The sequence below is a fragment of the Primulina tabacum genome, chromosome 8 (genome assembly GCF_025594145.1).
Source record: "Primulina tabacum isolate GXHZ01 chromosome 8, ASM2559414v2, whole genome shotgun sequence".
Classification (NCBI taxonomy): Eukaryota; Viridiplantae; Streptophyta; class Magnoliopsida; order Lamiales; family Gesneriaceae; genus Primulina; species Primulina tabacum.
Window position 1 is genome coordinate 4,102,619 of NC_134557.1, and position 104,864 is coordinate 4,207,482.

General features: G+C 35.0%; 12 protein-coding genes, 1 long non-coding RNA gene and 2 pseudogenes across 18 annotated transcripts; 9 read left to right on the forward strand and 6 right to left on the reverse strand.

Moving 5' to 3' along the window:
- Window positions 1-1,190: 1,190 nt before the first annotated feature.
- On the reverse strand, window positions 1,191-5,807 carry LOC142553117 (vesicle-associated protein 1-2-like). The gene is made up of 8 exons (XM_075663123.1): window positions 5,525-5,807; window positions 5,255-5,325; window positions 5,060-5,151; window positions 4,779-4,908; window positions 4,511-4,681; window positions 4,345-4,389; window positions 1,902-1,979; window positions 1,191-1,543 (listed from the first exon to the last, which is right to left on the reverse strand). Exons 1-8 carry the CDS (start codon window positions 5,574-5,576, stop codon window positions 1,433-1,435), a joined length of 750 nt encoding a protein of 249 aa, XP_075519238.1. The 5' UTR covers window positions 5,577-5,807; the 3' UTR covers window positions 1,191-1,432.
- A 2,852-nt stretch (window positions 5,808-8,659) lies between these two features.
- LOC142554427 (zinc finger protein ZAT4-like) lies at window positions 8,660-9,731 on the reverse strand. Its single transcript, XM_075665100.1, has one exon. It carries the CDS (start codon window positions 9,583-9,585, stop codon window positions 8,755-8,757), a length of 831 nt encoding a protein of 276 aa, XP_075521215.1. The 5' UTR covers window positions 9,586-9,731; the 3' UTR covers window positions 8,660-8,754.
- Window positions 9,732-17,297: 7,566 nt separating this feature from the next.
- LOC142554428 (cyclin-U2-1-like) lies at window positions 17,298-18,287 on the reverse strand. Its single transcript, XM_075665101.1, has 2 exons — window positions 17,750-18,287; window positions 17,298-17,641 (listed from the first exon to the last, which is right to left on the reverse strand). Exons 1-2 carry the CDS (start codon window positions 18,139-18,141, stop codon window positions 17,374-17,376), a joined length of 660 nt encoding a protein of 219 aa, XP_075521216.1. The 5' UTR covers window positions 18,142-18,287; the 3' UTR covers window positions 17,298-17,373.
- A 5,889-nt stretch (window positions 18,288-24,176) lies between these two features.
- LOC142553120 (uncharacterized) lies at window positions 24,177-24,991 on the forward strand. The gene is made up of 2 exons (XR_012821902.1): window positions 24,177-24,419; window positions 24,852-24,991. It is a non-coding gene; the product is annotated as an uncharacterized LOC142553120 (long non-coding RNA).
- A 3,620-nt stretch (window positions 24,992-28,611) lies between these two features.
- Window positions 28,612-29,782, reverse strand: LOC142553119 (metalloendoproteinase 4-MMP-like). The gene has a single exon (XM_075663127.1). It carries the CDS (start codon window positions 29,756-29,758, stop codon window positions 28,679-28,681), a length of 1,080 nt encoding a protein of 359 aa, XP_075519242.1. The 5' UTR covers window positions 29,759-29,782; the 3' UTR covers window positions 28,612-28,678.
- A 6,426-nt stretch (window positions 29,783-36,208) lies between these two features.
- Window positions 36,209-38,908, forward strand: LOC142554430 (uncharacterized; annotated as a pseudogene).
- A 1,117-nt stretch (window positions 38,909-40,025) lies between these two features.
- Window positions 40,026-42,055, reverse strand: LOC142554431 (malate dehydrogenase-like; annotated as a pseudogene).
- Window positions 42,056-42,832: 777 nt separating this feature from the next.
- On the forward strand, window positions 42,833-51,153 carry LOC142553118 (3-hydroxyisobutyryl-CoA hydrolase-like protein 1, mitochondrial). 2 transcript variants are annotated; one of them, XM_075663124.1, is made up of 16 exons: window positions 42,833-43,113; window positions 43,202-43,282; window positions 43,972-44,040; window positions 44,187-44,250; window positions 45,513-45,592; window positions 46,137-46,220; window positions 46,778-46,862; window positions 47,315-47,400; window positions 47,509-47,630; window positions 48,302-48,362; window positions 48,466-48,564; window positions 48,641-48,742; window positions 48,826-48,867; window positions 48,971-49,864; window positions 50,461-50,611; window positions 51,060-51,153. In XM_075663124.1, the coding sequence occupies exons 1-14, from the start codon at window positions 42,997-42,999 to the stop codon at window positions 49,088-49,090; spliced, it is 1,212 nt and encodes a 403-aa protein (XP_075519239.1). In that variant the 5' UTR covers window positions 42,833-42,996; the 3' UTR covers window positions 49,091-49,864; window positions 50,461-50,611; window positions 51,060-51,153. The 2 variants fall into 2 exon arrangements, with proteins under 2 accessions (XP_075519239.1, XP_075519241.1); XM_075663126.1 differs by lacking the exon at window positions 42,833-43,113 and adding an exon at window positions 43,729-43,850.
- LOC142554310 (uncharacterized) lies at window positions 49,692-51,917 on the forward strand. The gene is made up of 4 exons (XM_075664993.1): window positions 49,692-49,864; window positions 50,461-50,611; window positions 51,060-51,153; window positions 51,658-51,917. The coding sequence occupies exons 1-4, from the start codon at window positions 49,692-49,694 to the stop codon at window positions 51,915-51,917; spliced, it is 678 nt and encodes a 225-aa protein (XP_075521108.1).
- Window positions 51,918-52,471: 554 nt separating this feature from the next.
- LOC142554311 (uncharacterized) lies at window positions 52,472-69,908 on the reverse strand. The gene is given in 15 exon segments (XM_075664994.1): window positions 52,472-52,868; window positions 53,541-53,624; window positions 53,627-53,641; window positions 53,725-53,810; window positions 54,158-54,263; window positions 54,660-54,737; window positions 60,028-60,150; window positions 60,334-60,412; window positions 61,090-61,155; window positions 64,113-64,142; window positions 64,252-64,772; window positions 64,850-65,250; window positions 67,763-67,903; window positions 67,983-68,169; window positions 68,172-69,908. Coding segments are annotated over 15 exon segments (3,747 nt in total). The 3' UTR covers window positions 52,472-52,775.
- A 97-nt stretch (window positions 69,909-70,005) lies between these two features.
- Window positions 70,006-76,748, forward strand: LOC142553121 (putative helicase CHR10). Of its 4 annotated transcripts, XM_075663131.1 has the most exons (17): window positions 70,006-70,189; window positions 70,310-70,317; window positions 70,596-70,674; window positions 70,773-70,933; window positions 71,059-71,190; window positions 71,750-71,927; window positions 72,167-72,302; window positions 72,490-72,607; window positions 72,762-72,851; window positions 73,056-73,163; window positions 73,263-73,466; window positions 74,123-74,248; window positions 74,317-74,975; window positions 75,108-75,253; window positions 75,615-75,782; window positions 75,907-76,021; window positions 76,450-76,748. In XM_075663131.1, the coding sequence occupies exons 1-17, from the start codon at window positions 70,006-70,008 to the stop codon at window positions 76,481-76,483; spliced, it is 2,646 nt and encodes an 881-aa protein (XP_075519246.1). In that variant the 3' UTR covers window positions 76,484-76,748. The 4 variants fall into 4 exon arrangements, with proteins under 4 accessions (XP_075519246.1, XP_075519243.1, XP_075519245.1 ...); XM_075663128.1 differs by lacking the exon at window positions 70,310-70,317 and having other exon boundaries at window positions 70,051-70,189; XM_075663130.1 differs by lacking the exon at window positions 70,310-70,317 and having other exon boundaries at window positions 70,051-70,189; window positions 75,907-75,961.
- A 3,466-nt stretch (window positions 76,749-80,214) lies between these two features.
- LOC142553122 (uncharacterized) lies at window positions 80,215-85,906 on the forward strand. Of its 2 annotated transcripts, XM_075663132.1 has the most exons (8): window positions 80,215-80,559; window positions 80,648-80,783; window positions 82,943-83,198; window positions 83,519-83,647; window positions 83,738-83,787; window positions 84,295-84,392; window positions 84,463-84,750; window positions 85,101-85,906. In XM_075663132.1, the coding sequence occupies exons 1-8, from the start codon at window positions 80,518-80,520 to the stop codon at window positions 85,587-85,589; spliced, it is 1,488 nt and encodes a 495-aa protein (XP_075519247.1). In that variant the 5' UTR covers window positions 80,215-80,517; the 3' UTR covers window positions 85,590-85,906. The 2 variants fall into 2 exon arrangements, with proteins under 2 accessions (XP_075519247.1, XP_075519248.1); XM_075663133.1 differs by lacking the exon at window positions 80,648-80,783.
- Window positions 85,907-86,807: 901 nt separating this feature from the next.
- Window positions 86,808-89,612, forward strand: LOC142554432 (uncharacterized). Its single transcript, XM_075665102.1, has 6 exons — window positions 86,808-86,949; window positions 87,281-87,335; window positions 88,471-88,531; window positions 88,860-88,925; window positions 89,016-89,080; window positions 89,378-89,612. Exons 2-6 carry the CDS (start codon window positions 87,313-87,315, stop codon window positions 89,511-89,513), a joined length of 351 nt encoding a protein of 116 aa, XP_075521217.1. The 5' UTR covers window positions 86,808-86,949; window positions 87,281-87,312; the 3' UTR covers window positions 89,514-89,612.
- Window positions 89,613-95,248: 5,636 nt separating this feature from the next.
- LOC142553124 (uncharacterized) lies at window positions 95,249-98,735 on the forward strand. The gene is made up of 5 exons (XM_075663134.1): window positions 95,249-95,388; window positions 96,369-96,424; window positions 96,541-96,766; window positions 96,872-97,917; window positions 97,990-98,735. Exons 3-4 carry the CDS (start codon window positions 96,664-96,666, stop codon window positions 97,306-97,308), a joined length of 540 nt encoding a protein of 179 aa, XP_075519249.1. The 5' UTR covers window positions 95,249-95,388; window positions 96,369-96,424; window positions 96,541-96,663; the 3' UTR covers window positions 97,309-97,917; window positions 97,990-98,735.
- Window positions 98,736-101,259: 2,524 nt separating this feature from the next.
- Window positions 101,260-103,389, forward strand: LOC142553126 (homeobox-leucine zipper protein HAT4-like). Its single transcript, XM_075663138.1, has 4 exons — window positions 101,260-101,746; window positions 101,971-102,254; window positions 102,342-102,421; window positions 102,828-103,389. The coding sequence occupies exons 1-4, from the start codon at window positions 101,515-101,517 to the stop codon at window positions 103,141-103,143; spliced, it is 912 nt and encodes a 303-aa protein (XP_075519253.1). The 5' UTR covers window positions 101,260-101,514; the 3' UTR covers window positions 103,144-103,389.
- Window positions 103,390-104,864: the final 1,475 nt, after the last annotated feature.

A 104,864-nucleotide genomic window follows, 5' to 3' on the forward strand; every position in this document is an offset into this window, starting at 1 on the left:
ATTTTTGGTTTGTCATTACAAATTTCGCTTAAATAAAACGAAATTCTTTTTTGGCATCATTGTCTATATATGGCGATGCTTACCATTTAAACACTAGAAAATACGTTATGATTCGGGTTTGTTTTTGCCCTTTCGAGTAGGTTTTCGTATCCTTGAAGTGGATTGTCCACTTCTTTTACAAATTATGCCAGGTTTAGTAGCAAAATTAATTGAAAAGAAACATAGATTTCTATTTAAATAGTGGCCTTAATATTTTTTTTAACAAGCCATAGCCTTTAAAGTGACATATTTGTGTGGAACATACGTGAAGTCGATATATATGGGACGGCGCAAAGACTAAAGAAGTGATGATGGATGACTCGTGGATGGATTGCTTCGTCTCATGCATAGTGGTCACCACACACTAGGCAGGCCAGCCTTTTTCTATTTGGATTACATGTTCTTCGTGTTAATTGTCAACTAAAATGCCTACCTACCACGTAGAACCTTTATTATATAATATATTTTAAATAATAATAATAAATTTACTAGTAATTTTTATAAATAAATATATAAATTTTAAGTGAAATAATTGAAAAAATAATCTTGACCAAACATTTTTTTTAAAAAAAAATATTCTCATATCATTTTTAAAAATTAAATTTACCCAAAATTATTTCCTTCAAAACACACGCTCAAATGTATTTGGGGAAACATATTTTTAAAATAAAATTTAATCAAAATTATTTTGCAAATTTTTGTGTGATCTCGCCATTGACATCGTACGAAATGATCATTTAAGTGAATCTATTAGCTATGCGGATAATTTAATTGAATCTATTAAATATACAAGACAGTGGTTGGCGACATAAGTACCCAAAACACCAGAAAACGATATCAAATATTTCTTAGATTTTCTCATATCCCTGCTTCACAACTTCACTTCAACTCAATCGACCTACGCCAGTAAACACCAGAAATATTCAAAAGCCTGAAAAAAATCTCCTCAACTTACATAAACATCCACGTCGAACCCAACTGCTACCAAATGAATGCATTCCGTGACAAAATACAAAACCCCATCAAACCCATTTAAGGCACGTTTTCTACAGTCAAACAAACAGCCAAAAAAAAAAAAAAAAATTGTTTCCGAGGAAACGAATTTTGTCTCATTATCCTAAATTTGTAACTAAAGCATGTGGAAAAATGAGTGAGGAATAATCTCATCATCTTCTCATTAACCAACGAAGTAAATATACAACTTAATCTCCTTAAAAGTAGGAGTTGTAACAAATCTAATAACAAACTCAGTAACAAGATAATCTTAAAACTAGGAATATAACAGATAGATTACATAACTAATCCGTGTATTTATATCCTATAATTATTCCTAAATACATGGCAAGCTTCTAGACGTTCCACAAAGCATAATGTCGACCAAATATGAATGGGTTTACATTGTCTTCAAAAGATACCCCAACAGAAAGCCAATCAAGCCAACAATGATAACATACACATAAGGGACACCCCCATGGCTTCTACTACGTTGCCGCCTCAACAGCTCCTGCACAATATCGCAATTGGTTCCATCAATTCGTTAATTGTACAACAAAAGGAAAATCGTAAATTTTAAATCTTTAAACAATGCAGAACAAAATGCACCATAAATAAGAATGTAGCTTAACATATTCCTTAAAAGGACAAAAGGTTAAACGTACAAACCATTTAAAATAGTATGGAACACCATATGGCATATAACAGCTGGAATGTCTCTAAATGCACAGTACTACCAAATAAACAGAATACTATAACAGAACTACACTACATTCTCATTCGTGGTTATTTTGCCAAAAAAAAAAAAAAAAAAACCGCTGCCCCCCCAACTACGCACAAAGTATCGAAAGGCAGACAACCAAGAGTACCAATTCTTGCAGCAGCTTGTCATGTTGCTGAACAGCGTTCTTTTTTTCTTCGGCCAGCTTAGAAATAAGGGCCTTACTCTGCAATTGAAAAATAATTAGTCTTACGCTATGGATAATAATCTTCATAAGAAGCCATCAGTTACACAAAAAAGCAACAATATGTCGGACAAAACATAAAACACGTTACTCTAAATCGAGGAACTCTCCACACACTGCTGCAAATAGAAGATCATCAAATTTGACTGAAACAATGAAATGACATGAAATTTTTTCAGCAATCTTTTAAACTTTATATGCTTAATCATTCGTTTATGATGCATGAGCAAAACAGATAAAAAGATTTAGCTTAGATGCACCACACTTTTCTATTTTCTAGGCAACATCATCCATAAAATGGAATAACTAGTATTTTATAGCAATCATTCATTCTCGTCTCTAACCAAACGAAAACATTATAAAGAAATCACTGTCACCTTTACCATGTCATTTAACCAACGGTAAACACCTTCCGCCAATGTTATTTTCTCAAAAAACAGAGGGAAAAAAAGCTATGTGCATCTTCTAAGTCATCATATATATAGATGAACATAGCTTTTTTTCCCTCTGTTTTATATATATATATATATATATTATGCCTGCTAGGAATTTTACACACACGAGCAATTCTATTTACGAACTGCATAATCATAACATGTCAAAGTTTTCCTTTATCTAAGTTCGAAATAATTCATCATCCAATAAAAGTCCATGGATAACGTTTCTCGTGGATTAGCTTTAGTCAAAAAACCACGACATAAATTGCTTATTATTGGTATTCAAAAAAATAATCTCCATGCTACTCGGCCACAAAATAATTAAACTAACAAACCTAATATTTTAAGTTGGCTTAGAAATGGACAATCCCTGTCAAAGGTATCAACTCTATAAACAAAATCATGAAGACTTCTATGTATGTTCTTTCTTTTTCTTCCCGAGAAAAATCCTGTATCTTAATCCTTTTCCCCAACTTAATACCATCTACACTAGCAATTAATATCAAATGTACCAACGGTAACGAAGCAAAATATTCTTCCTTTATATGTGCTGTAGCTAATAGCAGTGCAGTACACCATCAATATATGGATAAACCAAATCCCTTGATCCATTGTCATGGATTACATATCACCAGGGTCATGATAATAGCTTTGACCCGGCACTGTTCCTAGTTTCTGGGTAATAATAATCAGTAGCAAAAGGTGAGATTTATAACCATGTATTGCACAATAAAATGGATTATCAGTAAAATGATCTGGTTCTTTTTAACAAATATAAAGTGTTGAAGCAAAAAGTTGATGTGGTCGTCATTGCGGGTTGCATGGTGGTGGTATGAACAAAGAACAATAAAAGATGCAAAATGATCGGAGAAGAGGATATTCATTCCTTCTTAATATACAACTACATCAAATGACATATTGACAGGTGTTAAAGGATTTGTTTTGCTGTTGTGACAAATATAACCATATAATCATAGATGCTTGTAGAAGGATCCTCCTTTAGAATGAAGAATGCTCTCATAAAATATTGTGGGCTAATGGGCTGAATACATTTCAACCTTGAATCATGGGCTTGGTGTATCCTGAACATGGGCTGGTGTTCTCTGTTGAACTTGATTCAATGTGGGCCCAACCATATCACTTTACTTATGAGGACAACTGCTTGCTAGTGTACTTAAAATATAGATGTGTCATCACAATTAGCAATTATGGTCTATCCTCACACCATAGTAAAATGAAATCTCTGAAATTAAATTAAATCCCATGAAAATTTGGAGAATAAATTTGCCATGAAAATGAACTCCTCCAAATTTGCCGATGGATATGAAAAAGGAAACAATGAATTCTTCAAATTTCACAATGGATACATTGGAGATGACGATGGAAGGTGTGGTGAACCGTTTACAGGCAGAGGAAAGAAGATATTGAGAAAGGTAATATTTGATTAAAGAACAAAAACTTGCAAAAGCAAATGGAAAATATAATATATTGTCCCTATCTATTAAATCAATGGACCAAAGAACTCAATAATTATCAAGTAGTACATCTCAATCACCAGATCATATTTTATATCAACTCAAAATATCAATCAATCTACTGTCTCATTGCTGTTGCAAAACACATTCCAAAATCTTTCCAGAAATCTTAAGAGGATTCTCTCAGGAGTCACTAAATTGCCTAACTAAAAAGCATAATATCTGGTGTACCCCAAAAAAAAAAAGCACAAAAATGACATTAAAAGCAGATCTTCTAAATGTAGCCATAACAATTAAAGCCAACATATTAATTGGTGAAGATATCCCTAAACATGCGCCAACATACAAATCTGATATCTCTGCACGTGTGCAAACATACAAATCTCAACAATAACTAAGGAATATAAAAATTAAATAATGAAAAGTGTAGGTTACGTCCTCTGATGTGCTCTCCTGTGGCTCAACATTTGTTTTTGACTTCTGCAGAGTCATTAAAGAAAACAAGTGTTAACTAACATTAATGTACATTAACGTGCTTACGTTAAGTACAACTACACCTAAAAAAATAATGTTCAGTTTCACATCATCATAAAAAACGCACAAAGTTAGATTCAGAAATCTGATTCACATCCCCATCCTCTGAAACTGAAACCCAGGGAGAGGATTCATCCTCTGACCCTTCTGTAACTGGTGAAGAAGGTCGCAGGGGTGGTGGAATATAGCTGACCTTCAACTTGCATTCTTCAACCTGATTTCCTGATTCCTTGTCGAACTGTTACACAGTTGTGAACATAAAATTACAGTGTTTTACAAGTAAAAATAGCTCTTGCCGGGAAAGCGAGTGTTATGACAAAAATGAAATAAATTACCATTCCAGGAGCGATGTCCTTCGCCGCAATTCCTGCGCCCCTCACTACGCACTGAAGGAAAAATTTATCCCTGCACTGCATGTCTGGGGGAGCCTCTTTTTGGGCTTGCATCGTAACTGAGAAGGAACAACTTCACCAAATCAATTTGAATTTAGCAAGTTGCATGATAAGATAAATCTTTCCCAGCGCTCAATTCTCCAACAACTTTCAATCCACATGACAAAGAGACAAGGAAGTAACTAGGCAAATATTAAATCATCGTTTATTTGTATCACCGACACACACGAACATGAGAGAGAGAGAGAGAGAGAGAGAGAGAGATAACTTCAGTATTCGGTCTCACACAATACTTCCTTGGGTTTGTGGTTTTCACCTGAATATTTCCACAAAATAGGACAAAATCAGGCACTTCAACTCCCCAGGTCCAAATTTAATTTTTCTTTCAGTATTTCTCAAATTGAAGAAAACAATGGTACCTTGAACGCGACATGAAGATCGGAATTGTTGGTTAATTGCATGGAACACGAGATCTGCTTCTTCAATTCAACTTTTTAGAAAACACGAGTAAAAGTAACTCAATCGAAAACACAGAAATTGCTTTAAAACACATATAAACAAACAGAACCAAAGCAAAGATTCTTCAACAAGTAACAGTTAAGACGAAAGTATTCCAAAGAAGCGGATATACGTGAAAATTCAGAATAAAGGTAACGGACACAGCACAAAAAATAAAAATAAAAAATTACATGGAAATTGAAGTTCGTGAGGTTCGATTTGAAGGAGGTCGCCGTCACTCATTTTTCAAGGCGGTTTCGGATCCTACCGAGGAAGTGACTTATTCCGGATTCCGGCGGAGGTGGAAAATAAAGCAGGAGCTCACGAAAGGCAAAGGAGAGATCTGGTATCGATTCCTCGGAAATCTTCCATGGCTTTTTCAGTGTGAAACGTGGAGAGTGAACTTTCGCTGAGGAACTAGAGTCGCGTTATTGTGTGTTAATGTCGCAGATTGTGTGCGACAATCTTTTGTCCAGAAAGGCGACACTTGTAAATTTTATCAAGTTTTTTTATAAATTATATCTTCATTAAATTATAAAAGTTCACAACCATAAATAATTATTTTTGAAAAACAGCATAAAAATAAAAAGAAATTATTTTAAAAAAATATTTAATTAAATAAATAAAAACTATTATAAATATATTCATTTTTACATAAATATGTAAAATATAGCACGCAATGCCTGCTTGTTTGCAAAAAAATTGGGCTCCGTTTGTCCTAATAACTCCATATTTACTTCCATACTGCTCATATTTTCCAAGACTATTTGGAAAGTCCCTAAACTTTTTATGTTTCGGAATACCGTTGGCTTGTTGAAGTCAATGCGAATCTACCGGTCGATCACTAGGTGATTTACAGGATACTGTTCTTGAATCTACTGATTTTAAAGACGATCATCGCGAGGGCATCGGTCAATTTGTGGTTTTCTAGCTAGTTTATAGAAACGATGCATGATGGCCTACCATGGAATGGCAAGTGGTTGGATGATCTTACATTTCCTTTTATACTCGTCTATTGCTCGTGTGTTAAGATTGTATCTTTGATTGTATGGATAGGAATGCACAGGAAAGTGACATTGTTTTGCTCTCATGCTCATTAGATTGAGATGTAAGCTCGGACGGTGTCTATTTTCTATATAACATCTGCTTCCGGGGAAGCAACGGGCCCAAACAGGGAAGAGAATTAACAAAAGATTGTCAGTTAGCTCTATGTATGATGAGGCTCTCTCAATGTTTGTTAAGGTGGGCCGAGAAAGAGCATAATCTTGTCCTATAAATCCTCAGGTGAACATGCATGAAATAAAGAAGTTTGAAGGTCCTCATGATGTCTGTTATAGTCGTAGCTAGCGAATCAGGATATTTGACAGTTGGTCGAGCGAATCCAAGGAAGAAGTTGTTTTTTAACAAATAAGAAGCATAAGATTGAAGGGAAATAGGAAGGATAGCCTAGTGCGTTTTATGGCCTATGTAGAATTGACACTGGTTATAAAGAAGTTGATTCAAGACATCACGGGGCATCTAAGTTTGTTTAAACAAACGAAAATGTATATTTATTTATACATAAGTCAAACACCGGTGTCCACTTTCTTCAAATAAAATGCCTAAAATCATTCATAATGATGATGGTGTCACCATGAGTGGACTTGAATAGAATGACCAAACAACATTTTCACATTATTTTCTAAGCTATCCCATAAATATTGAAGCTTCTAAACCATCGAAATGGCATACGTGGTCCATCTAATTTATGTCCTTTGAAATATGTAGGACAAAAAATCGCAATTATCAAACTAGAATTTTGATTCAATCATATGTAATTTGAACATACTCTAGCGGATGTAAATTTGAAATTTTCAAATAAATCATGTAATTAATTTATTTTTTTTATTACAACACGACAACGCTTTTGCGACTCTAGAACAAACTTAGACATTAAACGCTCTTTCGGGTCGCTACGCGACAGCTAAGATCCCCTTAACGAGTTATCGTTTAAAATACGGTAAGACTTCATTAATCTTTGTCTAAAATAATTACCCCCTTCATCCATCAAAACCTTCACTTTGCCCCCCTAAAGTCAAGAATTTGTCCAGAGTATTCTGTATTGGTCAAACTCTCAACAGAATCTTGGGTTTTAATGTAAATGGACGAATTTTATTTTTGAATTTTTTAAGCCACATGTTCAATAAAAAATGGTAAAAGCTTGTCTGAGACGGTCTCACGGGTCGTATTTATAACACGGATCTCTTATTTGGGTGATCCATTAAAAAGTATTATTTTTTATGCTAATAGTATTAATTTTTATTGTGAATATCGGTAGAGTTGACCCGTCTCACAGATAAAGATTCATAAGACCGTCTCACAAGAGACCTACTCAAAAAAAATGATAGATATTTTTTTTCGAAAAAGTATATTTATATTTAAAGTGAAAAGTAATATTTTTTTCTCGTCTCGCAAAATATATCCGTGAGTGTATAATTACACAATTTGGATTATATATTTTTAAATAACAACATTATCCTTTGAATTTTTATTTTATTTTTGAAGTCACCATTGAAAAGTAGTTGAAAGAAATTGGGATTGGAGCCATATTTGAACAAGAATTGAATGTGACTTTAACTTTAGTCACTAGCCCTGCATGAGCCTCATTTTTTGGTCATACACAACACAACGTTACTTACTACTGAACACACTATATTCTTTTGCTGTTGAACCAGACTTTTTCTTTGCTTTTTTACCTGCCTTTTGTCCGAATTAGGCAAAGAAATTAATTCCCTGAACCAAATAAAAATCTGTCCTTTGCTCAAATTATTTTTATGTTCTATACTTTGAATTACGTGAATAATCAACTAATCAAGAGATGAAACTCAAATTTACCGTAAATTACATGAAATTTTGTTTTGGTTTCTTTTTTTACCCAAAATATAATTTTCCTCCTCTTGATCACATGTTCTTATATCATTAAGCCTTTTTATTGTCATAAAAGAAAACATAATCAAACATTCAATTTATTTATTTTCTTAAAACTATTCTGCCAAAATTTAAGAAACAAAACCAAAGAATTGAAGGGGTGTGTTGGAAACCGATCGACGACTTTTTCACCAACAGTACACTTTTTATAGTGTTTGATTATTTTATTATTCAACTAAGATTCTTTTTTTTCCCCTCAAATTCAAGAACAATTAATAAATTCCACTGTGTGTATTAAATTTTTGTTTTAAAACTTTTTCAACCGTCCCGGATCCATCCGCCGTAAGATCCAACAGAATGCCACACAGTAAGGAACCATTTTGACAAAATCAATGTGATAAAACAAACTCATGAACATAACTTTAACCACTAAAGCCGATCATTCATGCCAAAAAATAAAAATAAAAATACATAAGTTGACAAAATTAAATATAACCGATTAATGGTGGTTGAACTAATTATGCATCAGAACTTCGTCATCAAATGAAGCAGGAAGATTTAAATCTATATCGAAACATTCACCATTTCTTGAAAATGGCTTAGCAGGACTTATAGTTGTCGCAGTTGCGGCAATGAAATGAGTCCTTTTATGTCCCCCGAACGCCTGTCCTGATGCAAACACTCTAGGACAGAATGGGCACGCCACCGTTCTCTCCAGCACTGCCGCGGTCGGTTTCGGACCACCACTGGAATATCTAGTGTTAACTCTGACTACTTTATTATGGCTAGCCCTGTGCCCACCAAGAGCTTGAAAGGACCTGAACAACTTGCTACAAATCTCACATCTGTAGTACTTTGCTCTAACTTTATTCTTCATCACTTTTTCTTCACAAGAATCATGATCTGAATAATCATCTTCAAATTTCTTTTCTTTTTCTTCCGTTTGATATTCGATTTCATCCCTTCTCCGTTTGTCTCTTGACAACATAATCAAACAGTGGGCAGCATCTATTGATGAACTTAAGTATTCAGGATCTGAAAATGGGGAAAAAAACGGATCGATTTTAATTTTTTTTTCATCAACAAAAAAACCATCCATCTGGATCCTGTTTAAAGTAGAAATTCTTGATTGTCCCACCATTTCAGATCTTCTGCAAATAAAGTGCTTCTCTGTCTCACTTTCCTTGGGAACAGAAAACAATGAACTCAACAACCCACTTTTTTCTTCCGCCTCTTCTTCTGATGAAGATGAACGGAAGTTCATTGTGTGGGATCTCATATGCCCCCCCAGAGCTTTTCCATTAGCAAACCTCCTGAAACAAAGCTTGCATCGGTGATTCTCCATTGTGAAAAGAACCAGAAAAGTGTGTAAATCCTTCACGGGGTCTACGGATGCGTGTGTTTATGTATGTCGAAAGTGCTCGAGTTCCTTTTATTCTCAAAACTCTGAAGTACAGTGTGTGTGGGAACCATAATGAGTAGGTTAACAAGCATTCTTCCACCCCCGTGGAATCTTTGGGCTATATATATATATATATATATCCTCTTTAAAAATTCTGCATATATGATTTGGATTTATTGAAATTTTGTACTCGTGAGAAAAATCAATCAACGAGACACCGAATTATACAATATCTCACCACACTAATAGCTTTTAACTACGGATATGTTTCACTAAATTATCGATATTAACTAGAAAACGAATTTATTAAACTCGATTTTTTAAAAATCATATCATATATAGAACCATTTTTATTTTTCTAGGACTAAATTAATTTATATATATATATATATATATATTAAGGATAAGTCTAAAATAAAAGCAGTAAAAACATTTGATTTTGAAATTATTTAAAACTTAAAATTGTTTTTCAAGCGATTGAAAAATCTTTAAACCTTATTGTTTAGGCATTTTCTTTATCAAAATCATGAAAACTTGAGAAATGAAAGGAAAATTTTGAGATGTTTCTCAATTATATTTGTACTTTTATCATTTTGATTATTTATTTTGTCATAAAAAAAAACTTTATTATATTCATTTTTCCGCGATTCACACATCAACGAAAACATAAAAATTCAGTTTCCTAAAATGGAAAAAAGTTTATATTGTATCATATCATGATCAACTAGATTTTCTAGGATTAAATGTGACGTGGTAAACAAATAAAATCAGTCGAAATTAGGGGATTCAATTAGATAGATGTCACTCTAGCAACTCCCAAAAAAAAATTTTGGTGTGTCTTCGTCTGCTTTAAGAACAAACGTTAAAGACACTTAGAATTACTAACGAACTTGAGATATAAAATGAAAATATAACTTGAAAGTGTTAATGCACGTGACTATTTATAAATTCCTTTGTGTCTTCAATTTGAGAACCCGGTTTGGGTTTAATAACTTTAATTATAACCCAACAAATAATTGAATAGATATAAGACACAATTTAATTCATTTGAATTAAACATTTAAATTGGCCATAATCCATCAAAATACTTGTCAAAGAAAATAACGATGTCTTATCAAAATCAATATTTGACGAATGGGAACTTGGCATGCGAGTCATCGGTAGAGATGACAATTTTCCCCGTATATTCGAGGCTTCGTGCGGAAAAGCCAAAACGGGGCATGTTTGAAGGGCCTCTCGGGTTCGAGGATTTTTCAAAATCTCCGCATGATATCGAAACATGTATGAAGATACTATTCTCCGTTGCCATCCATAGTCATCGGGCCGCTTTACCAAGGAAGATACCTGCGAGAGGTTAAGTATGATATAGAATTGTCAACGATTGAGATTTGGGGAGGTAAATGCCGTTTTGTAAGGGCAAAATCGAGGACTTGGTCCTTTCCTTTTACGTGACTTCTGATTTTTTGTACCATTCTGATGTGATCTTGCTGAAATGGATGAGTCGGGTAAGGAGCTCCAACAGATCAAATCAGTAATTTATAGTGTTTGAAAATTTGAGTGAAGGTAATGGCTTGGATTAACACCTGCAAAAGAAAGTAACTCGTGAATGGGCGCCGGAGGGATGTCCGGCGTAGCCACTCCGATGCTAAATTCAACAGGTTTTCAGATGAACACAAGCAATATTTGAGAAAATATGTAAGTGCTTGAGAGTTAAAGGATTTCAGAATCTATAAATGACATTAATACCTGCTATTTATAGTAGAAAATGGGGTAGCTACATCGATTCCAGAGCCACCTACTAAATATGTCAAGTCGGCTACCCATGCTTATAGTTTCTGATGGCTTCTAGGACACTCCAAGCACAAGTGGTTCTGACAGAATAGACAACCTGTATCAATCACACTCGAGTGTGGTGCAATTCTCGAGGTGGCCCGGGTAGTAAGTTACCCGGGTATTTGTGCTAGGGCCCGGGCAGAGGCGATCATCATAGCCCGGGCCCTAGCACAAATATCCGGGTAACTTTTTATTTGCATTTCCAAGGTAGAGTAGAAGTAAGTCAACAAAACAAGGAAATGATAGATTCTTAGGAGAGAAGGCAAAAAATGTCATGAACACCAGAGTCTAAGTCGTTTAAATTTATGCATCAATAATTTTATAAAATTTTAATTAATGGCATTTTTAATAACCAATAAAAATATATTTCAGAATTTTGATCGATGACTTGAGCTTTACCCAACCCAGAAAAAAGGCTGATCGAGTCGGATGACTGACTATATATTCTTCTTTATAGGACGAAAATTCGTGTGGATTGTTGTAATTTTGGACGCGTTGAATACTTAATCGTTGATAAAGAAAGTTAGACCTTGACCTATAATAGTTTAATACGTGCATTTTAAAAAAAAAAAGTGAAGCAGAGATTTGATATACTTTATATTCATTATGATTCAGGTCATAAATATAAAACTTACATAGATTTTTTTTTATTTTTTTTTTGAATTGATGAATTATGTTAATGTTAGATCAATATTAGGGATTTCGACTTCTCCTATCAATATTATTTCGGACGAGTTTGTCATATAAAATTTGTCTAATTTAGTTTACTAGGCTAACGTAGTTCACATACTACTGCATTAATTCGGGGGTGTGCCGAGCATATAATTAAGTGGATTTATGATTATAGTGACAAACGGTATGTGAAAAAGTATATAAATTTTTAAAAATAATTATATAAAACAATTTTATTTTTTTTATTTAAATACACGAATGTTATCGCCACCGTCGACAATTAACGGCACCAATAAATTGAGATATTTGGGTCCACATGTTCAATCGAGGACATGGGGCCTAAGGCAAGCCTAGAATTTCCCTTGGTGCTTCTCGCACTGCATCAGCCACTGTGGCCGGCTTAGCTGCTGCCCACATTACCTTTATTTAGGTTAATTTTGCTTCCATATGCAATGTAATAATGTACACTAAACATTTCCTTTCTACCAAGTAATTTACCAAAGTTATCTAAGCACATCACCGCTATTTATGTTTTCCACATGGATAGTTGGGTCAATTCAACGAATACCGAATTGGAGAGTTTTCAAAAATTCATTATAGCTTTTTTATTGAGTGACGGATGAATTGACACTTTACATGATAACACTCAATCGGAAAATATTGCAAAATTAAGTTTTTGATTCAAATATTTTGATTATCGTTAATCGAATCCTGATTTTATTTTTAATCGGAAATTTAGATTTGACCTGTATATATACAGAAGCGGAGCCAACATGGTTGTTTACCTGGGCTTTAGTCCGTGTGGCCCGATTATTTTTTTTAAATGTATATGTAAATTTTGTATAATTTTGGAATAATATGATATTAGCCGGGTAAATCAATTTAAAATATTAAAAGATTTTAGAGTTTAAAATTTCAGCCCGGACGGAGCCATATTTCTGGCTCCGTCACTGTATATATATATGGATGGCACCAAATTCAAAACTTAAATGCATCGAATTACCTGGCTTCATTTTCTTAGATTCATTTAATCGAAACAAAATTCTAACATTTGGTAAAATTCCTAGTCCTAAACCTTGAAAAATGCTTAAAACAATTTTTTTTTTTAAAAGACTCCTTAAAAACATTTTCAGAAATATATTTTAAAAAAAGACTCCTTAAAAACCTGGAAATAATTAAAACAAATTTTTTTTTAAAGTCTCCTTAAAATTCCTAGTCCTAAACCTTGAAAAATGCTTAAAACAATTCCTAGTTCTAAACCTTGAAAAACTCCGTCAATTTTTTACATCACTCTTGGATTTGAGCACTAATTAAGTAATTTTGAACTAATCTGAAACTTTAATTTCAATAATAAACTCAACAATTTATTTAATTATTTAGCCTAACTTTTTTGCACCATGAAAATGGAAAAGCGTAATATTGGGGCCTTGTGCGTTACACGGCCCATTTTAAATTGTCATTTCGTGCCTGCTAAAAGCATTTTTCCAATACAAAAACTTTCAAAGACCCAAATATCAAAGGGAGATGCCAAATTTTGGGCCATTGACGTACGGAACTGCCGTTAACTTGGACGTTAATGTCGGTTATTGATAGTTGGTCATTGAAATAATCTCACGTGTTTGCCTCGTTACGACGGTTAGAGCTTTGAAATTGGTACAAACTCCACGTGGCCGTCGCATTCGAAGTTAAACATAGAAGCCATAACATGGTAAGGCGACGATTCGGTTTGCTCATAAGTAAATTCTTTTAAGATAAATATACTTAAAATTACAAAAACTTAATAATTTTTTAAGAATAAATAGAAATTTGTTTGTTGCATTGTCTTCATCATCTCCCAAATATATTTTATTTAATTTGTGATTTTGCAGCAAATTAATATTTTGATTGAAGTTGATATATTAATTAACTATAAGATAGGAAATTATGCAAATTTTATATTCAATTACTAATTAAGCTGATACGTTATTAGGGCATTGTTCTGCATATATTATTGGTTAGTAAGATGGAGCAACTATTATAATCAGTCGGGAATCGATTAATTTGTCGAGGAGATCTATATATATATATATTTATCAATGGATATAATTATGTCAATATAAACATATATTTTAGGGTTTTTAGAAAGATAAATTTGGATTAAAGTCTAATCTTGTTAGCAAATTTGTCCTCCAATTCAAATGGCTTTTGTTGCCAACGGGAAGATCGACCAGGACTAATTTCAATTTTTTTTTTTTAAAAAAGTCTTTATTTGTTATTATTTTTATATAAAAAAGCTAACTGAGCAAAACTTGATCAGAAATCAAATAAGAGTTTCTTTATTGGTTATGGAAATAATGAATTTGGTCGTTTATGGGATGACTAAAATTGGAAGATCATTCGTAGTACAGATGTTATCTTCAATGAGAAAATATTGTACAAGGACAAGTCAAACATTGGAGCTGTAGATAAATGTTCTGAAGTCAAGAAGACTGATGTAGTGTAGTTGACAGATATTCATGTGAATGAATCGAAAAGTTGTAACTAGAAAGATAGAAGAAGCAACTGCACAAAATGGTGACCCACAAACTCCAGCGGTTGAACTTAGGAGATCTTCGTGAACAATTAGACCAGATCCCTTTGCACTTCACGATATTTTGCTGATAGACAATGTGAACCGGAGGCCTATGAAGAACCAATGTGAAATGATTATTCAACCAAGCGGGAGTTAGCCTTGGAATATGAGATGTATTTACTATCATCTCAACCAGACGTGAGAGTTGACAAATATTCCGCAAGACAAAAAGACATCATCAAACAAGTGAGTACACATGTTAAAAGAAGAACGTGATTGTAGCAAACGATACAAGACAAGATTTATAAAAGTTTTCAACAAAAAGAAGACATTGATTACACTGATATTTTTTTTCTAATAATTAAGTTAATCACTATCAGGACTATACTCGGATTAGTGGCAAAAGAAGATTTATATCTCGAGCAGTTAGATGTAAATATGACGTTTCTTCATTCTGATCTAGATCAAGAAATTTATATGAAGTAACCACATGGCTTTGAAGTATGATGAAAAGAGAAAATGATGTGCAAACTTAAGAAAAGTTTGAACAATCTCAAAAAAGTTCCATGACATAGGTGCAATAAGTTTGATAGATTCTTGAGTAATAATGGTTTCCTAGAGTGTCATATTGATCATAGTTATTATGTGAAAAAACTTCATAGTTTTTATATCATTCTACTACTACTATATGTAAATGATATGTTGAAAATAACAGCTTGCCCGAAAGAGATTGACAAATCTCGAAAAAAAGTTATCAAAAGAGTTTGCTACTTGGAAAGAAGATATTTAAATATCATGTGAACGAAATCTTGAAGTACACATACCCTTATTGACATTTCCAGATCCCACTAAAGTAAAATTACACTTCTATCTTTTTTAAACATGAAAAGGAAAATTTATATTAAAAAAATTCAAAAAGAAAAGTGTTTAACAATAAAAATTTATAAATTTAATCTAAATTTTTTATAACTACTGTAAATTATTGACGCAAAATCTGTCGTTTTCTGAAGTATAAATGATGAATAAACTTATGTACATGTGAAAGTTAGATGAGTGTCGGTCTAACAACGTTTGGTATAATGATTAATTATACTACTTTTAAGGTTTTTTTAATTTACTTAAGTTGTGTGTTTACGAAAGATGATCTAAGTTTTGGAAGTTTAGTCAAGTGGGCCTAACAATATTATTGTTGTTGTCGTCGTCGTGTCGTTGTGATTTATGCTGTTTTTTTCTAATTAATATGTTTTTTATATTATTGTGTTAGTTTAAATATTTACTCAATGTCGATCAAAAGATAACATATATGGATTTTAATATGAAAAAAAAATAACGTAGTTTTTAATTGATAGGTTGTTGCTTCTTCAACGGCACCGCGTGTACTCCAAAATTAATCTTTTATTGTGTGCATTTTATTTTTATAAGAGCCATTATATGTCTCTAAACACAAAGTGGGAAAAGGACAAAATCTTGAAGTTTATATATAGAAAGAAAAAGCCTAAAATTCATATTCTCTCTGTAATTTATGTCGATCTCATTAATTAAAGTTTGAATCATCCCGTGTTTCAATTTTAATTTTAAAAATACACAAAGTGCAGATAAAACTAAAGTTTTTGTTAGAGAAAAAAATTCTCAAATATATAATAAAATTCAAATTAATTTGTTTTTATAATGTTTACACATTTGTCTATATATAAAAAAGACAATAATTAATGTAAATCTTACAATTTAAGGTTTTCTTTCTAAAATTCGATGTCGCACAGATGAGATCGCGCTGGTGTGCGGAAGATTCTGTCGTGCATCCCTTTTTCCTGCCTTGTGCGCGGGGGCCTTGCTGCTCGCGTGCGCAATTCTTTTCCCAGGTGCGCGGCTGGATACATGTCCGTATATAGTTTATTTTTTTGTGTAGTTCAACTCAAAACACTTATTTAATCCATAATGTTTGAAAATATTAAATTTGGTTAAGGAAAGTTAATTATTTATGAGAAGTCGTTTCCAAAGAATTCAGGTGCGAAGTCGTACTTTTTTATATATATAATAATATAATAATTTTGGGTGTTGTGTCCTCATTCGATTGCACTGATCAGATAGCGACAAAGCGGAGTTAACCTCGGAAAAAAAATATGAAATTTGTTAATTAAACAAATTAAAGAACCAATGGAAAGGGGGACGATTACATTCTTGATTAAATGATCATATATATATGTTTATATAGCTTTTCATTAAATAAAAATTATATAAAGAAAGAACATAACTTGATCGTGGAGACATAGTCGTTTGTTGGAAAGATTCTGTCTCTGCCAATCCATAAAATATATATCTATTTTCATTGTAATTAAAAAATGCAATGGAAATTTTAACGTCTAGTGTCGATATAATTAAGTTTTTTAATCTGAATAATAGAGGATAATCCTATATTTAATTTTTTTCCCCGGAAAATAATTATGAAATATTAAATCTATATTATTGATTATGTGTCTTAATCTTACATTTAATCTCTTTATCCATTCTTTTTTTTATTTTTTTTTAAACAATACTTCCATTTAATCTTTCTAAATATTAGCGTTTTCCTCAAATTCTTTGATATATAAGCTCTCTAAATAGACCATTCACGGTGAAATTTTCTATACAATTTGGCATAAATTTATATACCAATTAAGGGCGAAAAAATGAATAATTTATAATAATAGACGGGCAATCTCGTTGAATCTCCTCTCTTCCTTTTGTTTTGTTTTGATTTCCTCCGCACAGCTTAATAAAGTTTTCTCGATTTGGTAGCCTCCTCCGACGCTCACTTCCCTTTCCAAATGGCTACAATAACTCTCAAACACACTCACATTCACATGCAGTTTGAATTTCATCAAGAACAAGAATTCGAACTCTAAAGTGTTCATTTCCTCTGCACTCAATCCCCCAACTCGGGCAAAGTAAGAATTTCTATAATTCCTGAAAAACATAAAAAAAAAGTGGTTAAAGTTTTAAGTATAATTCAGTTAGCATAGGAGTTTTTTTTTTTTTTTTTTCCCTGTTTTGTGAAGAAAAAAGAGTACTTACATGTCTTCGACATATTTTGAAGCCACCATAATTGTTGTAACAAGCAATCTATGTACATTTCGTGATCCAATTCGAAACTCAGGATATAACTGGCAAAGCCTGTCGATATAAATATATGCGACGACATAGACGGATGATCCAGCTCGGGTGTATCTGTAAATCCTCTCCAAATAGGCCTGAATCGACATGTCCGGCACCTCGCCGCAGTCGAAAACTCGGGTTTTGGACAATGTCCATGTGCGATTCTTGGCTATCCTTTCATTCCTAGCCATTGTTCTTTCGATGAGAGAAGCGAGAACAGATACGACTAATGGAGTGGTGGTGCTAGAGTTTTCTTGGCAAGAATGAGAGTGAAGATCATACCTAAGCTTTCTTGGAGATATTATGGCCATTTTAATTTTAACTCCTTTTGTGGGGAATGAAGTGGGATTGATTGGGGTTTTATATACCAAAAGAAAATAAATAAAGATTGCTATCCATGTTGGACTAATGGAAAATGAGAAGGGATTTGAGAGGAATTTATACAAGAGGAAATGGTACAAGAGTGAAGAGGAAAGGGACTAGTAGTTTCTTTTGTACCAGTCAATACAGAAAAACAAATAATTTGCCATTTGGAAGGTTGGTGGGTCAGATGTGAAAAATCAATTACAAGATATTTGCATCCATCTATTATTACAAAGATAAACTTGGGACAGTACAGCTATTATCTGTCTTCAAAATAAATTGCAATAAGCCAACGTCACAGTCAATTCTCGTTTATTTGGAGAAAAATCCCATGGCTATTAGTTTCCGAGCGGGTTGTATCTATTTTTATTAATCGAGCTTATAGAAACTATCGTCTTTGGATGATTATATCGTTTCCAATTATCTTCTACAATCATGAATAATCTCTCTCAACAGCTTCACATTCATACTCTTTTTCAAGTGAAACCGTCTCACGTGAGTTTTTTTTTTTTTGTTCATTCAAACTTTTGCAAAATTGTCTACTACCACTCAATACCACAATTGCCAGAGTTTAGGGATCATAATATTAATTTTCCAACCGGCGATAAATATTTTGATTCTTTGAAGATATGCTGTGTGTTGGGTAGGGCTCCACGCATCCACCGCTAGAGTTGGCATTAAATTGCCCATTCTAATTTGTCTTGACATTTTGTGTTAAAAATAATAATTCAATCGTGTAAACTGAAGTTACACGTGCGGAGTATCGGCCTACAATTTATTTTAGCAATAAGTTTCTAACTTTTATTTTTTGGCAGTCCCTATTTCCATGTGAACTGTTTCGCCTGAGAATATTAAATTGCATCACTCTACTCTTTCTATTTTTCTCCATTTTAAAAAATATATGCAAATAATCCTAAAAAATAAATATTTATGGTGGAGGCGATAGTTGAATGAGATTCATAGCAGTACGATTTCATGTACAATATCACGACTACCAACATGTTGACCAATTTAAACTTTGGGCCAGGTTAATCTTCCCTGTACAGACTGTGTGTGGACTCAAATCTTTTTTAATTGGGCCCAAGCATTAATGTTTTCCTTTTAAATGGCCCTCTCAAGTCTCACATTCACCTAACAAATATTTTTAGATAAAAACATACTCGTTGTATTTTTCCCTTGCAACCATGGATATTATTAATATTTGGCGTTACAAGCCTCGAAGTGACGTTCAACTTGGTGAAGTAGCTATTTGTGATAAATTACGCAAATGATCATTTTCCTATTAACACATTTTTTGATGAATTTGTCGCACTGAGTTTGTTTAGTGTGATTTACTTGATTGACGTGATTTTCATATTACGCGACGTTTAGTCCTGATTTATCTAGTATACACCTACATATCGTGGTTGCTGATTCCTCCATTAACAAAAAAATTGGCATTACAAAAAAACTATAATACACACACACACAGGAGGAGAGGGCACACGCGTGTGGGTGTGAGTTGTGTTTTTTTTTTTTTTTTTGGTTGCTTGAATAGAAGATATATCTTGTATCCCTTTTAAGTTTAAAAAATATCTTTCTGCCTTATTGCTTAGACCTGATTTTTTTATCCACCGACACCAAAAAAGGATGGTTCTCAAAAATCGTAGTTTCTGCTCTAGAGTGTCAATTGAAGATGTCAGAAAATCAAATAAAAATTTTAGAAATCGACCCCCAATTTTTTTTTTCGAAATTAATTACTGGAGAATATTTCAAAAATGATTTTGTTAAGATTGAATTACATGCAACTCCAGAAACTCTAATCAACCGATGCAGAACATCTTAACATACCCCACGTTCAGAAATGAAAAACAAGAGCTTATATCTAACTCAATTCCAAAAAATAGTTCAAAGAAGATGATTATTCAAATCTATATATACAACTCTAAAAAACTTTATCCAACTGATAATTACATTCTAAAGAGATTTCATCGTTGTTGGAATTTTTAGACTTATATAACACGTTATGACGTTGAAAAAATACGTTCTTTCAATTGATGGGTGCTTGAAAGAGATTGACTTCATTTTAATCAGTTTTCCTTTGGAATACTGCTCCTAAAGCTGTTAATACCAACGGCTGAGATTTTATCACGTAAAAAAAGTAAAAATAGCTTCATTCTAGAAAATGAGAGATTTTTACGTGGTGCATCTACACCCTTCATTTGGTGCTACACCGGGTGTAACAACATAGAATCTCTAGAAAATATATATATTTAAGACACGGGAAAATAAGGAAATATCTTGACGCTTATGTTTACACTCGGGCTTTTTCTCTAGTTGTAATTGTCTCATTATCTAGTATAACTCCAATTAAATCGAGTTGAATTCGAGTAGTCTTTGCTCAGATTCAAGTTCGAGTTTCAACTTGACTAGGTGTTGAGTTTTTTGTGTAATTGAGTTATAGACGACGTTTGATGTGAATAATGAAATTCAACGTTCGTACATCATCATACATTTGACTCAAATTTTATAATAATCATAACTAAAAAAAACTATGTTATCTTTGCTATTAATTTAATTATTAAAATGTTCCATATTTGTTAAATTGGTATTTCCTTATTTGGTTTAGAATGTCACCGTTACGTAATAAAATCACTCGTAGGCCATTCGGGCCCCCAGGCCCATATCACCGGTAAGCTATCCCGTCATGGGCCTGCTTTTTGATGATGATGAAGTTTCGTGGTGTCGAATTTTCTTGGGCCTGTGCGAGAAATCCACTCAAATTGGGCCCACCATTTGCCAGAAATGTGGTGGTGAATTTCCCTTTAACTGCACTCCATTACTAATATTTTGCTCAAAGAAAAATTATTAATTCTTGATTAAATCTTATGTTGTCCCAAATCAATCACACTAATTATCAATATGCTCATAACTGTCGTTGGAAAAGTTATCGTTTAGAATTCACCGTACATATGGTTTGTGAATATGCATAGATACGTCGACGTGAAAAAAGAGATTTTCGAGCTAATCTATTACGAAAAACTAATTTATAAAAATGAGATTATTACGTCCAAGTTGATTTATTTTAATTTGTAAGTGAATAGAAAGTGAGAGTAGAGATCTTTAGTGGTCCCATATGAAAAGGATTAAGAGAAGGGAAGAGCTCTTCTTTAGGGAAACACCAACAATTGTGTATCCCCGGTAGATAAAGTAGTTTCATAACTTTATTGACTCCCATGTTCTAATTTAATTGATACTTAGGTAAAATTATAAATTTCAAAAAATGGTACACAACTACTTGAGATCGACTTTTTCGGGATTAAGATTTTATTTTATATATGTACATAGATCGACATATTGTCCGAGTCGCTTTTTTCAAAAATATAACAATTTAATATGGACACAAACTTGTGTGAGACGGTCTCACGGGTCGTATTTTATGAGACGTATACCTTATTTGGGTCATCCATCGAAAAAGTATTACTTTTATTGTTAATATAGGTAGAGATGATCCGTCTCAGAGAAAAAGATTCATGGGACCGTCTCACAAGAGACCTACTCTTTAATATGAATGTATCATACTAGAGTAATTTACTCCATTACATGCATGTAATCCTCCATATATACCGGCAGTTCTCGACAAAAGCATCGATTCGTTTGATTCGAAAAAAAAAATTGGTGAATGAAGTAGTTTTTTTTTTTTTTTTTTTTTCATTTTAAAATGAATGTCATCAATTTTTTTTAAAAAATTAAAATCATAGGAAATATAATAAGATTGAATGAGACATATATCATCGTCCATATTTGAATGTATTGTACTATGGAAATTAATTAATTAGTCTGTTCAATTACTAAAATGAGCTGTATGTAAGTTGACGGGGGACATTAAAATGTGCCTAATGATGAAATATTGAGTGGAGAAATCATTTTAGAGTAAATGTGCAACGGTTGGGTTTATGCTTCATTTTTATACACACAGAAATATGAAAAAGATTATTAATTTTTCTTTAGATTTGAAGACTTTTTTTATTTGTCTTTTAATTTTGCTCATTTTCATGGGAGTTGGTCGTGTTAAATAACTCCATGAATTAATTGTAAATTTTTTAAGAATCGGAGATAATTTTGTCCGAGTTTGTTTTCTAAGGTTAAAGTAAGTTGTACTGTACCTTTGGTATGGGCAAAATATTCGTTTCTCCTCCTAAGAATGACTAAATGACAAATGCGTCCCAACTATGTTCAGGCAACTTTTGGTACGAAGTTGACCGCTGTTTTCTGCAATAATATGTTTTACGAGTCCTGATTTTACCCTCTTTACCACCTTCGGGGAAATTTGCATTCCACACCTTTCCCGTCGGGATAACATTCATTTTTTATTTTCCAAAATAAATGGTGGCGTACTTGATCAAATAGATTTAGATAAAAAGACAGATGGTGTGAAGAATAACGTATGAAATACTCCATAATTAATTAACAACTTAAAACTACTATTATAAAATAAACAATGCAATCCCTTGCTGTCATTCCTATTTAACTAAAAAATTCATTTTAAATTTTCATAAACAAGAAAATCTTATTTTTTTAATGGAAGTATATTATAAGTTCACGTTTTTATTAAAATTGTAAAAATTTGCGTGAGACGGTCTCACATGTCGTATTTTGTGAGAAAGATTTTTTATTTAGATTATCCATGAAAAAATATTACATTTTATTCTAATAGTATTACTTTTTATTGTGAATATCGGTAGGGTTGACCCGTCTCACGGATAAAGATTCGTGAGACCGTCTCACAAAAGACATACTCTATTAAAATTATGAACTTCGGATCCCACCACCACTTTGTTATATGCCCGACGCTCCTGTAAAGGAGGTCGAAGTCTAAACTTTCTTTTCGATCTTAAAAGCTAACAATAAATTGATCAAAAAAAGAGAACTATAACAGTAAAAGAAAAAGGTCATATATAGGGAATGGAAATGAAACAAATTGAGGACAAAACTGTCTTTTACTCCAGCAAAAATAAAACATAAATATTTAAAACAAAAGCAGAAAGTATTCGGAAATATATTAGTTTCTCGTGTATGGGTGGGCATAATTCGAGTATTGACCCAACCTCGTCTACTCGGGTAGAAAAGAAAGGTAATTCATGTATTTTTCGGGTTATGAAATTGATACAAGTATATCAGGTCGATTCAGAGTATCCGATTTTTATTTTAATTTTTTAATTTGAACTTTTTATAAAGAAAGAAATAATGTATTTTCAGTTATATTGGAGTTGATGATGTTAATATATTAAAATTTTGTATTTTTTAAGGTTATATTTTAAAAATTAATTAAAATTTAGATTTAATACAATTTTTTTGAAAATATAATCCGACCCGTGTCCACCCATGATCAAACTGGACTAAGATTCTGATTAAGGTAGAGCTGTAAACGAATCGAATCGAATCGAATTTTATGAAATTTTCAGTATTCGAGCTCGAGCTCGAATTCGAATAAACATATTCGAAGCTCGATTCGAAACTCGAAGTTTTATCATTTTCGATTCGAACTGAGGCTCGAGTTCGAATCGGATTCGAACTCGAATAATATTATATATATTATATATTATAATATTATATATAATATATTATATATATACTTAATAATATTTTATTTATTTTTTAAATATAATGCTAAAGTTCGCGAACAGTTCGCGAATAATCGAACAATATAATTTTAGCTCGAATTCGATTCGAAAAATATTCGAACATGTTCGAGTTCGGCTCGAATTCGATAATTTCGAATTCGAACCAAATATTATTCGAACCGGCTTGAAAAGTTCGTGAACATGTTCGATTCGTTTACACCCCTAGGATTATGGGCTCACAAATTTCTTGTCAAACTACTGAGAGTGACTGCAAGCAACCTGTGGCCTACAGGTATCTATCTATATCTAGCCTTTCCACACACACAACACAAACAATAATATACAAAGTTGAATTTTTGCGCATGTATATAAATGCGAGACACCAACACCGACTCAAAACCAGTTATAAATTAATGTAATTTCTGCCTCTTTACTTTTTAATTAATCATAATCTCTCTCTATCTCCCTCTCTAAATCATCCTGAAAATAATTTTTTTTTGGGAAAAAAAAAAAAAAAAGAAAGAAATGGTAGATCAGCAGACCGTTTGTTGTATGTGCGGAGATGTTGGGTTCCCGGAAAAACTCTTCCGCTGCTCCAAGTGTCGCAACCGCTCCCAACACTCGTAAGCAGCCGCCCCCTCCATGTACGGTCTAAATACACACACACACACACACATCACCATATGTACACTTTATAATTCTTGGCTCTCGGTGAATGGAGCGATCGAGAGGTGATTTTATGCAGCACATATATTTGTTGAAAATGTTTTTTTATTTTATTTTTTTCCTGTTTAATTATATATCTGATGAGTGTGTCCAACTTTGCTACATGGAGTCTCCTCTTGCCATGATTCCTCGGCAAAAAAATCACGAAAATCTTAGAGGAGCATACGATGAAATAAGCTTTTTTGGGACAGGGAAAGGGTCGTTATGCGCAGCCTGATCAAATATTAAATAAATATTTTTTTATTTCATTTAATATTCATTCTTGACCTCACAAATACTAAGATATTACAAGCTCTAACTTGAAAAACAATCGATTGATTATTTGACAGGTACTGCAGCAATTTCTACAGCGAATTCGCGGATCCTGTTGAATTATGTGAATGGTGCCAATGCGAGGGAAAAAACACATCATCAAGACATGGAAACACATCATCGTCGAGAAATAACAACAACAACAACAGCAGCAGCATCAGCAAAGCTGCGCATGCTAGTGAAGTGAGGTCCACCTACTCCGGCGACAAAATTAAGCTGCAGGATCGGGAAGAGGGCGGTTCTTCGGCTGAGAAAGCTGCCGGAAAAAGCCCCTCGCCACGCCCCACCACCAGAAGGTACAAACTCCTCAAGGATGTAATGTGTTAAACTATGACAAAGGTGGGCTCGAAACACATAAATAAATAAAATTATTGTGTTCGCCAGATATTTATGTGTGTATGTATATTACCAGTAGCTTTAGTTTTTTTTAAGCATATTTATGTGTGTTCATCATTAAGCCCCTCGTTTTCATTTTTTTTTAAAGGAGTTTTTCTCCGCCCATGTCTCCTTGCAAATAAACCGTGTACAAATGAACTATTCATCATTACAGCGATCTCTCCCATTAAATTAATCAACTTAGGCACCAATTTATTCGTCACATGAGATGATGTTCGTGAGATGAGATGATGAAAGATATATAATATAAAGATAAATCAATGTGCATGGATAATATAATTATTAATAACTCATCATTTGTACCAAATAGTTAACCTGATTATCTCCTTCCGTGCTTCCTTCAATATCACATAATTTAGTTGAAGTGCTGGCAAAATTATGTAAACTTAGTGAAGCTTTAAAAAAGAAATAGGGTTTGATTTGTATGTAGGGTTTGTCTGTTTGTCAAGTACAGAGAGTAGTGGGAAAGGCGAAAGTGGATTACCCTCATTTGTTATGTTTGAGGCTCGATCGTAAAGGAGAAATGAATGGGGATGGCTCTCTATTTCCCAAAAGTAAATATTCATAGTACCTTATAAAGCTGCTATCTTTTACCAGATTCATTAAAAGTATTCATTGAGTCTATCCATTATATAGTTTAGTTTTACTTAAAATATTGTGAAAATTACATAAAAAGTAAAACCAAGTACCATGCGTTTCGGCACTCCATGATGGGTCGTAGAATGAATAATTAATATCCGAGGATGCATGACTTAAGAATATAAAATTATTAAAATTTATTATAAAGTTCACATATAAAATTCAATAGTCAGTTAATTCACAAAATAAATTCGAACCCAAATAAAGTTTTATTCGTATATCTTTCAGATTTTGACAATTTTAGTCTTTTTTCTTTTTCTCACGAGAGTAATGATGCGAGTTTAAGTAAGTACGGTAACTTCAATCATATTTCATGATCATGGTTCTTGACTCAATAACTTAGTGTGTGCAACAAAGCACATCGATCATGCATGTGTGGCTGATCTGAAGATGAAGTACTAAAGTTGCAATGAATATGAAATGTTGACCCATCACGCTTCGTTTTCTTTTGTGTCCTCGTTCAGTTTCTCTTATGTCAAACAAAGCAATCCCACATGGTAATTGCTTACCTTCACACATTTCAACCCCTCTCTTTCCAACTTGCAAGCAACAAATTGATAGATAGAGGCTTGCGTATTTAAACCTTTCTAACACGGATTAACTAAGACAAATTTCGCTTAATTAAATACGTGACTTTCGTGGTCATCTCCAATGCGCGCATATATTCAATGTTTATGTAAAGAATTTTACTAAATTATAGCCATTTTTAATATATATTCTCGTATATTCCTTTTAGTTGAATGTGAATACTTGGGATGCGAGAGTGACAAGTTTAATGTAAGTTAATTATGTCTTAATATATATATATATATATATATATATATGATTTAATTAATGTAAATTGTTGGAACTATTTGGTGGGCTCGCATAATTTAATTAATTGTTAATGAACCCGCGGTCTAATAAAAAAGACTCGATAAGATAATATAATTATTTAAGAGTTTCCAAAGTATTAAATAAATTAGTATGATTCATCTTATGTGTAGAAACACAACTCAATTAAGCATTCTATGACGGTGATCGATTCTCTGTTGACTTGGAAGATCCATAACTCTCACGCTAGATCAATCAATGAATTCTGACACACATTTACTCTTATTTATATTTTGATAATTGGAAATGAATTTTTTGTTTCTTGTGTTATATTGATTCGATAACATTTATTAAATGTCTAACATAAACGAGTTAGGTCTTGCCGTACTGTTTAAATTAAATACAATTAAGGTTGAGATTTTTAATGGGGACCGATTGCGATCAAGGAGTGCATGGGTGACAATTACTTGTGGAAGGTGTAGTCAAAAGTCAAAACTATTTCACGAGAATAACACGGAAACTAAAACTTTAAGATGTGAAAAATGCAGTCCGTTATTGTTTATTTGCATTGTAAGAAAAAAATAATTCTTTTTTTGGAAATGTTTACATTGGTAGGAAACCGTCTTACGTTATATTATAAGATAGGACGATACTTGTCGTTTAATCAAATGTAATGCGACAAAAATGATAATCGATCGGAAGATCATTTAGAGTTTATGGATATCACTGTTTTAAAAAATAACATCCAACTGAAAGGAAGGTCTTCTGACTAAACCATATTCATAAATTGATGGCTGATATATACAGTTTTCAGTCTGCGATTCACAACACGATTAAAATTATATATATGTGCGTGCGCGTGCGCGTGCGCGGCGTGCGTGTGGTGGTTATTGACCCGAACAATCCACAGGAACACTTGGCTGCCGTTTGTCAACTTCCAAGCCACCGTGAAAAAGAGGTCGTTAATCACCCAATTAATATCAAAGATTCGTAAAGACTTGGGAGTCCTTACTTGCCCTCTTCTTTAAATGTCTGCGCATATATATATATATATATATATATATATATATATATATACACACAAAAACTTTTGTGAGACGGATCTTGAACTCGAATCAATTAATAAAATTATATTATTTTTTATTTATTTTTTATTTTAAATATGAATCGAGTCGAATCATATCACGGTTATACTAATAAAAATTTATTAATTGTGTGTAAACAGGCAGGGAGAGGTCCAACATGGGGCAAATGAACCGAATCCAATTTGACCCCAACAGAGATAATTCATGTTTATGTATAATATTAAAAATAAAATATTAGTTCCCCCAAATCCCTTTGACTCATCTCGTTAGTCCCATGCGTTACATATGTGTACACATTTCTGTCAAATTCAATACAATGTTAGCAATTTTTTTTTTCAATTTTAGTAATAATTATTATATCGGAATACAGACGTAACATCAAACACATTAGCAATTTTTGTCGACACATCTTCACTTTCGAGTTACACGTGATTATTTTTCAGTATCACGTCAACAATACTCCGATGAAAAATGACATAAATAAATAAAAAAATATAACTTAGTGAATTGAATTATAAATTGATCGATAACATGACAAAAAGAAGAAAAAAAATTCAAGTTACGAAATCCAAATGTAATTTTCCACATATATGTATGTTGTATATATGTGTGTGTATTTATATGTATGGTACGTATGTATATATACATGTCTATTTATTTAATTTAATCTAAAACATAAATGTATGTACGTATACTTAGAATTGTGGTGCTTTGAAGGAAGTAGAACAAAAAGTAAATAAAATTTAAATAAAAGGACGTGATTGTCCGTCCCAGTCTGGCCATTGGATCCGGATTGAAGAGATCAATGCAAACTAATCAAATATAACATATAAAGCACAAGTACCCCGCCCCGGAGTTACATCTGACCAAAAAATGTATCTAATAAATTCGTTTTAATTGATTTCTATGTATCACATTAACAACCAAACAATGTACCTAAACAATGTACTAAACCGAACAATTTTCCCTCCAAATAACCTCGTACGAACACCATCATTCGAAGCCATTTCCGATTCATAGAAAGATCGAAAACTGAAATTAGGGTTCGAACCATACAAAGCCTGCACACCTTTGATATCATCGACCCTCAAATCCACCTTCTTCTCCCTAGGCTTCAAGCTTGGATACATCACAGATTCTATAACACCGCTGTGCGCCAATCCCAACAAATGTCCGATTTCATGCGTCACCACCGACTCTAAATCCACGGCAATATCAGATTTCTCCACTCGAAAGTCCACCGCCCATGTCTCAGCCGTGTCTAGGTGGAGCCGCCCTATTTCAGGTGAGAATGCATGTGCTAGAACTCCAAGAACCCCGTCGAATGCCTCCCCGTCTCCATGATCGCCGCTGTAGAACCCTATCTTGATGTCAGCGAATCCGTAATCCTCGGATTCCACGAATGTTACAGGAATGACAGAAGCCCAGTGGCTAAAGGCACGTTCAAACGTAGCCTTCATATCTTGCATGGATAAGTAAGTAATTATATTTGTTGGTGATATTGCGTATGTCAAAGTCATCGGAATACTCCGGCCCCATCTTGGCCGGCCGATGAAGTACGTGTACTTTTGGGTGGTTTGCGACAGTTTTCCAGAGTCAGGGACTATGTCAGGCATGCCGCATCTAGGAGAGATGAGTTTGGAAAGTGTACGAGAATCGAGCTTCCCATTAATGGAAAGGCCAAACTTTTGTTGATATCTTGTTATGGCGTTTTCCAGCTCGCCGTCGAATAAATCAGTTGAATTCGCATCAGTTTTTGACTCTATATACCCAAATCGGTTGAAATATTTCTTGAGTTCCGAAATCCCTTCGACGACATTGCCCCTGGTGGCATCCCTGAAATTTTCAAATTCTTGCCAAGTTATAGAACTATTTTTTGGGTTTATACAAGAAAATGGCGATGTTCTTGCATGACATGTACATGGTGAAGAGACGAGGGAGAGAAGGAAAAAACATGTAACGAAGGAATACATATGTTCGTCCGTGAACATGAAAAGGTTTACGGAAAAGAAATATTATTGTTATTGTTATAAAGGAAATATGGATTGTAAAATGAATAAATAATATAAAAGACGTTGAATCTCCATGAATGTATAATGATTGGAATATATGAAGTTAATGAATTCTCTCCCTTCATATTGCATTAATTTTCTCCTTTATTGAGAAAAATGGTCAAATTTCTTTTGTTCACAATCTATGTTACTATGTACATACAGATAAATATCTACATATATTAAATTATCCAATCATATCTATCGATTATTAGACAAAAAATTGTGTGAGACGGTCTCACGGGTCTTATTTTGTGTGACGGATCTCTTATCTGGGTCATCAATGAAAAAGTATTACTTTTTATGCTAAGAGTATTACTTTTTATTATGAATATTAGTAGGGTTGACCCGTTTCACAGATAAAGATTCATGAGACTGTCTTACAAGAGACATACTCCGATTATTATACCATTACATTAAACATAACATATAAAAAATCGAGTTATATGTACTGTTTCTAAAATAATTTGCAATTGAAATAGATTTTCAGGGGTCAGTCCTATACTACAATTCAACCCCAATCCATTTTATTACTTATATAAATTGCCTAATCTAACCTCTAGATCATAATATATATTAGAAAAAAATACTATTCGTACCCGATTGACTAATATAATTAATTAATCCTAGTGTTATTTAGCCACACACTTGGATAAAATCGAATTTTAATTAGGTGAATCGTAGCCGTGTAGTTCAATCAATTAGTATATTTGTGGTGTTGGTGGCGTCAGAAGGAAGACATATTTTTAAGAAACTTTGGTTATTTGGGTTTGTTTCAGTTTGAAGTTAGGAATTCGTTAATGTTCAAGTGTTTGAAGCAACCCAATTCGATTGGGTACCAAATTTTGTTAGATGCGATCATTGCATTGTTGCTTGTATATGTTCTCGATCTAACTCATGGGTCCTTCTTTTGCTTTTTCACTCTAAAAAACATTTAAAAATCATTTTTCTTTAATAATTATACAGCATTATATTATAAAAAAATGCCGGACTACTAATATCTAAAGTGTTCTCTAAGTTTGTAAAGTTGGGCCAAAATAAACAATGTTCGGAATGAAATCAGTTGGGACACAGGCAACGATTGCTCGTCCAGACAAACAAACTACACATGCATGCCAGCATCTTTCGATTACCCTCGTGGTAATAATAATAATAATAATAATAATAATAATAAGATTATTTTAATACATATGCATCGTACTAATAACACGAAGAAGTTAAATTGCCCCCTCGTAAGTTAAATCGTGATGTTGAACTGCGGACTAATGTAACGGTTTAAATATTTTATTAACATTGTTTAAATTAGTTATAGTTTTTTATAAAAGGACAAACATTTGATCCTATACATGAACCATGTGTATCGAACTTAAATTGATATTAAAGAAACAAAATATACCGGATTGACTAAAAACTATTATGATCAGCTAATTGAATTCAAGTCGTGCCTCCAATAATTTAACCAAAGTCCCGTATTGGAAATATATGAAGAAGATCATAAGTTAATAAGATGGAATAATATCTCTATTAGGATGACGTCTTTTGGGTAAAGTTCAAATGCAAATCCACGAGGACTTGAACTCAAAGTGGTCACGATCATACTTTCAGTTCCATTGCACAAGTGATATCAAATGCATGTGGGTGAAATCCTATGATACTTAAATGAAGGAGGTAAGAGCTCTCAGTAATTCTGTGATAAGATCGAGGCAAACCGTGCTTCCAAATATTTCACATAAGACGTGCACTCTCAATACAGTGGAGGGGAATGACCTCGATAAAGGACTGATGAGATTGAAGGGATGTCCAAACCATGAGAAAAATGATTATCATTTATTTGAAGGAAGGATTTTTTGGAATTCAACCAACGCCCTACATTGGAAATACACAAGGAAGATAATGTAATAAAGTTAAATAATATCATCATTGCTATAAGACATTTTGGGTAAAGCCCATAAACAAATTAATAAAGATTCATGTCCAACGAGAACAATATCATACCATCGTGAAAATATACGAGTTTCATTGCACAATAGTTCTCATATTTGAAATACATTTGGTTCCATAGTTTGTGCTTCCATGCGTTCCGAGATATCTTGAGTAGTCATGATAAATGTTATTTTAATGCAACTGGCTTCTTTAAAATTAAACTTAAACGTTTTGATGGTTCCTAAGAGCAACCACAATGGGTGTTAAATGGATGTTACTCTATTGTGAGTGGGCGTTATAAGAGAGAGAAAGGGGGCGTTCATATGTTTGAACGCCCCTCTGTCTGCTTATTTTTTTAAAAAAATTTGACATTTAGCGACGGTTTTTGAAAAAATCGTCGCTATTAACGACGGATTTTCAGAAACCGTCGCTGAACGCGAGCCCCACACACGTGATGATGTTTCCTTATTTAATGTCATTTAATGTATAGGTTTAAATTTCAAATTTTCATTTTTTAAAAATAAATTCGGATATTAAAATAAATTAAAAATAATGAGTGTGAATGTTTTATAGTAAAAATAAGATGAATGAGTGGACAACGGAACCTACAAATAATGAGTGTGAATGTTAAAATGAATGTGGGAGAATAGATGTGTTAATGTAATGTGTATGTGGCATGTGGACCCTACGATTTTTGATGAGGTGGTGGGTGATAACAACAACGAATGGGGTGCCCTAATTGATTAATATTTTCTTAACTGTAGTTGGATGGACTTAGAAATTTGTATAGCATACATATTTATTATTATTATTATTGTATTATAACACGTCTTAATTGAAACTCAGAGTTTCGTGATGGCAGATTTGAATTTGAATCGCTCTAGCTCCAAGTTGACACACTTAAATAGGGATTGTTCAATAGTTTTAATGAAAAATAAATACGGCATTTGTAATCGACAGAACTTCGGGTGGACTTTTCAAAAGCAACTATATATGATATACATAAAGAAAAATAAATATAATCCACGTCTCGATTATTATAATTTTCTCAGATAAAATTAAAGGTTATAACATAAAGTGGGTGTAGATAATTTCGGCGACACTGACGAGACGGAGAAATTTAAATTCGGAAGTATTTTTCACATAATATATTTTATAATTTCTCCTCATAAAAGTCTACAATTGATATTTATATTTGAAAGAATATGAAAATAGGAAAATTGTAATTCCTTTTTATTTTTAAAAACAAAACTATGAAAAGGGTGATAAGTGATCTCATCGTTACTCTATGCAATTTGGAAAAAAAAAATAAAAATAGAGGGCATATTAAAAGCCACGGAATTTAGAAAATACAAGTGATGAATTTAGGGATGACAATTTTTATCGTGGAGAAAATCCGAAACAGAACATGTTTAGAGACTAATTTTTAGGTTTGAGGATTTCTTTAAAACATCTGGAATGTTTCATGGTGAATATGAAGATACTCTCACAATCTCCGAACTCATGTTCGATAATAATAATAGTAATAATAATAATTAGAATTCTCGAAACTGCCCATATCTCCACCCTATTATTATTTTTGAAGTAGGGACGTGGATTTGACCGTCGTGAGTTCGGATTTGTGAAAAAATGGAGATGAAGATGATGATACAATTTGGGACCTAGACAGAGACAAGAAAGACAAACCAACCCCTACCATGCACAGTTGTCAACTTCTGATCCATAGCGGCGATCTTGATTATAAATGAGAGGAGTATGAATGTCTCCCAAGTCCCATGAGCACTTACTTTTCGACATACCGATGTGAAAATGGTTGGTTATTTGTTATATCTGAATTTTAAATTAATTATACATTATGAGTGAAATATACTTATATATATATATAATTATTGTGGTTTTTGTTAGCAATTATAGATACATTTTATCTATTCTATAGAGCATTATTTTCTTAACGAACAAAAATTATATGTCACATTTGAAAGTTTTTTTTTTTTGTCTATTTCGTCTCGCCCGTAAAAACAATAAAAAAAATTCCCTTATATTATAAACTATAAAAAAATACAAAATAAATTTGATTTTTTTAAATATTGGAGAAGTTTCAATTTATTTGTTATTATCTTTATTTTAGGACTTCGTATCCAACCAAATCTTAAAATAGCGTGGATTTAACAACCTCCACTGATAAGTCATTATCGAATTAAATGTGTACAGCCTTATTGGGTAAGAAAAATTATCATGCATTATACATTAAAAGAAAATAAATAAATCTATCATTCATTAAATGTTTGATGAAGTTAGTAACGAGGTACACAAAGACATTAATAATGAGCTGATGCGATTCAAGTTTAAATTTGTAAATTTACAAAAGCTATATTATATTACAATATTAAATGTTCAAAAAATTGGTTACCAAATATTTTCAAAAATTATAATCAATTATGAAATAATAAATCAAATCTTAAATCAACTACTTCGTCGCTTTCATGAACTCTCGTTACGAGGTGGACAACACCTTCGGCTTCGCAGCACCGATTGTGCCTCTGGCGACAGCGGCGTAGCGTAATCCTTAAAAGAGATCGAGAACCTCGAGGCAGGCTCCTACCACTACGCTGACCACATACACTACTGAATGAAAAATTGGTCTTAGGTTCCAACAGATAATTTATTCTTTGAAATAATATTTTTCCTAATTTAATTTCTTTATTTATAAGATTGTATGAAATATTGAATTAAGAGTTTTGTTTTTCTAGATAGGATATTTATGATAATGATTTTATAATATGATATTATTGATGTAAAAGAATTTACTTCTAATAAAATTATTAATGTTCATATCTTGAATATTTCTTTTTTAAAGATAAACCTTAGGAGACGAGAAAACTATAAATAAGGGAAGCAAACTAAAGAAAATGGCTCTTCGACTATTCGATAATTCTGATTTGATTCTTCGCATGGAAGTTTTCGTAGCTGTTTACTGGTGCACTTTTGCGCGTTGTGAAATTCAGAGAAAAACTATTCATAAGGACGTTGTTGTGTTGAAGAGTGATGTCTAACGTGTTTCTTTGATTGTTGGAGATATCTGCAAACAACACACGTAAAAATGTTAGCTAAACTTCGTGTTTTACTATTCCAATTTCTGGCATAACGTTTTTTCTTTCTTGATTACGTTTTAGTGGTGTTAGTTATTTTAAAAAGCAATTTATTTTCTCAAAGGATTTAGAAAATTGATTTTCATTAAAGTAACTGGTCTTTATAAACTTAAAAATGTTTTCTAGTGATTATTTTGTCATGAGACATCGCACAAGTATTTATACTTACACATAATTAATTCTAAGTTATTTTACTTTGAGTTGTTCATTTGTGTTATTACACAAACTCTCGTACACATGTACACAAATTCTCACACACTATTTATAATTTATGTTAAACAAAACATAACCTCACATCAACAACTACTAATTTCAGAGCCATGGTCCAAGATTTCACCTGCATACTAGCACCGCCGTTTACTATCAAGAAATAGACTCTATCTTTCAGCCCTTCCGCCGTCATATCTCTGACGTCCCTTTCCTCAGAAAGTCCACTCGCCGCCTTCCTTCCCTATTTCTGCTCCACCTTCCTCCCCACATTTACCGCACCTTCATCCACCATTACAGCACCTATAATCCAACTAAAAATTTAAAAAATTAAAACAAATTAAGCACCCGATGTGCAGGGTATCATTTCTGTGTGTGTATATATATATTTACATATTCGCTCATACTGTAATGCTTCATGGATGCAAATTCTGAAAATTTATTACCCGATAGGCACACGTACAAACATTTCACACAAATACTGCATGCCTGTCACATTTTTTCTTGCTAATTAATTTATGCTATCAAATCAACTCTCCAAGTTGTGTCAATTAATGGACTGCTGACGAACGAACGTATTGCTGGTCAAATTTTATGGTAATTATGGAAGATAATTAAGATTTGGGACCTTAAATACTTACTGTAATTTATGCACAAATTATTTTTTGCACAAGCATATAACCATTATTTTGTTGATAACAAGGACACGATATGAATTATAACGTAACCCGACAAATAAAATGTATTATATTCATTTTGTTTTCAAAGAATTATACTATGTTTTCCCCGATTACAAATTAAAACAAAGAGTAAGAACATTCAATATGCAATAAAAAGGGTAATCTATATTATTGTTCCCAAATTTTGGATGCAACTTTTCAAGCTCCATCTTCTGTTCATCCCTTGACCCTTACTCAATCCGCAAAAGTTGCAGTTTTTCTATTTAAGAACACAACCCTATTGGAGCAGAACACAGTTTGACTCAATGCTACATGCTTTGGATGGATAAGATTCACACACACATGTGATTTAAAAAAAATTAATGAATCTCATGTATGTACGGTTAATTTGGGTCCTTGATTCTACCAGAGATGTCCCAGAATCAACCGTTGAGGTTCATAGCCCCCTCAGTCTTCTACTTTCCGCCCCCACAATCACATCAAGTCATCAATAATCTACTCTCTCGCAAAATTTTCAAATCCACAATCCTTTTCTCTATTTTGGAATAAAACAAAACCATACCCGCAAGTTTGTTGCTGCAGAATCATTTCCTCTTTCGTTTAATTTCTGCGCCAACTTCGCTAAATACTTCTACTCCAAAAAGGTCCCAACATTTTAAGGGAATTTTTTTTGAAAAACACGCACTATAAATCATAATAGGAAGTGTGGAAGAAGATGAAGTACTGCTGGAATCTGCTTAATAATAGTGGAAGCCGTGGCGATGGTGTGGGTGGGCATGATAGTATTAGCTGTGGGAACCCTATATGGGAATCATGGGATCTTGCTGGCAATAATTTCCACGCGCCGTCCACCTCAGCCGGCCTGCGGGTGGAAGCTGGTGGTTTTCACGCGCTGATGCTGGGCCAGGATCAAGAAGAGAATGCGGAACTGCATTTTCGTTCTGTGTCTTCATCTCTTTATTCGGGTAAAGGGCCCTGTTACCACAACCCGGACCCGCATTTGACGTTCATGAAGCTGGGGAAGAGGCAGTATCTTCCTAGGAGCTCTGCCGGCCCATCTTACACGGGCAAGAAAGGGAAATTCTGCGAACCCAGCTGGGAGAAAACCTCGGGGCCAGCTGTGGCCGTGCCTGCTGCCGTCCCGGCGGTGGTGCCTAGGTGTCAGGTGGAGAGTTGTGGGGCGGTGCTGGCGAATGTGAAGGATTATCACAGGAGGCACAAAGTTTGCGAGAAGCACGCAAAAGCCCCGAAAGTACTAGTTCTCGGAATTGAACAACGATTCTGCCAACAATGTAGCAGGTAATAATTTTGATAATTATAAGTGGAAAGTATAATTATTTTTGGATAACTGAGACGATTTTTAGGAAGTTCTGTTTTAAATTCGCAGGTTTCATACCGTGAATGAGTTTGACGAATCGAAGAGAAGTTGCAGAAGGAGACTGGCGGGGCATAATGACAGAAGAAGAAAGAGTTCTCAAGAGCATTCCCTTGCGAAGAGATATGTTCAAGGTACAAATTATTTGAGAATTATTTTTTAAAATTAGATTTGAACATTATTTTTTATGTCTATTAATTATGATTATGACTCGTCTAGAATCAAACTTGCCTTCGAAGTTTTTAAAATAAGCAATCCGACATACCCTATTATATAATATATTTAATGTGAATATAGAAGGATTGTATTTATAATTTGTCTAATCTACGTATTTATTCTGTTATTATTATGTCTTGGTCGAGGTTAATTAAGAGACAAGCTGACATATGTAATTGTCTATTGGCGCTGATGAGGATGTTTTGTTATATTTTAGACTCGGTCAACATTTTTTGCAGTTTCCAGGTTTAAAAAAACCTAGGTTAAAAAAAAAAGAAAAAGAAATGATATGTAATTGCCTCTCCTCACTTTTGCCCCTCGTTGTTTCTGTCTTAACGTCGCATATATAAGCATACTTTTGAAAATATATACATATTATATATATATATATATATATATATATATATATATATATATGAGAGGACATTTCATTACTTCTCATAAATTAATGTCATCTCATCGATACTCATGTAAATATGTACAATTAATGTGTAGCTTATATGATGTGACACTTCATTGCATCTTATAAGTATCACTTCGTTGATATTTATATATATATATATATATATATATATATGATGTGACATTTCATTACATCTCATAAATGAATATCATCTCATCGATATTCATATAAATATATACAATTAATGTTTAGCTTATATGATGTGACACTTCATTTGCGTGTCATTTAATCGATATTCATATAAATATAAATATATATATATTATACAAGATGCCTATGCTCTATATATGGTACCATACGACGTTACGTCTTTAAGAGGAAAGTTCGTACCGACAGTATTGCTACAGCACTTCAAGTATATCATAAGTTCTTAATGGGGCTGCATTCTCATGTACATTTCGGGTATACGAATCTAATTACAGATTAAATGTTAGGTATTACTATTTAACCAAAAACCTTACACTCAGATATGAAAATGATGGCCGCAAGCAGAAACCCACACCACTTTCTAACAGCAGTGAGTGTGCTCTCTCTCTTCTGTCATCGATGAATCAAGATCCTCGCACCTGGAACAGTATCTCTGCTTCTTCAGATCTTCCCACGAGACGCAGTGCTGCCCTGCGAGAGCTCATCGCCGAAAATCGAGCCTCCATTTTAGCCTGCAGCAAGAATAATCCCAATTTTGATAATGATCAGATGGAGAACTTTTGGATTCAAAAAGGATCGAATCTACGGTTCTTGAACAGCTCCTCCCAACAAACCAGAGGACAGTTAACGTTGGATCTCATGCGGGTTTCGAATTCTGAATTCGGGATGTTTTCTATGCATGATTATGATGAAGGTGATAATACTAAATTATTCAAGGCAGTGAATTATCAGCAAGAATGCTCTGAGTTCTGAAGGCTTCCTTTGGGCTATTAATTAATTTATTTATGATTCTTGTTATATATAAATGGTTTGTTTTCAAACATTCATCCATCGCTATTAAGTTTGGATATTCTTGGCTTAAATGCGTTTCTGGAAGTATGTTGTGTTTTGTTCTAGGATTTAATATGTATTTCTTTGTCTATAGAATAGTGGAAATAATTTGAATTTATTCTTTTTTTTTTCTAATCTTATATTGTGATCTTTTGCATATTCTCTTACGAAATTGTATATATATAGTAGTTGATATGTGGGTGCATAATGCATTAATACAAGAGACGATTACCTCAATCTTACTTATGAAGTTATATATGATCAATATAAGATATTGGAGGATTATTGATTATTAACGTACATGAAATTAATATATTATGTATATCAGAAGTTAGTGTTGTGTTCTGGTGTTGTCAACACGAGCGCATAACATGCTGTGAAAATTAATTAAGTAAAACTTGAATAAATCGAGATCAAATTATGCATAAGTACGAATACTTGTGCATTGTTTTATGACAAAAATTCATTAGAAAAAATATGTAATCGTTTACACTAAAATAATACTTCTGAGAATAAAAAAATCAAATTTTTTGACATTCCAAGGAATTAAAAATGCATCAAAATAAATCAAATAAACACCAATAAACAACACGGCATAAACGTGAATCAATCGCTCAAATGCTTCAACATGAAAAATATCTTCAACTCTGAACGTTATGTATCTTCAGAGAAAAAATTCCAACACCATGTTATAAAGTTCATCTCAAAAGTCATCATCTTCTCTCAATATTCGATATATATATATATATATATCTTAATTCGTATCTTGACCTAATTATCTTTCCATAAGAATAAAATCCTACAAACATGAAACAAGAGTTTATTATGAATAAGACTCTATTCAAATCTAAGATATTATATCTTAAAAATAATATCAAGATTAAATTAGATTAATCAAGTCTAGGAATAAATCTTATTATTAGATCAAGTTAAATTAGTCTAAAAATACAAAACTCTTGTTTTTTTACTCTAAATAAATAATAAAGATTATTTAAGAATAAAATTCCTTTCAGATGTAGTTTTGAAAATTGTTTCCTTAAAGATCATCATGTTTCTGATCATGAACAAATATTCTTTGTCCCAACAATTGTAAGTTTAATTACTCAACTTAAAAAATTCTCCCAGAACATGGTAGGACTTTTTTTTTTTAACAAATTATATTGTATACAATTAATATAGCTAGCTGCTGCGATATATCGTCGACCACTGTAATCACTCAATCTAGGCATGAATAGGCCAATGATTGTTCGAACCTAAAACTCCTCTGCGGACACGTCTATCTTCTTCCTCGAAAATTCATCTATCTTCAGACCTAAAAATGCCCAAATGTTTTCTTAATCTCAAAAAGGTTTCCACAACTCTTATTTACTGTTAAAACTAACTTGGTTAGTCAGTTGGAAGGGCAAAACTCACCTTGCACGATAAACCGTTCTCCCTTGTGACAGGTAACCGGGAAATAACAAATCAGGCCCGGTGGTATACCATACGAGCCATCAGAACAAACTCCCATTGATACCCAAGTGCTCTATATATACACAAAATTATAAATAAAATGAAAACATGCATATTCCGTTTTGTCTTTGATTTTTCATTTTTAGAAAAAATATGATGCTTTATTTTTCGAGAGATATATATATAAAATAAATATTTGTTTGATTGAACACATTTTTGTGGAAAAAAAAAAGATTTTGGCTGTCAAATAACTAAACAAACACATTATATATTTAGCTAATATAGTGACCATGCAATGATAATAATAACAAAAAATATGTACACGAAAATATATTGTGCAAAGAATTTATTCGTTAAAAATAAAATTATTAAATGCTGTGAAAATTGTTTCGTCGTGTTAAATTGAGAAAAAAAGAAGCAATATTTCGAAATAACTTGGATTAGACGTTAGGCGTTCCGAGAACCCAGATCATGATATGATCACAATTGCAGCGCTGGCAGCGACAGTGCGCTAGAAAGCTTACGAGCTTTGATAATGGCTGAACCACGTTGTTGCACCGTGGTAATTAATAAACTCTTTATTTAACCTAAACAAATAATTTCACAACTGCATTAAAAGCATATTAATTCAAATTAATTTAGGTGGTTTACCATTGATCATTAGCAATGAGTTCTCTCACGGGCTTGTGTCAATTTGCTGTGTGAACAGTTGCATGGTTAACATCTGGATATTGAGTGGACGAGTGATTCCCCCATATATACGATGATATTTCCAGCCGATCGGAAATCTGGGTTTGAGCTCGGTTTTGGTCAAGTCTCGTGAGGCAAGTGATGTTCTTGGCTGGGAGAGAGGATACTTCTTTCAAGATTAGGGCATTCGTGTTGGCCCGGGTTAGCCACCACAAATACCTACATTAATAGCATGCACGATCTATCTACTCAGGGGTTTAATTGGGGCCGCATATTGGTGTAGCGCCGAGGCCTGAGCCCCGTAAATGGACACATTCTTGGACATAACATCCTTCCTCTCCATGCCTTCCTTCCGACGGAATCCACCCAACATTACTGCGTGCTACATTAACATCAGTTGTCACAAATACACCTAGCAGTTAGACATAAAACATATTTATTCGAGGGACGGGTCGATTCAATTAGCGTATTTTCTTTGGATAAATTAAGGTCGAACTTAGGTTGATGTAATTAGTTAGAATTGGCATGGAACCGATATTGTTAATTACTTTGAAGAGGGGTAAAGCGGCATCTAATAATTTCATTTTTACCCCTCTCAACCGCCCTGCGGCCGGTTCAATATCAAGCATGTGTGTATGATCACAGGCTGATCGAGGCCTAACATTGATCCTCTTGCTATCATGGGAATTGAACAAGAGCATAGCCTAGCTATTTGGCCTGTTGAACTTATAAACGAACATATAATTAAGAGACAATCGCATGTCTTAATTAAGGTGATAAAAACAATACCAAAAATATATATTTTTACAAACTTCGAAAAATCTTTACTATAAATTTGCCACCTTCCATCAACAGCAAAATGGAGTGAAATTACGTAATATTCTACTTTACTGTTCTGCAACATTTAATTGGGTATCTAATTCATGCAAATTATAAATAGCATATTTTAATAAATTATTAAAATTTATTTTACCATCAGCTTTGCAGGTATAAAATAGAACATAAATTGATCAATTAAAACAAGAGATTTCAAAATTAATATTAAGATCAGATTAAAGCAGCCCCGGTGACAAGCAACTTGACGGTTTCCTTCTCTATCTCCATGGGAAAAGAACATCTTATAGCTGAGTATTCAAAATTATTAAAAATACTATTTGCATATATTCACAATAAAAAGTAATACTTTTAACATAAAAAGTAATATTTTTTCATGGATGATCCAAATAAAATATATGTATCACAAAATACGACCCGTGAGACCGTCGCACACAAATTTTTTACACGAGACTCGTGTAATACTTTTGACACGTGAGATGGTTTCACAAAAAATTGTGTGTTGCCTTAATTGCTCATCTAGTGTTTTTTTTTTTTTTTTTTTGGTTATTCTATAGTATACTGAGAGTGTTTCTTTCCCTATTCTAATATCATTAGATTACGTGAATATCTTATCTTTATGAAAACTAACAAAAATATTGATGATCAAAAGACTAACATTTGATTACATTATAAGAGAAAAAATATTTGAGACGTAACATAAAATAATCATTTTTTTTGGTTAATCTAGCTATATGTCCGGGCTTGGGTAAAGGAAGGGACGACCTTCTCCCTTGATTCATCTTTTCCAATGCCTTTTTATGTTTGTTACTGTTTCCGGATAGTACATGTCGTTCCAATGTAATCCTAAAACATGAAGATTTGGTTTTTGAAGAAATTCCATTTTGTTTGATGCTTTATCGATTTTGATCTTTAGTCACAATTATTCGACAAGTTAAAAACGTAAAAGTAGAGGGACAAATCTGCCAAATAAAATATTTATGCATTTTATTATTGTTTATAAAACTTATCCAACATTTAAATATGTGATAAAATCCGAAACCGAAATCCATTAACATGACTAATCCAAACCAAAAAACTACGTTTTTATATCCGAAAGTACAAACACGCTGCGTACTCCAAATGGGAAGGGCTGAATCAAGAAACAAACTTTGAATTCGAATGTTGGATAACAACAAAAACCCAGAAATCGCAGCAAAATCGAGAGAAAAATGCGAAGCCATAACGCTGCTTTGCTTCTGAGGGGCTGTTTCTGGCCCAGTTATGGATACAGACGCCTTAGTTCACTTCCCAGCAATACCCTTATCGATGATCACGCCAATGACATAGTAAGCTTTCACTCATTATTTGCTGCGTTCAACCCTCTATCTCTTTCTTTGACCCTGCTCGATTTGGTTGCCTTGAATTTGCTTTCAGGTGCTTGTTGAAGCAAAATCTAGTTCAAGAACGGCAATTCTCAATAGACCCACTTCGCTCAACGCTCTTAATATCTCTATGGTCAGTTTTTGATCGTCTGATGTTTGTGTTTTTGATGCTTTGGTTTTTGGGTTGTTGAGATTTGTGTTTCCTTTGCTGGCGTTAACGTTTTTTTCTCTATCGAAACTGGCGAAATTTGGGAATTCTATCTGATGGCGGCGGGTTGTTACTTTTTCGGTGTTTGTTCAAATGCTTGCTTGAGGTCCCATGTACAAGAGTTTGTCTTTTATCTGATAGCAATGTTGAGGTCGCTCTATTAAGAATGATTAAATTGTGAACAAAGGCAAAGTCGTAAATTTCTGTGAGGTGACAGAACTAAAAATTAAAATACTTGTAATATATGGAGGTGAAACTCCGCAACTTTTGTGTAATTGTTGTTTGCTACGATTGTTTTTGATGAATGTTTTAAGGTTAAATAAATCTTGTGATGTTGTTTGAATTTAATTTGATATGTGGTAGTGTTGCAGTTTTAGATTTGGTGTTTCATCTTTCATCGATGGGAACTACAATGATTTGTGTTGATGTCAGTTGTGAGAAAGAGAGTCGTGTGGCTCCATTCTTATGTTTATCGGAACATTACATGATCAAGGTTCAGCTATATTGTTTCTTTACTTGTTTCCGGTGCATGGTAAAATCAAGCACAATTCGGCATTTCATTTAAGTTTTATGATGCACTATCTGAGACATAAAGTTTGTACTGATGAACATAGGTATCCAGGCTTCATAAGCTTTACAAAAGTTGGGAAGACAACCCTGACATTGGGTTTGTCGCCTCAAAGGTACACCTCCTTTCAAGTGTACAAGTTCTTGTCTTTTTAGAAGTCACTTTCTTTTCCTCTGTTTTGTGCTTTATTAAAGAATTGTAGGCTTACATTTGTATTTTTACGCTTATAAATAACTCCAAGGTGGTTTAAAATTCTTGAAGGGTAGAGGCAGGGCGTTTTGTGCTGGTGGAGATATTGTTTCGCTCTATAATTTGATACAAAAAGGTACCCCTCTCTCCACACACACGCGCGCGAACATCTGTTTGTTTTGGCATCTATTGATCTAGATTGCTTAATATAAAAAAATGTACTTAACAAATGGAAATAGAAAAACCGATTGTGGTAGTCGTGGTCGTGGTTTACCACCGATAAGGAGGGGACTTGACGAGATGGAACGGTTCCTGAAATTATTGAAAAAATCCATACATTTATGGGCCTGTGGCCGAGAGCTCTTGTCATGGCAACACTGATAAATTCATCCTGAAAACAGGGAACGTTGGGTAGAGGAAAGTTGTGTGTAGAAATAATGTTAATTATATTTATACTTATAAGAAGACAGGAAATTTTGTTTGATGTTGGCGGCATTTTCACTTTATCTCTTTTTTGTAGTCTACGCACTTAAGTGGCAATGTGTTGTTCTATAATTGCCATTCATTATTTGGACACTATTTTTTTGTCCTCTAGCTTGCTTTATGAACTAGCAGCTACCATGGCAAACTGGGTTCAGCCATGTATATTTAGTCTCCAGCTTAATATGACCCCTGACGAAAGAAGGAATAAAACTTAGAAATTTTACACGATCTTTATTTTCTTTCTTGCTTATGTATGAACATTTTGTTTTGGGATGTTGATACAGTACCCATTTGGGTATCATATCCTTGCCAAGTTACAAAATAATTGACAATTTTATACGTAAAACATGTGGGTGCAAAAAATTGCTATTGGCATCTGTAAAGGTCATTCAATGCTGCATTAATCTCCTTGATGCAAAATTGACCGATTCACTACTTTTATCTTCTTAATTGTAAATTTGACAGATTCCATGCGAACTTTAGTTCACTGCAGCCACTTTCAGTTTCCTGCATATTCGGGGTCCTTGATTTGGATTGAAGGGCACAGACAAATATTTCCACTGTAGTTATTCATAACAAGGAAAGTTGTTTGGAAAGATACTAAAAAATCCTCATGATTGTATGCGGAGGCCACATAGACTGATATTTCCACTCTAGTTATATTCATAACAAGGAAAGTTGTTGGGAAAAATACTAAAAATCCTCATATTGTGTGTGGAGGCCACTTCAGGATGAAGCAATCATTTTTGGGCTTCATAATGCGTCGTGGAAATTCTTTGTTAGAAAATAGTGAGATTTTTCTTAATGAATCACGATATAAGAAATATGATGATGACCTCTTTAGTTTCACTATGCTATGCTTTTTTTTTTCTTTTTTGGTAAAATTAGCTATAAGTTCTAATCCTGCTCATACAGGGAATCTAGACGAGTGCAAAGAATTCTTCTCGAAGGCATATGGTTTTATATACTTTCTTGGTACTTACTTGAAGCCAAATGTGAGTATATTTGATTTGCGTCTTCGTTGTTATGTATTTGTTGTGTGCTAGTCAATGCTGCACGGACAGGTCGTCATTTGTGTTTCTAAAATATATGTAATAATTTAACTTGAATTTCAAAGTTTCTGAGTGCAACTAACTACATTTTCCTCATTACAACGATTATTTTTTGTGCAACCCTCTCCCATTCTCTTTACTCTTGTTGTGCAATCTTTTGATGAGGCATAGTAAAAGCAATGGATTTTGGACAATGTTGGCTCTGTGTGCTTGTTTTATTTCTGTATCCTTGGAGTTTGTCTCTTAATAAGCAGCATTTGGACATGTGTTATTTTCTCTTTGAATTAAGGTTTGCTTACAAATAAAAAAGGATCTTTCCGTATAACAAAAAAACCTAAATAACAAAAAAACCTAATTTCCCCATTCATGAGTATAAATTACACAGTGTTTCCACGTTAACTGAATATAAATTGTATCTGTGGGTGCTGCATTGTTTACTCTGTCTGGGTTGTACTGAATTTACACTAATTTACTAAATTCCATGCAGGTTGCTATTTTAAATGGGATTACCATGGGTGGTGGAGCTGGAATTTCGATTCCTGGCATGTTCCAACTTGCAACCGATAGAACCGTATGATAAAGACACAGTGCTGAATAACTTCTAATTCTTCTCTTTGGTGTGATTCGTTAAGAGAGATCTGTTTTTATGGGCAATTGGTTTTGTACTTTGGGCAATTATTTAACTATCTGTATACATCTTAGTTTTAGGGGTGATCAAATGTAGCTCCGACTTATTTTTGCTAGAATTTCTTATGGACGAATGATGGAATGAAGCTGAAACTGCTAATTAGGTATGAAAATCATGAGAGATAAAACATAGCAGAGAAAACGAACATCATCCTTATGAAGAGATGTTTCTTGTATAAAAATAATGATGTTCTAGAATTCATTGTTTGGTAACTACAAAAATAAATTCAAATCACGGTACACTGCAATGTGAGTATTCTTAGTGCCTTCATCGGTTATCTTTATAATAATGGAAGAAGGGGCCTCGAAAATATGCATGCTGTCGAGAAAAATGTATTTTCTCCTGTCATTTTGGTATTCACTGGGAATTTTGCAACACAATATGCTTGTAGCTTTTACTCGTCTTCAAAAATTGTACTCCATTTGACCCAATACTTGCAGATTTTTTCCACTCCTGAAACGCTAATTGGTTTCCATCCAGATGCTGGAGCATCCTTTTACCTCTCCCATTTACCTGGCTATTTGGGTAATTCTTAAACTCTTATTTGTTTCAACAGCATTCATCGTTGTTTTTTTAATGTGATCACTGGCCTTTCGTAGTCCACTGTTAGCTTGTTGAGATAGATGCAAATCGTCCATTTTATTGTTTTCGATCTTCTACCAGTCAATTGCAAGTCTTTGTAGGATGATGTTTTTTAATTTACAAATTTACTGATTTTTATGTATGATAATCGAAAGAACATCGTGTCAGCCAATTCTTGTTTGTAAATTGAATAAATGGCACATACTGGGCTACCGGTGGTTGGCTGATCTCACATTTCCTTTCTTCTTCTCTATTATTCGTTTGCAAGTTTATATCTTTGCTTGTATGGATGGGAATGTGCAGGAAAATGATTATTCTTGTTCTCATTCCCATTTGATCCATGCGTCAACTGATCAGGCAGCTGATTGAGCCTCTGTTTTTTTATCTGTTTACAGGAGATTACCTGGCTCTAACAGGAGAGAAACTTACTGGAGCGGAAGTGGCATCTTGTGGGCTTGCTACTCACTATTCACTTTTCACAGTCGGTCCCACTTATTTTCTTTTTAAAATTCGACATTTGTAATCTTTTTATTTCCCACTGGATTTAATGCAATTAAATTGTATTGCTTATCATTCTCTATCCTTGCAGAAACTTCCTTTAATTGAAGAACAACTTGGAAACTTGGTAACAGATTGTCCCTCTATCCTTGAAAGTTTTTTAGAAAATCACAGGGATCCCGTTCATCTAGATCAAACAAGTGTAATTCACAGGTATTTGTTTCTTTCAAGTCCTAGTTAGATTCCTGGTGACGAAGAGTGTAATTTTGAGACGCAGAGTAAGCAAGATCTCTTTTCTTGATGGCATGTCATGCCATGTCTTCACTTTGGTGGCTCTAAAAAACCAATTACGTTTATGACACCTCGCCAGGATGGGTCACTAGTCGTAGCATCTATTTCAGCTTGTAATTTACCCAGCCAATAATAAAACCGATTCGGTTTGGTGATAGAACCATATGGGTTATTTCGTAGTATTCCTTCGTACTCTTTTACCACGTGTCATAGTGCAATTGACTGACTTGTGAGAACTCCGACTGACTTCTCTGGTTTATAATATTCTGCATGCCTTGCATGAATATAAATTTTAAAAAGTTGGGAAGACATGAAGAACAGAGTTTATAACTGAAAATCATTCTGATTCAAACAACAAATATAATTTTTTTTCAATGTTTGACGTGTTGAAGCTCGATTGATTCCATGAATACCACTTCAATTAAGCTTATCATTGATAATATTCTGCTGACTGTTGAGTATTACTTTAATTCCACTGGGAAAGGATGCCAAAACACTGTGCTGAGATATTCAATCCTAGCTCTAGATTAATCTTTTTAATTTCATCGATTTCCCCATTACTCAATTTATGCACTTCAACGGTTGTTCTTTAGGATTGAAACTGTCGACAGATGTTTCAGCCACGACACAGTCGAAGAAATAATTGACTCATTGGTGAGCATAAGTACATCTAACTTTGGAAAGCAGTTTTAAACTAGCTTATGCTTAAATTTATCATACAGTATTTCCTGCAACTCTAAGCTATAAACTTTTGTAGAAAAAAGAGGCTGCCAAAACAAATGATGCATGGTGTGTTTCAACTTTGAATAAACTTAAAGAAACTGCGCCATTGAGCTTGAAGGTTTCCTTAAGATCCGTAAGTCCCTTCCATTGTTTTACCTGTTTTCTTTCCAATCGACTTTTCTCATTATTCAAATCAATGGCTGGTCCAGATACGTGAAGGTCGATTTCAAACTCTTGACCAGTGTCTTATTCGTGAGTATAGAATGTCCGTACAAGGAATCACGGGGCAGATAAGCCGTGACTTCTGCGAGGTACTATGTTTAATAGATTGCAGTTTCCTTTCATTAGCCGCAAACATTTCTGGTCTTCGTCAAGTTCCCATTTTCCTTCCTAGGGTGTTCGGGCAAAGCTAATTGACAAAGATTTTGCACCGAAGGTAAACTGATTATATATAACTCGTTGGCATAATTTTTCATTGCTTTGATAAACAAGAACTGCATTTCCTCCCGTGACATGTGATTTGTCTGTAAAAATTGCAGTGGGATCCTCCAAACTTGGAGCATGTATCACAAGACATGGTTGACCAATACTTTTCTCCAATTTCTGCTCTTGAGCCTGAACTTGAGCTACCCACCGAGCAAAGAGAAGCATTTTTATGATATACTGGGAAAGTACATAAACTCTAGTTTTCTTATCAGCTAAATTATAATCTCCAAAATTCTTCAGAACCACACAAGTCATGTAATAAGACATTTGGAGAACTGAGCACATTGTGCAATTATTTTAACTTAATTTGCCAAAGTTTGCATTTAAGTTGAACCAGATTTAATATACTTAGTAATCTTTCGCATATATACTTGAAATTAAAGGTGCCTGTGCTTTAATATTATTCTATTAGATTTAAACCAAAGTTGTCAAATTCAGATTGGATATATAATGGAGAGATATCATTGGCACAGGTTGCTTGCTTTCACTTCAGAATCAATTTTAAAATATTGGCACAGGTAGCTGCTTTCACTTTAGAATCAATATTATTAAAATATCGAGAATCGTAATATAATAATATCTTGAGCTCATATTAAGATTGGATTATAATATATATGAGGAAAAAGATGATTTTTTTTTTATATAAAGATAGGATTGAATCGTGATTTAATAATCAATAAACCATGATATGTCAGTCAGATTAATATAGGGAAGCAAGAAGAGTGAGCTTATGTTCGTATCCTTTCTTATTCTTATCCCCTAGAGTTCTCAATCATGGTAGGAGGTTTCGTGTCCGACCCCGAGAACTCGAATTCTTTGGCGCCGATCATCCGGGAAACCTCCGAAAAAGGCGCACTCGAAGCTGTTGTTCCAATTAATGGGGACTGTGTTTTCGGGCCTGTTCCATCACGAGACGAGGTTCGAAGGGCGATTTCTGATCTCCAGAGGTGAGTGGCTGTGATGGTAGTCAATTTTCTGGGAATTTCTTCTTGTTTAGTAATCAAAATATGCGTATTTGGTCTAAATGAAAAATTTCATTCTAGTTATGCACCCCCGATTCATGTAAACAAGGTTTACCATGATATCCGAATCTAGAAGTTAGGAGAGAGAGAGAGAGAGAAGGTGCGGAGCAATAGATTTTGTTGGGTTTTTTGAAAATAGATTTCAGATTTTTATCTTAGTTTCGAGGTGATCGATCATCATCAACAGCTGGGTCAACCCCTGCTGACCATCAGAAGGGGGTGGAAGCTTGCAAGTGGGTACTGTTCTGTGTGGTGACACGTGTTCATGGATGAATTTTTCTTGTCTCTATTTCTTAGATGTTTTTTACTCTGAAAAGACCAAGACTTGGACAAAAAAATTTGGTTTGCAGAATAGACTATTCCACGAAATACGTTAGAACTAGTTTTTATGTGAAGCATGAGTGTAAGTCCTTGGTTTTTCAAGATCTTGATATTGATTTTTAAGTCTCCTTGATTCCTAGGGTCTGAATCTTGCCTTTCATAGCATGCATGATGTATACATCATATCATGATTTGCTTAGGTTTGTGAAAGCCCATTCTGCTTCTAAATCAGAGCTTGATGGGGTTCAGCAACTGCTGTATCGTTTCGATCAGACTAATATGCTGCAGTCTCCTGGATATGCAAAATTTCATGATGCTTTCTCTACCATGCAAACAGAGCCTGCTTTTCAGGTATCATCATGTTTTCAATCTATGAAAGTATATAGAATGCATAGTTGACAGCCATTGAACGATCATGGTTTTCAAGTTGGCGTGGTTTTATTTTAAAATTGTAGACAATAACCGAAAAAATGAACTTTGAGACGCATATTTCTTCTTTGTACATGTTTTTTCTTTTCACTGGATATGTTTGGATTTTCTATTTGAATGGGAAATATCATTTTTCATGTTTGCCTATGAAGAAAAGCGTGAAGTGAATCATTTCTATGCTAGCAGATTATGACTACGTTCATTTTTTTTTTCATTTTGTGACATCTGAAGTAATTTTAAAATGTGAAAAGGGTGAGATTGGTTTTGCATAGAAGGAAAATGTGATAGAAATTTCTTTCAAGTCTCCTTTGAATCTTGGATTCAAAATAGCTTTATTCTCTGTTACTGAAAGAACTAATTTCTTGCATAGAACACGGTTGCCTCCATTTCATCTGATAAAGCTGTTTGGGAGGCCATACAGAGTAACAAAGCGGTCCAAGATTTACAAGGCTCTATTTTTGCAGGTTTTACATTTGATCCAAATTATTCGTATAATACGTATTTTGCTTTCTTTTGTTAATTGACCTCAACTTTATTCTAATTGTAATAGATAATAAATGTTATGACGCAAGCTATTTTGGATTTAATCAAGATCAACTAGACACCAACCATTTCAAGAGGACACTTAACATATATGTGACCTTTGTTGTTTGGATTCTCTTTTTTCTTTTGTCTACATTATGCAACGTGATACCCAGGATCTGTATCCTCATCATGTTCAAAGCCTCAACTCCAGAGCTGTTGAATATCTTCCTCGTTGTCCATTTGAAATTATTGGTGCTAAAAGTCATTTTGCCCCGTATTTGACTTGAAGGATTTGATTAATTGATATCAAAGCACTTAAATATTAGAGGTTTGAAATGAATTAGTGAATCAAGCTCCATCAGAATTTGGTTTTATCTAAACAAGCGGACTGTGGTTATATTAAGAATTAGGTTATTGAACTCTCGGCATTTCTATCCATGCAGCAAAAAAAGAAAGACTTTTGACTTGCAGTGAAGAAGAACCAGACATAATGGCTCTTATCATAAGGTGGATCCTGAAGTTCACAAGGTCAAAGCTTTTGGAATTGGCTGAAAGCTTTGGATTGCTGGTGAGTGAGATGATCCAATCCTCTCCCAAGGATAAACCCACTTCAGAGCTCGACCATCTTTTGGAAGAGAAAGTTCGTTCGTCATTGCTACTCTCTGTCATTATCATGCTGATTGTTGTCATCAGCCGAAGCTAAGGCTTGTGTATCTCACAAATGAAAGAATGCCCCAAAAATCTCCAATATGGTGTTAGCTGATGCACTTGTTTATGAAGTACCAACAATAAATGTTAAGTTGTTTTCATCTCTCAGTGTATGCCCGTTCAGAACTTGTAAGTTGTAACATGTATGCTACTGTTTGGCTTGCCCTTCTTCCATAAGATCGGACCCAAAGTTTCTTCTTCGCCTTTCAATTTATTCTTGTGGATGCAAGAGTCATTAAAGACAATCTATCTGTGAAGCTACAATATTCTCAAATTCCTATCACATGTTTTAAAAACAAATCTAGCGTTTGGTTTCATTTCTAACAACCTGGGACTTTCTAGAATAAGATACATTGGATTGGTAATATTATTTCAAATATATTTAATTTTCATTTAGGACGTAGACTACAGTGAGATTTAACAAAATATGTTAACATAACAATTCATCATAAAGAACAGGCGAACGATTCTTTAAGTTGGCCAAGACAAAGATTACTAATTTATGTTGGTAAATATGAAGTGAAGTAAAAATATATATTAAAATAAATATAGAAAACTAACGTTAGCTCCTAATTTCGAAAACGAACATCTACAAAAATTGAATCCAAGCAAGACTTAGGTTTTGCTCAACAGATGTCGTTTGTTGCTTTAATATACTTGACTCCAGTCAAATCTGCAACTATTTTTTCCCCAACATTAATCCTAGCAACAATTATTTAACAAAGAGTTATTTTGCGGAAGCACATATCATCCTAGATCTTAATCTGAACATCCTCAGATAGAGAGAAATCTTTTGAGATAAAAATTGATAGATCGAAGACACCAAATACACGACGCCTAAACAATTTACATCTCAATTCAACCATAGCTCTGGCCAGATCAATTCGTGATCCGTAGCAGAACCCTGGTTTGCAAGCTTCTGGATGCGCGGATAGAATTCCTCTACCTGTCAAGTTACACAAACCATCAGAAATATATAATTTTCAAATTTAAGAATTGAGAGAAAACAGCAAATACTGGCGGGTACGTCAAGGTTTAAGATGTTCTTTATGAGATTTTCTACTTAAATTGGGAGTTGCAACACACCCAAATAAAAAAGAACAGATAAAACAGTAAAAAAACCAAAATTTATCACTCAGACCTGTGAAGGTCATTGTAATATTACATTTTGAATTTATCAAAATCAAAAGATTAATTACTTGGAGAGTAGATGGCACAAAAATTTAAAAAAAAAAAAAAAAAAATAGAACCTTTTTTTTACGATTTCAATCTTGCAAGTTTCGATAATTCGGTTTTTAATGTTCTATTAAAGGATCACACAGATACACCACCACTTCCACATGAAGCGCCGGCCTTCAAATAGTCCAAACGCCATTAGCTCACATAAACACAAAACCCCTCCGCAATTATTGTTCTAACTCAACAAATTTTGAATAGTGAAATGATTCGGATACCAACTTAATTGTGGTTGCAACACAAATTCCTGATAATTACATAATTGAGATATTTTAGACTGAACAATAGCAAAACACCAAATTTTGGTCAACATATAATAACATTAATAATAACAGTGGCTCTATTTAAGCGTCTGAAGAAGAATCAGATTAAAGATTCTTACCTTTTCATCGACCCACATCGACGAACTCATTTGGTTGTTTAAGATTCGAACAACGATATCCAGCGAAGTCATTCCATCCTTGGCATCTCAAGCTCTCCACCCTATTTTTGAAAAAATAGTTATTTATTGTCTATTCAGATCTTTCAAGGTAAATATAAAACACATTTAAAATAAAAGTACGAACTTTGTTGGCGTTAATAGTATCGATAATAGATTTAATCTGTTCAGTCGTATGCTCCAGTTCTCCTTCTGTCATTTCAGCCTGCTCATACGTGCAATCATTAAGATTAATAAACATAACGTATAAGACTAAATGGAACAGTAAATCAACAGTACTATTTCACTCCACTGAACCATTCAATAGCTCAAAGTAAACTCTGAAAGGTAATTTGATGTGCTCAATAACTCAATAGTTCATTGCATAAAAAAACGTCTGGTCATTCTAATAACTAGATCTAAGATACAGTAATGCTAAATTTCATAACCCAATGACAATCTTCAAATTTCATGCTGAGAAATGTATTTAAAATGATAATGGAAAAAACTGAGATGGGAGATGGAGACAGTCAAAACCTCTGTTAAAAGGAATCTACAAGAATCAAACAAAAGGAATGCTCACATTGCATCTCTGGTAGATGCAGCCTCGTCATCAAGCAGAAATCCATGCTCTTCTCTATATATACGCTCAGCTTCTTCCTCCATACTTTGCAAGGCTTTGTCAACCTAACCGCCAATAATGGAATTCGTTATAAACCAAAATAAGAATTAGTTATGAAACTGAGACAAGTAGCATTCTAGATCTGAAATCCTCCTCCATTCTAGGATTCTTGATATAATAGTAATAGCAGATTTATGTTAAATCTATACATGAAAAGCATGATACCAACTACCAAGAATTCTTAAAAGTTAAACCATAATCAATTGCTGTAAAAGGATTCAGTAAATATAAAAATATGTCCCGAGTTTTTCGCAAAAGGGAAAAAACATAAGGCAAAATTCACTATGGAAGAATCAGACTTGAGAATACTCAAAGTAAACTTATATCTCATATAAATCATCTTTGTATTAAAACAAAGCACAAACTTCACCATCACTACATAAAACAATAAGAGGAGGTACCTCATCTTGATAAGTTTCAATTAGCTCCAACCCCCGCTCCAAACTGCCTTGGGTCCCAACAACTTTTGCAACTTCACTCTAATGCAAAATTTTAAGAGTTAAATTCACCAGCAGAGCCAATAATAAATATGATACATGCTAAGATTAAGGATAGACCTAAACAGTCCATAAGATGAATTTCTTAAATCAGTTGCTCATATAGGCTGACAATCTAAATCCTGATAAATCATTTTGGACAAATAAAGAGAGCTGTTCAACTTTCAAAAAAGGCCATGCGGAAAGGCAACAACAAAATTCACAGACAGCATACATAACATAATAAATAGAAAAAGGGAGCACACATGCATCCACCAAAATCTACAGGTAATACTACTAAATGTTAAGGAAACTCTACAATCAGAAGGGATTAGACACATCAGCCGTGACTCAAATTTTGGAAGCATCAATGGAAAAATTAGTGCTGTCAAATCTCAACCATAATTAGGACTTTCCTTTATTTATTCTTTTGTCTAAATATAGCACTTTGCAATTTCGAGAACTTCTCTGTATATATACACTGTGTGATTCAATAGATAAAACAATCAAGGAAAAGAAAATTATTTTCTTCCAATATTTCTCATGGTATCAGAGCTGTATACCTGCAAGCTGTGATATCATTCAACCAAAACCAAAAATGTCTAGCTTAGTTAAAACTCAGGAACCACAATTGAGCATCCAAGCATTTCACCAATGCTCTAGCCTGGTATCAGCAAAATTAACCTCCAACAATTATTAGCTATGGCGTTCTCAAATCATCCCTCTTGTTCGCAGCTTAGGAATACTTCATCATCTTCACTCTGATGAAAAACCATCTGCTGAACTTGAAAATGACGAAGGAGATATAATAATAAATCCAAATTATTCTCCATGGATTGTCAATGATGGTCTTCTTCTCTCTTGGCTTCTTGGCACGATGAGAGAAGATACCCTTGGCCTAAATCTTGACGCTGAAACAGTGTATGAGCTATGGTCTTCTCTTGAAGAACACTTGCTGCCAGTAACTATTGAAAAAGAGGGACATCTAAAACATCTACTAATGACACTAAAGAAAGGGTCACAAGCAGTAGACGAGTATCTGAGAGAATTCAAGGCAATATGTGACATGCTTGCTGCGATCAAGAAGCCTGTTAGTGACATTGACAAAGTTTTTCAATTTGCTAGAGGCTTGGGGCCAAGGTATGAGAATTTTCGCTTAGCCATGCTTTCTAAACCACCTTACCCGTCCTTTGGTCAGTTTGTGCTAGCACTTCAGGGACATGAACAAGCCTTGGCTGCTCAAAGAGAAGAAGAAAAAGTATTTCTTGAACATGCCCAAGCCTATTTCAGCCAACGTGGACGAGGACAAAATGGTAGACGTGGTAGAGGTCAATTCAACTCCTGAGGAAGGGGATTTACTCCAGCTGGTCGTTACAATCCACAAGATAGACGAAACAACAACCAGAAACAAATAGAGCACTTCAACCATTCTCAAGCCAAGGATAAAAATCAAATCGGACAGTCAGCACAACTTTCAAATAACTCCAACAACAATGAAAGAGAACCATGTCAGATTTGTGGCAGATCCAACCATGTTGCAATTGATTGTTGGCATAGATTTGATTACTCCTATCAATCTGATGATCTTCCACAAGCACTAGCAGCTTTAGCTGTTAATGGATCAAATGACGAAACCTTTTATGTTGACTCAGGTGCCACTTCTCATATGACCAATGATCTAGGTAAACTCTTATTTGCAAAATCATATAAAGGAAGTGACGTCATTTATGTTGGAAATGGAGAAAGTTTGCCTATTACTCATACAGGAAACATATGTCTCAATACTAAGATGGGCAGCTTAAATTTGAAAGATGTTCTAGTTGTCCCTGAATTGAAAAAGAATTTATTATCGGTTGGCAAACTTGCTTCAGATAATTTATGTACTCTTAAATTCACTGCATCTGATTTTGTTGTTAAGGACCGATTCCAAAGAACAATAGCGAGAAGGCATAAGAAAGGGCAACTCTATGCTTTGGAAGAAACTTCTCAAGAGGCTTTAAGTGCAATAAGGAAAGGCGGCTCTTCTACTAGTATATGGCATCAACGTCTTGGACACCCCAGCTCTAAAGTTCTACATATCCTGAAAGAAAAGAAAATTATAGATATTGTCCATTGGATATCTAAACCTACAATATGTGTTAGTTGTCAAATGGGAAAGAGTTGTAAATTGCCGTTTCAAAAATTAAATAAAACCTTGACGTACCCTCTTGAGAAGATTCATTGTGATTTATGGGGTCCTGCACCTTTATCATCTAATCAAAGTTGTCGTTATTACGTGATCTTTGTGGATGATTTCTCACGATTTACATGGCTTTACCCTTTAAAGAAGAAATCAGAGTTTTTTGATTGCTTCATAAGGTTCAAGAAATTGGTTGAAAACCAATTTGACAGAAAAATTAAAGTCTTTCAATGCGATGGTGGAGGTGAATTTAGCTCTAAAAGGTTTATAGCTTCTCTATATGATTGTGGAATTGATATTCATGTCTCCTGTCCTGGAACTCCTGAACAAAATGGAGTCGCTGAACGTAAACATCGCCACATTGTTGAGATGGGTCTAACAATGATGTTTCATGCCAACATGCCTCTTTCTCTTTGGGTTGAAGCTTTTCTTGCAGCAGTTTATTTAATCAATCGATTGCCATCTCCAGTCTTGAAAAATGACACTCCATACTACAAAATTTACAAGCAGCATCCAAATTATAACAGCTTGCGGGTGTTAGGATGCCAATGTTTCCCATCACTTCGATATCGGGGTGGATCAAAATTTACCAAGAAGACTTATCCTTGTGTCTTTGTTGGTTACAGCTCCATTCATAAAGGTTATCGTTGTTTAGAACCTCGAACTCGACAAGTTTTTATATCACGACATGTGATTTTTAATGAAGAAGTGTTTCCTTACAAGCCTTCCAGTTCTTCACCTACTCCTTCGGAGCTTGTTTTATCTGAAAATTTCCTTCTATGGATGAATGGATTGGAGTTGATCAAAAGGAACTACCAGAAACCAATATGCCAAAATCAATTTTAGAAAGTACTCTGCCTATTAAAAATATAGATTATTATGATCCTATTTTTCTTGCAGGGGCATCTCAATCTGATAATTCTTGTGCAACAAATATAGAATCACAATCTCTTGACAACTCATTCGATAAATGCCAAAATGACGAAATGAGTTCTCTTGAAGTCTCATGTTCAAGAAATGACACATCTCAACCCGAATCAGTTTCTAATCCTTTATCTTCTATGTCTCATGATGAGCAGATTGTGACACATCCTTCATCATCAAACAATGCTACTTCTGCACGACCGCTGCGTGATCGATGTCTACCAAGTCATCTAAAAGATTATGTCCTTCTAGCTACCAATGAAGACTCTGAACCAAAGACTCTCAAAAGGGCGCTCAAAGACCCAAAATGGGTTGCTGCCATGAATGAAGAGTTGCAAGCCTTATATTCAAATGAAACTTGGCAGCTTGTCCCTCGACCGCCAAATGCTAATATTGTTGGCTCAAAATGGGTCTTTCGCATCAAATATCGTGACAACGGGTTGATTGATCGCTATAAAGCTAGATTAGTAGCAAAAGGATTCACACAAATGGATGGAATTGATTTCACTGAAACTTTCAGTCCGGTGGTTAAACCAACCACAATTCGACTTGTTATTGCTCTTTCTATCTCTCTCAGATGGGACATGAGACAACTTGATGTGAAAAATGCTTTTCTACATGGACATCTTAAGGAGACAGTTTACATGGAACAACCGCCAGGTTTTCTTGATGCGCAGCACCCAAATCATGTATGCTTGCTGAAAAAGTCCTTATATGGACTCAAACAAGCATCTCGTGCTTGGTTTGATCGCTTGTCACAGTTTCTTCTCCATCTTGGATTTTCTTGCAGCAAATCTGATTCATCCTTATTCATACTCCACTCTGCCACAGTTACAATCATTCTTCTTATTTATGTTGATGATATTCTTGTCGCTGGAAATGATAGCTCACTTATACAAATGTTAATTAGCCAATTGGCACATGAATTTGCGATAAAGGATTTAGGTCCTTTACATTATTTTCTCGGCATTGAGGTCAAGCCTTTCCATGGTGGTCTGTTTTTGTCACAAACAAAGTATATTAAGGATTTACTTCAACGTACCAAAATGCTCGACAGCTCTCCGAACAAAACGCCAATGGTGCTCAAAGATCGGCCAACCACTCAAGATGATGAACCAGTAGATGCCTTTACATATCGCAGTATAGTTGGTGCGCTTCAATATCTTACATTCTCAAGGCCTGACATTATTCATTCTGTCAACCGTGTTTGTCAAAGTTTTAGTCATCCCAATATGGCTGATTTCAAGGCTGTAAAACGCATATTAAGGTACCTCAAAGGAACTCAATCTCTTGGTATTCGTTATCTCTCTCAAAGCCCGATTTCACTCTGTGGTTTTAGTGATGCTGATTGGGGTGGTTGTCCTACAACTAGAAGAAGCACAACTGGTTTTTGTGTGTTTCTTGGTGCAAACTGTGTTTCTTGGTGCTCTAAGAAACAACCAACTGTTTCGAGATCAAGTTCGGAGGCTGAATATCGCTCGATGGCAGTCACCACAGCTGAATTAACATGGTTGGTTTCATTATTGCGTGACATTGGCATTTTTCTTCCTCAACCACCTCAATTATTTTGTGACAACATCAGCGCTCTTAATATGTCCATAAATCCTATTTTTCATGCTAGAACTAAACACATTGAAATCGATTATCATTTTGTCCGGGAAAAGGTTGCTATGGGGACCTTGATCACTCGATACATTGCTTCTTCGTCTCAGCCAGCCGACATATTCACGAAGCCTCTGCCCAAGAACCTATTCAGCACGTTTCGCTACAAACTGGGTGTTTCGTTACCTCCACATCCCACTTTGAGGGGGCATGTTAAGGAAACTCTACAATCAGAAGGGATTAGACACATCAGCCGTGACTCAAATTCTGGAAGCATCAATGGAAAAATTAATGGAAGAATTAGTGCTGTCAAATCTCAACCATAATTAGGACTTTCCTTTATTTATTCTTTTGTCTAAATATAACACTTTGCAATTTCGAGAACTTCTCTGTATATATACACTGTGTGATTCAATAGATAAAACAATCAAGGAAAAGAAAATTATTTTCTTCCAATATTTCTCACTAAACCCCACCAATTAAGACTAAAATATAAGGGCCACTAAACAAATAAGGTTGGCATAGAATCACATAGAATCACATTGAGAAAAAAATTCTACAATATTAATGCAGTAAATAGTGAACTACCTCTAGCGTGAGAAGAATATCGCGATTCTGCAAAATTCTACAGTCCCACTCAGCTATTGCATTAGCTTGCTTCTGAAATTTTCCAGCCCGCTCCTGTAGTTCAGCATTCCATTCCTTGATGATCTACAACAAATATCTTCAAATAAGTGGCGTCCCAAAACATAAACAGGAGTTTACAGAAAAACGTTTATAGGAACAGACACTTTCTTTTAACGTTTCTGCTGGAGTAAAATTTGTACAAGTGTAAAACATAAGCATACTGTTGACAACAATTAAAAACCACCACCTTGTGCAAAAATTATTTACCTCCTCAACACTTCTCCCAGAAATTTCAGAAGGTAACTTGGGTGCAGAGGCCAATGCTGTACTGGTTGTTGAAATAGTCCTACGAGACAAGAATAATACAAGGAGAGAATAAATAATTTGAAACTAAAATAGATCTACTGTACAAAATGTTTCCTGTACTTTATCTACTTCATAAAGCACCAAATAACTTTTGATATGAGTTACTCATTTGATACACAAAAAATATTTCGGTAAATTCTTGCTAGTGATCCAACTGCCAACTGTTAACTGTCTATTGGCTTTCAATCCTATGGCAGCCGGAAATCTACTCTTCACTTCTCATTGTTAAGTTCGAGAGGACAGGAACCGGAGCGTGGTCTCAACCTCATAAACCATAGAATTCAAACTTTTCATTCAACCACTAAAAACTATAACATGCTCTGCTCACTTGTATTTGTTTGTCGAGTATATTAACATTTTTATGCCTATCTTTTCAGGAAATATTATTTTCTTGTGTGATAGTGAGACTATTAAAACGGGTTTTTATCTGCTACTCATAAAAAATGATTGGTATTAGAGTATCCAATTTATATGCTAAATAATATGTTTCAAGAAATACTGACCACCCAAGAAACAACAAAGCAAAAAATTATAAGCACGATACTATCTAAACTGGGATCGGAAGTTTGGAACATTTTGAAATTGCAGCTCCATAACAATGATTAAGACACTTTGCAGTGAATAAGACGAAAAAAAGATAGGACCAGTGGGACATACAGAGCCACAACTGAAAGATACAACAAGGGAAAATGTTGTTTGAGCAGAAGAAGTGGCAGTTGAACTTGTCAAGTTGTTGAAGCGAAACTTGGAACACCTACAATACATCAACACAAAATCTAACATAAACCAACACGGAAGGGAAGCAACGTATTTTTTACCACCAGCAATAAAATATAAGAAAGAAACGTTGTTGAAATTGGTGGTGGGGTGAACACATCATGATCGATAAAGACTCACCAAAGCAGAGAAAAAATGAGAAACTTCTGTTAGTCATTCTGATGCCCCCAAAAATTGGCACATCTGGCCGGGAATCCAAGCCCATCTATCAAATTGAGCTAGCCGTAAAAGTCCGATCCCATAGTCTCTTCCAAAAAAACCGAGATCAGAAACATATCAAAAGGGCCAAGCACATTAAATGTTTGAGGCCGCCAAGCCCAAGGACCATTCCCTAAAGGTCCAAGCCCATTAGTGTGGATGAGAAATTCGAACCCAATGGCAGTTCAGGAATATGAAGACATTTTCGTAAGTAAATAAAACCTTGATAAATATGGGATTTGATCGAATCTCATCGAAATAAGACGAGAGTCCTAGCCACCATGGTTAGGGAGTTCTACCATCTAATGTTTCCTATCTCAAATAGGATATCCTACTCAAACAAGTCAACTAACATCTCCTTCTTCTATAAATATCAAGAATTAAGTATTGAGCACGGTTTTACATGATTCATACTCTTTCGCTCAGTCAACATTAATATATCGCATTTTGCTCTTTGTATTCATAATAATAGCACTGACTTAAGCATCGGAGTGGATACATCGAAAACATCCTCTTAACCCTATTTTTGTCTGTAAAGACCCCTCAGCACCGACCCGATCCCAAAAGCTTGGAAAATTTGAAAACCCGTTCACCATATCGAACCCGACGAAAAATATTAGTATCATTAATTGGCGTCGTCTGTGAGAATTTGAAAATAAAGAGATAAGATGGTACATCAGAAAGAACGTAAGAAAATGATTCGAGGTCAAAAGAACCCTAGGAGCGAAAATCAATGAGAATGAGCACCACAAAGAAGAAAATCATGAAAAACATTGGTGGATGCATAAATCAACCAAACGGTCTCATGACTCTCAATATCACTCAACTTGTTTCAGACATGTTTGAGCAACTTCTGGCCTTCTTCGGAATAGCTTCTGGTTTTACTTTGAACATCTAATTCTCTAGGAAAAAGCCCCTGGTCTTCCATTGTGATCTCCCACGGAAGAGCCCTGATATTCCCCGGAAGAGTTTATGGTCTCCCAAGGAAAAGCCCATGGTCTTCCCCATAAGAGTTTCTGGTCTCACACGGAAGTGGCCCTGGTCTTTCCCAGAAGAGTTTCTGGTCTCAATGGGAAAAGCTCATCCGGGTCTTCCCCGGAGTAGCTCCCGATTTTCCTTCGAACGGGAGTTGGTCTTCAACGGAAGAGCCCCGGATATTTCCTGAACGAGTTTATAGTCCTCAGAGGAAGAGCTCATCATGTTCTCCGAGCACATCCTTGTCTTGCTTGGAAGAGCTCACCAACTTCATCATCAGAAGAGCCGATCCTGATCGTTCTCAAAAGATGATACTCCTTGAGATGGGAGCTCAACCATCAAATCAATCAATCTAATTATTTCTTTTAATTTCTGTTTCATTTATATTAATCTGTTCTGATTTATATGATGTTATTTTGCTTTGGTCAGTCGTACACTTTATTACTTTTGTCATATAGTTATATCTGAAACATGTTATGCGACAAAGTTATTCAATACAATAAAACGTAAGCTCGAGACTTGTTGGCCATCTCACAAAACACCCCCCGAGCAGACAACTTGTACAAAAGCCCATCAAAGCCTGGCACATTCACAAAAGTCCGAACTGCTCGGCAAAATATAAATCCACGAATGTGGCATTCACAAAAGCCCGACCATCTCGGCAAAATATAAGCCCACGACTATGGCATCTACCAAATCCCGACCAGTTCGACACTTATAAGACTAATAAACTTTGGCAATTCACAAAAGCCCGACCAGCTCGGCAAATTGTAAGCCCAGGAATGTGGCATTCACCAAAGCCCCGACAAGCTCGACGAAATGTTAGCCCATGAGTGTGACATTCATCAAACTCCGACCAGTTCGGCATTTATGAGACTGATAAACTTGCAATTCACAAAAGCCTAACCAGCTCGACAAAATGTAAGCTCGTGAAGGTGGCATTCACCAAAACCCGACCATTTCGGCACTTATAAGGCCAATGAACTTTGGCAATTCACAAAAACCCGAGCAGTTCGGCACTTGTAAATCCATGAACGTGACATTCACAAAAATTCCAATGTCGCGGTCGGCAACATTAAGGAGATTCTTAATGAATAGTTCTTTATTTGAGCTCGTTTTAGTAAATTATGTTTCACGTTTCTTTATTCAAGCTTGAGTTGCATGTCCGTCCACACAACAATTTATTCAAGTATAACTTATGAATAGCCCGATAATCATCATTTCAATTTATTACTTAGCCAAATCTTGGTTTCAAGTTACAAGGACTTGGACAACCAACCTGGTCAGGTTCTCTGTTTATTACTTAGCCAAATCTTGGTTTCGAGTTACAAGAACTCGGACAGCCAGCATGCTCGGGTTCTCAGTTTATTACTTAGCCAAATTTTGGTTTCAAATTATAAGGGCTCAGACAGCCAGCCGGCTTGGGTTCTCAGTTTATTACTTAGCCAAATTTTGGTTTCAAATTATAAAGGCTCGAACGGCTAGCCTGCTTGGTTTCTCAAGTTGTTACTTAGCCAAATTTTGGTTTCAAACTATAAAAGCTCAGACATCCAACATGCTCGTGTTCTCAGTCTATTAACCAAATATGGTTTCATGTGTACTAGCGCGCATAATAATTCTGATCGGGGTTTCATTCAACGACATCCAAATAGGACCCCGATTCTGCTTAGGTGCCTCTCTTGCTCGGGTTTTGTCAAAATTATTATTTGGCTAGTTTTTGTTTGGCATACATGCCCGGACACTTGGATCGGGTGAATAGACTATGACTTGGACAAATTACGCAATCAAAATTAAACCCAAATCACCGGGACTTTCATTAAAAGAAACATGCATTGCAAACTTGAGTGCAAAAGGGTACAAGGAAGAAACTAAATAAAAGGGGTCTGGGGGTCGGCCGCTTCTTCATCATCGGCTTGGTCCCCTTGATCGGATACTTCGCATTCTTCGGGCATGTCTTCTAGAGCTTTATCCGAGTCCAGAAAAGAGGCTGGGTGATCGGCTTCGGAATAGCCATTGGCCCGGAATTGGGCCAAACATCCTTTGAACCCCTCTTCAAAATAGGCAACGGCCTTGCCCGCGCATATTCCCACAAATTCAGGGGATTGAAGGAACTCCTCTTTCTTCCGAGCCCATGTACCCTCGGCCTCTACCTCTTGTTCTTGGGCTTCCTCTTTCAAGAGCAGGGTCTCCAACTCGGATTCTTTCAGGCGGTCTTGAACACTTTGATGGAGGGATTGAAGCTTTTCATTGTGCTCGGACTTGATGTCTCTCAATTGCTTGGTTAGTTCGTCGTGATGGGCCAGGACATCCTCAAGAATCTCGGAGTTGGCCTGGGCACAAGCTTGTGTTTTCTGGGATCGGAGGATATGCTCCCCGGCCCAGGCAATGGTCTAAAAACAAACAAACATAAGTAAGTAGAAAAATAAAAAAGGGAATGTACAAATAAACATGTGTTGAGGAATGTTACCTGCATAAAGCTAAGGGCCATGGATTCCTCGACAAGTGAGTCTGGGGCCGATTGAAGGATTTGTAAGTCTACAGAGGAAACCAGGTTCTTTAGAATGCCCAAAGCGCCGGGCCCGTTAGGTTTGGTCAAGAAAGATATGCCCGGGCTGCGGGGATGCTCGGCACTCTCTGGAACCATAGGCTTGGAGCCTTTTCCCTTGCCTTTGGCATCGAGCTCCGAACCCGCGGTAATCAGGGACGAATAGGAGCCCGAGCCAGGTCCTTCCTTCTTCTTGGAGGATTTCTTCTTGGGTGGTTTTACTGGGGATGGCTCGGGTGCGACATTTTCGGAAGGGGCCTCGGCCTTTTTTTTCTTTAACTTCAGCATCTCTGCTTTCATCACAGCTTTCATTATGCGAGCGTCTGCAAGGAAAAACAAATCGTGGTAAGCACACGATAGTAAAGTAAAGAAAACAGAAGGTTAGGCATAACGATCGGATTAATTATATGTTATTTTGCAATAATAAAGATTAATTATTTTAAATTGGAAAATTTAAAATAATTAAGCCAGATAATTAAATTGTGCGTTTAAAATATGTATTAGAAAATATCACTTTATTGACAATATCAAAATGCATATTTGAATTTTATAACATACGAGAGATAAAATAAAATAGACCAGGTAAAGTTTTGAACCCAAAAGAATAAAAGATGACACACAATATTTATATCAAACATCATAATCTCTCTTTTCCGAAATTTTTATACGCCCAAACGCAAATTTTTAACTCACTTTTCTTTTGTTTACTGATTAATCATGATTGCATGTTAATAAATCATGAATAAAATAAGGGGCCTTCGCATTAAGAGTCAGAGGATCCTACCTAAGTCCTTATTTATCCCCACTTTCTTTTTTGCAAAATTTGTATTTACAAAGCAGATCATCCTTGACCAAACTCTCAACGTTAAAACATTTCACGCTCATCACGGCCAAGAAGAAGGTGAAATTTTGGGTCAGATCGGCTAGGGTATGGTAAAGTTCATGACCCAATCCATCTTACAATGTCAAGGATGAGAAGACTTGACATAAACGTACTATTGAGCCAGCCTTTGTGGGAGTCCGACTATCTCTTCAATAACTGATATTTCGAGTAGGTCGATAGATAAAACCGACCTATCCGACCTCTCTCTAATGGTTGGACCTGTGTCGGGACTTAAGTGGGAGGCTAGGACTTCATACCAAGGCTCTTCATACAATCAGACTTTTGCCTCGGTTTTTTTATTTTGGCGGCGTGATTCTCGGTAGGGCTCGGTTCAGGGTTCTCTTCTTTTTGGCTCAGATGGCCCGGTTCTTCAATTGGAAAGGAGGGTCATCCAGAAAGTCTACTAACTCTTGTACGGATCCTGCTCGAATGCGTGAGGAAGAGTGTTACACCAATATTGGTAAGAGCCACCTCTTTAGCCTACGGTATTCACTTCGGAGTTCTAAACCGTCACTACATGTCACTTGACAGGATGTACGTGACATCTCATATTGAATTATTACACTGATATATTATTGTTTGATTTGTTAACTATATTTAAGCCCAATTTATTCCCTCACTAAATCCACAAAATCTTAACCTCTATTTTCTTTTTATTTATTGTAAATTCCAGCCACAGGATTACGAGACTCCAAATATTATGAAAATTAGAAAAATGGAAATGTTAGTTAATGATAGTATTACGAGTTGGGGACCCACAATAGAGAACTGAAATTTTGAAGGGCCAATCTTATCAAATTTCATTGTCATCATTTTTTGCCACTTAGCAAAAAGAAAAGTATTCAAGGACTTGATACCGACCATCATCACCAATAGCACCTTGAACATATATAATTTCTAAGGAAAAAAATAAGAGATCTCATAACAAAGATAAAAGAAAGTCCAAATGAAGGATAAACACCCACTGAATGCATGCTTTCAAAAGGATACATATTCACGAGACTTGCAATAAAAAAAACCACATGAATTGTTAAAAATCTCCAGAAAAGTCGGCTTTTTTACTTCTTTACCCAACACAAAGTTATTAAAGCTTTTAACACAAATAATAAACGACATAATAGAAAATCCTTTATTCTCCAATTTCAAGACAAACCAACAGATCAAATTACCAAAACCCGCCAATATCCCAACATTGTTCTCTTTACTCCAATAAATGTAGTGCAACAAGTAAGAGCTCAAATAACCAAACCAAGCAAACATTCCTCTGGTCAAAAATTTTAACAAAACAGAAATTCAATCAGAAACTATGCCATTGTAAACATCTCCAGAAAAGTGAGACCTTACTTCTTTGGAGAACACAAAAGTTAAACAATGGTAATTATTAAACTTTTATAACGAAATCCTTTCTTTTCAAATTTCAACACAAAAAAAATTCAAATAGCCCGCTATCAGCCAATATCCAACATTATTCTTCTTTATTCCATTAAAAAAAGTAGAGGTAATAAGAAAGAGGTCGAATAACCAGGCGAACATTCCTCCGACTGAACATTTAACAGAGTAGAAATTTGATAAGAAACTATATGACTTGGTCAGTGTAGCAGCAAGTGGCCCATTGAATATTGCCAAATACTAACCTCACCTAAAATTCATTTATAAGTTTGCAAGAAAAGGCTGATAGAAGAGTGGATATAATTTTACCAAAATTATAAAGTAACTACACCTGGCTTCATTCAGAAGTCTGAATAATTAGAAAAAAAAAATCAGTCATTTGTATACTTCAATGGATAGAAAGATACCAAAATATTTACAAGTAATATATCAACATTATTCTTCTTCAACTATTTTGGTTCGTAAGAGTTCGTAAGAGAAACGTGCACTAGATTACAAAAGTGCAACAGCTAGAAAATGGTATTTCTTGAATTTGGAATGATATCAAGAGAACAGAAATTTACCAAAAGAAGGCAGAGCAGAAACCGATTGTGACTGAGATGATGCTGAGGATGCAGCTATGGGTGATTTCAATGATAAAGAAAACGCACTTGTGGCTCCAGAGGACAATACAGGTGCACTATCAGCGCTGAAACCCGTAAAACCTGAAGATGGAGCAGGTGTACATATTCAATGCTGTGGACACTGCATGACCAGTACCAATAAAAACAAGGAAGATCATACCAGAACTAGCAGGCGAATCAGTAGAAAAAGCAGTAGCAGAAGATAGAACTGAAGCACTTGTAACTGAAGGGGTGGTACCAGCCACAGAAGCTTTTGACGCGAGCGCACTTGACAGAGATGATGATGATGATGAAGCTGCTCCTGATGCTAAACTAGTATTGTTCTTTAAAAATGAAAAACCAGAAGAATCAGAGGTAGGCACTGTTGAAAATGAAGCAGCAAGCATGGTAGTAGCAGTTCCCATGCCAGTAGTTGATGCTGCGGGAAATGAAATCCAGGAGAACCAGATGAATTGGCGAAAGAAAATCCAGGTGCTGAAGAAGATGAGCTCGAAAAGTTGGTAGGTGCGGGGAATGACGTAGTTGTGGAGGAAGAGCACAACGAACCAAACAGGGGAGCTGGAGATGAACTAAAGATAGATGAGGAACCCGTGAGGCTTAAAGTTGAGGCAGAATTCGAACCAAATGATGGTGCATTTCCAAGAGAACCAGATGCAGTGGCGAATGAAAATCCAGGTGCCGCAGAAACTAAGCTTGAAGCATTGGTAGTTAATAGGGGTGATGTACCTAAGGAGGAAGAGCTCAAAGAACAGAACAAGGTAGCTGGAGATGAACCAAACATGGATGAAGATGAACCAGAAAGACCTAAAGTTGACCCAGAGCTTAATCCAAATGATGGTGTATTTCCCATTGACGCCACAGTTGTTGAAAATGAGGGTGTGCAGGGAGCAAATAGACCGCCAGCTGGAGACTTATCATCGAACACAGGCAGCGTGGAAGCTGAAGTGGTGGATGCTGCCGTTGACGATCCAAACACACTTGACCCTGGAATTCGACCAGACTCCGATAGAGAAGCAGTGTTTGCAGCATTTGATGCTGACAAAGACGATCCGAATAGGTTGGACGATGAGGCTAGACTAGATCCAAACGCGGGTGTGGTAGTACTGCTATTAGAAGCTCCAGAGGAAAATCCTAAAGGGCCGGAAGATGGGGCTTTGCCGAACCCAGATAAGTTTAAAGATCCTGGAGCAGGGGATGCAAATAATATCGAGATACCAAATGGTGATGATGAAGGCGATGGAGACCCGGCCGCAGTAGCAGAACTCGACCCAAACATGCTAGCAGTATGACCTGTGCCCGAAGATGGGGATCCGTAAGTAATAAAAGCAGGAGCCAGAGAAGAGGACCCCAAAATGTTGAGAGCTGACACTGATCCAAAAAGGTTTGAAGATGAGGCTGGCCCAGATAACGACGAACCAAAAGGACTAGAGACGGAAGCCGCGGTAGAAGACCCGAACATGCTCTGTGCAGTACCCGAACCCAAAATATTTGTAGTTGGCGCACAGCCAGATAAAGAGGATCCAAAGGAATTGGAAGTAATTGCTGAAGCAGAAGATCCGAAAGTGCTAGGAGTCGTCCCAGATCCAAAAAGGTTGGAAGTTGGAGTCGAACCTGATGCAGAAGATGATCCAAACATGTTCGTTGTGAGGCCTGCACCAGTAGAAGACCCGAATAAATTGGAGACGGGGGAAGGCGACGAGCCAAAGATTGAGGAACCTCCGAATGAGGTTGCAGCTGACGCGGGGGTGGAAGATGCCGTTCCCGAGCCAAAGCCGAGGGAAATTGGGGAAGTGGTTGAGGTTGGGATGGAACTAGGGTTTAAGAAGCCCAACGAAAAGGGAGAAGACGACGACGAAGAAGAGGAGGAAAGTGAATAAGTTGTGGAGAAGGCAAATTCCGTCCCCGTCATGGTTGAGGAGGATATCGGCAGCTCTGCAGCGATAGCGTAGCGGTTACGGTGGCGGGGGTTGGGGTTTTTTAAATTTTGGGGTTTAGGAGGAGGAGGAGGGATGAAAATGAGAAATGTGTAATATTTAGTGAGTTTATTTTTAGCATTATCCCGGATCTCTTTTTGGGCCGGACCCATTACGGGCTGGTCCAATAATACCACGACGGCCCATCTTCAATTTCTCGTACATTTTAACGAACAAATTCCGGCGGTGGTCGGTTGTTCCGGCGAAAACATGAACTACGAGCGGAGACTGATCGAGGGGGCCAAGTACGTCTACGCCGGAGCCTCTGGCGCCTTCGCAGATGAACACGTCGACCTCTCCGAGCTGGAGATAAAGGCTACGCTCAAACATCACCAAGTCGAAGGTGTCTCCTGGCTCATTCGGCGGTACCACCTCGGCGTCAACGTCATCCTTGGTACATTCTAAATTCGAAAATTCTTGCTTTTTTCTTTTTTGTTATTTCCTTCTCTTTGGTGTTTTTTTGCTAATTCGTCGATTGAAGTAACATTGTTTTATGGTTACTCATGACTTGCAGGAGATGAGGTGAGATTTCCGGTTATGTACGAGGTCAACTTTCAAAGTCAACGGTGTGCTGAGTTTTTTCTTGAATAATATACCAGTAATTACGAATGAAAGATCTCAATGTTGGCCAAAGTACTATTTTAAAAAAAATGGTTGGTTAGTTAATTAGGACGAAATATTTGTATAAGTGTAGAATTCTTGTTAACTTTTTTATTAGTATTTTGTCGTGGAGCTTCTGAATTACGAATTAGTAGTAACTTGAGTTATGTAGTGGCTCCATGTGTTTGGTTTTCCTATAGATGGGACTTGGGAAGACTTTACAAGCTATATCTCTTTTGAGTTATCTGAAAGTATGTCGGAAGTCTTCTGGGCCATTCCGTAAGTAAATGCATCTTATTCTCACCATCTACCCTTTGTTTTGGAATTTTGATTATTATAATTTTCGGTTTATTATTCTACTTAAATGTTTTCCGCAGTTGTGCTGTGTCCACTTAGCGTGACTGATAGTTGGGTCTCTGAAGTAGCCAATTTTGCTCCAAAAGTGAGATTACTTCGATATGTTGGCGAGAAAGAACATAGACACAAATTGCGATGGGAAATGTATGAGTACATAAAAAAACAGTCATTATCTGATGGTGTAAGTTTTGGGTCTACACATGTTTTTTAGTCTAATTGAAAGTTTTCACATTCTCACTCATATCTGTTAATTTGCGGTAAAATAAAATGGCATACCATGTACTGACTATGTTTGGTATCTTCTAGGTTCCATCATGGTCGTTTGATGTGCTATTAACAACTTATGACATAGCGTTGATTGATAAGGATTTTCTCTGCCAGTTCCCTTGGCATTACACAATAATTGATGAAGCGCAGAGACTCAAAAACCCTTCCAGTGTATGTTTAGATTTTATGCAATGAAAAATAAATTAAGAATGTAATTTGAGTTTCTGCATTAAGTCTACCTGTGATGGGTAACTGTTATGTTGCTGCAATGCTAGACGTGATTATAATCAAGGAGCTATTCCTCCCATGAGTTGACTATTTTGATTTATGTCAGGGTAAACATTATGCAATAATTTTTTTTCCCTGCAATTTAAGCTTGTTTTGCTTTCCCAGCTGGGTTACCTTTTTTCATCACAGCATATCAATAGAGAACTAGGGTGGTGGCTGTTCTGTTTATATAGTTGAAAATTCTTTTTGGGACTAAAAATTAGTGACGTTCTGAAAGTTGTTCTCAAAAAAAACTTTAAATCTGTCTCTAAACATAGGGTAGGATGAATATTTTGAGTCCTCATCTCTGAGAAAGTGATCTTGGTAGATCATTTCTCTCAGTCCTGCATTTAGTTAGAATCTGGTAGTAAACATAAGATTATGGTTTTCACTGTAATTATCTCATACGTTATTTCTTGAGCTTCCTTTTTGGCTCATGTCACAGGCTTCTGCTTTGATTTAGGTTTTGTACAATACACTGCGAGAGCAGTTTGTCATGCCAAGAAAATTGCTGATGACCGGCACACCTATTCAAAACAATCTTACAGAACTTTGGGCATTGTTGCACTTCTGTATGGCTTCCATATTTGGAACAAAAGAGCAGTTTCTTTCTGCTTTCTCAGAAGCTGGAGACCCTACAGGTAAATTTTTTTACTCTTGCCTTTTATGAAGCGCATTTTGCTTTTCAAAATAGGTGGAACTCTTAATGTCATACTTAACTAATGAAAATTATCGTTTTCATGGATTATAAAGTGCTACATGGATTGCAATTATTAAAACTACTGTTTTGCCAATGCTTTGAAATTACTTGTGATAATGTTGAGGTACTTTGGTTTTATGGAACTCTCTCTTGACATTTTTGAATTCCTTCTCTGAGCAGGTCATGACGCAAAAAAGGCGAGGGAACAGTTTAAGATCTTAAAATATGTGCTCGGGGCATTCATGCTTCGAAGAACCAAATCTAAACTTACCGAGTCTGGAACTCTTTTGCTGCCACCTATTACTGAGATTACTGTGTTAGTTTCTGACTGCCTGTTTCGCTGTTATTGCTTGCCTGCTTGTTGAAATTCCTTAAGCAATCAGCTTTAAACGAGTTAGTTTATTATTTGTATCACGGGTGTTTTTGAATTTTTGCTTTTTTTTGCTGTTTTGTTTAGTATCCTATTACGTGGTCCCTCAATAATTTGAAATTCTTGTTGACAGCATGGCACCTTTGGTTTCTCTGCAGAAGAAGGTTTATTTGTCAATAATGAGAAAAGAACTTCCAAGGCTCCTTGCTCTAGCCTCTAGAACTTCCACTGCTCAATCATTGCATAATATTGTATGCTGATTTTTTTTTTTTATTTGCTTACTGTTTAGTTTGTTTTTTTTTTATTTGCTTACTGTTTTGTTTGTTTTTGCATCATGTGATGTGGATACCATATTTCTTATTCCCAAGTTGCATACATGATGCATATTATATATTTGTCCTTCAGGTAATTCAGTTACGGAAAGCATGTAGTCACCCGTACCTTTTCCCAGGTATTGAGCCTGAACCATACCAAGAGGGTGAGCACCTAGTTCAGGTAGCGTAATTCACAAACTCTTTTAAACAGCTATTTACAGGGCTATATAGAGTGAATGAAATTTGAAACAGTAAAATGCATTCATTATCCATTTAAGTTACTAGCGTAAGCAAAAAAAAATTGGTGAAGAATACAACTAGCAAAAAGCAAAAAGTTTTGTGCTTTCTTGATTCATTCTTTGTACCTGAAATTTTATTTCATCAGGCTAGTGGTAAACTTCTTATCTTAGACCAGCTACTTCAGAAGCTGCACAATTCTCAGCATCGGGTTCTATTGTTTGCTCAGATGACTCATACACTCGATATTTTACAGGCTAGTGTCATAACTACTATTCAATTCATTAAACTCTAAATCCTGGAGTGACTTCATATTAGTCCCTACAGTTTTTTAATCACGTATGTGTGTGTGCAGGACTTTTTAGAACTCAGGAAATATACATATGAGCGCCTTGATGGTTCAATTCGAGCAGAGGAGCGGTTTGCTGCAATTAGAAGCTTCAGCCGAAAATCTGCTGATGAAAGTTACAGTTCTAATGATGATATTAACACTCCGTTTGTCTTTTTGATTTCCACCAGAGCAGGGGGGGTGGGACTAAATCTTGTGGCTGCTGATTCAGTGAGTGTGCATCTTTTATATCCAAATTTGCTATACTCAGTCACTTGTCCTCGTGATTAAATGTTGAAGATCGCATCTTTCACCATAGTATCGTCTTGAAATATACTGGTCGATCAAATGAAAATTCGTTGGTAAATTCTAACATAAATTAGGTACTTCACATTCTTCGTTGTTAATTTGTTATGTTCTCTTTTCATTTGTCTTGTCACTTGGATGTTGTTGATATCACTGTGATATGCAAATTACCGGTCATAAGCTGTGAATGGACACAAGATTCAAACTATCTGTTGATTCCTTCAGCAAACGTTCTGCATCCCGATGGTGTACATCACAAATACTTTGGTGAAATCTAGTTTGGCAGTGGTGCAGATTTTACAAACAATCTGCAGCATGGTTAGTATCGGTCAGAGGGAATGTGCATACTAGTATGCCTGCTTGTCAGAAACTAGGGATGTCATAAACTACCTCTCCTTGATTAAAGAGACACCTTGGCAGGTGTTAGGTTTTATGACTTTATGTCTGTCTAAAACTGATGTTGAGTATGTTATTTTTTTCTGTTTTCTGGATGTTTCTGGAAGTATTGAATGGTGATTGTCTACACAATGCTATGTGACTTGTATGCTCATAACTGATTTGATCATTTTAGCTCTTTCTAGGTTATATTTTATGAGCAAGATTGGAATCCACAAGTAGATAAGCAGGCTTTGCAGCGTGCACATCGAATTGGTCAAAGCAATCATGTCTTGTCCATAAATTTAGTTACTGGACATACTATTGAAGAGGTGAGGTCGCATTATTATTTTTTCAAACGATCACATTTGGTTGATGACTAACTATTGAATACATGCAGGTTATCATGCGGAGAGCAGAAAGGAAGTTACAGCTGAGTCATAATGTTGTAGGAGAGGATAATTTGAATCATGAAGGAAATAATGGGGGAGCTGAAGCTGGTGATTTAAAATCTATTATATTTGGGCTGCATAATTTTGATCCTCTGGAGATTAATGTGGAAAAATCAGATCATCTGAATATGGTTGAATTAATTTGTCTTGCTGAGAATGTTATTGAATACCGCCACGAGTTAACGTCAAACTTGGGTGAAAGAAAGTTTGAGATCAATCCAATGGATTTTAAGGATCGTCATCTAAAGGTGGAAGAAGGTTCAAGGTCCCTCGCATTTGATCCTGGTTTTGATGAGGCTTCGTATAATTCATGGGTTGAGAAATTCAAGCAGGCGTCCCAAGCAGATGATAGTGATGTGTTGAACTTGAGACATAGAAGACAATCATCTGACAAGAAGCATCTTAAAGCTGAAGCTGCTCGTAAGAAGTCAGAGGAGGAAAAACTATCTAAATGGGAAGCTCTTGGATATCATTCACTATCAGTCAACAATCCTTTGGGCCTGAGCGATTTGGATGTAATAACATATTCTGGTTCAGTTCAATTTGTTTATGGTGACTGCACCAATACATCAAGTGCCTGTCCTGCGCAGCCCGCAATTATATTCAGGTAGATATAATGTTTCTAAAAGCATTCTGTTACCTGTTAAAGTTATAATTGCTCTGTGATTTCCCTTCATCTGTGTTAAAACTCAGAATTTACGCATGAAAGCATTTGACTAAATTAAAATTCTTTGAACAGTTGTATCGATAACTCAGGAAAGTGGGGTCATGGTGGTCTATTTGATGCATTGGCTAGAGTTTCACCTACTGTTCCTTATGCGTATGAGCAAGCTTCAGAATTTGGGGATCTTCATCTTGGTGATCTACACCTCATAGAAATAAATGGTCTGTTTTCGGCTCTCTGTTCTAATGAATTCTGTCTTCAACAGGTTCTGCTACGTGTTGTAATTTGTTACTGGTAGAATTCCTTTTGCAACCACAATAATAATCGTCTTAAAATATAAATTGTGTGAGTAAAGGTGATTTTATGTCTTTCTTCTCAAGTGTAGTGTTATTATTCCTCAGACATGCCTTTATTTTTAAGATAAGTGAAATCTAGTTTAAGAATATTCATACATTTTTATTATCATTTTGTTATTCCAAGTTTTGACAATATTGTGCTTCCAATTTCAACCCAATGTTTCTTTTTATTTCCATCTATTTTTGTCATTCGGATTTTCTTAGCTCTGCATCCGACTACCTACAGATGACCAAAGTATACAGAGTACTACAACAAATAACGCTCCTCGATGGGTAGCTTTAGCTGTTGTGCAGTCATATAATATCAGGCGTAAAGTCCCACGCAGCAATATTTCGATTACTGATTTGGAAGTTTGCCTTGCAAAGGCATCATCGTCAGCTGCTCAATATTCTGGTAAATATTTGCTTGCTTTTGTTAGCTGATATTTCATCGTAGCTAGGAAACCTTTTTTCTGATTAGATCGTAAGGGTAATTACACGAGCATGTCCGGTCATATCTTATTTCTTCATTTTGGCAGCTTCGATCCACATGCCACGAATTGGTTATCAAGACTCCTCAGATCGTTCAGAATGGTACACAGTTGAACGCCTTCTACGAAAATATGCAGCTATGTATGCCATAAATATCTATGTGTATGTCTCTCTCTTTCTCTCGATGTTGGTGTGGGTGGGTAGGTCGCCTGATCACCAATGTGTTTCATATTCGTGTACCGACTTCCCAATATATACGTGAATGTCTTTTGTGTGCTTTGATGTACAAATCAAGGCCTGCGCATAAATTGATTTATGTTCCGATAGTTCTATTTGACCTCCTCTCAAGTTGACTATATTGAGCTGGAATCATATTCGTGTTGAGCAATTTAAGCTTGAGCCTCGAGCTCAAAATATTCAAAATTCAAAATTTTGAAAAGGCTGAAATTGGACACAATGACTTGAATAGCAATAAAGAAAATAAAGAACATTTACTTAAGCTCGATTTATATGTGCTTGAATTCAGCCAGCCCTCATAGCGGAAGCTCGTCAGGTGCTAATGTAAATTGCTTCATGTCTACTTTATGCAGGTATTATTTCCAACGTACCACAGCAACCATGTAATTATCGCAGATGTTTGGCTTGTAATGATTCCCTGAGAGTCTGTGCCCATTTTGCTCCGGCAGTTTGTGATTGTAACTGTCTTGGAATTCCTTTGTTTTGGACGCTGAAAGTTCGTTTCGTCACATGGTAATCGATTGATATCGAGATATGTGGTTCTGTTTGTATAGCACTGATAGTGAAGACCGTGGATGTAGTTGGAGTTTGGTTGATTTTGGGATACCTTTCTCTTTGTATTATAAAAATAGAGAGAACCAATTTCGATCTAGTTGGAGTTTGTTGATTACGACTTGTTTTTCGGTTTGTGTCATTGTGATAGTGGTGACTCTGCTCAATCTGGTTTTTTTTGGATTGCTTGAAGTGGATACAGGTTGCGCAAGATATGTATGTAGGTTTAATATATCTTGTGCAATTCAGTTATTTACTCAAGAGTAGCTAATGACCAGCTCGATCAAAACCGTACTTGATCGAGTTCGAATTTTAATTATTTCTACTCAACTAGTCCGTGTGTTACTCGAGTAACTACAAATTTAATTTTGTTTACATATATACAATTTAAGATTATTTTGGTTTATATAAATACAAAATTTAAACTCTACAAACACTTTCGAGATTTTCAAATATGAGTTCGATTAACTCGATTTTCAATGAGTTGAGCTCGAGCTTTAAAATGAATTCTCGATGGATTGTGTTCGAGTGGAGCTCTTGTTTCCGATTATAAGGTTACTCTAAACAGACATAGGTTGCACAATATATATGCAGTGTGTTTCATGTGTCATGCTGGATCCATTACCGGTGCATAGAATATTGGATTTCGAATTAAGTGGACAGTCTCACATCATATGAGAAAAATAGTATATCTATTAAATTAATAAGATAATATGTATTATTAAAATTATTGAGATTATAGAAATAATCAAATATCATATTATGATATAAAATCTTCATCATAATGAGGATAATAATGAGTAGGTATCTTGTGAGACGGTTTTATGCTTCTATATTCATGTGATGGGTCGATTCGATTTATAGATTTTATGAAAAATAATATTTTTGACATAAAAATTAATAGTTTTTCTTGTTAAGATTTGAAATGAATATACGACTTTGTATGCTTATGCCTTTGTATCTTTTTATTTTATTTATTAGAATTTTATTTATAATAATGAAGAATATAATTTCTTTTTATTTCTATTTTTAAACACGATAGCGGATTGATCGGACTTTTAGTTTGAGTGAAAATTATACAGATTTTTAGTTGATTAGGTGCGGTTTAATTAAATTAATGAATTTATTTAATTTAGATGATCTAATATATTATTTCTACATGATATAAAATCTTCAAACTTACACAATTCAATTTGGTATAGTTTGGTATCTTTTTAGAAAGCCAAATATCATGGGTTCGTGAAAAATAATTTTATATAGGGATAAAATATCTCTTTTATGAGATTTGATAATTTTAATATAATGATAAAAATACCACAAATGACTTAATTGCTCTCAATATATAAAAATCATAAACCATATTCTTCTCTCATTTCACTTGTAGGTAGAAATTAAAATCAAATAAATATTTTTATTTATTTTATATATATTATATAATATGATAATTATATAAATGAACTTGAGATAATTATATAAATGATTTGTATAAATCTCCATAAAATTATTATTATCATTCGATTAACCTTAAAAATTTATATTTGACTTGACTCACAAAATTAAGGGCTCAATTATCATATTATATAATATATAAAATTAGGTGTTAAAAAAATAAATCATGCAAGCACTGTCGGCGCATGAACAGATAAGAAATATGAACTCAAGCAACAACTATGAAATTATAAAATTTATTATGATAAGGTTAATTTTTTCATCACAATCTAATATATAAATTTAATCACTCTTATTAAAATCATACCAAACATTAAATATAATATTCTACATCTTATTTATCATTAACTTATCCTTATATTATATATCACATGTTTATCGTATCATACGTACCAAATTATGTCGTTTGTCCGAAAATGCACAACCACCCTTTGTATTATTTAATTTATTTCTGTAATTTTCATCATTCCTAAATTTAACACTTAAATCACAATTCTAATCGACCCACAGGGATTCAATAAAATTATATATCATTAGTACAACACAATAATATTTTGACAAAAGCATTCTTAATTATGTGATTAATATAAAATAATCGTATCATTATCAAGAATTTAAATATTATTTCTAATAATATGTGACGAGGACTTTACAAAAGTTTCGCACTTCTTTTCCTTCTTTTGAGGTTGAACAGATCCTAAATATTCCGATTAATCCTAGTAACATCATAGATCCAAGATATTGGAAATGAGATAAAAGGGGTAAAATACATAGTTAAGTCGGGCTACCAAGTCGAGAAGAGGACCTTTGATCCACCCGCAAATTGCACTTCTTATCCTCTAAAATCTCGTTGAACTTCATTTGGAGTTTGAAAATTCCTCCCAAACTGAAATTTTTCGTCCGGATAACTTTTTTCAACTATAGTCTTTACAGAGCTTGATTTGGTCTACCATCATGTTTTTGTTCCAAGTATGTTTTTTATGTGTTAAGCCTTCTCTGACCACTGCTTATCACTCTTTGTTTTTCTGCTTAAAAAGTCGTCTTTGATTGGAAAAATGAATCGTTTTGTCACTACTTGTTTAGTAATCAAGATCTCTTTTTAAACATTATTTACGACATATCGAATAACGTATTTGTTGATGAGGTGAGATTTTTTTGGGTACTAGCATGGGCAGTGCGAGGTAAAACTTGATACAAAACATGATGTATTATTGCTTGATCAACCCAATGTGGTCAGTTGGACTCATGCGCTGGTTTCAGAATTATAAAATTCTTGTCAAGCATCACCGCCACCTGTACAGATCCAGGTAGCTACCCGAACTCCAAGTGGATCAAACCACGATTCCGGACAACTGAGATTGGACGTAGATGCAATGTATAATGATAGAAAGACCTTCTTTACACATATGCGATCATTCAAGATAGTCAAAGAATAATTATAGTTGTCATGACTACCTAAATACGACATCCAGGATCTGTTCTTAAGAGCAAGCTTAATTACTGTCATTCTAGGTGGCCAGAATTTATACATTCAAAATTATATTTCCAACATCTTGTGTACTCGGATTCCTTTGGAAGCGGTCAGAACTGTGACTACTACCAATGAGTATCATGGGCATGAGTGTTCAATGATTGTCCGAATTCAAAATCTCCTTGCGACTAGTACTTTGATTGTAATTATCGCAGAGTAGGTCTCTTATGAGACGGTTTCACGAATCTTTATCTGTGAGACGAGTCAACCATACCGATATTCACAATAAAAAGTAATACTCTTGGCATAAAAAGTAATATTTTTCATGGATGACCCAAATAAGATATCTGTCTCACAAAATACGACATGTGAGACCGTCTCACACAATTTTTTATCATTTATCATATGCAAAGACAAGCCAACAATGCTGTCACAGTTTGTTCTAATTCGGTGATTTGGATACAAGAAGATTTTTTTATTTAATTTAATAAAAAATATACAATTTTAATAGGAGACTTTTAAGTGTCAACCTCGGCCCTTATTTAATTTTTTAGCTTTTTTTTTTTTTTACTATTTGGTCTTTATCTTGTTAATTTTTTTATTTAAAAAACCAAAATTATAAGACGACGCCGTTCTATTTCTCCCGGAAAACCGAAAACATCTTCTATAGACAGCTGAAAATTCTGTTAAATTACGACCTCGTTACAATCTGGCAAGTTTTTTCGAGAGCAATCTTTGTCTTTAGAAGAATTCTTAAATTTCCTTAAAAAAAATTGTATGTCAAGCAATTGAAGAATTCTTGTTTCAGCTCCGAGTTTTCTTTTTCTTCTTCTTCTTCTTTTTTGGGGCCCTGAAATAGGCTTTTGATCCAGCATTTATCGTGGTTCAACGAAATTCTTATCGGACCTAATTTCATGTAATTTATAAGGTAGAGGATTAGCTTTTATTCATGGACCACGGAAACGCCACTAGCGAGGAATCGCCGTTGATGGTAATGTACTTCAATTGCACCTTGCGATTTTCTTATTGTTTTATGCTTTCATTTTGATTATTTTGATTTGCGGAGTACTTTCGTGAAGCCAAATGGAAGTTCGACGAGGAACGACCGGCCTGGGATTCCGCAGTTATTTACATCAGTGCCATCTCTGAATGATGCTGCTTCTTATCTCGCTGAAACTACTTCGATTTTCACTCGGTGCTTCACTAATGTTTCGGGTATATATTCGAAAACTATTATTGTTACTGGTGCAGATTATCTGGTGGAGAAAATCAATTGATTTTAAACAAACTTTTGCAACTGAATCTTCAAATTTGTTTTCTAGTGTTTTCTGTTTTTAAAGCACAAGGAGCCTCATCCTTTTTTTTTTAGATGGGCTGTTTTACGTTAAACACGTGTATTTTCTAAAATAATAAAACACACTCCTGAGTTTCCTGCTGTGGTACGATGAGCTATGATTCGATACTGTTTTCTGATAATGTTTCTCTCATATTTATTAAAAATGTGCGCCTAGGCGACGGTGCGGCCGGGCTCAACACTTGAAACAAGCGCGAGACATCCGAGAGGCGCAAAAGCGTCCACTTTAAAGAAGTAGACTGATCTTTTGTAGTTAAATAAAATTTAACTCAAGTCCAACTAATTTTGAAGCCCGATTAGCAAAGTTAGTGGCTATTTAACGATTAAAAAAAATCTATTGTCAGCCATTTATACAAGCCCATGGTGTTTTTTAGTTTGATAAAAAAAGAAAAGATAAACTACAACAGAAAAAACAAGAAGACATATTTGAAGAAAGAGAAGTCAATAATACGGGTCACTGTGACATAAATAATTTTTCTATCATAAGGTAAGTCCTTGTCATTCAATGATCTAATTTTATCTATACTCACGACTCACTATTGTTTGGAAGATGATGATGATATAATTGGGGGGTGAACCGGAATTTGATTATTTAGATATTTGAAGTTTTTTTTTATATACTATGAATTTATGACTTACTAATGAATTTTAGATGATTAAAGTTTTTTTCTACTTGTTATTTACGCTAGTTATCTTTTAATGAATTTTTATTTTTATTGTCTGTAATCTTATATCTTTGTGAAAAATATTTAATTTATGTAATATTATGGTATAAATCACTTTATACATATTAAATTTTAAAATTTATGTCAAATGCATTTTACTCCAATAAAGTTTGCGCTTCGCCTTGCGCCTCGGGCTCCAGGGTATCCTAGTGCTTTAGTGCGTCCTGCATCCTAATAACTATGGTTTCTCTGTGTCTCTCTCTTTTTCTGTCTTATCTGAATACTGTCCCTTTTGTTGTTTACATTTAATTTTGCATCTCAGGATCTTCTGAATATCATATGGACAGTGGACTCTTGAAATAGATGATAATTTGGCCATCTGTTGGCTGCATAGGAAATGAACATGAAATTTCAGTTTTTAGGAATTGATAAATGCAAACAATATCAGATTAAGTAGCCTTTGAATATGCAAGTTCTTCATGGATGTTTGTTACTCAAAGTGTCGATGTATCATACATCACAAGATCCAGCTTTTAATTTAAATTGATCTTTAGCTAATATGGTATTCATCAATACTTTCATGTTTGTTCGATGGATTGCTGCTGTGTTCCAGACATTGAGAATGTGAAGTCGAACAATAATTTAACACAAGTTGTTCAAAATTTTCTTGATTTCAAGTAGTAGCATCTAATTTGGGGTATTTGAGATTTACATATTCAGATGTCTTTTATGCTTAAAATTCACTAAAAAATTATTGAATTTAAGTAATGCATAGTTTTTTCCGTTTCTGACATAACGAGACATGTGAGATTAGTGAAACCAAAAGTACATCTTCATTTAATCCACGAGTGAGAAAAATATATTGTCACTTGATTATTTACAAAAAAGGCTCAGAGATATATTCTTTAGAAAGCAGACTGGTCAGCTATTGAGGGATATGGAAGATTATGGCATTTTTAGTGAAGATATTAAGCTACTGAGGGATATGGAAGGTTATGGCATTTTTAGTGAAGAATTTAATATGAGAATGGATTAAAATTAGGTAGTGTTTAAGATTTGAGATCATTGGGCAACCAACTACATCCATATTTTGTGTTGAACACCCTGAAGTCGTTCCATGTGGCGCAAGATGCAGCTATTAATTTACTTTGATGTTTATTGCTGTTTGGCCATATGGTGAAAATCTTTCAAGACGACACATTCTATTTAAATTGATTTGGCTCATCATATGTCATGAAAAGCTTACCTCCCTTTTTATATGAATTATATATTTTCTCCTCTGTCTCCTTCCCTGAGCACCAAAAAGGCAATGGTTTAAAGTTATATAATTAAACTAATGTATACATTTCTTGCAGTGGGACCTGTATCTGAAGACTCTGATGGGCGGGAAATATTGACGTTTGCTTCAGGAGAAGCCATATCTTTGACACCTAATCAAAATATGTCTGCGCGCGGCAGTGTTTCAGCTGTTTTTGAATCAGTCGATACCAAATTTGATGCTCCAGTAGTACAGGGTGGAATAACCAGGAACTCTGCTGGAGAGCCTTCTCAAAGTTCTAGCTTGCTCGTGCAATCAAATAACCACCAAAATGGCATTTCCCTTTTTCAAGGGTACTAATTGTCTGATCCTACTAGATAGTACTGCTTTTACTGTTGTTTTAGTTAGTGGATTCAATGCATGGGCGTTGTGCTTTGTATTTGATGAGTTGACATATCCTCATTTTACATGAAAACTTAATCACGGAGATTTGCAAAGAAAGAAGTGTTTGTGGGATCCTGTCTAGTTTTGTCATTCTTATGCCAATCACCTACTTTTTACAACTCATCAAATGATAGAACTTGATTTTGTTTTGACGAATCATCGTGCACTTCATGTTCTCATTTTCTTGCTCTATGTATTTATGAAATTATCTTATTGTTCTTGCTATTAGCCTAATTGAAAAGGTCAAGAGGACAGTTCATGGCTCTGCTGATGACATTGGATGGCTACAACGAGATCCGAACATGCCACCAGTTGAAGATGGAACTGAAAGTTTTACAGAAATACTTGATAATATAAGGTTTATTAGATGTCTATTTTTCCAGCATATCTCATTAGATGTGTTTTTAGTTTATGTGTGATTTTGACTTTAGTTGTGTTTCTCTATCAGGCATGGATTGCATGGGTTGCCAAACACAATGGTTTACTTGTTGGTCCCAGGTAGCAACTCATTTCCCCTAGTTAGCTCATAAAATATTATCTCTGGAGACCTTTTTGTCAGGCACCTGAAGGTAGTACATCTGTCGAACTTTGTCATAATTCCTCCCATCTGGTGAAAGGATACGTATAACAAATCATAGAAATGAACACAAAAGCTATGTTTAGTTAGGATATTACTCTCCTGGAGTTTCTGTAGGTTATGATTATGAACAGCACATAGTTGGCTTAGTAACATTTATATAATTCTGAAATAATTGAAAATAATGATTGTCTTCGTTTTCTGCACACTTTCATCCTTGTGTTGTGATTAGAGGAAGTAGTTGACCAATGAAATTGTTTAAACAGTAATGGTTGGTGTTATAAATATGTTTTGGTGCTTCTTAAGTGCTGGAATATGAATTCTGCAGTGCTTGACTTTTAACACTATTAATAAAAAATAAAACAATGAAAATGATTCTCAGTACTCTTTTCTATTAGATTATGTTATGTTTAATCTTACTTCTGCAGGTCTTTTCAGCAACCATGGGCCTCTTTACTTTGTGAACACAAAAACAAGTTTTTCAAAGATGGGGCTCACCTGTCATATAGCCAAAATTCACAGTGAGGTATTTGTCAATTAACACTGTTTACTTAAGTGTTATTTTTGTTGTTGTTATTAATGAATGTGAAGTTTAGGCTTCAGTAGATAAGAATGCTAAAGAGATAAAGGACTACATTGAGGAATTATATTGGGGTTCAAATAAACGTGTTTTGCTACTTGGCCATAGTAAGGGAGGTGTAGATGCGGCTGCCTCTCTGTCTATGTATTGGGATGAACTCAAAGATAAGGTTGCGGGGTTAGCATTAGCACAAAGTCCATATGGAGGTAGTCCAATTGCTTCAGATATATTACGGGAAGGACAGCTTGGTGATTATTTTAACGTCCGAAAGCTCATGGAGATCCTGATTTGTAAAGTTATTAAGGTATGCTTCCATCCGCCCTTTACTCTGATATTGTTTCTTGTTTCCGTAAATGTTTTTGTGTATCTTATTTTAAATAAATTACCATCGATATATAGAATCTAAAAAGGATAAAATTGAAATGTTTTTAATTGGGACCCGATACACAGTTTCTCAGGTTTATTATAGTCTTGAAATTTGACAACTTACGGGAGATATTGAATTAGATGCCAATTTATCTGGTTTCTTTGGTGTACTCTGAGGGAGGGGAGGGAGTTGGAGGAAATGTTTATTCTTTTATTAACAGCACGTGGCACAAAATTCACCATACATTATAGCAATAGAATGCGCTAATGTTAGTAGCTGTTGTGAAGGGTGACATGCAGGCGCTTGAAGATTTAACGTACGAGAGAAGAAAAAACTTCTTGAGAGAATACCATTTACCCAGGGAGCTGCCCGTTGTTTCTTTCCACACAGAGGCAAGCATTTCTCCCGCTGTTTTGGCTACATTATCTCGCGTGGCCCATGCAGAACTACCCATGTTTTCCCCTCTCGCTAGTGGTTCACCAACAACACTCCCTGTTGTGATTCCTCTTGGTGCAGCAATGGCTGCATGTGCTCAGCTGCTTCAGATCAGGTATGGTGAAAAGAGTGACGGGCTTGTAACTTGTCGTGATGCTGAGGTTCCCGGCTCCATTGTTGTACGGCCGAAACGTAAGCTCGACCATGCTTGGATGGTTTATTCGTCATTGGATGACGATCCATCAGAAGCCAATGCATCTCAAGTATGCGAAGCTCTTCTGACTCTGCTTGTAGAGGCAAGGCACAAGAAGACTCACGAACTTTCCAACAAAAATGAGTGAAACACTTGGATTAAAATTTATACTTTATTCAACTGCTGTTCGTTTTTTCAACACAGCAGAACGATCACTCGTTAGTGTTCTAGATTGTGGGACATAACTTACTCCAAGATTTTACCTACCTGTATGTAAAAATTAGTAGTCCAAGTACTTTGCGTCGTATATCCCAGTTCATGTCTAGACACGACTTTCAATTAGTCAAAGTAGATTTGTTTGCACTTATTGTAATCAAGAAATTCGGTTTCACGGAATGCGTCTGAATTAATGTCATAAACGTGTTATTCCGATTTTTGTTAAGGTACCTTTGTTAAGTTGATTAATTGTACGGATTATTAAAATATTTGAGTATGATGTAGAATAATATTGAATAAATAATGATTTGATTGATTAAATTTGAGATAATATTACAAAATTATGTTTTATAATTTTCATTAAATAACAAATTAATAAATACATGAAGCATTGTAGGATCTTATATAATTTCTTTTACAGTGTATAGATTATGAATAGGGTCTTATATAGTTTCTTTTATAATTTTTTGCAATTTTATGTATTTGAGAAATAACGATAATTAGTTAATTATTGATACTGTTAAAAAATTATTATGAAAAAATCTAGTAAAAATTGAGGGCCGAGATTATCCATAAAAGGCTCCGAAGTCCAATCCACGTGGCAATGGGCCTCGCGAGGATGACACGGAGGAGGATGAAGATGAAGGGACCTCAACAGACACGATTAGGGTTGGAAAAAAATACCGAAATTTCGGTATACCGTGCATACCATATCGAAATATATTGTATGTATCGATATTAACGGTATATCGAAAATTTCAGTACGGTATGATGCCGTACCGAAATTTTCGGTATCGGTATCGGTATATGTTTTTGAAATGTTCGGTAATTCGAAATATACCGAAATACCGAAAAATTATTATAATAAAATTATTTTGTTGTGATTGTGATGAGATTAACAATTTTTTTAAAAAAAATTCGGTATAGACAGTATTATATCGATATCGTACCGAAATTGCGGTATACCGAATTTTTTTTGTAAGAACAGTATGTAATTTATGTCATACCGAAATTTCGGTATACCGACATGACTGTATACCGAAATTTCTGTACGGTATCGGTATTCATTTTTCGGTACCAAAAAATTTCGGTACGGTATGCGGTATTATTAAAAAAAATCGGTATACAGTACCGAACCAGGCCTAGACACGACGGCAGCGAAACGGCGTGTGGTTGCCACGTAGACTTGATATATCGCATCGTGGTGCCGTCAGGAAAGGGTGGCCATCGAATTCAGAAGGTTCAAGAGGATACTAAAGCTACTATTAAGATTGCTGATGCCATCTCTGTAAGTAAGTTTGCTTTTACAGATTGATGTTTTGGGGGTTCTGTTATAGTTCTTATGATCAACAACGGAGTTTAAATATTATTCTTGGTTTTCAATAAGCCCGAGTTATAATTCTGATTTTCATAGGCATCCTCAACAGTACTTGGATCCTGCTTCTGGTACTAACTCTTTGCACGCCAGTGTTACAGTTGAATTTTGATTGCTTAATTGCAATATTTGGTGAAACCATGTTATATTTCCGATAAATACAACATACTTAGGACTAAAAATCTTTCAGCTGAATATGTTGACCTGGATTGGTTGGTTCCTGAAAATCTGGTGTGTGGGTTGATTAGGCGGTTTGGTGCTAACATCTCAAGGATCAGAAATGAGTTTGGAGCAAATATCAAGGTATTTCGAATTTACCTTCATCTTTTCAAATCCTCTGCTGTTTGATGCACAGATATTACTTTGAAAATAATTGATCAGGGATTGAGTATGCTATGCATATATATGTCCGGTAATTTCTGTTTTGTACAAGCAGATTGTTATTCATGATTGAAGGAAATTAATATATTAATATCACTATTGCGATCATAGTGAAATGGATGAGCAGGGTCGGGTGCTCCACCGGATCGAATCAATAATGTTGTTCAGGAAAATGAGCAAAGTAGATGGCTCTGTGAGCTATAGCTTCCAGTGTGACCTGCAGATAGGGAGATGAAACTCGTGAATGGGCGCCGGAGGGATGTCCGGCGTGGCCACTCCGATGCTTAAGCTACTGGTGTAAATATGTGTGTGTTAACACATGTGTTGGTGAATGAATCATTCTCCAAAACTAGAGAAGAAGAGTAAGCCAAAAGTCCCCCAAATGAATTACATAACTGCTATTTATAGGAGAAAATGTAGTATGTACCTTATTTCCAGTGACTACTTGCCACTTCTTGTCACGCCACCCTACTACCCTACTTTTTCATCAAGTTACATCAATAAGATTCTGTCAGGTGCGCATCTCGAGACAAGATCTTATCTTCTGAACCACTCGAGTGCGGCATTGTTATCGATGTGCCCGGGTAGAATGCCTCCCGGGAGATTTATACAAGAGCCCGGGCCTTATGACTGCCCGGGGAGTAAAGCATGGGCTTGCACCTGCCCGGCTCCAGAAGAATCAAATTTGCAGATTCACTCGGATTTGGGAATCCATTTGATATTCCGGGTTATCCATGACCCGGGCTCTTACGGGGTATCAATCACCATCACTTTTATTGTTTTCATTGGCATCCTTTTGCTACAGTAAGCAATGAACTAGGTACGTGATATGTCAACTTCTCATGCCCTGTGCGAAACAGGTTGAGAAGTTGTAGATAGCGTCATAACGCTCATCTTTGTTTTGTTTTCTTTTTTATGTTTACTTGCCATCAAACTTATGGAGTTTATGCTATTAAGTTATAGTCTTAAAGGTTCGGATCTTGGATACTGTTATCTTCTATGGATGGTTTACATGTGTGTTTATTTCCTTTTTCCTCTGTTCACATTTTTTATGCAGGTTCAGGGTGGCCGAGGTGAACAAACACGGGCAAATCCATTTAGGTGGTAGTGCTCAACAGGTAAAGCTTCTTTTGAATTTTCTTGTACCTTTTTCCTCTTTTTTTGGTAAAATGTTTTCAAGTGATTCACTGGTTGGACGCTTGGACTTGCTTTTCACGATAAATCTTTTCTTCTAATCCTGTTGTGTTAGACCATCCCGAACTAATTTGACAACTAAAATCACTAATCATTAATTATCAGAAAAAATTTGAATCTGGGCTGCATGAATTCTTAGTTTTAAGAATTATGAAATTTTTGGATTCTTGATGTCAATGTCTTTTTGTTAGTTTGCTCTTGCCAAACAACGTGTTGATGAATATGTGTACGCTGAGTTGATGCGACAAGCAGGTGGTCAACCGTAACAAACTGCTGTTCAATCGCAACAATTACCAATTCAGCAACGAATGTAAGTTGGTAATTTTGTTCTCGTCCAGATTCTAGTTTACATGTGTTTCGAAAACTTTCTATGAGGTAAGCTAATAATAAGTGCTGTTTCTCCGGCAGGCATGGCATGTCAGATGCACTATACCCCAAGGTTACAGCCATGTACACGGTCTTTATACCAACAGGTCTGAGCAAAGATCAAGACTTTTGAACTTTTGAGCGTAAGAACAAGAGTCAAGACTCGACGCCATTTGCAATTGTTCATCTTTCACTCAAAAGTTCGCTGACTCTCATATACCACACATATTAATGGTTCCTCACGTGTGCCTGAAATCGTTTTCAAATTCATTTTAAAAATACACATCAGTTCAAATCATTTAATCTTAAATAGAAGTTAGACATAAACTCTGGGTTGCTTGTAAATATGCATTATGAATAACACTACTCATTTGAGGAAGATGCAAATGAAGATTACCATGCAGATGTAATGTTGCAGTACTCATCAAGCTAGAATGCTGTCCTCACTGCCTACATTTGTATGCGCCACCTACAACAGGCCAAGCTCCTTACTATGGCCATCACCCGCACAACGCCCGACTGTTATCTGTGTCCACATAAGCTTATAATTCCTCCCTTGTGTGTGCCTATCGTTTTTCGTAATTTTCCATGTAAAAATGCTCTATTGTTTGTGCTATGCTATTTTATTTTTCAGTACTAGTGATTGGTAGCGATTTGTTTCAAACAACGTTCTACGTGGATCATATCCTCTCTATATGGGTTCACCTAATGCGTTCTATTACAATAATCTTAAACATAGAAAGTTGCGCATTTGAATGTCTGAATTTGATGTAATAATTATTTTGATGACAAACTCCGTAAATCGAGCAAGGGCCACTGAAAACAAAATTCATTTTTGGATGAAAGAAAGGTTTATTTTTTGAAAAATATAAAAGTTATACCTTTTATTAATTAATTAATTAATTAATACTAATTAAAATAAGTCACTTCTTGTCAAATTTTAGCAGATTATTATCATGTACAACATAAAAAGCAAGCATAAAAGTCCACAATTAGTTATACTTCAATCAAGTGATTATCTAAGAAGTTATCCTCCGAATGATCCTCGACTACCAAAATCTTGAATCTTGACTCATGCGCACACAATGGCACGTGCGAGCTCCGAGAAAATGAATAGGGGGGCCGTGGATTTGCAAGGCTGGATGACAGAGTTATATCTGTACGGAGTAGGCTATTGATTTTTTTTTAGCAAATGATTGAATTGTTGATATGTATGTGTGTACCGTTGTTTGAACCCAAATGTTTGAAAGAATCGAGCAAACATCACACGTGGTGTGCCAGGTGCAAATATTCATTGCATCCCCCCTCTACTTCATTTTCTTTTATGGGATATTATTGGTTTGGCACTCGCAACTATTTATTGACTTGTTAAATGATGCATGTCCATTTCTATATGTAGGTACATGCAACAATTTCTAAAAGATCATTGCTTGTCATGAGAAAAAAATCAATCACACATAATTGAAAACTTTTAAATTTTTTGATCGTTTATCACTCTATATATATATATATATATATAATTGGAGGAAAAAGAATGGAGACATAAGTTGACAAGTTAGGGGGCAAGATCACGTGAACAGAGCAACTGGAATGTTTTGGAGGGATTAAGGTGGGGTGCTACGACATGATTGTTAAGCATTTTGAATGGTTAATAATTCTTTCAATTATTAACTTCCACCACATTATAACGGGCCCGCCATTTTGAAATCTCGAAACTTATTTCATATCATAAATCAGATAATAATCCAGATATTTATATTATTAGATTTTAAAAATATGCATGGAATCCGATTTGGTAGAAGGTTGACCCCTCCGACCTATTCAAATCTAGTATCTAATAAAAATTTTGAAGTGTTAAAAAAAACAACATTAGTAAAAACAAACGTAGCCCTGATTCAGTGCTTAGAAAAAAGTTATGATTCAAAGATTTGAAAATGGGTCGGAAGCAGAGCATTGAATGAGGTGTGTACAGAATACCGACAAAGAGAAAATAATTGGAAATCTTGAGATTGACCCATCCGCATCCAGTTTTGGTCCACAATTGTAATCATTGCGTTCTCTGTGTACTTTCTTTTTGAATGATATTTATCAATCTCATTATTTATCGCACCACCCCCCTTGCTTTCTTCCATCTTCCCCCTTTAACCCCCTTCCACTTCCATCCACATTTCTCGATGATTTCTCTCAATATTTAAAAAATAATAATAATAATTACCTTTTAACTTCTAAAGTTATCATGGTATATGGGTTGAGGCACTAGAAATAGAGATCTTGGCTGGTTTTTTTTTTGCCCCGACATGAAAAATAGAATAGACATAATTAATCAGAATAGTGGATAAAATATATTCTTTCAAAGCATTATTAATTAAAAATAAATAAAAAGAGAAGGGGGGGTGTAACAAATGATTGGGGAAAACTGGATTTGTGGGTGTGGAGGAGACAAACACGACACAAGGTGGGGCCCTTTTACTTTTAATGTTTTTTGATATTTTCTTCAATAATAATTGCTATATTTATTTGTCACGTCTTACGAAATATCTGACACATGACCACACGACAAATATAGTCCCCACCGCGCGTGAATTGATTTTTTTGCCCCTGAAATTTGACGTAATTACGTGCCTACCCCTTCATCCCACGTGACTCCCACCCGCGTCGCCGTCGCCCTATCGCCTCTTATCTTTTTTGATTTACACATGTTGATGCGCGTGGTCGTGTGAATTTAATATAATGATCATTAAATTTTAAAATATTTTTATCGATAAATTATATATAAACTTACTAAATACACGTGTTATAATCGTCATCAGAGTATATATGTGTCGCTTTTTAATATATTATTTCTCTCTATATCAAAAATGATTTCACCGTCGGCAACGTGCATTAAATGTCAAACATGAATGATTCAATGAATGATAAAAAATCATAATTTGCAATAGAAGAAAATTCAGACGGAAATATGAATACGCGTTTTTAATCCATATTCACACGGACAAGGAGCTCTATTTATAGAGATCCCCTTTCATTCTGAAATCATCTATTCTTCGAGATTTCTCTCATCTTATAAGCATTTGAGTGCTTAGTTCTATAATATTTGTGAGGTGTTTTGTTCTCTTGTATTAAGAGAGTGTGTGTTCTCTTTGAAAACACAGTGAGTGAGTTGTACACCGTAAAATATTATAGTGAAATTCTTTTCATATTGCCCGTGGTTTTTATCCTAATAATTTTTAGGGGTTTTCCACGTAAATCTCGGTGTCCAGTTTATTTTTTATTTTCGAGTTTTATTATCTCAAATTTCGCACGTGAGACCAACATTCATTTTGTCAATTTTTTTTATAAATAAGCATTTTAAACACTGATTTTAAATAAATACTAACTAACTAACTATGCATGTGTTGAAAAGCAAGTCACCGTGATTCGAATCGAAGATACTATAATACGATTTTCTAATACTAGAATATTGTACGAGTGTTGGGAAAAATAAACAATCCTCGAATTTTGTCAATGATTACATAAAAGCATCGCATCAAGTCACTACAACAATAAATAGCTATTGTGACACTTTTTTGTAGACATTTTTAATTAAATGTTGTTATAAATACTTAATAATGACATTTGTAAAAAATTAATAATGTGTAAAATAAAAAAACATATTAGATTAGTTATCATGACATTTTTAATTGATGTCATCTTTTATATGGAGGAGAACAATTACTTTTCCCACATCGTAAAAAATCATTAAAAAACTTAAAAATTTCACTATAAATAAGTGTGAGAATATTTGGGTTAAATAAATATTGGAGGAGGGAAAATAATTGTCTCCCTCCATATAAAAAATGACATTAATTAAAAATGTCAGGATAACTAATCTAATATGTTTTTTTATTTTCACATTTATTTTATCTAATTTTTCCTCCTCCTATATTTATCCAACCCAAATATTCTCACATTTATTATTGTCACTATAAATAACATACACGACACTTTTAGTTGTCATTATAAATGATTTTAACTGACATATAAATTTGTCATTATTACTATAATAACAAGGCATCTATAAATGTATTTAAACATGAGTTTTTCTGACATTTAAAATTGTCATTATATGAATAATTAGTAACACGTATGAAGTTGTCATTAACATCTTATAATGACATTAAAAAATGTCAGTAAGTTTAAGACGACATTGGAATAGATGACATTTGTTGGAGGTGTCACTAAAACTTAAATGTCACTAAATATTGAATATGATGACATTTATGAATGTCATCATAAGCATTTATTCTTGTAGTGAGTGTTGATATATCGTATAAAATATATCTTTGAAAGTTGTTGCTTTTTTAAAAAAAAAAAAAATTTGAATACACGATGGAAAAATTGGTTGTCAATTTGAAGAGTGGCCGTCACGGATCACATCCACATGGTTGATGATGAAATTAGGGGTTGCCATTAGGGAATTAATTCGGTCAAATGTTGCACTAATTTTGAAGCCAAGCACATGGGACAACTTGGATGTACACGAGGGGCCTCTAATCATGGATTATCTCTAATTAAATTATGATTATATGCTATCATTATTAAAGTTTTTTTTTCTTATGGGAGTGAATTTTAAGGATCACCTGTGTCAAATTTGAATAGACTGGAATATTCATAAAATTTAACGTGAGATGATTTTACGGATCAATTTTGTTATTCAGATATCATATTTGGATCACCAACAAAAAATATTACTTTTTATGTTAAAAATATTATTTTTTTGTAAATATGAGTATGATTGACATGTTTTACAAATAATTCGTGAGTGTCTTACGTGAGATCCACTCATACATATATTTATGATTTGAGGAGGTGCGTAGATTTAAATTTTTAATAATTTGGTACATGAAACACACCTTGAAATGTTGCATGCTACTATTTTCGGAGCCTTTCACTTTAGGAAAAAACTTATGTGAGACGGTCTCATGGGTCGTATTTTGTGAGACAGATCTCTTATTTGGGTCATCCATGAAAAATATTACTTTTTATGCTAAAAGGGTTGACCCGTCTCACAGATAAAGATTCGTGAGATCGTTTCACAAGAGACATACTCTTCACTTTATATATTTATTGCCGAGATCTAATTTTAACATTTGACTTTTTAATGTATGATCTAATTTTTCATTAGAAATATAAACCAATCATTATTTAAATTCTAATGGTTTTGAGATATTAGTACTCCATTCGTCTAAATTATATTATTGACTTTATTTGTTCAGATATATTAAATAGAGTATATTACATTGTGGGTGTCGGATGGGAGAGGGACAAGGTGCAACGCACGAGCGCTCAACTGTGGTCCCACTTGCCGCCACGTGGGCGAGCATTACATGGTCGTGTACACGTGAACCCATGCTCCCACCCCACGTGATCATCCTCTCTTCTTTCCAACATAATTGTTTATAAAATAAAAATCAATTTAACATCACTTTCTCTCTTTTGCTTCTTCCCGTTTTCAAGAAATATAATAATAAATAATTGAGAACAACCTTTTTTTTGCACGTACGATCTATTTTTTAAAAATTAACTATCTTTCGCATCATCCCATCGCCCCCTAAAAATAATTTGACAAACAATTTTGGGAAAGTGAGTGTTCTAAAATTCGAAAAACTAAAACCAAATACATGTACAAAATATCGAAATTTCCAAGGATTAGGACAATTTTCAAAATTCTTTTTAATGCGATGGTCAAACTATTTTTGATTGAATTAAAGGCGATTAATTACAAGCTTATTACTAAAAACTAATGGCATGTACTTTACCAGAAAAGACAAGACAACCCTGGGAGATTTAAAGCCAATGCCACATGCATCACTCGCTTACCGCGGAATGTGTACCCCACTCCATTTACTGCGGTGGTACCCACTCATAAACTACTCCCTCCAGTCAACGGTCAATGGTAGAAAAAGCCCCTTTTTAATGAAGCTACAGTTGGAAAAAAAATACAATTTGACTTAACCAAGGTTGAATGAAACTCACTCATTTTTCCCCAAAAAAAGAATGTTAAAAACTTTAAGGGCCATGTTTGGTACGAATGATTGAAGTAGGTTTATGGGTTAATCACATGTTTGTATGGTTTTTGGGAGAAAAATAGATAACACTGGGCCCGTGAATAAATCTCCGTGGAGTGGGGAAAATCCATCCCTTGGAGGCCCAAGTATTATTAATCTCAATGTGTACAGTTAATCTGACAGAACAAAAAAATTACCTTTTTAACCTTTGCCCTACCAATAAAACTCATCTCCTCCCATTTCTTCAATACAGCCGACCCAAAAAAAAAAAAAAGAAAACGGAAGAGAGAAGAAATTGTGTCCAAGTTTTGCGATTCGCGTTTCGGTCGTCGGTGTGAAACAGAGATTTGATCTTATATTTGTTGAAGGTAAAAATCAGTTTCTTCGCCTTGCCGTTTTGTCTTGGTCGTGAAAAACATATTTTTTAATTTCTTTTTCTTACTATTTTTGGTGTGAATGTCTTCCTTATAAAGTTTTGCCTTGAAATTTTGTTTCAGTGAACTGTACATGAATCAAATACTATCGATATGCATTTTTTATTTGAAAATTATTTGAGATGCATAGTATTTGCTTAAATAAATACTTACGATAAACAAATGCCTTCAAACAAAATATGTTCTTATCACGGTTGTTGAGGGCTTTTATTCTTTCATCAAGATGAGAAATTGTGATATGATTTGAGCCCTTTTCTGTATTTATGATGCTTGAACCGTTAATCCAAGAAAGAAATATTGTTTTAGTCATGTAAAGTCTTAAATTTCAGACCAAGAACACCATGTTGTTTCTGTGACTGAATTAACATTGTGTACTGCATTTTACTCTTTTATATTGTTGTACTAAAGCTTAATTTGTTGTCATTTCTTGAGATAAGATAGCAAGATGGACGTTAGACGTAGAAACATTATGCTTTTTGTGTTGCTGCATCAAATGTTGTTCCGCTCTTTTCTGCTTTTATGTCTTTTAATACGACATCGGAATGGATTACGCGCAAAGCAACGTCGTGCCCCTCGTAGAAAACCGGGCTCGTACACCATGACAACACGAATTACTGCACAATTGAGCCATTTGCATAGGATTATCGAATTAGGTGATGTTCAATGTGTCGTAAACTTGAGAATGAATCGGAATGCATTTTCCCGATTGTGTTACTTGGTCAGTACCATTGGAGGGTTGGTAGAATCGAGATACGTACGAATTGAAGAGAAAGTGGTCGTGTTTCTGTCTATCTTGGGTCATCATAAGAAAAATCGAGTGATTGGTCATGATTATCGACGCAGTGGACATACCATCAGCACACATTTCCATGAAGTTATGCTCTCTATTCTCAAATTACATCCGATATTTCTAGTAAAATCTACCCCTGTGGATGATAATTGCAGTAACGAAAGTTGGAAATGGTTCAAGGTAATATATCGATTCTTTAATTTGTTTAACGCAAAATATGCTCTTTTAATGTTAGTTTATTTCTCTTTCAATTACAGTTGAGTGAAAATTTAAATTTGCATTTTAATTTGTTTTAGGGGTGTCTTGGTGCTTTGGATGGTACATTTATCACTGTACATGTACCAACAAGAGATAAGGCCAAGTATCGAACCAGAAAAGGTAATATTGCGGTTAATGTTTTGGGGGTTTGTGATCGCAATATGAACTTTATCTATGCGCTTACTGGGTGGGAGAGATCCGCAGCAGATGCTAGAGTTTTAAGAGATGCATTGACTCGCGATGATTCACTGAAAGTTCCCAGAGGTGATATAATCCCGATTTTTTATCTTCTGTGTTGCATTAGAATAATAAAAATTTTAGAACTAGGTTTCATAAATATTTGAACCATAATATGCCCTTGTAACACAGGTTGTTATTACCTATGTGACAATGGGTACGCAAATGTCGAGGGATTCTTAACTCCGTACAGGCGAGTTAGATATCATAGGGATGCTTGGGGAAACCGTGCACTTGGACCACAGAATTACAAGGAGCTTTTCAATTGGAGGCATTCTCAAGCTCGCAACGTTATTGAAAGAGCGTTTGGGTTGTTGAAAAAGAGATGGGCTATCCTTCGTAGTCCATCATTCTACCCGCTGAAAACACAAAACAGAATTGTAATGGCTTGCATTCTATTACACAACTTCATTCGCTCACAGATGTCAACTGATCCTATGGAAGAAGTCGATGAGGATGTTGGTAGTCCAGGTCATGACGCCGATGATGATTTCATTACTAGTTTTGAGTCCTCCGGTGAATGGGATACTTGGAGAGAGAACTTTGCATTGTCAATGTGGAGCAACTAATAATAATTAATGGAATGTTGTATTTCAAACTTTAGTGATATTACTATGCAAGAAATATATTACTGTCTTTTGTGGATTCTTTTGTTACGTGCTTTAATTTGTGATTGAAATTTATTTCACATTATGTATTTATGCATCTAATACACGATAATTTTGTTATTATGTTTCCTTCAAATTGGTATGTCATGTGCTGATTTATTTTTAACATGGTTGACATAGCTCTTTTTATTAGCACGTGTTTAGGTTATGGACAGTGGCGCAACTGCAGGGAGTGTGGTTGGGAAAGGTATCAAAGCTGACAAAACGCGACGTACTTGGAGCGCACATGAAGAAGAAGTTTTAATTGAAGCCCTAAAAGACGTTATCAGTAAGGGATGGAAAAGTGAGAATGGATTCAAAGCTGGGTACTTAACTTTATTGGAGAATTATATGCGTGCAGCACTTCCAGGGACAAACTTACGTGGAAACCCACATATTAACTCCAAAATACATGTGTGGAAGAAAACACATGGTATTTTGTTGACTATATTAAGCAAAAGTGGAGTTGGGTGGAATGATACTGACAAAACCATTGAAGCTACGGACGAGACATGGGAAGCAATAATTAAGGTATTTTTTTTATAATCAAACTCATTGATTTTAATAGTACCATGTATTTAATTTCGCCTTTACCTCTTGTAGGCAGACCCAAGCGCACGACCCATGAGATCGAAGCAGTGGAATCATTACCATGATTGGTGTGAAATTTTTGGAAATGACCGAGCAACAGGTGAACAAGCAGAGACCTTCGCAGCAGCTGTCCACGATGTCCTCAACATGAATTATGAGGTAATTCATGACACAGTTGCGTTCACAAATGATACATTTAATGATGGGGAAGAGGGTGACGAGTCAGTATCTGTAACACACACCCATTCCTCGAAACCAAGTGTAGTAGTCACATCCAAGAATAAGAAACGTAAACCTGTGAATGCCGATGACAACGCTATAGTTGAAGCCATCAACCATCTCGCTGACATAACAAAAGACACAATGAAAGATTTGATCAAACAGCTAGCAACGGAGGAAAAGATAGCCAATGCTGACGAGAAGGTGTTGGATACGTTGCAGGGGATAACAGAGCTTGCAGAAGACGAGAAAGTACATGTTGCTGAGTTGTTGGTTGACAACCATGCCATGTTGTCACTGTTCTTGCGCCTTGGTGACAAAGGCAAGCTAAGTTTAGCAAAGAGGCTTCTGGGTGGAGACTAATGGATTGGATTAGTGAAACTGTATTTTCGTTGGTAAGATGTATTTTTGGAAGTTTGGTATCTTTTTGGTTGGTAAGCCTAGCCAACAGGACAGTGTAATTGTTTATATGCCTTTTTGGATTCCTTATGTATGTAAGGCATGATATATTTTGAAATTTAGTATTTGTTTTGGTTGAATGCTATGGTGTAATTACTACTATGATAATTTTGATAATTGCTGATTTTAAGTGGATATGTTTGGGTCTGTAGGTGATGAATCGTAATATAATAACTGTGATGAAAGTTGTCTATGTGATGAAAATGTAATATAGGTGGATATGTTTTGTCAAACTGTAATATATGTGATGAAATTATGATATTAGGTGGATTTGTTTTGTCAAAGTTTTTGGTTTTGGGTTTCTAGGTGATGAAACTGTAATATACATATATATAATCCAACAATTGTAACCATAAAGTAAAGCATAGTTACATACATAACTGGCAACTTGCCTACGGAAACATTAACTTTATAACCGAAGAAGTCGTTTCGAAAACATGTGCAACGTTTCAGGAAGAAGTCGTTTAGAAAACATGTGCAACGTTTCAGGAAGTTTGCTGGAAGAAAGAAGACAAACATCAAGTAGCAAATGTATTGAAATCTTTAATGAACTTGATTCATATTTTGCAAAACACATTAAGTAAGCACATATAAGAACCATTTAGTTAAGCTACAGAGTAAATACCAGAGACAATACATATCCACTAGTCTTGGCCACTACAGGATCCACTGCAAATATATAGTTTAATACAACAGACAGAAGCTTCAAAAGGGTGGCAAACAAGACTTCAAAACATAGGGACCATAGAAAACTATTCATCCACTGGATTCATCCGAGGTTTTAATTATAATAACCGACGGTGGGTCATCGTAGATTAATTTGCGCTTCTTCTTGCCGCCTTTGAAACGAACACATGTACCATTGTTGTTGGTTTTCGTAGGCTCCGCAGGTGCTTGGGTGTTTGCCAACTTCATTTTCTTGTGACAGTTTGTGTTCATAGTACTTGGAGAGAATTCTTGTAGAACCCGTAAATCAGTCTACGTTAAGCCATGCATAATTCTAGATTTCTAAATTTAATTGACTTCATTGCATAATTATTTTAAATGCATTTCTTTGAAGTTAATTATTTTATTATTTCAGTTCAGTATTTTGATTTTTAGCATTTCAGTTATTTCAGTGAGGCCGGACTGGAGTCGGAGTTTTGAGATAGAATTTAAGATCCAGAAAATATTTCCAGAAGTTAATTTAGCTAGCAAGTAAGTTCACCTATCAGAATGTGATTGTTGAAACACTATTAAAATTAGTGGCATAAGCAAATAAATTTTAGTGTGAAATACAAAAAATTTTAACATTACATGACATCTAAAATTCTGTGTAAAACTCGAGCGAAGATTTAAACAATGTAATGAACATATAACAAAACAAATGGATGTCATATACTCTTTCATTGTCATCTCAATTTCAAAACTCTGAAAACCAAAACAAATATGAGTATGAGGTAAATAAAATGATCAGTACTAACTTTGAATGAGTTAGTCCTGTACGAAGTAACAATGACAATCCAACAAGGAATTCAACATTTTTTTGGGCAATTTGTACCGAGAAATTCTGCACATAACTCATTTTTTCTCAACATCACAATATGCAAATTCAAGAATATGAAAGTTGGAAACAGATAAAGTTATGTGAGTATCTTTCAAGGTAAAAAAATCCATGAATAAATATAAACATAATTTTAACCCAAAAAAAATTAGCACTATCACAATACGTACAACATTTGTTTCTCAAAAATTATTATGTGGAACTATAAGTTTAACAACTCAAACTTCCACCCAACACTAAAACTTATAATGGTTCATCAAGGCAAACCTAATATTTATTTTCGAAATCCACAGTAGATCTGGTGCTTTATGAACGAGAAATCAAAATAAAACTGAAAAAATGGTTTTACCCATGCCAATTGTGTCGTTGATGAGAATGGTTTTTGGTGGGAAAGATGTGGTGAGAGCTTCGAAGGAGCAAGTAAACAAGAATGGAAGAGAAGCAGGGGAAACATTTAGTGAGAGCTTCAACGGTGGGTAAGTCTGAATGGAAGAGTTGTAGGGATTCCAATTTCAAGATTTTTTTTTAATTTAAAATTTTAGATTTAAATAAGGGCAAATTAGGTATTTCAACAGATATTCTTTATTTGTACAATTATTTATCAGATACACCAAACATCATATAATTTATCACATTTTCGTAATCATTTACACCAAACACAATAAAAAAATTTATGGTATTTTAATTATCATTCAAATTGTCATCCATTTAACAATCCATAGTTTATCCTGTCCCAGCAACCAAACTGACCCTAACAGAAAATAGAAGCAGGAGGAGAGAGTTTTTTTGTGAAAAATAATTTTGAAATTTGAAATTTAAGTAAATATATAAGGAAGGAAAGAATGAAATTAACCCTTCCAGCACCAAGAGTTGGGGACTATGGTTAATTAGTCAAATCACATACCTGTCGGGGCCCGAAACCCCAATCCTGAAGCCAAATCCAAAATCATGATTGAGCCAATTGCCACCACTGACACAAGTCATCATTGAACATCTACCCACTGCGTCTATACTTCCACCCCTATATATCTCTGTATCTATAGGTCCTTAGCTAAGCTTTTCTCTCTTTTTTCAGTGCTATATTTTATATATATATATATACATATGTTGTCTATTGCATTCTTGGGCCTCAGAGAAAAGCTTTGACTAGAAAATGATCACCCCATTTCTCCTCGTATTGTACCCCTCTTGGTTTCGTTATTCACACATAAGATCTCTGTAAAAGATACAGAGATTGAGCTTTGAAGAAAAGTTGTGTTGTTTCCTCTTTTCTTTTATAATCAGACGAGATAGGATTGTGGATTAAGGGGAGAAGGATGACTGACAAAGATGATGGTTTGGGTTTGGGTTTGGGTTTGAGCCTGAGGTTCCCGGAGAACCAGCATCAGAATCTGAATTCGAGTCCGCCGCGGCCTCCGCCCACTGCGGCATCAGCAGTACTTCCAGTTCCTTTTCCGTTGAATCTGTTTAGATCTCCGTTACCCTTTCTTCAACAGCCGCAACAACAGCACAAACCTTCTAACACTGATGTATTTCAGTTATCCGCTGGTAAATTTCTTGTTTCTGTTAGTTTCCAGTTGAAGTTGATAAATCCTTTTCTCGTTTCATTTTATGAAGCGTTAGAGGTGAGTAATTTTTTCTCTCTAAGAAAAATTACTCTACGGGAGAACAGTGCACGTGTCCTTGTTGGATAGAAACATTTTTTGCATGTATAGTTTGTATTATTAGACCCCAGATATTGGTCTTCGAAGCATGTATCTGTACTTTCTCAGATCGTAGCGGGGAGCCCAGATCATACTTCCGCGGAATCGATGTGAATCGAGCAATAACAGTGATAGATTGCGACGAAGAAGCGATGGTTTCTTCCCCAAACAGCACCGTTTCAAGCGTGAGTGGTAAGAGGTGTGAGAGAGAAGAGAATGAAGCGGAGAGGGCTTCCAGCTCATTTGAGATGGAAGACGACGGTGGAGAGGCAGCGAGGAAGAAGCTCCGCCTGTCGAAGGAGCAGGCGGTGGTTCTGGAAGAAACTTTTAAGGAGCATAATACTCTGAATCCGGTGAGTGGTAATTCGGTAAAAGTATTTCTGGGTCGAGGGTGTTCTTTTAATTTTCCTTTACTGAGATTTTGTTTTGTTTCTTTGCAGAAGCAAAAGATGGCTTTGGCTAAACGGCTGAATCTGAGGCCCAGACAGGTGGAGGTTTGGTTCCAGAACAGGAGAGCAAGGTTAGTTCCCCATTTGAGGGTATTTTGGTCATTCTGTTAATTGTCGATTCATCTCTCTTAGTTTATGCTGGTGCACTAGTACTGGATTCAAGCATAGATCTGATGCCGCTGAGTTGAAATTTCTTGCAAAACTATTATTGAAGTATTTGTGAAATCAAGTTCGAAAATTTCGAACGATTTACTCGTAAATTCGTGCTTTCCTAGCTGAACTCGATTCGATTGCGCTCCCCTGATTAAAACACGCTCTGTCTGTTGTTTCGATTTTGTGATTTTGTTTTCCAATAGTGTGATTTCATATATGGGTCGTTATCGAGTTCAAATAATTTGTGGTTCTGTGTTTAACTTGATCTTGTCATCCATAGCATACACGCAGTAAATAAATGAGATTTGGTAACAATTTGTGCAGGACCAAGTTGAAGCAAACCGAGGTCGACTGCGAGTACTTGAGACGATGCTGCGAGAATCTAACTGATGAGAACAGACGATTGCAGAAAGAGGTGAACGAGCTCCGTGCACTGAAGCTGTCCCCACAATTCTACATGAACATGAGCCCTCCCACCACCCTCACCATGTGCCCTCAATGCGAACGCGTGGCGGTCTCGTCAGCCACTACCACACCTGCTGCAAACGTGGCAGCTGTTGGTGGCATCAATCGCCAACTCCAGTTGCCTATGGCCTGCTGGGCAGCGGTCATTCCACATCAGTCGGCCCCCAGACCGTAGGGTGGGAGGACAAGCAAATAGTGCCAGTTATGTGTGGAGGGGCTGATGGAAATTTAGGTAGAATGTGTAGGAGATGGATAAAAATCACGAGAGAATTGGATCTTGGATTAGCGTTTATGTTCACTTTGTTCTATGGGACGCTCTCATTTATTGATGAATATGCTTAGTTTCGGGCTGAATTTGAATCCAATTTTTTTGTTTATTTCATATGTGGATATAAAATATCAAGAATACAAGAGTTTTTCATTTTCCAGAAGTTCATGAGATTTTTACTTTGAATAACTCATGGCTTATTTGCAACTGATACGATCACCCCAATTTAGTAAAAGCCATGGGGTGAGTTGTGAAGGTTTATTGAAGTTCTGAATCAGTCCACCACCAATTTTGGGTTTCAAATACGTGAATGTCTCAGCCCAACAAGGTCATCATTCTATTGTAATACGAACCAATATCCTTCGATCCTTGAGTAACCCAGTCAGAAGTTTCTTAATTTGAAAAATTCTCGGTTCATTTTGTTGATGAAGTCTATCTCTCAAATCGTTCCGGATCTCGTATGCTGTAAATAAGTACAACAAAGTATTAGCAATCTCACGGCTTATAGAACTCAAAATCCAGGAGATGAACATACTATTACAGCAAATCCAAACATCATTCTTCATCATCACAAATGCAAAATGACAGAGTAACAACACAAATCGAATCTGAAAGCTCAAGTTAACCGCCAAATACAAGCCCTTTTATACTAATACAAAACACGATTATGCCAAATGATAAAAGATAAAAAGCGTGTTTTTCTATTCACACATTTATTGTTCTTGTTTTGTTTTCGTAGCGATACTTGCATACTGAGACCGTCCAATTGGTCTCACCCTCGGTTTTCCCGTATAGACTCTAGTTCGAGTCCCCTCTCCCCTAGTCAAAAAATACCTACATACCTCTCACTTGTGGTTTTTTGTTTGACATACTACGAGATCATATACCAATGAGAAACCGAGAGACGTGGAATCTTTGTTTTTAATTTATTCTGTCTGCTATATCAATGATCTCTTGATTTAGTGGTAAGGACGGAGCCTCAAAATTCACCAGGTTTTGGTTCAAATTCCACTTGTACAAGTGATGTATGTAATTTAATCAGGAAAGCTCTAACCCAATTGTATATTATGGATAAAAACTTATAATGTCTCATACATGTATTGGTATGTATGACTCATTTGTCTCGTGATTCGTCATTAAAAAATGTGTAAGTCGAAAAGAATATATCATTTGATTTGTTGGATAAATATTTTTTAAAAAAAACAATTATTTGTTGACGTCAATTAATTAAATAAACCACTAAAAAGATAAAATTCAAGACGTTATTAGAACGACGTCGTGTAATATGTGATTATGGGTTTTGCGAACCCAAATTACCGTGCAATTTGTAACATTTGTCAAAATGTGATTAGGAAAATAACAATGTGAACAAACAAACATGCTTATCATATTTGATTCGCTCGATGTTGGAAGCACCTCTTATTGCATCGTACACTTTTGGTTCTGATAATCCAACCACTCCTTCACCGAACCACAATGACACGCAAAATCTATTGAAAATATTTCACTTCGTCCCACAAGGTCCTCATTCTAGTATTATACTAACTAATATCCATCGATCTTTGATGTAACATAGTCAGATTTCTTAGTTCGAAAAATTCTCTGATGAAACCTATCTTCAAAATCAT

Excerpts from the sequence above, each read along its gene's own strand:
- LOC142553117 (XM_075663123.1), bottom strand. The coding sequence starts at position 5,576 with ATGAGTGACGGCGACCTCCTTCAAATCGAACCTCACGAACTTCAATTT. Across the intron at positions 5,326-5,524 it reads TCACGAACTTCAATTTCCAT|TTGAATTGAAGAAGCAGATC; the intron begins GTAATTTTTTAT and ends TTTTCTAAAAAG. Across the intron at positions 4,682-4,778 it reads AGGACATCGCTCCTGGAATG|TTCGACAAGGAATCAGGAAA; the intron begins GTAATTTATTTC and ends ACTGTGTAACAG.
- LOC142554427 (XM_075665100.1), bottom strand. The coding sequence starts at position 9,585 with ATGGAGAATCACCGATGCAAGCTTTGTTTCAGGAGGTTTGCTAATGGA.
- LOC142554428 (XM_075665101.1), bottom strand. The coding sequence starts at position 18,141 with ATGGCCATAATATCTCCAAGAAAGCTTAGGTATGATCTTCACTCTCAT. Across the intron at positions 17,642-17,749 it reads TCAAAATATGTCGAAGACAT|GAATTATAGAAATTCTTACT; the intron begins GTAAGTACTCTT and ends TATGTTTTTCAG.
- LOC142553119 (XM_075663127.1), bottom strand. The coding sequence starts at position 29,758 with ATGTTCACGGACGAACATATGTATTCCTTCGTTACATGTTTTTTCCTT.
- LOC142553118 (XM_075663124.1), top strand. The coding sequence starts at position 42,997 with ATGCGAAGCCATAACGCTGCTTTGCTTCTGAGGGGCTGTTTCTGGCCC. Across the intron at positions 43,114-43,201 it reads ATGATCACGCCAATGACATA|GTGCTTGTTGAAGCAAAATC; the intron begins GTAAGCTTTCAC and ends ATTTGCTTTCAG. Across the intron at positions 43,283-43,971 it reads ACGCTCTTAATATCTCTATG|GTATCCAGGCTTCATAAGCT; the intron begins GTCAGTTTTTGA and ends TGATGAACATAG.
- LOC142554310 (XM_075664993.1), top strand. The coding sequence starts at position 49,692 with ATGGTAGGAGGTTTCGTGTCCGACCCCGAGAACTCGAATTCTTTGGCG. Across the intron at positions 49,865-50,460 it reads GCGATTTCTGATCTCCAGAG|GTTTGTGAAAGCCCATTCTG; the intron begins GTGAGTGGCTGT and ends TGATTTGCTTAG. Across the intron at positions 51,154-51,657 it reads ACAAGGCTCTATTTTTGCAG|CAAAAAAAGAAAGACTTTTG; the intron begins GTTTTACATTTG and ends CTATCCATGCAG.
- LOC142553121 (XM_075663131.1), top strand. The coding sequence starts at position 70,006 with ATGAACTACGAGCGGAGACTGATCGAGGGGGCCAAGTACGTCTACGCC. Across the intron at positions 72,303-72,489 it reads CCTATTACTGAGATTACTGT|CATGGCACCTTTGGTTTCTC; the intron begins GTTAGTTTCTGA and ends TCTTGTTGACAG. Across the intron at positions 73,164-73,262 it reads ATACACTCGATATTTTACAG|GACTTTTTAGAACTCAGGAA; the intron begins GCTAGTGTCATA and ends GTGTGTGTGCAG.
- LOC142553122 (XM_075663132.1), top strand. The coding sequence starts at position 80,518 with ATGGACCACGGAAACGCCACTAGCGAGGAATCGCCGTTGATG. Across the intron at positions 80,560-80,647 it reads GCGAGGAATCGCCGTTGATG|CCAAATGGAAGTTCGACGAG; the intron begins GTAATGTACTTC and ends ACTTTCGTGAAG. Across the intron at positions 83,199-83,518 it reads GGCATTTCCCTTTTTCAAGG|CCTAATTGAAAAGGTCAAGA; the intron begins GTACTAATTGTC and ends TCTTGCTATTAG.
- LOC142554432 (XM_075665102.1), top strand. The coding sequence starts at position 87,313 with ATGAGTTTGGAGCAAATATCAAG. Across the intron at positions 87,336-88,470 it reads AGTTTGGAGCAAATATCAAG|GTTCAGGGTGGCCGAGGTGA; the intron begins GTATTTCGAATT and ends TTTTTTATGCAG. Across the intron at positions 88,532-88,859 it reads TAGGTGGTAGTGCTCAACAG|GTGGTCAACCGTAACAAACT; the intron begins GTAAAGCTTCTT and ends TGCGACAAGCAG.
- LOC142553124 (XM_075663134.1), top strand. The coding sequence starts at position 96,664 with ATGAACTTTATCTATGCGCTTACTGGGTGGGAGAGATCCGCAGCAGAT. Across the intron at positions 96,767-96,871 it reads TTCACTGAAAGTTCCCAGAG|GTTGTTATTACCTATGTGAC; the intron begins GTGATATAATCC and ends CTTGTAACACAG.
- LOC142553126 (XM_075663138.1), top strand. The coding sequence starts at position 101,515 with ATGACTGACAAAGATGATGGTTTGGGTTTGGGTTTGGGTTTGAGCCTG. Across the intron at positions 101,747-101,970 it reads TGTATTTCAGTTATCCGCTG|ATCGTAGCGGGGAGCCCAGA; the intron begins GTAAATTTCTTG and ends GTACTTTCTCAG. Across the intron at positions 102,255-102,341 it reads AGCATAATACTCTGAATCCG|AAGCAAAAGATGGCTTTGGC; the intron begins GTGAGTGGTAAT and ends GTTTCTTTGCAG.